General features: G+C 37.5%; 1 protein-coding gene and 2 pseudogenes across 1 annotated transcript in view; all 3 read right to left on the bottom strand.

Annotated features, from left to right (window-relative positions):
• LOC114053974 (meprin A subunit beta-like) overlaps window positions 1-51,402 on the bottom strand; it is a 57,565-nt gene extending 6,163 nt beyond the window's left edge. The window contains 11 exon segments of the mRNA XM_027877089.1: window positions 3,803-3,935; window positions 7,985-8,181; window positions 11,769-12,201; window positions 13,092-13,307; window positions 17,116-17,268; window positions 28,215-28,393; window positions 36,656-36,773; window positions 42,240-42,315; window positions 47,245-47,288; window positions 47,377-47,421; window positions 51,333-51,402. Of these exon segments, the coding sequence (XP_027732890.1) occupies window positions 3,803-3,935; window positions 7,985-8,181; window positions 11,769-12,201; window positions 13,092-13,307; window positions 17,116-17,268; window positions 28,215-28,393; window positions 36,656-36,773; window positions 42,240-42,315; window positions 47,245-47,288; window positions 47,377-47,421; window positions 51,333-51,402 (1,664 nt within the window).
• A 2,160-nt stretch (window positions 51,403-53,562) lies between these two features.
• Window positions 53,563-83,391, bottom strand: LOC114053972 (annotated as a pseudogene).
• A 106-nt stretch (window positions 83,392-83,497) lies between these two features.
• LOC114053971 lies at window positions 83,498-130,730 on the bottom strand (annotated as a pseudogene).
• Between the last annotated feature and the right edge of the window lie 13,449 nt (window positions 130,731-144,179).

Here is a 144,179-nt window from a genome sequence, read left to right as displayed (position 1 = left end):
ATGGACCTAGTTAAAAGTGATAAGCAAGGAGCCTACATCTTGCTAAAATGAACCATAAAAATGAAGTAATATCAATATTTATATAAACACCAAGTGGCAAATTCTTAATAAAAATGTACTGGGGAGGGGGACTCAACTTTCCCCTCTCAGAAATAGATAAATCTAAGCATAAAATAAATAAGACAGAAGTCAAGTCGATGAATAGAATCTTGGAAAAGTTAGATATGATAGACCTTTGGCAAAAACTGGTTGGAAATAGAAAGCAGTCACCTTTTTCTCAGCTGAATACTGGAGTTGTTTGCCATATCCTTCTCTAGCTCATTTTACAGATGAAGAAACTGAGGTAAACAGGATGAAGCTACTTCCCAGGGTCACACAACTAATAAGTGTCTGAGGCCAGATTTTAACTCAGGTCTTCCTGATTCCAGGCTTGGTACCCTTTCTACTGAGCCACCCAGCTGCCCATTAGGTTTAGCCTAAAGCTACTTTTTTTTCCATGGAAGTATTGCACAGATAGCCCCAGTGGGGGTCTTAGGTGTTCACTCTCAAAATGCAGATATTGGTCCCAATTCTGTTGTCAGCTGACCATGTGAACTTGGATAATTCTCAACTCTCCTGAGTCTCTTTTCTATCATTTCTAAAATGGGAATAAAAAAGTCATTTCACTTTAAGGGGAATTCTATATGTTGGAGACACATTGAAAAGGAGAGAGGGAGGGGGAGAGAGGGAGAGAGAGAGAGAGAGAGAGAGACAGAGAGACAGACTATGCTGGGATGAGGGATGTTTTAATGTTTTCCATATTCCTGCATTGGAGTCCTTCAATATCTTATTGTAGCATGAAGGCAGCCTTGAGTTCTATACTAATGGAACACTAGCTCTGACTGGGCTTTGGTGAAGGTCTCTTCAGCTGTCATCCAAGAAGGAGCCAAATTAAGTTCTGAGAGGCCCATGGGTCAGGCTGGGCAACAGGTGTTAAATATTTTTGGACATAGGATTTCACAACTAATAGAAGGGTTGGGATCTGCAATGGACAAGTGTGTCTGGGATATGCTTCTAAATGTGTAAATGATTCTCCAGGGGGGAAAAAAAGTATTCATGACACACTTTAAAATTTAAACTGCATTTTTAACATTTTCTCCATTATTTTCTTATGTCTAGACAATCGTCATGGCAATAAAGCAAATCCTGAAATGCTCAGTCATTTTTTCAGTTGTGTCTGATTCTCTGTGACTCCATTTGGGGTTTTCCTGGCAAAGATGCTGGAGTGATTTGCCATTTCCTTCTCTATCTGATTTTACAGCTGAGGAAACTGAGGCAAACAGTGTTAAGTGACTTGCCCAGGTCACTTCCAGCTAGTAAAAGTGTCTGAGACCAGATTTGAACTCACAAAGATGGATCTTCCTGACTGCAGGTCAAGTACTCTGCCCACTGCACCATCAAGCCTCTCTTCCTGATTTATAGTGTTTGCCAATTTCCAAGGTGTAAATGCTCACACTGAAAATTTAACCATCAGCTCTCAAGAACAGGTACCAGCTGACTCAAGTATGCCCCTGGTTGTATCTTACATCAGGGAAACAGTGGATACTTTAAGTATTGTTATTAACAGTGTTATCATTATCAAGGAGAAGTGGTGTACTTGAGGAAACTGAATGAAGAGCAAATTAAAAGACCACTTGTTTTGTGTGAAAGGAGTTAGTTTTCATCACAAATTTTGGGTCAAGCAAGGTAACTGTTGAAGGTATTGTGGTAGCTGTGAATGAGGGATGATGATAGGATCATAGATTTAGAGCTAAGAAAGACCTTAGATGTCATTTAATCCAACCCTTCATTTTTCAGTTAGGAAAACTGAGGGCTAACCATTAGAAAATAAACTCATTGTGAGTAGTGATCATTTCATTCTTTGTACTTGCATCTTCATCTCCAAGCAGAGTGCACCTTGGGAAATGAGAGGCCAGGAAAAGTAGATAGGAAGAGCCAGTTATTTCCATTAACAAGGAAAGCTAGAGGAGCAGCCACGTGCCACAGTGGGTAAAGAACCAGGGTTGGAATCAGGAAGATCTGAGTTCAGATCTGACCCCAGTCATGACAAAGAGGAAAAAAGGAATTCCCTCCCCCTTCCCATTTAAAAAAGGAATAATAAATATTTGTGCAGCCAATTGCACAGTTTACCTCACAGGATTATTGTAAGGAAAGTACCTAAGGAACTTTAAAATAGTCTATACTATAAATGTGAGTTATTATTCATCTTCAATCAAGCATTTATTAAATATCTATTATCTTTTGGATATTGTGTTCATTGTTAGGGATACAAAACAAAAGCAAGAACAGCCCCTACCCTCAAGGAGCTTACATTCTAATATGGGAAATAATATACAAAAAAATAGGGATCTGCAAGATACATAGAATAGTTGGAGGTAAGCTTAAAGGAGAAGGCTTTATGAGTTGGGTGAACAGGAAAAGACCTGTAAAAGACACCCTTTGAGCTGAGTCTTGAAGGAAGCTGTGGCATTAGAAGAGGTAGCAAATGAGTAGGGAAAGCATTCCAACCGTGGGTGACAGCCTATACTACCAAGTCATGGAGATGAGAGATGCAGTATTGTGTGTGAGGAACAGCAAGCAGACCAGCATGATTAGATCAGAGAGTGTGTACAGGAGTGCAATGTGTAAGAGTGAAAAGCTAGGAAGGGGCCAGGTTACGAAGAGCTTAAAATGCTAAACAAAGGACTTTATATTTGAGCGTGGATATAATAAAGAGCCATTGGAGTTTATTTAAGTGGGGCACCATAACATGGTCAGACCTACGCTTTAGGAATATCACTTGGCAGCTGAGTATGGAGAGAATTAAGTTAGGAATACCAATTAGGAGGTGACTGCAACAGTCCAGGCAAGAGAGGATCAAAGTCTGAACTAGTATGGCAGGGGGATGTGAGGGGGATGTATACTGGTGACGTTGTGAAGGTAGAAAAGACAAAATTTGGCAACTGATTAGATATATACAGTGAGTAAGAGTGAGGACCAAGGATGAAACTATGGTTGAGAACCTGGGTACCTGGATATATATATGTATATATATATATATATATATATATATAAAATATATGTGTGTGTGTATGTGTATGTATATGTTTATGTGTATATGTATATGTGTATATATTGTGTATGTATATATATAGTGTATGTATGTGTGTATATATATATAGAGAGAGAGAGAGAGAGCACTTCACCAAATTTACAAAGCATTTTACAGACATTATTACATCTGGGCCTCTGTAGGCCTGTTAGGCAAACACCATTGACATTATTATCTCCAAGAAAGAGATTCAGAGATTCAGTGACTTGCCCTGGGTGGTAGCCAGTAAGTATCAGAGGTAAGAATTGAATTGAAGTCTTCTAGACTCAATGCCCAAAACTCTATTCACTATGCAAATAATGGTATTCCATTAGAATTCAGGCAATGTCATTATTCTCATTACTAGTCATAAAAGGACATAAAATGAACTACAGTGCAAAGGCAACTGCAATGGGAAGCACACTTTATTTGGAATCAGAGGATTTTCATTCATATCCTGGATCCTCTTCTATCTGTGGGACCTCTCAGAGAGTTGAATTCAATGACACCTCAGGTCCTTTTCAGCTCTAAGTCCGTGATCATAAGATTCTAGAAATGTTCTATGGGCAGCATTGTGAAGATTACAGGCAGGGGAATAAACCTTTCCCCAACTTCCAAACCTCTTTTTTTGGTAACTGAAGACACTTCATAAAGATCAAAGTATGCCCGGAGATACTAAAGCTCTCTTCTTACCTGCATTCTGCTTTGTCATTATGGATAACACAGATGTCATCATTCTCACAGATGAATCCTTCACAGACACATGAGTTAGGTTCTGATGTCATAGGAATAGATGATGACTCAGTGAAAAAGAGATGTGATATATCTAAAGGAGAAAAGGGTACATAGATGGAGGTTGGTTTTTGTTTTAATAACCATGAAATGTTAAGTTTTAGGATTGTGGGTGTGACAAAGCCCTTAGAGTCCTGTAGAAACTGAGGTTGAATCAATCAGTCAGCAATCATTGATTAATATTAAGCACTTAGTTTGTGCTAGCCATGGTGCTAAGTGCCAAGGATACAAAGAAAGGAAAAAAAATAACCTGTCCCTGCCCTCAAGGTGTGTCCATTCTAAAGGAATTGACAGCAATAACTAAATGCATAGAAGATATAAACAGAGTAGGTAAAAGATAAACTGAAGGGTGAGGTGATAGCAGCTAAATTTCCCATCACTGGAGGTCTTCAAGGGGAGGTCTTCAATGACTACTTTATGGGGATATTGTAGAAGATGTGGACATTCTGATGCAGAAAGACATGCTGTATATTTTAGGAGGTTTCAGAGCAGAGAAACTGGCATAGTTAAGTCTCAGAGCTCAGAGTTAACACATTTTACTTGATTTTATTAATTAATCAGAAAGCACCTGTGTCTTAAGCATCTACTATGTGACAGGCACATAGATAAAAATATATAAAACACAAAAATAAAACTATAATTGTGTGATTAATACAGGACCTGGCAGAATTGATGATACTGTCACTTTTATGGTCTATAGAAATATGTATGTCTCTCCATAAGAATAGGACAATGCTAAAAGATGCATGACAAGGGATGTAATCTGGTTTTCCTTCTATCAAATATACAAAAATCAAAATTTCCAACACTATATACTGGGCCATCTGCTATCACAAGACTTCTTCTCAACTCTTAAACTCCTAAGTCAGAGAAAACAAAGACTAGACCGTGTTAGAGCCAGGGACCTTAAGTTATAGAGAGTTCCATATCCTTCATTTTACAGATGAAGAAACTGAGGCCTAGACAGAGCTCAAGGTATGGTAGGTGATTTGGTGTAGACCTAGAGTTGTGTAAGTATACAAGGCTCACAGTGAGCCAACTTCTTCTACTAATACAGATTGACAACTATTCTTTACAGATGAGGAAACTGAGGCCTGGAGATGGCCCAAGGTGAGTGGGGTGATTTGGTATAGATCTGTAATTTCATTAGTATACATAGTTTACAGTGAAGAAATTCCTTCTACAACATAAATGGACAATTATTCTCTAATTTATAGTCTTGGAGAGATCCCTGGACCACTGAGAGGTCAAGGACTTTGTCCAGGATTGCATGGTCAGTATGTGTAGGAAGTGGTACTTGAACTCAGATCATCCTGACTCTGATACAAGTTCTCTAGACTCTATGCCACACTGCTTCTCATGAGGTACGCTTAACATGAAAAAAAATATAGCTCTAATTAACAAAATGAGAATTATTGAAATTAAAATATGAAATATACTCTGATGCATTATTATGGTACAGAGCTGATCCAGGATAGTCAAAGGCACCATAAGTAAAGTATGAGCTCTGGCAGGTCCAGGGGTTTCCTGGAGCTACCTCAAACTTGCTCACAAGAACTGATTGTTAAATTTTCAAGATAGCATTTACACTTTGAAAAACAGCAAATGCTGCAAATCAGGGTATGATTTACAGCTTTATTGACTATTTAAGAAAGTAATAGAAAGATATTAATAATTAAAATTAAACTTAAAAGTCTGTCTTGTATGCATTTTTTTCTGCAGAGCCAGTTGCTAAGTATTCATCAGCACACCACTGGTCTTACCTAGTTGAAAAGGTTTCCATTGGGTTCTTTGCCTCAGACCCAACCTAGCTAAACTTGAAGAAGTTCAGCATCAAAGACTAAGCAAGAAGTAATGATTTTCTTGGAACAGAAACCCATGAAATCATATACTAAGCGATGTGGTGGTTACAATTCAGGTCAATGGAGAGAGTGTACCCATCAAGCTAAAATCATGGACCTTTTGAAGTACTGATATGCATTGCCACAGCTCAACTGTTTTAAGAAATAAATGGATAATTTTTACTGCTAGAAATTTATGCAAAGAAATACACCCACCCACATACCCATACCCATACACAAATACATACACACACAACTTCCATAAATAACAATGCTGAAAAACAAAACCAAAAAAAATCTATAAAGCTTACTTTAAAAAAAAAAGGAATGAATTATCTGGGCTTTGGGTGACTTTAATGGAATTTAAACCTTTTTGTGTCTCAGACCTCTTTGGAAATTTGAAGAAGCCTATGGACCATTTCTCAGAATGCTTTTAAATGAATAAAATAAAATTACATAGGATTACAAATGAAAACAGTTACATTGAAATACAGTTATCAAAATCTTTTTAAAAAAAAAGTCACAAGCCCCTGATTTAGAACCACTTTTGTTTCAGGTTTCAGTTGTTTTGGTTTGTTTTCTTAAGGCATAAAATATATCATGAAACATGTGTGACATATTTTCCCTTCTTTTCTTCTGAATCTTTCTACGATAAACCTAAGACAGTCTCTCTCCATCTTTATGTGTGTCCTCTGAGACAGGATAATCAAGAATCACAACTAGCTAATAAAATAGATATCACAGAACTTTGTTGGTAAAAAGTACCTTAGAGATCATCCAGCGATAGGAAACCTGCAGCCTCAAGGCCACATGTGGCCTTCTTGGTCCTTGGGTGTGGCGTTTTGACTGAGTCCGACTTTTATAGAACAAATCTTTTTATTAAGGGAATTTATTCTGTGAAGTTTAGATTCAATCAAAGGGCCACACTTGAGGACCTAGAGGGCCACATGTGGCCTTGAGTCCGCAAGTTCCCCACCCCTGAATCTAGTCTAACTTTCTTATGTTATAAGGTTGAGTCCTAGAGAAGTGTGCTATGAAGTCACATGGAGAGTTAGTAGCAGAGGTGAGACTAGAACCCAGGAGTAATGACTCTCAGGCCAGGGGTCTTTCTGATATGCAGTCTCATGTCCCAGTCGATTAGCTGGAAGATAGGTATAAGTTGGACATGGTTCTTCCACACTGTCATAAACAGCTGAGTGTATGGAAATATCTCTTGCCTTCCCACCTCTAACCTCCACTTTTATGAACTCATCTTATATACCTGAAAATAGAAAATAGAAACTCACAGTAAGTCATGTACTGTCATACAAAGAAAAAATATTCTTTCAACAAAGCCTAGTAGGAAGAGATAGAAAGAGAAATTCCATTTAAAATAATTGTAGACAATATAAAATATTTGGGAAACTACCTGCCAAGAAAATGCAGGAACTACATGGTCACAACTACAAAACATTTTTCACACAAGTAAAGACAGATTTAAATAACTGGAGAAATATCAATTGCTCATGAGTAGGCTAAGTCAATATGATAAAAATGACAGTTGTAACTAAATTAATTTACTTACACAGTGTCATATCAATCAAACTACCAAAAATTATTTTACAGAGCTAGAAAAAAATAACAAAATTTATCTGGGAGAACAGAAAGTCAAAAATTTTGAGGGAATTGATGAAAAAAATATGAAGGAAGACAGCCTAGCAATACCAGGTTTCAAACTATATTACAGAACAGTAATCATTAAAACATTCTGGTACTAAGAAAAAGAGTGGTGGATCGGTGGAGTAGATTAGATACACAAAACATAGTTCTAAATTACCACAGTAATCTAGTGTTTGATAAACCCAAAGATCCAAGTTTTTTGGGACAAGAACTCTATATTTGATAAAATTTGCTGGGAAACCTGGAGATCAGCTTGGCAGAAATTAAGTATGGTCCAACAACTCACACCAGGTCACACAGTGGGTATATATTTAAACTTGAAGGTTGATAACTAGTACAAATTAGGAGAGCATGGAAAAATTGTACTCTCTACCTTGTATAATATATAATTATGTTTTATATGATTTCACATGTATAATTTATTTGACATTTCTTGCTTTTACACTGGATGTGGGAGGGATGAGAGGGAAGGAAAGAACATGAAACTCAAAAAAAAATTTTATGAATTTTTAAAATAAATAAATTTACTTAAAAAGAAAAAGAAAAGCATTCTGTACAGGAAAGTCACCTTGTGTTGACATACCTTCCACAGTCAGAAGGATGTAAACAGTATCTCCTTTGATAAAATCTCTGTTTCACGTCCTTTGGTGGGTTATATAGGCTCTGGTTCCATATCCCCAACCTCTGCTATATGATGTTCCATTGGGGAATGTTGCCATCACTCCTACTTTGGAGGGCTTGTCCCAAAAAAAGGTTTGATTTCCATTACCTGAAAAAGCACTTTATATTTATGGGTCATGTCCAGTAAGGTCAGGTTTTCGTGAGATTGGAACAAACAAGCCATGGTACAATGGTATAAGCATGACATGCGAATACGTGGTGTTTATATCCAGGGATACTTTCTCTTCCAGGTCTGTGAAGCTTGTTATTGCATTCTTAATGCTAAAGGAATACATAGTAGACAGAGGCCCAATGATCACCAGTGTGGTGTAACTGGAAAAGTGACAAAAATCCTAACCCTAAATATCTGTTTCACAGACCTGTTGTAATTCCCACCATTGGAATTTTTAGAGATTTTCTTGTTCATTTTAAATGCATTAAGAGCATATTGTATCTGGATAGAGCAACACATTAATAGAGATTACTTTAATATATTTAGTTAAATTAGTTAGATTAATTGAATGTCATTTGCTGGGAAATAAAGTCTTGAAGGAATCTCACATCAAGAAAGAAGTACAGCATGTCAATGAGGCCTGGAAGTAGGGGACCCAAGTCAGCCAAGGGCAATCATAGAACATTAGGAGAGGCCCAAAAGGGGCTCTGGAGAGAGAGAAAGGAGGGAGAGATTATTCAGAAGATAAACTTTGCTTAACTTCACAATTCTGCCTGTGCTACTTCCATCTTCCCCAAGATATTCAAAAATGAAAAAAAAACAAACAAACCAGAGAGCCCAGCGATTCCTATGGAGTCTGCTGAAGAGAAGAAAAGAGGCTATTTCCTACTTATATGCTTGTTTCTGAACTGGCTGAAGGAATTACTGAAATACACTCAGATGCTCAAAAAAGAGGTAACTGTTTGACTTATGGCTTTGTTCCGGCTAGATATTTTTCAAATTGCACCAGAACCACCTCTATTCCTAAAGCATGGAATGCTTGCACTATATTATACAGTATTGGATCAGAAGCTACTATATTTAGAACCAGAAGGGATCTTAGAGAAGGTGTCTTCCGACCCCTTCATTCTAAGAATGGGGAAACTGAGGCCCAGAAAGATAATATAATTTACCCAGGATCTTACAGAGAATGTTGTTTCTATTATGCCTTACGTTCTGAACCAAATATTACCATTTTAGTTCCTTAGCAAAATGGGTTGAGGAAATCACAGAGGAATCAATACTGACTCCATGGAAGACAGTTCCATTCTTTTCTCTGTGGCTCTACAGACGGCTCATTCTGCTTAGACTGTCAGCTGACCCTGTCATCTTGCCCTGTACTCAGAGTCCAGGGCTACGTAGCAAAGGCTCATGGGAGGAGTTTGAGGGAGGTGCTGTTTTCTGACAGAATGTCACAACTCAATATCTCCAGGTAATTCTTCAATGTAATTTGAGAAAGAATGATTTCCAAAGAATGACTTCAGGACATCATTTCCAGAGGGGCCTGAGCCATGCTCACTTCACTCCTGTCTCTGCTATCTCTCCAAACTTCTTTACTTCCTCCTCAGTCATCTTGTCTGCCTGGTATACTTTCTTCTCCCCACACCGTGCTGTAGTTCCTATTCAGTACTGTCATTTCCATTGGAATGGAAGCTCTTGGCAGTGAGGACTTTCTTGTTTGCTTGCATTTGTATCCCCAGCTCTTCCTACCATGCTTGGTACATATAAGTGCTTATGTGCTCTATCTGCCTACTTATACATCTATCTGTCTATCTATCTTTCTATCTATTTATCTATCTCTCTATCTTTCTATTTAAGACCTTAGCTTAAAAGGTCAAGGTCTTCACTGCATCTGGGCCATCACCAGTCTTTCTGACATATGTCTTGCCACTGGACCTCAAATGACTCGAAGAAAGAGTGAAACTGGTGACTTTGCACAGCCTTGCCTCACTTAAATCCAATTCACTTGCAAGTCAAGGTATCACTCTCCTGATGTCATTGGTCCTTTTCAAGAACAAAGGACAAACAACAATCTGTGAGTAGTAGTAGCTGCCCCACTGAGGACTCCACTGGCCACTTCCAGTTGGGCAATGCTGCTCTTTCCTTACTTCCTTGGTTCCTTCCTTTCTTTCTTTCTTCTTTCCTTCTTCTTCTCCCTTTGTCTGAGGAGTCACACACTTACATGTGGGTGCTCTGTCCAAAGGAATATAAATTTTGATCACTTATCCTTCTCAAGATATGTTGGAGCTTGAGGGCTAGATTTTTTTTCTTCCCTACTTATTTATTCTAGCATTGGTTTTTTTTCCTGAAAAACTGGATAATTAACTCTTTTGTCTTATGTAGTTTTCATTTATGATTTCTTGAAATATAGCTCTGAAAAACCAGGCTTTGATAAAGTCCATTGGGCTTTATTATATAAATGGAGACACTTGACTATGCCTTTAAACCCAAATCACTCTGGTTCTCACTGACTGGCCAATAATAGGTCCCAGTCAAAGCCCCATTTGGTCATTGTTTAGATTCTGATGGCTCAGAGTGAGTGTAAATAGCAATTGTTTCTGTTCTGGCCAGAAATCTTGAGGGTCTTCCCCTCCCAGACTGATTCTTTTGAGAAAGCAAACTAGGCCATCTTTTGCCTCAATTCTTACATATCTTTTAATCACTGAATGGGTGTTGCCTCAGACAAACTGAGACCTGGGAAAGACCTTAGGTTAAAAAGGCCAAGGTCTTCCACTGCATCTGATGCTGTTGCCAGTCATCCTGACCTATGTGTTAGCACTGGACTCGGAAAGACTCTGGAGGAGAGAGTGAGGCTTTGCACCATTCTCCCTTACTTAAATCCAATTCATTTTCAAGTCAAGACATCAACCTCCTGATGTTATTGGCCCTCTTTGACAATGAAGAACAAAACAACAACAAGTCTGTCTGGCTGGCTATCTATGGTGAGGGAGACTTCTACATGTGGGTTCTGCACATTTATCTCCCTCTAAGGTTACCATGTTTCTTATATGCTCTATTTCAGAAGTTCAACCTTTTCACAATAAATTTCAAAATTCAGGCTCACAATAATTCTTTGGGAAACACTCTTCTTTTCTCCTTACCAAGCCCCTACAGTGTACAGTAAAAAAAATCATAAAGTAAGAAGTTCAATTCCTAAATACTGTTCCTTTTCAGGAACTAGAAAACGGACATGATAGTCACAGTATAGACCAATCTTTAAGAACTTTTCATTGAGTCATTATAATTTATTCCTATTTTTTCAATGTCACTGTTTCACCTGTTGAACCTGCTTAAGCTGTTCATTCATTCAGCAATCTTTTATTAGGAAGTTCTCTCCTATTCAAGAATTGAATAATACCACTATCATAACCACCATCATGGTGTAACCAGGGTAGTTGGGTAGCACAAAGAACAGGAGTGGGACATAAGTCAGAGGCTGAGAATTATTTGGGGGAAAGGATTATCCTTTGAATCAGCCCATACTTTTTATGTGGCCAAGCTTCTCATTCCAAGTTTCTCTATTGGAGCTTTTACTGCTCTCCTTTTCCAAAGACTATGGAATCCTATACCAGACCCATTGGTGGTCACTATTAAATGATAAGCAATCTAGCTCCATTTTCATCCTTTTTCTCTTCCTTCTTTTCCCTTCCCTCCCTCCCCAGCTTTCCAGTGAAAAGACATATTGTGTCAGGAATAAAGAAAAAAATTGACAAACCAGATTTTTTTAAATGGATCTGTAGTAACACTCCTCTGGTTGGACATACGGAGATGAATATCAGGATTTTGATCCAATAGTGCCATTGTGGCTTGTTGCCATGGACATGACCACTGCAATTTTTCATCATTGGTTCTAGAGATCAGGGAGAAAAATATCCCTATATGCTTCCGATTGTTTAGCTCCAACCGAATGTGAAAGGTGTAGCCTGTAGGAGAATAAAATGGAGGGCTAAAAATGATTCTCCTTGAGCTAATGAGTTGCATGAAATTGCTTATCTTCCAAATGTGATGAGGACAGTGTGTTTCTGAAAGGTTGATGTCACCAATGGAGAGACCACCAGCTGATGTGCCAACACCTCGAGTTCTTTCAGTACCATTGGTGGTAACTGTCAATGGTACATAATGCAGTTGCCAGTTCCCAATGGGTGCATCTGTAATGGAAGAGAAATACTGGCTTTTTAAAGTCAATTACTGGGCCAATTACTAATGAACAAAAACAGTTCATAGCTTCCACGACTAAATGTTAGGTCATAAGTCAATAAGTTTCTATAACATAGTTCCATCCACCCTCCAATTTAAACATTTTACTTTCTAATATTATGCCAGATCACAAGACCTGATGGGATGTCTGAGAATTTTTCTTTCTTTCTTTCTTTTTTTCAGGCAATTGGGGTTAAGTGACTTGCCCAGGGCCACACAGCTAGTAAGTGTCAAGTGTTTGGTCTGAGGTTGGATTTGAACTCAGGTCCTCCTCACTTCAGGACTGGTGCTCTATCCACTGCGACACCTAGCTTCCCCCTAAGAATTTTTCAGTAACTGATGCCGTAACTCCCTCCCCAGACAACTTTCCTAGGATTATAGAGCAAGACAGGCAGCCGTATTCTGGGATCAAGTTTTAGCCCTGTGCTACTCATAAGAATATGAGAACTACTACTGATAATAGCTAGAAATTATGTAATGATTTAAGATTTGTAAAGCACTTTGCAAAAATCTCATTTGATCCTCATAGCAATCCTGCGAGAAAGGTGTTATTATTCTTCCCATTTTAGAAAAAAAGAAAACTAAAGCATACAGAGGTTAAATTACTCGTCCACAGTCACATAGGAAAGACAAAATAAAAACAGAAAGTCTTGGACCAGATGTATGCTGGGGTCCCCTCCAGCTAAAAATCCCATGCACATCACAAACCATAAGAAGACCAAAGGCTAAGCATTATAAAGACAAAAGGCCTCTGACAAGTTCTATGAAGGCAAGCAAAGAGATATAGAAGTTTTCAGCCCAATGTGAACCTTAATTCATTCCCCAGGATGAAATATCATACCTTTCACTTCATCCACCAGAGTAAGAGAGCCATTACCATTTTCTGAGGTATACTCCCTGATGTAGATCTTGAGCTGGTCATCTTTGTTACCACTATTGTAGTGACAGAACTGCAAGCACTGAAACTTTCTCTTGGGGTAAAATACTCGGCTTTGCAGGATTGCCTTTTCCCCAACTTTCACAGAGCTGCTGTTGAAGTACATAAAGAAACCACAGCCTGGGAGAGGACAAAGAAGAGACTTGAGACTTGAAGATCTTGGTTCCAGAAGGGAAATTTCACAGATTAGTGTTCTTAGTATTAATATATGAAACCATGATAAGCTTATGATGTGTGTGTGTGTGTGTGTGTGTGTGTGTGTGTGTGTGTGTGTGTGTACTATAACCTAAGCTACAGTCAGGACTTGAAAAATTAGCTCACTGAGTCAATGCTAAGTGAAATATTAGTTGGCCACATACATCTAAAGAAAAAAAAAAAACACATTTACAATAGTGAATCAATCTGGTTTTTCATGGTTCCAAGCCTAACCACATTTGGCAAAAGGAGAAAATGAGGCATGGGAAAAATGAAACAACCAAACACCATTATGTCATTTCAAACCCCGTTAAGGCAGCCAGGTAGAATGGAGCAGGTTCAGGGGTATGCTGGTAAATATTTAACAACTGGATTTCTTGGGAGGGGTCTATCTGTATGCATGACAGATTTTTATGTTTAATCTACATTATCATTTTCTCCATCACTTTTAACAATCACATTCAACACAATCATTACATTCAAAAACAACAAAAAATTAGGTATTGATTTGCATATTTGGTGATTTCTGAAGCATGAACATCTACACTAAAAATTTGGCTCCAAGTTGAAAATCCTTCCAAATCTGCACACATTCACTCCCACTCCTACCACAGCAAGAACACAGGTGCTCTATGGAATGTGCCCCTAAGAACACACCCATCAGGAATAGGAGAAAGGAAGAAGGGAGACCAAATGAGAAGAGGGGCTCATTAGAACAATTAACGCGTAGTTTCCACAACTGCATATACTAGGGTTAATTCAAGCCTCTCAGGAAATCTAAATGCACCGCTGTTCTGAGGATTACAGAAATAGTGATGGTGAAGAAAATAAGGCCCTTTGATAGCCTGCCCCAATTGGCAATCTTCCTGAATTCTTGTGTCTTACTAGCCAATGAGGAAAATAATAATAGCTAACATTTATATCGTGCTTTCTGTGATCTGTGCACTGAGCCAAGAATTTTACAGCTCTCTGACTTGGTCCTCACAGCAACCCTGGGAGGCAGGTGCTATCATCATCTTTATTTTACAAATGAGCAATGTGAGGGGTTTTTTTTGTTTTGTTTTTTGTTGTTTGTTTTGTTGTTGTTGTTGTTTTGTTTTTTTTTTGTTTGTTTGTTTTTGAAGTAACTTGCCTAGTGCCACACAGATAGTAAGCAACTGAGGCCAGATTTGAACTGAGGTCTTGCTATCCACCACCCCACCTGGTTTAGGTAACTATGTATTTGAATTATTAAGAAAAGAGGGCACCAAAAAACATCAAGAGGCAAAGTTGAAAGGTACCTCACATGCCATCTAGTCTGGCCTCTTCATTTTACACATGAGGAAAATTAGGCACAGTAGGGTTAAGTGATTTCCAAAGACAAAGACAGAATTTGAACCTACGTCCTTTGATTTCAGGTAGGACGTGTCCCAAATACACTATGCCGCCTCCCTTGAGTTCCATCCTTAGGTGCCAATGGAGAAATGTAGCAGATGAAGGATGTGGGGCCTTTAGGAATCATTGCTCCATGCTCAGTGAAATGCCTGCCTCAGTTTCCCTAGTGGATAATCCAGTCCAGACAGTTCAAATTTCATGAATTGTTTCACTTTTCTGAGCCTCAACTTTCTCATTTGTCAAAATCCTCAGATTTATAAAAGTATAAAATTTAGATTAGATGCTCTCAAAGTTCCTTACTGCTCTAATATTCTATCACTATAATTCTTTTTACTCAACTTTCTGAGTAAAATTTGCCTCAGGAAGATCATGGGGCTGGTCAGAGTGGGTTATTTGCTTCTTAACTAGGTACTTATGGGTTTCTTCATTGATTTTTGTTTAGCAGCCCCTATGTTCAAAGTGAACACTGAGACAAATAAAATATGGTCCTTGTCCTCTAGGAGTTCACATTTGATGAGAAAGACAATATGTTTGTAGAAAGAACAAAATATCCTAACAAATTATCTGGTTATAAGTAATAACTCTCAAGCTCAAGGAAAAGAATAAAAATTAATTCAGATACCTATTTCTGTCTGCCCTCTTCTTCCTTAACCTTCCTGTTTCCCCATCCCCTGAACACAAGAGCAATCTTACCTTTCACTTATCATATTTTCCCTCACCTACCCAAAAATCATTCCATGACAAAATTAAGAAAGGGAGTTCCCAAGGCCTATTTCGTTAGACTCCAATGGAAAGACTTATATTGGAAAGAACATTGTCTCAATAACCAGAGGACACAGATTCAAATTCCTCTTTTGACACTGCCCCTGTTAACCTTCAGTAAATCACTTATCTCCCCTGCACCACAATTTACTCAACTGTACAATGAAGGGGTTGAATAAGATGGCATCTCAGATCCCTTCCAGTTCTAAACCTCTAAGTCTAGGATTCTGTCTCTCTTAGTGTCCTGACCTGACCATTCAAACTAGTGTAACAGCTCTAAGTTTTAGTATCTGGTTTTACATGTTTGTTGCTAGCAATGTGGTGTTTTAAGATCACTTTAGCCCAAACCAAACTGCAAAGGAAGTGTGTAGCAGTTAGAATAAATGAGATGTCGTCTGCAAAGGTTTTTCCCTTGCTTGGATCACCTGAGAAGTGCAGAATTTTCAAGGAAGAAAAATTATACAGGAGGGAGAGAGAGAGAGAGGGGGAGGGAGAGAGAGAGAGAGAGAGAGAGAGAGAGAGAGAGTCTCTTCTTCTGGCTCTAAAGAGTCTAGTGAGGTGCCCTGTGGAACTGTAAAGAGCAGTATAAAAATTCTCTCTGCCACCCATCCATTCTCAGATACTCCCTTCAAACTGGGACATTGCTTGATGCAGATTGCCAACCTAAGTAGGCAGGCAGACAACTAACTACAAGATCTGATTCGTCCTGAATATAAAGAGGGCTTGAGACCTTGTCTCCTTCCCTTTCTCCTACCTTGTCCCTTCTTTCCCACTCACCTATTATGAGTGGAATTCCTGGGGAACAGAAAGAATCCACAGCCACCTACACCTTTCTAAATTCCTGCCTGCATGCACACACACACATACACACACACACACACACACACACACACACACATACATACACACACACACACACACACACATTTAAGCCATCTCTCCTCAAGTTGGAAGCTTAGCATCTGAACTGCACACCAAAAATCTAGAGCTAAAAATCCACCCTCCATGGGAAACTGAGAATTGAGGAGGTTAAGAGACATATTGGAAATAAAATCCCAAGTGGGATTCAAACCCAGAGCTCTACTAAGCCAGAATCACTGTTCTTTCTACCTCACTACTAGCCAATCTCAATTGCACTTGCAGGAAGGTAAGGGAGAAGACTTTAATCATTTTAATTTGCTGCAGTAACAAGTCAAATTCCAAAATTGCTCTTAATATGAATTTAAAACTTGATAATAAGTCTGATAAGACTCATAGAGCTTAGAAATAAGACTCTATTCTGTCTTTAGACATCATTTAGCTTCTTCCATTAGGGCACCAGCCTGGTGTAGGAGATAAACTTCCTAGACTGGAAATCGAGAAGATCTGGGTTCCCATCAAGCCTCTGGCACTGGCTACCTGTGTGACCCTGGACATGCCACTTAAACTCTGTGAATATTGATTTCCTCATCTGTAAAATGAAGAGGTTAGACTAGATGCCCTCTAAAGTCCCTAGCAGCTCTAAATCTATAATCCTAGGGCATAACTAAGCTAAAGATAAATGCTAAGAGGTCTGCTGAAGAAAGCAAACTATGTAAGAGCCAACTTTGGTTGTTACGTTTGCACTTATCCAGATTTGATTGATCAGTGTCAGGCCCACCAGGCACCTGAGAAACCCTTTGCCAGTCACCATTATCTTCTGAGCCTTGAATCATGCCGCAGATATTTTCCAGTTCAAAATCACATGAATCCATAAAGGTTATGGAAGAAGCTACAGAACGCAAAAATCATTGAATGATTCTCTAGTCAGGAGGTAACCTGTTTTTCGTTCAACGAATAATTCATTTGAGTAATAAGGAAGGCATTGAGTGGGAAATGGAAATCAGCAAGTCTTGGGCAGTAAGTTGAGTGCCCTGAGGAGCTCTGATAATGCCAGCTCACATAACCAACATAGAAAGTAAAGGTTGGAAAAGCTGCCCTAACTTGGAAATGGTAAGGGATAGTCAATGCCTACTTCTTTCTATCTTCCTCAAATTATTGAGCTGGCTAATCAATAGTCCAGCTTCTTCCATCTCTCCTCCTTAGGAATTTGTACATCTCATTGTCCTCCAGGTACTATCTGAAAACAGTTTTTGATATGTCAAATATACCTATTTCTGGTTCTGTAGCAGTCCTTCTGAAACTTGTTTGGAAGATAAACTCTAATAACAAATTGACATTTCCAAGGGCAATTCTAAATCCATATCGCACAAAGGATCAGATATATTTCCAGATCAGGAAGAAGACCTATTTAGAAGAAGAATGCCATTGAGCCCTCCTTGTAGCCACATAGTGTTTAAAGGAGTCAATGTGGTATAGTGGCTAGAGGGCAGGTTTGGAAATCAGAAGTATCAATGGTCAAGTCCAATTCTGACCCATAAGGCTTGTGTTAGTTAGTCAGTCATTCAACCAACATTGATTGCTATAAAGCACCTCCTACATGCCAGATACTGTGCTAAGCACTAAGGACATGAAGAAAGGGGGAAAAAACATTTCCTGATCTCAAGTCTAATGGGAGTTACTCTAGACAAATCATTTAGTCTCTCAGCACCCTAAGGCACCACTCTAAGAATATAAATTATAAAGCAGGCATCAAGCTACCTTGATAGGGAGAATCTTCTCACCAGGAGGGGCCAATTAAATCTCATTCCAATAATCATGATCTAATAATAGCTCATAGTTATGTGGTGATTTATAGTTTACACAGCCTTCCTCATAATAAATCTCTGACGAGACTAGTAAAAATAGTACTTCTATTATATAGGGGAAGAACTGGGGCAATTGGCTTGCCCAAAGTGACATGGCTGATAAATGCAGAGCCATGACCTGGCTCTTGGTTTTCTGACTTCAAACCCACTGCTCCAAACTTCCTACCTACAACACTATGTTGCAACAATAAAGATTTAATTCTAATTTTCATTATGGTGAAGGAAGGAAGGAAAGAAGGAAGGAAGGAAGGAAGGAAGGAAGGAAGGAAGGAAGGAAGGAAGGAAGGAAGGAAGGAAGGAAAGAAGGAAAGAAGGAAGAAAAGGAAAGAGGGAAGAAAAGAAAGAAACAAAGAAAAACTAATCATAACTATTATGGTGAAAAGGAAGTTCAAAACAGAAACTCTGAAGACATTAATATGAAAACATCTGCAATCAAATTCTGAAAGAGAATTCCGATTGGACACAAACCTAACAAGAATTGCTATAGGAGCTGAAGAAATATTTTTAAGAGGAGTAAAAAAATACTTTTAGAAGCAAATAAGAGGAAGGCAGAGAAAAGGCAGGGACTTGCCTAAGCTCTCCAAAATTCCTCTCCAAGCAACTTTAAAATAACACCCCAAAACAAATTCTGAAGCAGCAGAACACACAAAAGGATAATGTGAAGCAATTTTCCAGCCCAAGACAACCTAGAAGTTGGAAGGAAAGGTCTGTCACACCTAGGTGAAACTGGAGTGCAATCCATTATAGGCAATGCCCCAGCAAGACAATAGCAGGCTGCACCTCAGCAAGCCAGCACCAGGCCTTGGGGGCAACTGAATTGGCAGTAGAGGTTTCTGGAGTTCTCAGCCTACAGATAATAAGGGGGTCAGGTAACTAGTCAAAAATAGATTATAGGGGTCCTTTTGCTGACACTAGTTGCAGGACTCTCTTACATTAACCATCTGAATAGCTAGGTCACAGTCCTGCATCACAGTCCTAGAGTGAGAAGGGGTACCAGCATACGAGATCTTACAACTGGAGTGCAGTGGGGACCCTGGTCACAGTTCCAGGGTGGAAAATATTGATTGAGGTTGCTCACAGACCAGAGCACAGACCAGGAGAGCAGTGACCTCATCTCTCCTTAGATCATACCACCTTGGAGAACTGAAAACTTACAGACCCCCACAATTAGTTCTGAAAACAGCAGTACACAAAACCTGAAGCTTGGGACAGTGCCTTTCTACCTCAGGAGCAGGGTCCAACTTTAACATAAAGCTAAAAGTCAAGAAATAAACTGGAAGAATGAGCAAACAACACAAAATATATATATAACCATAGAAAATTACTATAGTGATAAGAAAGATCAAAACACAAACTCAGACGAAGATAACAAACTCAAAACTGCTATATCCAAAGCCTCAAAGAAAAATCTGAATTGAACTTAGGACCAAAAAGAATTGCTGAAAAAGCTGAAAAGGATTTTTAAAATCAAATAAAAATAGTAGAAGAAAAATGGGAGGGAAATGAGAATGATGAAAGAAAAAAATTAAAAAGAGTCAACAGGTGCAGCTAGGTGGTGCAGTGGATAGAGCTCCAGCCTTGGAGTCAGGAGGACCTGAGTCCAAATCCGGCCTCAGACACTTGACATTTACTAGCTGTGTGATCCTGGACAAGTCACTTAACCCTGATTGCCTCACCAAAAAAAAGGAAAGAAGAAAGAAAAAGAAAGAAAGAAAGGAAAAAAAAGAGTCAACAGCTTGGTTTGAGAACTTAAAAAACAGAATTGGCAGGGGAGCTAGGTGGTATAGTGGATAAAGCACCAGCTCTGAAGTCAGGAGTACCTGAGTTCAAATCTGGCCTAAGACATTACTAGCTGTTTGACTCTAGAGAAGTCACTTAACCTCAATTGCCTTCCCCACCCCATAAAAAAGCAGAATTGACCAAATGGAAAAAGATGTACAAATATTGACTGAAGAAAAGAAATCTTTTAAAACTGGAATGGGGCAAATGGAGAAGAAGGTACAAATGCTCACTGAAGAAAATAATTCCTTAAAAATTGGGCAAGTGGAAGTTAATGATTCCATAAGACATCAAAAAACAATGAAACAAACTCAAAAGAAAGGAGAAATAGAAGAAAATATGAGATATTTTATTGGAAAAACAATTGTCCTAGAAAATAGATCTAGATAAGATCAGTTTTATTGGGCTACCTGAAAGCTAAGATCAAAAAAAATCACCCAGATATCATCTTTCAAGAAATTATAATGGAAAACTGCCCTGATATTCTAAAACAGAGGATAATATATAGACATTGAAAGAATCCACTAATTACCTCCTGAGAGAGAACTAAAAATGAAAACTCCCAGGAATATTATAGCCAAAGTCCAGAATTCTCAGGTCAAGGAGAAAATATTGCAAGCAGCCAGAAAGAAATAATTCAAATATCATGGAGCTACAATCAGAATAACACAATATTTAGCAGCTTCAACATTAAAGGATTGCAGGATTTGGAATATGATATTCCAGAGAGTAAAGAAGCTAGGATTACAACCAAGAATCACCCGCTGAGCAAAACTGAGTATACTATTTCAGGGGAAAAGATGGATATTCAGTGAAATAGAGGGCTCTCAAGCATTCCTGATGAAAAGAGTAGAACCAAAGAGAAAATGTTACTTTCAAATACAAGACTCAAGAAAAGAATAAAAAGGTAAATAGGAAAGAGAAATCACAAGAGATTTAATAAGGTTAAACCATTAACATTCCTACATGGGAACTTCCTCATTATTAGGGCAGATAGAAGGAGTGTAGGTAGACAGTGTGAGTTGAATATGATGGGATGACATCTAAAAAAATAAAATTAAAGAGTGAGAAAGAGGAATGCACTGGGAACAAAGGGAAAGGAAGAGGGAGAATGTGGTAAATCATCTCACATAAAAGAGATGTGAAAGAGCTTTTATAGTAGAGGGGAAGATGGGAGACATAGGGGAAGTGCTTGAACCTTCCTTTCATTGGAATTGACTCAAAGAGGGAATAACATACACGCACAGTTGGGTAGGGAATCTGTCTTACCCTAAATGAAAGTAGGAGGGGAAAAGAATAGAAGAAGGGAGGATGATAGAAGGGAGGGTGGATTGGGGAAGGCTATAGTCAAAAGCAAAACTCTTTTGAGAAGGATAGAGTGAAAAAAGAGAGAGTGTAGAATAAACAGGGGAAACAGAATGGAGATAAAAACATGATTAGTAATCATAACTGTATGCTGAAAAAATTAGAGCAATTTTCTCTGACAAAGGCTGTAATTCTCAAATATATAGAGAACTCAGTCAAATTTATAAAAATGAGGGCCATTCACCAATTGATAAATGGTCAACACATATGAACAGGTAGTTTTCAGATGAAGTAATCAATGCTATCTATAGACATATGAAAAAACTATTGATCAGAGAAATGCAGATTTAAACAATTCAGAGTTACCACCCCAAATATATCAGATTGGCTAATATGATAGAAAAGGAAAATGACAAATGTTGTAGGAGATGTGGGAAAATTGACATACTATGCACCATTAATGGGGTTGTAAACTGATTCAACCATTCTGGAGAACAATTTGGAACAATGCCCAAAGGCTATAAAACAATGCATGCCTTTTGACCCAGAATTATCACTACTAGGTCTATATCCTAAAGAGATTTTAAAAAATGGAAAAGGACCTATATGGACAAAATATTTATAGTAGCTCTTTTTGTGGTGACAAAGAATTAGAAATTGAGGTAATGTCCATCAATTAGGGAATGGTTGAACAAGTGATGGTATATGATTGTGATGGAATACTATTGTGGTATAGGAAATCATGAGCAGGATATTTTCAGAAGAACCTGGAAAGTCTTATATGAACTCATGTAACATGAAGTGAACAGAATCAGAAGAACATTGTATGTAGTAACAGCAATATTATACAAAGATCAACTCTGAATGACTTAGCTATTATGATCAAGACAATCATCCAAGACAATTCCTAGGACTTATGATGAAAAATATTCTTCATCTCCATAGAGAGAACCGATGAATTCTGAATACAGATTGAAGCATACTTTTCAACTTTATTTTTCATATTTTATTTTTTGTCTGTGTTTTCTTTTGCAAGATGGCGAATATGGAAATGTGTTTTGCAGGACTTCACATGTATAATTGATATCAAATTGCTTGCCTTGTCAAGGAAGAGAGGGCAAGGAAGAGGAAAAAAATTTGGAACTTAAAATTCTTAAATATGAATGTTTTTACCTGTAATTGGGAAATATTTAATAAAACATATTTTGGAAAAAATAACCTCTTCAACAAAACTAAGTATAATACTTATATTATGGGGAAAGTGGGCATTTAATGAAATTGAGAACTTCCAGGTATTCTTGATGAAAATACCAGAGTTGAATAGAATGTTTGACATTCAAACACAAGACTCAAGAGGGATGCAAAAAAAATGTAAATGAGTGAGAAATCATGAGAAAATTAATAAACAAACTATTTATATTCCAAAATGGGAAGATGATGCCTGTAACCCCCAAGAACTCTATGATCATTAGGCAGTTAGAAAGGCATCTACTTGGACAAAAGGCATGGGTTTAAGTCTTTGGTTTGGGGATGATCTAAAAAAAAATGGAAGGTTTTGAAAGGGATGTATTGAGAGAAGCGGAAAAAGAGAAGAATGAGGGAATTTATCTCCCATAAAAGATGTGTTTAAGGAAGAGTTTTTACAATGGAGAGCGAAAAGCAGGAGAAAGAACCTGGCAACACTTGAACCTCACTTTCATCTGAACTTGTTAAAAGAAAAAGAATACATATACATATATGTAACATATATAATATACATACATTCGCATCTATTGTGAATATATTCACACAGAAAGTCAGTAGGGTGTAGAAATCCACATTACCCAACGGGGAAATAGAAGGGAAAAGAGATAAGAGAAAATGGTGTTGGGGGAGAGTAGGGTTAAAAGAGAGAAGAAGAAGAAGATAATGATGATGATGATGAAGAAAATAGGATAGAAGGAAATGCACACTTAGTACTCATAACTGTGAATGTGAATGGAATAGACTGACCCATAAAATGGAAGCAAAAAGCACAATGAATTAGAAACCTGAATCCAACTGTAGGTTATTTACAATAAACTTACTTGAAACAGAAAGACACATACAAAATTAATATAAGGAGTTGTAGCAGAATTCATTATGCTTTAGCTGAAGCAAAAAAAGACAAGTTACCACTCATGATTTCAGACTAAAAAAAGCAAAAAGAGACCAAATTAAAAGACATAATCAAGAAAACTACATTTTGCTAAAAGATACCATAGACAATGAAGTAATATAAATACAAAACATACATCCACCAAATGGCATAGCATCCAAGTTCTTGAAGGAAAAGGTAAGAGTTATAGGAGGAAGTAGAGAGTAAAATATAGTAGTGGGAAACCTCAACTTTCCCCTCTTAGAACTAGATAAATCAGAGTGAATATAAATAGTAATTGTTTCTCTTTTGGCCAGAAGACAGAGGGTCTTCCCCTCCCAGTTTGATTTTTTTTTTATTAAAGGGACTGTCCCTTGGCTCACTTTTTAAACAGCCCTAATCACTAAATGGGTGTTGCCTCAGTCAAAGTGAGAACTCAGAAAGACTTTAGCTTAAAAAGGCTGAGGTCTCCCACTGTATCCTGAACCATCTCCAGTTATTCTGATCTATATCTGGTCACTGGACCCAGTTGGCTCCGAAGGAGAACGTGAGGCTGGTGATTTTGCACCAGGTGGTACAAAGGGAGAGGAGGGAGAGTCCTTCCTCACTTAAAGCCAATTCACCAGCAGGTCATGGTATTATCTTCCTGATGTCATGGTTCTCTTTGAGAACAAAAGACAAACCACGCAAATAAGAAGGAAGTTAAGGAGATTAATAGAATTTTAGAAAAGATAGATATGATGGATCTCTCAATAATGTTGAGTGGGAATAAAAAGGAGTGTACATTTTTCTCAGTTGTTCATAGCACCTCCACAAAAGTTGACTGTGTATTAAGGCATAAAAGCCTCACAAATAAATGCTGAAAAGCAAAAATATATATGCACACTTTGCAGATCGCAATGCAATAAAAATTACATTGAATGAAGGACTTTAGAAGCATAGATTAGAACATAAAGTTCTTGAGGGTAGAGTCATTTTCACTTAACAAAGACACATTTAAACAATAGGAAAATTATTAACTGCTCATGGGTAGGCTGAAGAAATATAACAAAAATTATAATTCTACCCAAATCGATTTACTTATTCAAAAACATACCACTCAAACTACCAAAAAATAATTTTATAGATCCAGAAAAAATAATAACAAAATTCATCTGGAAGAACAAAAGGTCAAGAATATAAAAAGAATCAGTGGTAAAAAAATGTGAAGGAAGGCAGCTTAGCAGTACTAGATCTCAAAATATATTTACAAAGCAGTAATCATCGAAACAATCTTGTACTGGCTAAAAAAATAGAGTAGTTAATCAGTGGAACATATTAGGTACATAATATACACAGGTAAATGAACAAAGATCCAAGTTTTGGGAGCCAGAATTCACTATTTGACAAAAACTGCCAGGAAAACTGGAAAACAGTCTGGCAGAAACTAGGCATAGAAAACCATCTCACTCCATACATGAGTCATACATGAGGTCAAATTTGACACATGATTTAAATATAAAGAGGGATATCACAAGCAAAGAAGGAGAGAGTGGAAAAAATTAACTGTCAGATCTATGAATAAGGAAATTGAGGAAAGAGTTTATGACCAAACAAGTGATAGAGAGGATCATGGGAGGTAAAATGGATCATTGCAACTGTAAGAAGTTAACAGATTTTAGCAAAACAAAATAAATTCATCCAAAATTAGGATGAAATTATAGGAAACATAAAAAAATTTTACAGCAAGCTTATTGGATAAAGGTCTTATTCCTCAAATATGGAGTGAATTGAGATAAATTTATAAAAATAGGAGCCATTCCCCAATTGATAAATAATCAAAGATATGAATAGGCCTTTTTCAGAAGGAGATATCAAAGCTATCAATACTAATATTAAAAACGCTCTAAATCACCAATAATTATAGACATACACAGCAAAACAACTCTGAGATATTGTTTCATAGCAATCAGATTGACTAACATGATAAAAAATGAAAATGACAAATTCTGAAGGGAATGTGGAAAAGATATGTCCACCAATGTACCGCTGGGATTGTGAACTGGACCAAATATTCTGGAGAACAGTTTGGAGCTAAACCCAAAGGACTTTAAACTGTGTATACTTTTTGTGTTGTTTTTTTTTGGGGTGTTTTTTTAGTCAATTGGAGTTAAGTGACTTGCCCAGGGTCACACAGCTAGTAAGTGTCAAGTGTTTGGTCTGAGGCTGGATTTGAACGCAGGTCCTCCTGACTTCAGGGCTGGTGCTCTATTCACTGCACCTCCTAGCTGCCCCAAACTGTGTATACTTTTTGACCCAAAAATATCACTACCAGGACTGCATCCCAAAGAGATCAAGAAAAAAGAAAAGAATCTTTATGTACAAAAATACCGATAGCAGCCCTTTTTGTGGTGGCAAAAAAAATGGGTATATGATTGTGATGGAATACTATTGTACTCTAAGAAATGATAAAAAAAAGATAGTTTAAAAAAACACCTGGAAAGACATATATGAACTGATGCATAATAATAAAGTGAGCAGAACCAGGAAATTGCTGTATACAGTAAGTTATATTATGATGATAATTAACTGTTAAAGACTCAATTATTCTGATTAATACAATGATCCACAACTCCGAAAGACTCATGATGAAAAATATTAACCCACCTCCAGAGAGGAAATGGATAAATTCTGAGTGGTAATTGAGGCAGACTTTTTTGCAACTTATTCCACTTGATTTTTTTGCAACATGGAAAAATAGAAATATGTTTTGCATGATATTACATGTATAATGGGTATCATACTGCTTATCTTTTCAATTGGGGGGGCTGGAGGAAGAGATTTGGAATTCAAAATAAAAATAAATGTTAATAAAATCAAATGATAAAAAAGAGAAAAATACAACTTAACCATTAGAAAAGGGGGGGGGAAGAATTGTCTAGCTTAAAAGTCAGTGAGTCTCCCAGAACTTGCAATCCATTGGCACAGCGTCAAGACTTCAGAGTGACCACCACATCACAGAGAAGCATTGAAGACTTTAGTACCATACAAATATATTTTAAATTATCCACATTTAGAGATGAATCAGGTTGTTTCACATCTTAAATTCTCTAAAAAGTGGTTTGTTAATCTCAAGTTAAAGTCTAATGTGAATTTTTTATTAATTTCTTAATCAGATTCTAAATATTTTTATGAAGATGTCATGACATTCATAACTCATGTAACATCCACATCAAGTGGGGAAAAGATTCCATAGAAACAAGGGAAGGAGAATCCTATCACCAGCCTCCAGATTAAAGTATGCCCTTATTGAGCATATTCTTTAGAATGCTGGTCTTTGTTCTCTGTTACCCACTAGAACAGTTGCCCCTGCCAGCTAACCAAGAAAGACAAGAACATTGCCACATAGTATAATCCCATTAAATTATTTACTTAGTTAATAGTTACAATGTATATAGTATAATTACATTATATATAATATTTACATTTAAAATATAGTATACTATAGTAAATATTATATTAAGATGCTAGCTATATATGGAAGGCAGCATAATTAATGGAAAGTGTCATAATTAGTTTCAAATTCTGGCTCTACCATTGGCTAGTTGGCTATGTGACATTAAATAAATCTATTAAACACTTTGAGATTCATTTCTTTATCCCTCTTCACAGCTGTCAAAAAGATTGGTCCTAAATTTCCACTGTCTCAATTACTTTTGACTTTTCCCTGTCCAATGGCTACTTCTTGCTACCTACAAGTATTTCTATGCCTCACCCTTACTTGATCCAACCACCCTCACTATATCAGACATCTCTTCTATATCTCTTTTTGTAATTAAATTCTTATAAATTCTGTTCCCATTTCTTCCCACTTTCTTCTTAACTCTCTCAGTCTGGTTTTTGACCTCATCATCAAACTAAAGCTATTCCCTCCATTAGTCAGTTGACAAGTTCATCTTCATTACCAAATCCAATGGCTTTTTCCCTCAGTCCTCATCCTTCTTAACTTCTTCAAAGCCTCTGATGCTGTTAAGCATCTTCTCCTCCTTGATATTTCTTCCTCTCTGAGATTTCATGACACTGCTCTCTCTTGGCTCTACTCCTGGCTGTCTGACTGCTCCTTCCTGTTCTCCACTGCCAGAATATCGTTCAAATAATGACCACCAATTGTGAGTGTCTCCCAGAGGTTTGGTCTTGGCCTTCTTCTCTTCTCCCTCTATGTTATCTAGCTTGGTGATCCCTTCATCCCATATGAGTTCAATAATTATCTCTAAACAGATGATTCCCATGTCTATTTATCCAGCTTCCAATTACCTCAGGGTCAAATATAAAATCCTTTGTTTGACATTTAAAGTTCTTGACAACCTGTCCCCTTACTACAGTTACAGTCTTCTTTTTCTTTATTCCACACACACCCTCTAACTCCTGACTCTGCTCCTTTTCACTGGCTATCCCCCAAGCCTGAAATGCTCACCCTTCTTATCTCAGCCTTCTGGCCTATAACTGGCCTTTCCCCCTTTCTAATACCTTCTAACAGAATCTTCCATTTACATTGTATATACCTTTTTATGTAAATAGTTGTTTGCATGTTGTCTTTCCCATTAGAATGTGAACTCTGTGAGGACAGGTGCCATACTTTTTAAATTTTCTTTGTATTGCTAGTGTTTGGTACAAAAAAGTGCTTAATAAAGCTTGTTTACCCACTAATGATTGAAAAGAGACACCTCCCCTCCTGCTTCTAGTTCTGAACTCTCTTATATGAAAAGGGAAAAAAAAGCAAGGAAACCATACCTGGCAAAATTCTGTCCCTCATTACTATAATATTGTCCTCTCGATCTGAACGGGACTGTTCATGCCAGAACCCCAGGGCATGTAGGAGCTCATGTTGAACTAAAGCTATTCTGTCACAGTGGGATCCTATGGAAAGTGGCTGCTGGCCAGCATCATTATTGCCTACTAAAGAAAAGCGCCTAAAAAACAAGACATAAAGTGGTAAGATTACTAATGTGGGAACCCAGGTGTGCTCTCCAGATCTCTAAGCTTCAATTCAATCATTACTTTCAAATTACTTCCCACCTCAACCTTTTGCCAGGCAGAATTGATCAATTCCAGCTTTACCTCATCTCCCTGCTCCTGCTCCTGCACTACGGAAGGGACTGACAAACAACAAAGTTGGTGAAAGGAAGATGGGTAGAAAGAAACAGAAGCAATTAAGAGCCCCAATAATCCACAATCTGGATTATTAACAGTAAAATAATTGAGAGAAGAGATACAGAGGAAGAAATTCAATTAGTGAAAGTTTTCTGAATGCAAATGCTCATGGCAGAATGTGATTGTGCCACAGCTGGCACCTATGGAAAAAGTCTCTTTGTCAATATGTCTATTTCTTATTGAAGAATAGCACCAAAAACAAAACAAAACAAAACAAGGCGCAAAGAGGTAAATGACTGACATTGTGGTATTGGGTGATGACTGGCATTAAATTCAAAGGCTATACCACTTCTGGAGATGATGCTAAAAGGCATGATTATTTGGCGTGGTTAAACAATAACCATTTGTCTGCAAATAGATATTCACAGATGCATTAGCAACTATAACCATTAAGAGGAAGAGAGCAGAGTTCCCACAAGAAAGCCCAAGAATGGTAGAAAATCTATAGTATAGATCTGGGAAGTAAATTGCAGTGATAAGTGTGGGTCTTGTAGCATTCTGACTGGATCAAGCAAGTGCCCAGGTTCCAAAATTTCTAGCACTCTGTCCTGAGATACCAAAGAAGACCATGAAGATCCAGGGTTCTGAACCTCAAAGATAAATGAAAACCTAAAACCTACTATCTATAGTGTGTGTGTGCATTAAAATAGACACACTACCTGGACATGGAGATCAGGACAAGAACCCAGGTGAAAGAGATTGATATCAACCAGGGTGGACTATCCCAACTAAAAACAGAGCAGGAGGCAGGGGTATGGCTCTGGCCCTGGCCAGTTCAGGAACTAAGGCTAGGAAGATGAGTAAATAGAAGAAGACATAGACTACCAAAAAAAGTATTATAGATCCAGAGGTACCCCCAAATCCACACTACAAGAAGAGAGTATCTCCATAACAACTGCATGCGGGGATTCAAAGGTAAAGTGCATTTTCCACAATGACCACATGAACACATAAAAGAAATGAAGAAAGAGATTAAAGATGAAATGAAAGTTCTAGAGGAATGAAGTAGAACAATAATAAATACCCTAAAAGAAAAAGTAGTAAACTGTTTATGTGTATACATAAAGACTCCTTAAAAACTAGAATACACGAAATATATCAGTGACTCCAGGAAGCAGCAAGAAGTAGCAGAGCAAAATCAAAAGATGATTAAAAATAGAAAGAAAATTAAAATTTCTTATAAAAAGGTTGACCTGGAAAAAAGGTCAAAGAGAATAATTTTTTAAAGCCTGGACACTGTATTTCAAGAAATCATAGTAGGGGGCAGTTAGGTGGTGCAGTAGATACAGCACTGGCCCTAGAGTCAGGAGGACTTGAGTTCAAATCCGGCCTCAGACACTTAACACTAGCTGTGTGACCCTGAGCAAGTCACTTAATCCCAATTGCCTTGCCAAAAAAATAAAGAAAAAGAAAGAAAACTGCCCAGTTCACCTACTAACAAAAGGTGTAGAGACATAGTTTGACATAGATATATTGTGAATTTGTTTTGATTAATTGTTTATTTGTTGGAAGGGTTGGTTTTCTTTTTCTCTTTTTAATGGTTAGGGGAGGAAAGAAGATCATTAACAATGATGATGCCAAGGCAAAAAAAGAAAAGAAGAAAAGAAAAAAGAGAAGGACCATTGAAACATTTTTTAAAATGCAGAGAGATGAACAGGAGAATATACAGAAGGAAGCACAGACAAACAGGAAAGTTTCGGATGTAAGGCATTGAATTTAATATATACTTTTTAGAAAGGCAAGCAGCATGAAATATAAATTAATGGTTCCATATAAAATCCCATTTTGTGTTCTGCTTTATAAACTGAAATGCTCAATTTGTTTTGTTTTGTTTTTTCGTTAAGTTCAGAATACAAGGCTACAAATAGAAGGAGAGACAAGATGGCAGAGAGAAGTCAGAAAGTTGCCCAAGATCTCCCCAGGTTCCCTCAGAAACAATGTTAAATCAAGCCTCTAAAAGAATTCTGGAGTGATAGAATCCACAAAAAGATGGAGTGAAACAATTTTCTAGTCCAAGATAACTTAGAAAGACTTCAGGAAAGGTCTGCTTCACTAGGGTAAAAAGGGAGTGGAGCCCAGCACAGGTGGCATACAGGCAAACCAGCAGGAGGTTCTTAACCACAACACAAATCAGCACCTGAAGCCCTGTGGTCCTAGCTCAGCAGACTAGTGGTACAGTAGGCCAGCTGTGAGACCTCTAGCCCCAGCACAGCAGGCAAATTGCCAGCCCTGGGAACCCAGGATACAACAGGTGTAATTAAGCCAGGCCACCATGGCACTGTGAGCAAGCTGCCAGCCCCAGAGGCCCTAGGACAGAAAGCTAGTGCTGAGGCCCCTGGCCCCAGTGCAAGAAGTGTGGGGCAGTGCCCCCTGTATCCCAGGAGCAGAGCTCAACTTTTAAAAATGAGTAAAAAAAAGAACCCTGACCATAGAGAGTTACTGTGGTGACAGGAAAGATCTAAAAACAAACTCAGAAGATGACAGCAATGTCAAAATGCCTACATGTGAAGCCTCAAAGGGGAATATGAATTGGTCTCAAGTCCAAAAATCCACTTGGAAGAACTCAGATAGGATTTTAAAATTCAGGTAAGAGAGACAGAAGAAAAATTGTAAAAGAAATGAGAGTTATGCAAGAGAATTATGAAAAAAGAGCCAACAGCTTGGAAAAGAAAGAACAAAAATTGACTGAAGAAAACAACTTTTAAAAATAGTATTGGCCAAATGGGGGGAAAATCCACTGAAGGAAAACAGTTCCTTTAAAAATACAATTGGCCAAATGGAAAAGGAAGTACAAAAGCTAACCAAAGAAAAATAATTACTTAAAAATTAGAATCAGACAAGTAGAAGCTAATGACTCTATGAGACATCAAGAATCAGTCAAACAAAATCAAAAGAATGAAAAAATAGAAGGAAATGTAAAGGACCTCATTGGAAAAACAACTGACCTGAAAAATTGATCCAGGAGAGATAATTTAAGAATTATTGGATTACCTGAATGCCACAATCAAAAAAAGAGCCTGGACAGCATCTTTCAAGAAATTATCAAGGAAAACTGCCATGATATCATAGAACCAGGGAATAAAATTGTCATTGAAAGAATCCACTGAACATTTCCTGAAAGAGATCCCAAAATGAAAACTCCAAGGAATATGGTAACCAAATTGCAGAGCTATCAGGTCAAGAAAGTACTGCAAGAAGCCAGGAAGAAAAAATTCAAATATCAAGGAGCCACAGTCAGGCTTACACAGGACTTAGCATCTCCTATATTAAAAGATCAGAGGGTTTGTAATATGAAGTTCTGGAAGTCAAAGGAGTTTGGATTACAACAAAAAATCAACTGCTCAGGAAAAAAACTGAGCATAATCTTCCAGGGCAAAAAATAGACATTCAATGAAATATGGGACTTTCAAATTTTCCTGATGGAAAAATCAGAACTGGACAGAAAATTTGATCTTCAAATACAAGAATCAAGAGAAGCATAAAAAGTTAAACCAAGAAAGGGTTAGGGTTAGGGTTAGGGTTAGGGTTAGGGTTAACTTTTTAATGGTATTTAATAAGCTTAAACTGTTTACATCCCAACTTGGGAAGATGATACTTGTAACTCTTAAGAACTGTATCTTTACTAGGGCAGTTAGAGTATATATGTATTATACACATATATATATAATATATATATATATAGGCAGTATAGTTAGACAGAAGGTATAGATAAAAGTTGACATTGATGTGATGATAAAAAAATTTAGTAAGGGGTTAAAAAAGTATTGTACTGGAAGAAAAAGAAAGGTGGAGGCAGAGTGGGGTAAATTACATCACATGAAGAGGCATAAAAGACCTATTACACTAGAGGGAAAGAAGGGAGGGGTGAGCACTGTTTGAACCTTATTCTCATTGGATTTATATCAAAGAGAGAATAACAAGCACATTCAGTTGGGTAAAGAAATCTATCTTACCCTATAGAAAAGTAGGAGGGGAAGAGAAAAGAAAGGGGGGAGTGATAGAAGGGAGGGCAGATTGAGGGAGGTGGTGGTTAGAAGCAATGTACTGGTGAGGAGGGACAGGTGAAAGGAGGAAGGGAGAAGGTAATGGGGGGAGAGAGAGAGAGGGAGAGAGAAAGAGAGGGAGGGAGGGAAGGAAGGAGGGAGAGAGGAAAAGAGGGAGGGAGGAAGGAAAGGAGGAAGAGAGAAAGCATAAACAAGAGAAAATAGGATGGAGGGAAATACAGTTATTAATCACAATTGTGAATGTGAATGGTATGAATTCTCCCATGAAACAGAAATGGATAGCACAGTAGATTAAAAACCAGAATCCTATAATACGTTGTTTACAAGAAACACATTTGAAGCAGAAACACACATACACAGAGTAAAGGTAAAAGGCTGGAGCACAATATATTACATTTCAGCTGAAGTAAAAAAAAGTCAGATAGTAATCCTGATCTCAGACAAAGCAAAAGCAAAAATTGATCTAATTAAAAGAGATGAAGTAGGAAACTACATCTTGCTAAAAAGGTACCATAGATAATGAAGTAGTATCAACACTAAACATATAAGCACAAAGTTGTATAGCATCCAAATTCTTAGAGAACAAGTTAAGTGAGTTACAGGAAAAAATAGACAGCAAAACTATACTAGTGGGTGACCTCAACCTCCCCCTCTCAGAACTGGATTAATCTAACCACAAAATAAACAAGAAAGAAGTTTAAAATTTAGAATTTTAAATTTTAGAATTTTAAAAGAGTTAGATAATAGACCTCTGGAGAAAATTGAGTGGGGATAGAAAGGACTATACTTTTTTCTCAGTGGTGCATGGCACCTATGCAAAAATTGACCATGTATTAGGGCATATAAACCTCACATTCAAATGCAAAAAGGCAGAAATATTAAATGCATCATTTTCAGATCAGATGCAATAAAAATTACAATTTGTAAAGAGCCATGGAAGGATAGATTGAAAATTAATTGGAAAGTAAATAATCTAATCCTAAAGAATGAGTGGGTCAAACAACAAACCATAGAAACAGCCAATAATTTCATCAAAAAGAGTGACAATAATGACACAGCATACCAAAATTTATGGGATGCAGCCAAAACATTGCTTAAGGGAAATTTTATATCTCTAAATGCTTACATGAATAGAGAAAAAACAGATGGATGAATTGTGCATGCAATTTAAAAAAACTAGGAAAAGAACAAATTAAAATCCCTAATGAAATACCAAATTAGAGATTCTCAAAATTGAAAGAGATTAATAAAATTGAAAGTAAGAAAACTATGGAACTAATAAATAAAATTAAGAACTGTTTTTTTAAAAAGAAACCAATAAAATAGATAAACCTTTGGTTAATTTGATTTAAAAAAGAAAGATGAAAACCAAATTACCAGTATCAAAAATGAAAAAGGTGAATTCTCCACCAATGAAAAGGAAATTAAAGCTATAATTAGGAGCTATTTTGCCCAACTCTATTTTAATAAATCTTACAATCTATGTGAAATGGATGAATATTTACAAAAATATAAGTTGCTCAGATTAACAGAAGAGAAAATAGAATATGTTAATAACCCCATTCTAGAAAAAGAAATTGAACATACTATCAATGAATTCCCTAAGAAAAATCCCCTGGGGTAAATTAGGCAAGAAAAAGCTTTTACACTGGAGGGGAAGAGGGGGGAGGTGAGAGGGAATGAGTGAATCTGCTCTCATCAGATTTGACTTAAGGAGGGAATAACATACACATTCAATTGGGTATGGAAATCTATCTTATCCTACAGGAAAATAGGGGGGAAGGGGATTAAAAAGGGGGTAATAGTAGAAGGGAGGGCAGATTGGGGGAGGTGTAATCAGAACCAAACTCTTTTGAGAATGGGCAGGGTCAAAGGAGAGCATAGAATAAATGGGGGGTGGGATAGGATGAAGGGAAATATAGTTAGTTTTTCACAACATGACTATTATGGAAGTGTTTAGCATGACTATACATGTATAACCTATATTGAATTGCTTGCCTTCTCAATGAGGGTGGGTGAGAAGGGAGGAAGGGAGAGAATTTGGAACTCAAAGTTTTAAAAATGAATGTTAAAAATTGATTTTACATGCAACTGGGAAATAAAATATACAGGTAATGGGGTATAGAAATCTATCCTGCCCTGTAGGAAAATAGAAGGGGAAGGGGTTAAGAGAAGGGGACAGGTAATAGAAGGGAAGGCAGATTGGGGAAAAAGGGGTATTCAAAATGCATGCTGTCTTGGAGTAGGAGGAGGGGAGAGAAGGGGAGAAAATTTGGAACTCAAAATCTCGTGGAAGTGAATGTTGAAAACTCATAATAATTAATTAATTTAAAAAAAGAAATATTAAAAAATGGGGGGAAAAATCCCCTGGTCCAAATGGATTTACAAATGAATTCTACTGAACATTTAAAGAATTATTCATTCCAATACTACATGAACTATTTGGAAAAATACGCAAAGAAGGAATCCTACCAAACTCCTTTTATGACACAAATATGGTGCTGATGCCTAAAACAGAGAAAGAAAAGTACAGACCAATTCCCTAATGAATGCAAAAATTTTAAATAAAGTACTAGCAAAGAGATTATAGCAATTTATCACCAGGATAACACACTATGACCAGGTGGGATTTATACCAGGAATGCAGAGCTGGTTCAATATTAGCCTGGAGAAGAAAAGACTCATGGGAGATACACTAGCTCTGCTCAAGGATTTTAATGGGTGTTGTGTAGAAGAAAAAGTACCCCAGTGTTGAACTGGAAGCAATGAGAAGATACAAAGAAGCAAATTTAAGTTTCGTGTCAGGAAAATCTTCCTAAGAACTAGAGCTGTCCAAAAGTGAAAAGAGCTGCCTAATCTCCTGAGATGGTGGGTTGCCCCTCATCGAAAGTCTTTAAGAAGAGGCTGCATGACTATTTGGCAAGTGTGTGATCATGGGATTTCCTTTGGGCTATGGATTGGACTAGGAGGCTGTAGAGGTCCCTTTCAACTCTCAAGTTCTATAATTCTGTGATTCATTTTCTGAGTCCCAAATACGTATCATGCCCATAGTGCCTACCCAACACAAGTGATACAGAGGGACAAATGAAGCAGTCCTTGCCTGAAAGGAGCTTATATTCTAAGAAAGAATATGTACGAATACAAGAAATATATGCAAAGTAATGGAAGGAGGGTAACACTAGCAACTGAAGGAATCAGGAAATACTTCACAAAGAACATGGTCTAGAGCTGAACTTTGAAGGAAGTTATGGATTTTAAGAAGCAGATGTGAAGAAAGAAGGCATTCCAAAAACTGGAGAGTGCCTATACGAAGACAAGGAGACAGAACATGGAATGCTTTACAGAAGGAAGAGCAATGAGGCCAGTTTGACAGGAATATTATATGCTTCAATTGGGATAATACGCAATAAACCTGGAAAGATAGATAGGAATGTTGAGAAGTAGAATATTATATACATCACCAGATGTTTTTGGTTTTTTTTTCTTTTTTGCAAGGGAAGGTTCAATATGGTGAGGCAGTGAAATGATTGTGATGTGAAAAGAAAATGGATCAAGAAATTGCATTTGAGAAAGAAAAAAAGGGAGGAGGTAGGGAGAGAGAAAAGAAGAAAGAAGAGAGAAAATGGAGGAAGGATGGCAGGAAGGAAGGAAGAAAAAATAGGAAGGAAGAAAGAAAGGAAAGAAAGAAGAAAGGAAGGAGGAGGGAGGGAATGAAGGAGGGAGGAAGGAAGGAAGGAGGGAGGAAGAGATAGAAAATACTCCTCCTTTCCTTGTTGACATTATAGGTGTTTGGAGCTATAAATATTGGACATATGTATATAAAAATTCTCAGATCTTTTTTTTTTAATTAAAGTTCTTCTACTGCCTCTTCCCTTTCTTCCTGAGCCACTTTCAATGCACAAGCCATACATCTGAACCACACAAAGATCATGGCCTGAGGTTAATTGCTTTGATTTACAACATGCTAGAGGCCTTCTGTTTTCAGGAAATTCTTAGAATGTTATAACTTTGTCTTACCCACGTCCTTTGTACACTGAAATATAATTCTCTTCTCCTTCCCGTGGTTTAAAGTCGATGCAGGATTTTAGGTGGTACTGTTCAAATGTCTGCAGAACAACTCCTTTAGCATTAATTTCTGAAGAAAAAGAGGAAACAAAAACAGTGCCTATTAACCACCAATCAGATTCTGGTTTTAGAGCTAGACTTTCCCCCCTGACCTAAAACCTGTCTCTCAAAGGCCACCAAATGGCCAAATCCAAAGGTCCTTTGTCAGGTCTTACCTTTCTTGGACTCTCTGCAGTTTTGACACTAGAGATGGCTCCCCTTTCTTCACACTTTCTCTTCCCTTTGTTTCAGAGATACCAAGTCTTCCTAGTTTTCCTACCTCTTTAACTTCTGGTCTGTCTTCTTTGCTTGTTCCTTACCCTCATCCTAATCTTTTAACATGGGTATTCCTCAAGGGTCTGTCCTCAGGCCTTTTCTCTTTCTCTCCTTTGGCAAGATTCATTCACTTACATGACTTCAATTTCCACCTCGGTGCAGGTGGGTCCTAAACATCCTCCTCATCATGAGAACTAGCATCTAAATTGTGCTTGCTATGTACCAAGCACTGTTCTAAGCATTTTCACTATTATTTCATCTGATCCCTAATTGCAACTGATGAAAATGAAGAAAAAGAAATGAAGTGACTTGCCTAAGGTCATACAACATATATCTGAGGCTAGATTTGGACTCAGGGTCTTCCTTACTCCAGGCCTATCTCTCTAGCCACTGAGCCACCTAATTGTATTAAAGATGTCTTTAGCCTAAACCACTCCTCTTAGCTAAAGACTCATATCTCTGTCTATAGGACCTCTCTACTTGAAAGTTTTGCCTGTCCCTCAGACTAAACCCATACAAAAATGAGCTTGTCATCTTCCCTCTGAATCTGTTCCTCCTTCTTTGATTGGTCTTTCTTTCAGGGGCATTATCATTTACCTTTTTGCCCATTTTGTAACCTGGAGGTTATCCTTGACTCTTCCTATTCCTCCACCTCTCAACCCTAATCACTCTCAAAGCCACTGGTCAATAGTGTCTAGAGAGCTGGCCTCAGAGTCCTCCACTCCCACCTCTGATATGTACTGACTGAGGGATTCTGAAGAAATCATGTAGCCTCTCAGTGGTCTAATCACCTCTTCAAGACAATAAATTGCAAAGAAAGTGCCAACCTGCATTGACAGAGAGAGTTTCATCATCTAGAGGTTCTCTATACCAGTGAAATAATACTTCTAGTCCTTCTATCTATCCCTATGCTTTCAATTCCACTTCCAAAACATACCGTAAATCTTTCCTCTGCTCTTTGGCCACTATTACCTCACTAGAAAGGAAAGAAAGAAGCATTTATTAGGTGCCTGATGTGTGCCAGGCAATATGCTAATTACTTTACAAATATTATTTCATTTGATCCTCACAACAACCCTGGGAGACAGGAGCTATTATTATCCCTATTTTACAGATGAGTATTATGTTTACTTTTTAGAATTTTATTAAGCTCAGTTTGCCACAGTTGCTTCATCTACAAAACTGAAGATGATGATAGAACCTATCTCCTGGGGTTGTTAGGAGAGTGAAACGAATGACTATTTGTAAAGCCCTTGGCAAACCATAAAGCACTATCAATTCTAGCTATCATATTATTATTAAAACTAAGAGTTATCCAGGTGACTGGCCTGAATGACTAAAGATATGCTGAGAAAGAGAACAACTGAATACTAGAGGCTTTCAAAGGTAAATTCTCATCTCCAGTCTGCAGAAAAGGCCTAGTCAAATGCCTTTTCATGGCATGGAAGTGACCCTGAGCTTTTGAAAGAGGGAACAATGGAACACTATGAACAATGGAAGAAAGATCTGGCTTGTTCAAACAAGCAAGAAAAGTTTATAAAACAGTCCTGGAAACAAAATATATTTTTCTATGGACCAGACTGAATATAAAGGGGCTTGAACTCAACAAGCTAGTAACTAGACACGGCACCTCATAAACAAAGAAAAACACAAAACGGCTCTTTGTCCTAAGCCAGCACCTTCACTTTCTCCATTGTTGGTGATGCAAGGGCAAAAAAGAAGGCAGAAGCTAAAAATAATCACAGCTTTGAGTTAAACTACAAGCTATTTAGCTCTCGGCGGTCTAAATAGGAGACTTTGTCTGATGACCGGTGAGTAGATAGATTACTAGAAGAACTAAATATCACTATGAATCAAACTAGAAAATATTAAGAAGGCACAGCTAAATGAAAGGGCTGCTCACAGATTCTCCTTAAAGTGTTCAGAAGCTGGCTAGCGACAGTGATCTCTTTGCTGAGCAGAAAGACTTGGTAAACAAGGGTAGCACCATTTTAGAATATAAGTTCATTTACAAAACCTTACGGAACCAAATAGCACAAAATTAAAAGCACAGTAAAAAGCAATGGAAGGGAAAACAAGTCCAAAGAACGTCTGATGTGAGACTCAACTAAACTCCAAGTTTAATTAGGAAGCAGGACAACAAATAGATGTTACAGGGTACAAATTTGACAGTATTTCTATAGTATTGCACTATCTTCATCAATAATGGTGGAACCACAATATTTGGACCCTAACATCTCAGTACTCAATGGGGCATATGAGGAATAGTAATTAAGAAAATGAAGTCACAAAGAGCAGCTAGGCCAGACTAAACATATACAGAAGAAATTCATGCTGAAGACAATGCCATTTAAAAAGCACTGAGGGACTGATTTTCAATGCCCCTCAGATGAGAGAAAACACAAAAAGAAAAAGAAAAAAATATTCACAGTATAATTACCTTCCCCAAAAGGCAATCAAGAAGATATTAATAACTACTGAACCACATATTTACTTTCTAAACTTTATTAAATCTTTATGAAAATATGCTAAGCTCCTTGATGGTATTCTTGTTGGAAATATGAAATGGGAACTGGCAATCTTTCATAGATCATTTTCTATGGCAGAACATACCTCCACAGTCTTATAATAGATGGAAAGGTATAGAGATTACAAAATATTGCTTTGTTTATTAATTAACAAAAAATACTCTACCAATACTTGGTAATGCAAAGCACAACCTTATAAGTTCTCTTCTAATAAAGTATCTCCCATTCAAATATTAAGATAATACAAAATCCTATGATCAGTGCAATGAGATCCATGGCTATTGCAAAAATATAAATGATCAAATCTACACAAGAAAATTCAAGTAAAAAATAATTATGTATTACTCAGATTATGACATGGAGTTGAGCTGGCAGCCCACTAAAAAAGGGACAGAGCTGTGCTTAGAACTGAAGAAAGATAACAGACCAGATTGGGTTTAGAAGATAATACAGCACTATCAATTATCCTAACTTCATTGACATTACAATGATTATTTTAGTGCCACATTTTTGAATTACATTTTGATGCGATATGACTGCTAATCATGGAGTATCATGGTCTCCAAAGAATAAAAATTGTTGGTGACACAAATTTCAATGGAGAGATAAAGAGTATATGTGGGCTGCAATAGATTACCAATAGTGACTTATGGACAAGATTTTACTTAAGATATATCATCCAAAACAAAAAAAGAGAAGATTGGTTAGGTGGCAAAAGGAGAGATAACAGATGGATATCCCAAAGGTTGCACTTGCATCCATACAATGTCAAGAGACCTAGAGGAAAGCATCTAGTTTCCAGAGGGTAGCTCCTCTATGTAATACTAAGGGGTGGCAATGGACAAGAACCCCACAAAATAGGAGGATGTAGATAGATTTGTACTCACATCAGTGAGCTCATGAAATCCTAATTGTGATACTTCAATCAATAACAGTATAGAATTATCATGCCTGGATTGATCAACCCTCAACAAAAATTTCCCAGCCAAATAAATAATTTATTCCATGGCTTTCTGTTAATTTCTCTAATTTCTGCCACTTGTGTAGTATACAAATAAACACACTTTAAAACATAAATTCCAAAAAATACAGCTTTCTATTTTTTAAAGAGCTAGCATCTTAATACATTCAGGGGGAGAAATTAGCTACATAGCAACAATTATTTATTAAGCTCCTGTTGTATGCAACATACTCTTTGAGGGTCAAGGAAATATAAAATTTGGATAAGCCATGGTCTCTGCCCTCATGAAGCTTGCAATCCTATACAAGGTTATGAAATATAAACTTACTTCAAAACTTTGGAAACTTCCACGTTCTGTTAGTTTGTCCATGAGGTCATACCCATCATAGACTTGGGTCACAACCCCTTTATAGCCTAGTTTGTGGTCTTCACTGCTGCTAACTTCATCACTTTGAAGGTAATCTGATAGAGAACTTTTCTAAAATTTGCCAGGCTGGTCTTTACATGACAGAAAGTCTGTTACTATCCTCAAATAGGAAACCTTTCCAACTTGATAGGATCTGCCATTGCTTGTGTAACACTAATATAACCTTTGAAAAACTAGGGTCACCTCTGCACCACAAAGAGGAATTAGAGAAAGTATTTACTGAAGGGAAAATACAAAGGAGTGTAGAAGCACTTAAGAGAGGTACGAATGGCTCTGTGAACATCCATCTCACTTCCATCCATCTCACTGATCTAGGGCTGGAAGGGTCCTTAGTGATCATGTTCTCCAGTCCTTCTATTTGACACCTAAAAAACTGAGAGCCAGAAAGGTGAAGTGACTGACCAGTAAATTGGCTGATAGATGGTGTAGTGGAAAGAGTGATGGGCCTGGATTCAGAAAGACCTGAGTTTAAATCCAGTCACATATCTAGCTAGATAACCCTGGGCAAGATATTTAATTTCTATCTGCCACACTTTCCCCACCTGCAAGATGGGGATTATAATTGCAACTACCTCCAAGGGCTATTGTAAGGATCAAATAAAATAATATTTGTAAATCCGTTCAGAAACTTTAAAGTGCAACTAACTACTACTGTTATTATTATTATTATTGCTCAAGGTCATACAAGTAGTAACTGGCAGTATGGATTTGAGTTCAAATCCTTGAATTCTATGTGGGTTCAGTGCTCCTTCCACCACAACCTTCCTGTTTCCTTGGTTCCAAAGGAAGGTGAGGAAAAATGTGTTCAATTGTGGAAAGTTCCATCAATAACAATGAGAAGATATAGTTCCAATAGGCTCTTCTAGTAGTTAATTTGAAAAATGAATTAATTTTTTTTTAAATTTTACATAGCAATATATTTGTATCCAGGCTTCTGGGCATTTAAATCCAATGTACCTGACCAGTCATCTCAGTCTTTCACTTCATTGACTCTAGATAAAGACCATATACCTATAAGTCATAGGATTTAGAGATCTTAGGACTAAGAGGGACTTAGGCAATCATAATCTCTTTTTATAAAGTTGAACAATAGAGACAGATCTATGTTTTTTATGCCTGTCTCCATTTCTCTTCCCAGCCAACCTCCATTCTGAGATGAAAACAAAAATAAAAATCTTTCCATCTTCAACTAAAGGAGACCTGAACTCAACAACTCCTATCACCTATAGCTTGGAGTTTGAAGGAGGCCAGAGTCTGGGACAGGAGGTGAAAGGACAAGAACTTTAGTCCAAATGATGTACCTACCCAAATTATCTTCAAGGACATAAGGGATGATGTGAGGCCATCTATATTGATCACCAACAATGGAACTTCTGCCTCTCTGAAAAGGAAAGTAAACACAGGATGTGCTTATCCTGAGGTTAGGCAGCAACTTGGGGACAGATAGGTGGTTGTCTCAAGAAAGAAGGCAGTTTAGGGATCTCCCAAACAGTAAAAGAAACAGATCATTTGTGTGTATATGAACGTAGTTTCCCAGAAATTTTGTAAGAGGTCAGGAGGAGAATAATGCATCTGCAGCACTGATATTTGGTAGGACAGTTGGGAAAAAAGCATGTAAAGGTTATATCAATCAGCGATTATGGGAGAAATCCAGTCACCATTGGCAGAAAAGATTTAATGAAGGTTTTTACACCCACTTTATCTAAATAATTATCTGCAAGAAGAAAGTTATAGCAAAAGCTCATTAATTAGAGCTGCACTATTTCAGAACTCATGGTCATTCAGATATATGCTAGGTTAAAAGTCTACCACTGCACTATGAAAATGAAGTTTACTTTAAAAGATTGCTTAAAGGAGAGAGTTATGTTTAAAGTGAAGTAAATAAACTGTTTTTAAGCAATCTTTTTTAGCTATACCTGTTTTCACCAAACAATGTGCCAATTACTAATGACTGTCATTCAGGCCTGTTCATCATATGGTCTGGTAGCATCTCTATGAAGTAACATTTTATTAGCCTTGATTAGATTATTGTAGACCCTAAGCTCCTTGAGGATAGATTTTTTTTATTTTTTGTCTCTGCAGTTCCTAGTATGGTGCTTAGAACTTATTAAGGCATAATAAATGATTATTGATTGACAAAATAATTACTTGAAATTAATAAAACATACCCTTTCAAAGTATTTTTATATTTAGATTTCAAAATCAACTAATTTGAACTGACATTTCTTCAATTCGTCTGAATTAGTATGGTTTTATCATATAACTAAAACATTCCAGGTTGACAACCTGATGTAAACATAGGAAACTTAAATATAATTATAATGACCAAAAAGCTTGGTCCTGGAAAAGAATTGAGAAAATGCACCTCTCTCTCCCTTCCTTGCAGAGGTAGTGCACCATGGGTGCTACTAGACGATAACATTCATTGTCAGACTTAGTTAATATGTTGATCAGGTTTGCTGAATCCCCTCTCTTTTTTATTCTTTTTTTTTTGAATAATCATTCATCAATAAACATTTACTAAGTGCCTACTCTGTGCCAGGAACTGTACTAAGCATTGGGTATACAAAAAGAGGCAAAAAACAGTCCCTGTTCTCATGGAACATACAATCTAAGGAGAGAGGGAGAGAGACAGAGAGAGAGAGAGAGAGAGAGAGAGATGGAGACACAGAAAGAGACAGAGAGACAGCGACATATAAGCATAGAAGTGTAGAGCAAGCTATATACATGATAAATAGGAAATAGTTAAAAGAGGGAAAAGACTGGAATTAAGATGCATTCAGAAAGGCTTCCTGCAAGAGGTTAGCCAGGTCAGTAGTTAAAGTGGAAGAGGGAGAGTTTTCCAGATGTGCAGGATAGCCAAAGAAAATGCCTGGAGCCAAGAGATGGTGTCTTGCTCATGGAACAGTCAGGAGACCAGTATACTGGACTAAAGAGTATTTGCAGGGAGTAAGGTGTAAAAGGACTGGAAAAGTAGAAGGGGACAAGATTATGAAAGTCTTTCAATGCCAACCACAGCATTTTGTATCTGATCCTAGAGACAATAGGAAGCCATTGGAATTTATTGAGTAAGAGGGTGACATGATTAGATCTGAATTTTAGAAAGATCACTGTAGTGGCTGAATGGAGAATGAATTGGAATGTGAAGATGCTTGAAGAAGGAAGACTGATCCACAGGCTATTGCGATAATCCAAGCATGAAATGATAAGGGTCTACACTACAGGGATGACAGTGTCAGAGGAAAGAAAGGAATGTATTTGAGAGATGCTGCAAAGGTGAAATTGACAGGCCGTGGCAATAGCCTGTACATGGGTTGCTGGGGGGCAGGGTGAGAGAAGGTGAGGAATCCAGGAAGACTCCTAGGTTGTGAGCCTAAGAGACTGGAAGGATGTTATTGTCCTCTACAGAAATAGGGAAAGTAGGATGGGGAGAAATTTTAGGAAGAAAGATAATGGAGTTCCCTTTTGGACAGATTGAATTTCAGATGTCTTCTAGACAAGCTAAAGATATCTGAAAGGCAACTGGAGATGTGAGAAGGGAGGCCAGCAAAAAGAATGGAGTATGTTTGAGAATCATTAGCATAAGATTAGCAATTAAATTCTTGGGAGCTGATGAGATCACCAAGTGATGTATTTAGAGGGAGAAGAGAAGAGGGCCCAGGACAGAACTCTGAGGGACACCTATGGTTAAAGGGCATGTGCCAGAGGAGGATCCAGTAAAGGAGAGAGAGAAGGAACAGGCAGCCAGGTAAATGGAAAACCAGGGTGGTGTCTTGAAAATCTAGAGATAAAGGAGTATTAAGAAGAAGAGAGTGATCAACAACATCAAAGGCTTTAGACTCTGAATGAGGAGATGAGGCTTGAGAAAGGCCTTTAGGTTTGGTAATGAAGAGATCATTAGTAACATTGGAGAAAGTGAGCCATTTTAGTGGAATGATAATGTGGGAAGCCAGAAAGGGAGAAACTTACTTCAGGCAGCCTTTCAAAGGAGTTTAGCTACAAAGGCAGAAGATATATAGCATGTTAATTAGCATGGATGGAAAGATCAAATGAGGGTTTTTCCAGGATAAAGGAATCATGGACATGTTTGTAGGCAGTAGGAAATGAACCGGTAGAAAGAGAGAGATTGAAAATAAATTAAATAGTGGGAGGAGACAATCTGTCATAAGAGATAGGTTGGAATGGGGTCAATTGAACAAGTAGTGGACTTAGCCTTGATAAGGACTAAGACCACTATATCATGTAAAACAGAGGTGAAGAAAGAGAAAGCTGGACAAAGTAACCTGAGTGAGAGATGTGGAAGAGGAGAAAAAAAGGGAGTTCAAGGCAAATGTCCTCAATTTTTTTTTTATAAAATATGAGGCAAGATACTCAGCTGAGAGAGAAGTAGAAGGGGAGCCATGGGAAACTTGAAGAGGGCTGAAAAGGTTTGGAAGAACCACCGTGGAAAGTAAGATAGTGAATTGATAAGGGAGGTACAGTAGAAATGCCTAGCAGCAATAAGGACCCAGTTGGGGTTATATAACACATTTGTAGTGGACCCAGTTAAAATAGTTACTTGATTTTCTTTACCTTTGTTCAGCTACATGTGTGTAGGTATGAAGGTGATGAATGGTGGGAATGATCCAAGGCTGAGACATGGCTAGGTATAATCAGTGATACAATAACAGGCCTAGGGACTCAAGAGAAGAAGACAGTGTAGAATTGAATTGGTTCATCAAGGAGTCAAGAGGAGAAGAGGAGAGGGTGGCTAGGGCAGGAGAGATGGCATGGAAGAGAACTGAGGGGTCAAGAGATTGGAGGTCATGGTGTGCATGAAGAGTAGCGTAATATGAGAGAAGGCAGAGGGAGAGGTGAAAAGGCAATAGATTATGATTGGATAAAGAAATTTCAGAATTCTTGAATGTGAGGTTATTCATTTTGGGGTAATCAAGGGGATGAACATCTTTGTGTGTAGCTCAGATGAGGTGGGGGAGTAGTACATGGGAAGTGGGTAGTCAGAGGAAATGAATGGTTAGAGTATTTTAGGGAGAATCTATATGTATGTTAAAATTCTTCTAGTATGAGCAAAGAAAGGAGTTGAGCACTAGAGAAAAATTGTAAGCCAGGTATCAAACTCATTGTGGAAGGAAAAAAAGTGATCAGGTGACTTTAGACAACAGCTACCAGGCTTTTGATTGGGTGGCAGATGAGAATATCATGAACCTCAAAGGAAGAGAGAAGAAGTGGGGAGGAAGGAGTATTCCACCAACTCACTTCAACCAATGAGACAAGGAAAATTAATGAAGGTGCAGCCAGTTCTAGAAAGAGTGGCCAAGGAGGCTTCGTCATCAAGGGAAAGCTAGATTTCTGTAAGAGTTGGTAGATGGAAAGAGTAGAAGGATAGAATTCAGATGGACAGTTTGATGCCTCTGCACAGGCATTCCAGAGGACACTGTGGAAGGACTGTGAGGAGTTGGGATAAAACTGTGTGGAGTGAGGATAAAACTCTCTATGGGAGAGTTTTGAGGGGGGATGGAAAGGAGGACTCCAGTAGTAGGGGATTTGGAGTGAGGTTTAGATGATGCTCTAGAGTGGTCCAGAATTACTGAAATGTGAAGGATATTACCAGGTGTGAGAGTGTTCATCACTGAGTGAAGGATGCTACTTCTGTATCCCAAAAGAACAGGCCTGGCTGGAAATGGGAGGCCTGAAGTTGAAGGGAGGGTTGCTCTTCTTTGCAATGGAAGTTCTCCAAATCCCAGTTGGGAGATTGGGCCAACAGCAAGAGGTGGAAGATGGCTTCTGCTGGTACAGATAAAAGTAGTTGCTTTGGGGCTGATGGAAGGTCTAGCCATAAGCCACATTTCCTCTGGGAACATGCTGCACTGAGCAGGAGATAGAAGGCTTAGGGTGCTAGTGAATCTGCATTCTAAGATGTTTAGATGGAGAGGGAAAGAGGAAAATAATATATTTGGTAATGAAAGTAATATAAAAATACAAGTTAGCGATTAAAAAATTGAAAACCACCAAGTTTAGATCAATATAGCCTGACCACATATGGTTAATGATGATGGCCTGGGGACTAATTTACAGCAAATCACAGTAAGAGGAAGATTATGATATTAATATGAATCAAGTCATTTTTCAAGCACAATTTGTTTATGAGGTTTTGTAAAATGCATGAATAAATGATTCCCATTGATTCTGTACCACCTCAAATGGTTAGGGATAACGCGCCCTCCCACTGATAGATAAGCTTCAGAGAAGTAGTATCTTAGCTTGCTTTGGCCAATAGAAGCATTGATATCACTGCAGCATGCCAACTTACCCCACCAAGATCAATGTCTCCTTCAAAAAGGTTCAGTCCCAAAGCTAAATGGCAAAACAAGACCTGATATTATAAAATGGGTAAAACCCAATACCTGCACATGGAATTTACAAAAGAAAGGAATCCACTAACCATCATTGATGTCAAATATATCCTCATCCTTGCCACCATCTACATCTATTATTAAAAAGACAAATAAAAAGGCACAGGAGAACAAAGGTTAACCTTGACATGTATTTCAGAGGCAAGAAAATATTTCAGTCATTTTATCATGAAACTGTCACTTATCATACTATGATCACATTGTATATTCTGTTGTCCTATTTCCCTTGAGCATTGACTGACTTTAGGAATATATCAATACAGTTCATAACAAACAGTTCCCTCTGTGCAGGATGAAAACCAGACTGGGAAGAAGTACCATTGATACACAAAGGCTGCCCTGAATTGAAACCAAATTGGAAATGAATGTTGAAGACTGATGAAGTCACCATTGTTTCATCCATATGTGGCTACTTCAATACAAAATGAAGCTTTTAATAAATGGCACAAACCAAAGCTTCCAGGTTAAACCCAAATTCCCTTCTAAATTCTCACGGAACAGAAACCATGATTCCATGTGACTCCATATGAGTACAAGTGAATATTGGTGGAATGTTTTACTTGGTCCATCTAATCTGGCAGATCCTTTTGTTTAAGCTCAATTTTTTTTTCAGAACTCTCAGGTTGGATTTAAATAATAGCCTGTTCAACTCACATACCATTTAGATAATACAGGAAAATCTACTATCATGATACGTAAGGCTTTTCAAAGATTTCAAGGGGCAGTATGAACCCAGTGGGTGGAGGACTGGGCTTGGAATCAGGCAGACCTGGGTACAAATCTAACCTCAGACACTGTAAGTGCCTCAGAGTACTAAACTTAATGAAATTTGAGAACCTAAACTGAGTTTTCACTTGAATGATTATTTGCTCTTAAACAAACAAAACAAGAAACCCATGGGACACATTAAAGCACCATTCCTGAAACCTTGACTTGATCCAGTCATTCAGGAAAGTAATTTGGAATTCTATGAAGAAAGTCATGAAAATGTCCATACCCTTTTACTCAAAGATCCTGATGCTAGGCATATGACCCAAGGAGATCACTGAAAAAACTGTGACTCTGGACAAGTCTCTTGACCTCTTTGAACTTCAGTTTCCTCATCTTCAATATAGGGATAATAATAGTATGTATCTAATAGGTAGATATAATAGTAACATCTATCTAATAGTTACTTGTTAGGTAGGTATTATTATTATTAAAGGAGATCATATCTATAAAGTGTTTAGCACAACACCGGGCACACAGTAGGCACTATATAAATTCTTATTGCCTCCCTCTTCCTTCTACTTTGCAAGGTTGTTGTGAGGATCAAATAAGATTTCATGTGCAGTGCTACACAAACTCTGAAATACATAAATGCAATGTGTTGTTTTTATTAGTATTATTATTATTATCATTGTTGTTGTTGTTGTTATCACCACTCAGCCATTGTTTTGGTCCCAGACCCTACCCATTCAATCGTGATCATATGGTTCCAGTTATTATAGTTACTGACAAAGTCTTGGTACATAAAATATAGGATCATTCTCCTTGTGGATATAGTACTTAAATATATAGGAGGAATGATGATGGTTGTGATGCAAGGATTATTTTCTTAGTCATCTAATAGAAATGAGACTAGAACTCCCTCAACTCAGCTTATACTCTAGGGTTTAATCATGGTCTGAATGTGACCCTGGGTTCTCAAAGGCTCTGTTTGCAGGCTCAGCAGTCTATGGTCCAGGGACCAGCCTAGCTAAGATTTGAGAAGCTTCTCAACATGGGGTTAACCACCAGGTGATGAATTGTGAGCACCATAGCCACTGATGAAGACATACAACTTAGATGTAGAGGTGTTATATATAATATGGACCAGTGGAATAATAATAATAATAGCTCACATTTATATAGAGCATTAAGTATTTCAAATGAATTATATATTTGATCTCATTTGAGCTCACTACAACCCTGTGAGGTAGGTGCTATTAAGCCCATTTTATAGAGAAGAACACTAATTTGGAAAAGGTCTTGCCCAGAGTCACACAGGTAGGAAGTATCTGAAACAGGATTCAGGTCTTCTTAAGAAAACTCTGGACTTCTTGCCTCCAAATCCAACACTCTACCAACTGCACCATGCATTTCCCTACCCATAGATGAAATCATCAATCATTGGAAGTGCTGAAAAGAATAGAAGTCAATAAATGACTCACCAAAGTTTTCTGGGTTTGGCTAAGGAACAAAAAAGAGAAGAAAACATATTATCATGATAGATAAGATTTATCAGTGCTTCTCTTGATCTTACTGTCCTATATAGCAATAAAGGCATTTATTTACTACCTCACTAATACTGATTCTTTGCCCTCAGGATACTAACTTTCATGAAACTTGAGAATCTAAACTGAAATTTTACTTGAATGATTGTCATTAAAGAAACAATCAAACAAAAACCCCACAGGGCACATTAATGCGCCATTGGTGAAGCTCTAATTTGAGGGAGTCATTCAGGAAAGTAATTTGGAATAATGTGAAGAAAGTCATGGAAATGTCCATACTCTTTGAACTCACTACTAGGCATTTAACCCAAGGAGATGAATGAAAAAGAGAAAGGCCCCCACATACTTACATATCTATGTATATACATACATCAAGATATTTATAACAATACTTTTTGTAATACCAAAAAATAAAAAACAATCTCAATGACCATAGTGTGGTTAGCTAAATTGCAATATAGGAACATAATGAAATATTACAATGGTCTAAGAAACTATGAACATAGCAACTCCAGAGATAATAGGAAGATTTCAATGAACCGAGATAAAATGAAGTAAGCAAAACCAAGAAAACAATGTACATAATGGCTATAACAATGTAATTATAAAGATCAACAAAAGCATTTGAAACTGAGTGCTGTGAAATCATCATGACCAACCTTGGCCTCAAAGAAATGATATGAGAAGAAAATCTCCCTCTTTTTTGTAGAGGTAGGGGATAATCAGTGTGGAATATTCCATATAATAACAAGCTTTTTGTTGAAATAGCAAATAGCAAATTCCTTATGCCTCAGTCTATTTCTTTGGCTCATGTAAACAAGATAGGAGATACAGAATCATTGTCAATTTTTCCTGTTTTCAGCAAAAGAAATGAGTTGGTGTTTTTAAGTTAATGCTACAAAATGGTTACCCACAGCACACAATATACAACAAAATGTTGTCTCAGGCATTGAGAATATGTCTATGAAGAAATAAAAGCCACACAAATAAACATGCAATACAATTTTAGTAGTGGCATGTAAGACATACTTTACTTTAGATATAACAAATGCTTTAAAAGAAAAGATCATTTCCTCTGCATTTGGCTGTGCTTTTAAATTTAGAACTTCAGGTTTCTCTCAAAGCTTTTGAAATATGATTAAGTGCTTTGATTTTGTCTATTCTTATTCAGCTGGTACAGGGTACCTCTACCTGCACAAAGTTGGGCAAAAGCTAATGAGAGATCAGAAAAGAATTTTTACTTTGCTGGGCCCTTCACAATCCACAGCCAAACCACTTACATTGAGATTTCTATTCAAGTAATTCATTTTTAAAAATCTATACATCAGCCAATACCAAAAATTGAAATAAAACTAATTTTCTTTTTTTCCATATTACCAAAAGCTATTTTTAAAACAGTGAAACAAAAACAAAAACAACCAACTACTCCATAGTCTCTTTGTCCCCTATTCCTCTCACTTGCATCCCCTTCCTGTTTCCCAGTCCCCTACCATCAGCCAATCTATCCTAAACAGTGTATTTTCCCTGCTTGTCCGGAAAAAGCATTCCTTTCATTAACCCTGCCTTATTGATATAAAACAAAAAAAAAAACCAGTGGCTAAATCAGTTTTAATGGTACCACTACCTTGGAGGTAATACTGTCCTTGATATCACCTGCTACCCTCCAGTAGGCTTATTTGTTTTGCTTTATTTTCCATATATCTTGTAGTATATGCCTTTTAATTCCTTACCATGCCAGAGATCACAAGGAAAGTCTTGCAGAGCAGAAGTCAAGGCAAACACCATGAATCCATGTTGCATCCGGAGCTAAGAGCTGTAAACTGCAAAATTTTGAATGGGTTTTACTTAGAAGCAAACATCAAAAATTAGAGCCTTTGATCTGTGTGAGGCATCTTGTAGACTAGTGTTTTCCTAGAGTAATTCTCCAAAGCAAAAGAGTAAAGACCATCAAACTGAGCACCTTTCTGAAGACGAGCAGTTAATCCCATTTGTTTTCAATAGGCAAGTGCCTGGGAGGAGCTAACCTTGGAGGTCAAATACCTGATTTTTATTTCCTGGTAAATCACATATGGTAAGAAAGTCAGCATCAATTTTAAACCATACATCTCTTCTTCCATTTAACTAGTCATTATAAATTGTTAATTGGTACAGTGTTCAACAAATACTTATTGACTGACTGATTGATAATCCGCTGGATAAAGTTACGGAGGAAGAGAACCCACTTGGGTCTTTAATTGAATCTTTCCATGGAGGCTATCCAGGTCCACTGGGGATAAATTGGTTGCCTTGGGGTATTATGGGGTACAGCCATTCCTTTGTACTGGGTTAATAAAAAGCAGGGTTGGGTGTATGGGGTGTTAAGGGAGGACTAGCATTTCCACTGTGATTGTTGTTTTTTTAAAATACATGAGAAGCTTCTTTATTTCACCATAATGGGCTTTATATTCTGATTGCTTGCACACTGTGCAAAATATTCACTTAGCTAAATAAATAAGACAATAAAACATTATTGCAAACAGCATTTGTACTCCTGAGGTAAGATCTCCTGGCCCAGGTAGGGGTGCTCCTGAGATCCTAAGTGCCCCATGGGACAATGCATGCCTTTTGGGGCTGAGATAGGCAAGAGGCATAGGGACAACACAATTGGGGGAGGGGGAGGGTCCCAATACCAAGGGAAACAGACCTCAAGCTCATGGGTTAGGGATAGAAGCAAGGATGTGGAGCTGGTGAGAAGGATGAAATAACCTTCATGTAGCCAAAGCTAGGGAGAGGAGCAGAGGTGGATGCTGAAGTGAGGAAGGTTGAAAGGGGCAGGTAAGCCAAGGCACTGTGAGAACAGCTTTATGAGACCAGAGCCTCTGGCAACAGGCTAAGCAATAGACAACCTTATTTTTTAGTTTCTAGAACTTGGCAATCACAGACCTGGCTCAACCAACAGGGGACCAGGCCCTGAAAGATCTAATACACTAAGCCCACTGGGTAGAGAGTTAGCAACTGCCTCCTACTCTGGTAAATAAATAAGTTAAATGTTTAAAGACCTGTGTACAGTGCTGGTGTTAAATACAGAAATCCAATACCTGCCAAGTGGAATGGGAAAGAGTTTCCAGGTATTGATCCAATGAAGGATGGCAGGGAATGGTGGAGAAAGCAGCAGAAAGGACAGTGATAGGGTCTAAGCAAAAACCTCACAAAAAAAAATTTTGTTTCACATTTTACAACCCTGGGGTTGAGGGTCGGGAGAGTTTCAGGCTAAAACTTTTTTGAGTAGTGGAAGCCTTGGAGAAACCCCCCAAGTGCAAAGAAGAAAAGCATTAGATAGCTTTGTGGGGAGGGGTTGGAGTGGGAAGAGGAGAGGCCTCTTTGGTTTATTCACCCCACAAATAATCCCTTTTTCTCATTTCTCCTGACTCTGGACTTTAGCTCTTATCCCTAAGGTCCTGCTGACTCATGTGTTTCCTATAGAGTTAACTTGAAGCCCCTACTAAGTACCTTTTCCCACTGCATACACAGGCCCTCCAACCAGAAGCCAGAATTTAAGGCTTATTGGGTCAGCCAGGAAACCAGCCACAGCTACCCCAGGACTCCCCAGCTCCTCTACTTCAATCCCCCCTAAGGTTTGCAAAGGAATGAAGATTGGGGGAAGTACAGGAGTCCCAAAGGCCGCAGGCCCTACTCATCAGTCATCTCTTCAGCTAAGTGCTTCACAATCACTGGAGGACAGCACACCCCACTTTGGCAGGGACAGAAATGGGATTTTGAGGTCCACAGACTCCAAGTGGGGAGGGGTGGGAGGAACCCTAGGGGGACTGAGCCGTGATTCTCAGCAGGTCCCAACCCAAGTCTTGGATGAGGTGGGAGTGGGGAGAACAGATGCAAAAATGGAGGGAAGGAGAAAGATACAAAAGAAGGGGGGAGGGGCAGGTTCTTGCTCTGATCCTTCTCCCAGGAGTCAGGAGATACCTAGATAGAACATTTAGCCAAGCCACTTTTGTCAAATACCCCCCCCAGGGGCAAAATAGATGGCTATCACCCCAAGGCCTGCTGCTAACACCATGTAGCTGTGACTGAGTGGCTCAGCCGGACAATGGAGCCAATGAATAAAGATGGTGCCACCCGGGAGAGGAGGAAGGCACTATCTAGGATGGCTAAGTTCAGGCAGATGCCCTGGCCTGGGCCCCAAGTCTCAGCTCCCCAACTACCACCTCACTGATACATCACAAGGGGAGGCCCCATAGAGTGGGGGTGAGGAAGGAAAGAGGCGCATACTGGAAGCCCCCCATTAGGAAAGGGTCCCCCAGCTTTGGGGCCTGCCAAGAAGCTGGGTGGTCAGGCTGTCACCCCTGCTATTGCTGCCAGTGTTCCCTCTATATTTGGGCAGCAATACCTGCTTCTCATAGTGGTAGAGTGAGGCCAGGGTATGAGGCAGCATCTGCAGGGCTCAGAATGTGAAGCCTGTGAGGGCTGCTGAAACAGTCACCACAGCCAGGTTCTGGGATAGACATGTCATACCAGCAGCCACTGGAAAGGCGAACACATGAGCCAGATACACTGCCCGGGTCCCAAAGCAATGCACAAGTGGGTCCATACCCAGCGAGAAGAGCAAGGAGACCATACACTGCAGGAAAAGCCCAAGGCTCCCCATATGCACAATTTCATCATCTGGGCATTGGTGCCAGGTTCAGCCCTAGGCATACCCTGATACAGCCCTTCACCTACAAAGTCAGTGTAGAAGAGAGTGAAAGTCACGAGTGCCATCCAGGCACAGAGCTCAGCCATGAAGGGCTGACATAGAGCTGGTGCACTTAGCAGCACACCCTGTGGAGATGTGGCATCAGGGCAGCTGGGTTTCAGAATGCAAGGTGGGCAAGCATGGACATCAATGAGAAGGAGCAGTGAGTACTGGGAGCCCTTCAGGGGGGTCAAATGAGCCCAGGGCTGCCTCCTCAGCCACCAGCAGTGTGGCTGCCATGGATGTGAGGAAGATGAAGGTATGCAGGCCAAAAAGACACTCCTCCTGGGTGCCTAGATAAGGTGCCAAGACATTGGCATCCCAGTCAGTAGCTGGCAGCAGGTACAGCAGCCTCCCAGGCTGATCATGAAGACATACATAGAGAAAGCCTGATGGCAATGGTTTGGGTCCCAGAAAAGGTCAGAGAGCATGGCCTCTAGTGGGGTAAAGCACAGCTGGCCACACCCAGGATCAGCAGCGCCAGCTCCAAGGGCCAAGCATCTGGGTACACCAGCCCAGTCAGGCGAATTATTTGAGGAATGAGAAAAAGACTCAATAGCACACCCAAGAACAGGGCTAGATGAAAGGTCAGCATCATCCATAGTACCCACACCAGTAGCCACTGGCTGAACCCAGGAGTGGGACAGATACCAGGCCCAAGACAGGGTCAATGAATGACCAGGACCATTGTCATAAACTTCTCTTGCACTCCAACTTCCAGTAGCAAAGGTGGCACATAAGTGATGCCTGTAGCCAGACTTCTAGGTCAAAGTTCAGCAGATTGACCAGCAGGAATTGGGTTAAACCATCTCAACAGACTGGTTAAACCAGGTTGAGGATAACTGACCAACCTCAAACCCAATTCATTACAGATACATGTACACAGCCTGCATAGGGATAATCAATCAAAATCCAAAACAAAGTGCACCTCCTTGTGATCGCATCAGGTTTAACTGAAAACTCCCAGTTCAACTCCTTCTATTAGCACCTACTATGTGCATAATACCATTCAGCTTTGATATTTCCAATTATGCTTATTGCATACTCACTGAGTTATAAAATTCAGTAATTCCCAATGAGTCTCTAATGCTTGAAAATATGGGGTAGAAAATAATAGCAGATTTAATTTCTGAACAATTCCCATTGCACTATTACAGACACAAAGGCATTAATCCAGGGCAACTGGTGAATTTTCTAAATACCTAATCATTTCTTGTCTTTATTCTTTACCTCATCTATTTCCTCTTTGCCTATTACTATCCATGCTTTAACTCAGGGATTCTACCCACTCTGGTAATCTCCAAAAGCCTATGGATATCAGGATAATGTTTTCCAATGCAGAAAATAAAATGCATGAGATTCCAGAGGAAATCAATTCTCTTAAAATATAATTATCCTTTTTATAAAAAAAAAAAACAAGTTAATAGATTCCCACAGGTTAACGATACCTACTTTAACTCATCTACCATAACTTCCCTCTTTCTTTTCCTGGTTTTTCCCTCTGATCTGAGGAAATCTAATTATATTTTTGACCTGGAAAAATGGTAACAGGAATAAAGGAGGGTGGAAAAAAGACATCCCTAGAATGCCAGGAATCACTTTTTAAAAATGACAAACAAATATGAACTTTGACACTTTTTTACCTTCGATACAATGAACCCTGGAGATGGTATAGGCCAAAAATCTATTCTTTATAAAATTCAAAAGTAAAAATGTTGGTGAAAGACCAATGTGGTGGCCAAAAGGAGGCTAATGAAAGAGCCAGATGAGAGAGGATTCTGGGAAGATGGCAGAGTAGGTCAGAAAATTCCAACTCTCCCGATCCCCTCCACAAACAAGACAAAATAGGACATCAGGGTGAATATAGAGTGCTAAAAATAAACAGGAGTTGGTGTAGAACAGTGGTCTTCCTGAGATAACCAAAGATTGGAAGAAAGATCCCAGGACAAAAGTTTGACTGAGTGAAGTGTAAACATCTCCAGGCTAGCTCTACTGAGGGCAACTGGGTTGGGCGGTAGCCTAGACCTCAGCCACAGGGATTTTCACCTCCTGGACAGTGTGGGGAGACAGGTGTCTAAATGAGGAAAGATTGAGGGAGCCTCTGCTGACAAGGGACACCAGGCCCAGCTGTGCTCCTGACACACGGTCCTGGGTGAGAAGGAACCGGCACAGACTTGGTGAGTGCAGAAGCCATTGGGCTGGCTGTGGACACTATATATCAAAGTGCAAAAGAACTGGGGTTACAGCCAAAAACATCTTACCCAGCAAAGTTAAAAACAAAAAAAAAATAAATATTCAATGAATTGAAGGACTTTCAGAATTTTATTGCAAAAAGACCAGAACTAAATAGAAAATTTGACATACAAGATCCAAGAGAAATATAAGGTAAACATCAAAGGCTAATTATAAGGGACTCAATAAAGATGAATTGTTTACTTTTTATATGTGGAAATGTAAATTATATGTCTAAGATTGTCATTAGTAATTGGGTAGTTCAAAAGAAAGAGAGGGTAGAGTTGAGTATGATGGGAGTCTAAAAAGCAAAATAATGGAGGAAAAGTTAAAAAGAGTGATTATTTCATACAAATGAGGGGTAAGAGGAAGAACTGATACAGAGGAATTATATGGGGGAGGAGGATGGGTAGTTCTGGAATCCTACTCTCAATGATAATGGGTTAGAGAGAAATATATACATGTAGGTAGGTAGGTAGGTAGGTAGGTATAAAAGTCTTTTAAATTCAGAAAGAAATAAGAGGGCAAAGGGATAGGATGAAGGGAGAGTATAATGGAGGGATTCTTGGAGGTGGGGTAGGTTAAGGAATAGGAGGGCAAGGTAGTGGGTAGAAATAAAGTAGAGAAGTGAGGTGAGATAGGAATAGGTTAAGAAGGCTAGTGAAGAACATAAGAAGAAGAAAAATATACAAGTAATTATAGATTAGAATGTGAATGGGATGGATTTATTCACAAAATGGAAATTGATAGCAGATTAAAAAGTTTAATTAAACATGTTGCTTTTAGGAAATGCTATAAAAAATGAGAGATACACACAAATACAAAACGAAGGTCGAGTAGAATTTATTATTTAAAAAAGCAGGGTTAGTAATCATGATCTCAGACAAAGTTAAAGCTAAAATCAGATTTAATCAAAAGAGAAAAATAGGGAAACCACACTGTATCAGCAATATTAATCAATAGTTTTAGATCACATAAAATAACCAGACAGCAAAAAAATGAGTATACCTGCCAAAACAGACACAGGAATTATACAAATATAAACACAAAACACCTTTTATACAAAGTTAGATCTAAATAATTAAAATAATATTTATCATGCATGGATAGGTAAAGCTAAAATAATTTTTTAAAATAACAGTTTTACCTAATTAATACATTTATACAATACCATCCCAATTAAATTACTTAAAAATTATCTTACTGAGACAGAAAAAATGATAACAGGGTTCATTTGGAAGAGCAGAGGGTCAGGAACTTTAAGGAAACCAGGGGGAAAAGGTATGAAGGAACTAAATTCAGTAGTATCAGACCTTAAACTATATTATAAGGTGAGAGTAGTGTTGAAGTATAAAATAGATAATTTTGATTATTTTAAATTAAAATTTTCCTATGTAAACAAAACCTATGTAGCCAAGAACAATGGGAATGTAGAAAAGCTGGGGGGAAAAAAACTCTCCCAGACAATCTCCCAGATAGAATGTGATTGGGTTGGAATATTGTTGTGGTGTAGGAAATGATGAGCTGGTGAATTTAGAAAAACATGGACTTGTGAAGGACCTTTCCACTTACAAAGAAATAGATAACAAGTAGAAATAAGCACAATATGGTCTTATGTACATGCATTTGACTGTATTTGTAAATGTGTGTATGCATATGGAGATCTATGTATATGTATGTGTATATGTATATACGTATGTTTGTATATATGTATGTGTATATGTATATGTATATGTGTGTGTATCCCAATTAATTGTATCTTTTTTGGGGGGGAGAAAGGGGGAAAATAAAGTAGAAGCACAACAGAGGACAAAAGAAAACATACAAAGAAGCAAAGAAAAGATGGATAGCTTTGAAAATAATGTGTGGTATTTATTATACAGGTTTTTTTGAAATGGAAATTTGTTGCTTCATATTGAATCCTTTCTTATGTACTGCTGTGTACATGGTAATGTTTTTTTTCTTATTTTGTATTTAGGTTTAAAATAAATTCAAATATAATGAAAAGAAAGAAGGAGATAGATGAACTATTGGTAAAACCCAAAACATAATCCTTATTTTATAATGGAATGATCTAAGAGCCTTAGGTTCAATCCATTTACCATAGATAGGAAATCAATTTTTTACTAGTGGAACCATTCCAGTCCTCCAGAAGTTGTATCTGCTTCATCCCAAAGTGAGCCCCTAGCTCTCTTCGCATGTATCATTGTAACAGGAGGCATTTGGGGACTGCTGCAATGTGTATCTCTAGGTCACTATGAATCCCTTCAACTTCCATAGCATCTGTGATTAGATACCCCGTAATCTTTCCTGTGATTGGCTGCCAAGTTATAAAACCACCTCTGATCCTAATACCCAAGGCAACACGTTTAGCAACAAGTATGGACAGGGTGGCAAACTTCTTGGCAAGCCCAGTGTGCCAAGTTCCAATCCTCAAAGGCCAGCAACTCTGGGAACCGCCCAGGGAAAGAACTGCTGTCAGGGAAAGAACAGTTGTTCTAAGCAGGCTTGCAGCCTTTAGCTCAAATAAGGAACATTATATGCAAAAATGATGTCTCACTTGCAAATGAGTTTCAGTCAAGCAACCCAATAAAAAGAGATAGGGACTGGACCTGTGATTTCACTGATTTAGGAGACCTGAGGATGATCTATATCAAAACAGGTTCAAACCATGTCTGCAGTTTAGAACTGCCTGGAGAAAAGCATCAAACATGCCAGAAGGGGAACACTATCAAATAAGGATTTGGCCAGAACCAGATTAAAATGTACCTGGGAAATAGTTAACAAAATAAATAAAAATACAACAGAACATGGATAATGTTAATATGCGGTTTTCTAAGTCAGTCTGAAGCCCAATGATTTGACAGGACCAAACTCTTAGACCGAAGAGAAGCCTGGACTCTAAGGAGAGAGAAATTCCAAGGTAGCTTTTATTTTGTTTCGTCAATCATTCACAGATCTTCACAACCCCATTTGGGGTTTTCTTAGAAAATATACTAGAATGGCTTACCATTTCCTTCAACTCATTTTACAGATGAGGAAACTGAGGCAAATGGGGTTAAATGACTTGCACAGGGTCACACAGCTAATAAGGGTCTGAGGCTGGTTTTGAACTAGGCTCTTTCTAACTCCAGGACCAACGCTCTACCCACTGCACCACCTAGGACAGCACCAGCCTAAACTGCAGTGCTAAAACAAATCTATGGCAGCATAAATGTGCACCTGCTACTTTTCTCTACCATTGCCTATATCCACAGTTGTATTCGGGAACTGGTCAATACACAATTGCTGCCATATTTGGGGCCAAAAGTCTGCTATGGATAGGGCTGTGGGAGTAGGGTAGAAATTAGTCAGCATTGCCCTTGGAAAGACAAAATAATAATAATATGTAGCATTTATACATCGCTTTAAGGTTTACAAACCACTTTACATATGTTAACTTTTGGATCCTCACAACCCTGTGAGGTAGGGACTGTTATTGTCCCCATTTTACAGTTAAGGAAACTGAGGCAAACAGAGATTAAGTGACTAGCTCAGGATTACACAGCTAGCAAATGTCTGAGGCAGGTTTTGAATTTGTCTTCCTGACTTCAAGTCCCACACTCTCTCCATTCAAGGACAGACCGCCACTCCAGATCTTTCCAAAAAGAGACCCTGGCAGGCTTCTGAAGCTGCTTATCTTATCTCTGTCCTTGACATCTGGTGCTCATCTTGTTAATGAGGTCTTGTCCTACCCTCAATGAATTACCTCCATTAAATGAGCCATTAAGTAGTAAGAGTACGGATGGGACAGGTGGCATCAAAAACCTGGCAGTCATTTTAGGGATGTAGAAACTGAGGCCTAGAGAATTTGAACTGACTTGCACAAGGTCACAACACTGGGATTTGACCCCAGGTTTTCTGTTTCCACATCCTGCATCACAAGTTAATATGTGCAATGATGATGATAATGTCCTGTTTTATTGCCTAGACTGGAGCCTTTCTTTGTCTTAAATAATATCTTTACTTTTACTGAGAAATGTCCTGGCTTGCCCAATTTATATAATGTTATTGGTCCTTTCCTCTCTGGTCACATTCCTCTCCTCTTTAGAACCACTCCTCAACCTTGACCTTGATTCCATTCAACCCTAACAACCTTCCAACCTTAGCTGCAGGAAGAAGTTTCAGGACACTTACCCTTTGTGTCCTGGATCAGCATATGTGAAATCTCTTGCTTTAACATACATAAAACAATCTGTAAACTCTGTAAAACTTTCAGGTACACTTTATCTCCTAAACAATAAGCTGGTTGACTAAATTCATTATTTTGCTATGCCTTGACTTATAATAAGTTTAAAAATGTCTTTCTACCCTAACTTTAGATAAATCAACTATAAAATGATTAATAAATCTAAAGTCTGATGAATAAGCATGATTCATCTTCCTTTTAGCCATTATGTGAGTGTCCCCTGAGGCTCAAGCCTGCGCTTTTTGTCTCTCTCTACATTCTTTCCTTTGGTGACCTTTTCAGCTCCCATACGTCTAATTAGCACTTCTGTTCAGATGACTCTTCCCGGTCACACACACACACACACACACACACACACACACACACGTATATGAATATATAACTAAAGTTATATATATATATATATACGTATATAAATATATGTGCATATATAAGCATATATTCTTATATAAATATATGCATAAACATATATGCATATATAAACATATATATTCATCCCTAATATGTCTCTTGAACTAAAGTTCCATGCTACCAGCAAATTCATTTGGATATCCTGTTGACATCTCAACTTCAATGTAACCAATCAATATATCTTCAATTTCATTTCCATCCATCAATCATAGGATCACAAGATCACAGAATCATGAATCTAGAGATAGAAGGGACCTCCAAAGCCAAAGAGTCAAACGTCCTCATCTGTAAGATGAAATAATTGTGTCCCAATTTTATTTACTTGCCAAAGGTCATAATGGCAGCAAGCATAAAAGGTAAGACTTGAACCCAGGGCCTCTGACTCCACAATCTTTAAACTCCTATTATATGCCAGGCACTGTGTTAGGTGCCAGGGATACAAAGACAAGAATGGGATAGTCCTTACTCTCAAGAAGCTTGCAATCTAACACGGGGAAAACAGGTAGGTGTAATTTTACAAAATCTAAAATAATTACAAGCTCATTTCAAGGGGGAAGCACTGGCAGTCAGAGGGATCAGGGAAAGCTTCATGTAAGATATGCTTCTTGAACTGAACATTGAAGGGGACTAGAGATTCTAAGAGGTAAAGGTGGGGAAGGAGAGCACGCCAAGCATGAGGGACAGCCTGTGGAGAGGCAGAGATGGAAGATGGGACACCTTGGGTTGGGGGCACCTAAGAGGCCGGTTTGGCTGGACTGAAGAATGCTTAAAGGAAAGAAATATGTAAGTCTGGAAAGGTCGGCTGGAACAAGATTTGAAGGACTTTGAATGGCAAACAGAAGAATTAGTGTTTAAAACTAGAAGCAACAGAGAACCTCCTGAGTTTGTTGAGCAGGACTGTGACAAGGTTAGGTCTGTACTGGAGCAATATTGCTTTGGCAGCTGCATGGAAGATGGACTGGGCTTATCATCTTGCCCTTAACCTTTTCTTGATCCAGAGTTCCCTATTTTGAGGACACCACCATCCTTCTAGTTACTGGCTTATGACTTTGGAACCTTCTTAAACTCTACATTGCTGAATCTATTCAGTTTCTAAGTTCTGTTGAGGCTGACTTTCTTCTCTCATTTATGTGGCCACCACCCTAATTTAAGCCCTCATCTCCATAATAATAATAGTAGTAATAATAATAATAATGGAAAGCACTTATATAGAATTTTAAGATTTGCATTGCACTTTACAAATATTTTCTGATTTAATCCTCAAAACAACCCTGGGAGGTAAGTGTACTTGTTCCCATTTTATAGATGAGGAAACTGAGGCAGACAGAGGTTAAGTGACTTAGTTCAGTTCACACAGCTAATAAGTGTCTGAAGCCAGATTTGATTCTAGGTCTTCTCTTCATTGTCACATAGTAGCCACCTTTCACCTGGACTTCCAAAGGCCTCCTAATTAATCTTCTTGCCCTCATTTTCTTCCCCCTTTGATCCATCTTCCCCACAGCTTTCAATACATATTGCTGACACAGAGGCTGACCATGTCCCAAGGCCTTTCACCTCTCTAAAATTTTTGATGGCTGTCATTTGCTTCCAGGATAAATTCAAAATGCTAAGCATTTGAAGTCCTTCCTAGCCTGGCTCTTGCCTTTCTACTCTTGTTTCAGATGATTCCCCTTCAGGAAATCGCTAAAAGTTCCCAATAAAAGCTGGCCCCACCCCAAAGCTGTTGCTGTTCTTCAGTGAGCAGCCAGTCAACATGTTGCTATCTTGAAATAATTATAATAAAATCCTTTTAATTTTCTTTGTCCTGAATTTTACCTCATTAATCAGGGTGAAAGCCAAATGAAGAATTTTACTTTCAACATTATGCAGGGGTGGAGGTGCCTCAAGAAAGAACAGGGAAACATGGTTTCCATTGTGAGGTAAGGCCCTAGGGAAATGATATTACTTGTCTTTCCTATCTGGGAGGTCATAGTCATAAGGAACATGTGGGAAAAGTCATCAATTTGAGGGCAGGTGACCTGGTAGTTAGGTAGATTAAGACATCATCATTTCATCCCACTTTTCAAGAGGACCTGGAACCTTTTAATTTCACTTTAAGTACTGCTCTGTACTAGTTGTTTATTATTACTGATAATGGAATAAGGTTACTCATAATATTCTTTGTGCAACTCAGAGTAGGGGAGCCGTGTTTACTATATAATCTTGATACTCACACACTTATGTACATATGCCATAACCTTTTCAAATATGAAATAAATTTATGCTGTTTGAGATCCTAATGTCCACAAAATCAGTATCTACTGAATGACTTATTTTCCCTAGAGCCTTGCTCTCCATGAAGGCCAAAAGAGCTTTGCATGTGGTCACTGTCATCCTGGGTAGCTTCTTTCTCTCTCCTGTAGCAGAGGAATGATATCTCCCAGGAGAACCCAACCTTTTGGATTACTCTGTTCTAGTATTCCTTACCCAGGTTGAGGTCATAAGCAGAAGAAGAAGTAAGGAGGGAAAGACAGCGAGAGAGAGAGAGATTCTAAGCTCAAGGGAATCAACATTTCTCTGTGTGTGTGTGTGGCTTTATTTTATTTTTAATTTATGGTATAACACAAGCATTTCCATAACATAGCAGGATAAAAAAAGGTGATTTTATATGAAAATGCAAATCTATTATTCTTTCTATTCCCTTCAAATATATAGTAAAGTTACCATGTAAAACATTTTTCTTTTTCTTCTCTCCTCTCCCCCCTTCCCTAGAGATGGCTGCCATTAGAGATAGATAGATAGATAGATAGATAGATAGATAGATAGATAGATAGATAGATAGATACATAGATACATAGATACATAGATACATAGATACATAGATATATAGATACATAGATACGTAGATAGATACATAGATAGATACTTAGATAGACAGATAGATAAATGAATAATACATGTAAAATCACTCTACATATTTCTATTTAATTAGTTCTTTCTCTGGATACAGATAGTATCTCCTTCATAGGTCTTTTGTAGTTAATTTGGGCATTTGTAATAATAAAAATGACAGTCACTCAAAGTTGTTTTTAAAACAATATTACTGTTATTGTATAAAATGTTCTCTTGGTTCTGCTCATTTAACTCTATTATTTTTTGCAAATCTATACATGTTTTTCTAAGATCATCATGCTTATTATTTCTTATAGCACAGTAGTATTCCATCACAATCACATAGCACAACTTGTTCAGCCATTCTCCAACTGATGGGCATCCCTGTAATTTCCAGTTATTTGCAACCACAAAGAGAGCAGCTATAAATATTTTAGAACATATAGGTTCTTTTCCATTTTCCCTAATCATCTTTGGAAATAGACCTAGAAGTGGTATTGCTGGATCAAACGGTATAGACAGTTTAATAACCCTCTGGACATAATTCCAGATTGCTCTCCAGAATGGTTGGATCTGTCACGGTTCCACCAACAGTGAACTAGTGTCCCAATTTTTCCACATCCCCTCTAACATTTGTTGCTTTCCCCTTCGATCATTTTAGCCAATCTGATAGATGTAAAATGATATCTCAAGGTCATTTTAATTTACATTTCTCTAATCAATAATGATTTAGAGCATTTTTCATATGACTAAAAATTGTTTTGATCTATTCATCTAAAAACTGCCTGGTCATATCCTTTGACCACTTACCAATTGGGGAATGATTCATATTCTTATAAATCTGACAAAGATATTTATATTTTTGAGATATGAAACCTTTATCTGAGAAACTGTCTATAAAAAATTTTTCCCAATTTTCTTCTTTCTTTCTGATCTTGGCTACGTTTGTTTTATTTGTACAAAACTTTTTTAATTTATGTAATTGAAATTATTCATTTTACACCTCACACTGCTCTCTCTCTTTTGTTTGTTCAAAAACTATTCACCTATCTATGTCTGATAGGTAATATGTTCCATGTTCTTCAAATTTACTTCCAATATCTCTCTTTATATCTAGGTCATGTATCCATTTTGAGCTTATCACAGTAAATGGTGTAAGATATTGGTCTATGCCAAATTTCTGCCAAACTGCTTTCCAGTTTTTCCAAGAATTTTTGCCAAATAATGATTTCTCATCCCAAAGACTTAAGTCTTTACACTTGCCAAATACAAGGTTACTATATTCATTTTCTGCCATAAATTGTATTTCTATTCTGTTCAACTGACCTACCTTTCTATTTCTTAGTCAGTAACAGATAATTTTGGTAATCACTGCCTTATAATATAGTTTAAGATTTGATTCAGCTTAACCTCCTTCATTTGCATTTTTTTCATTAATTCCTTTGCTATTCTTGACTTTTTGTTCTTCCAAATGAATTTTGTTACTTTTTCTGTGGAAGTACTCCCAAGAATAATATGTCTATTTTCTGTGAGTTACCTCACCTGGCAGGTGCAATGGATGCAGAGTAAGCCTGTTTGCCAAAAGGAACCAATCAGGAGACTTCAGTGAGCCAAAGCTTGCTCACCCCCAGACGCCTTTGCTGGTATTTGCTGGCTGACCTTGCTGAGATATGCCCTCCCCCAACCTGGACCAAACCAGCCTTGTGGTCAACTGTTCCAACAAAACAACTTGGTTCTGTGTTCCCACCTGTTTGTGGGAAAGATATTCCATTCTTTTTCCCAACCCTTCCCTGAGCCTCCCCTTTCTTGTTTTCAAGCATAAATCTCCCCTTCCTCTCCTGGACTTGGGGCAACTTTGTACTTTGCACTGGGGTGCCTTGGCACTAATGTCTGATTTTCCTTCTAATAAAACTTTTCTGCTTTTAATTCAACTTGGACTTCTCTGCATTTTGAGGTGTGGGCTTCACCCAATAGACATTTCTGGTATCAGAAGTGAGATTCATCATGGTGAGGGACTTTTTCATGACCACTGGAAGGGTAATCCAAGTGCTTTGGTACTAGCTCAGACCCTTTGATGTCCAGCCTGCCATCTCACCCCTAGAGGTCCAGGAAGTGCCTCCCTGCTTGAATCCTGTATTCCTAGTATAAATTCTGCTTGGTCAAAATATATAATCTTTGTAATATGTTGTAATCTTTTAGCTAGTACTTTATTTAGAATTTTTGCAACCATGTTCATTAATGAAATTTGTCTAAAATATTCTTTCTCTGTTTTTATTCTTCCTGGCTTAGGTATCAGTATCATATTTGTTTTATTAAAGGAGCTTAGTAGGACCTCTTCTTTGTCTATTATTCCAAATAATTTATTTACTATTAGGATTAGTTGATCTTTAAATGTTTGATAGAATTCACTTGTAAATCCATCTGGTCCCAGTGCTTTTTTCTTAGGAAGCTCGTTTTTGGCCTGTTCAATTTCTTTTTTTCAAAATATGTCTATTTACCCAGAACTATATGAACACAATTATAAAACTTTTCATACAAATAAAGTCAGATCTAAACAATTGGAAAAATATCAATTGTTTATGGGTACACTAAGCTAATATAATAAAAATGACAATTCTACCTAAATGAATTTACTTATTCAGTACCACACAATCAAACTATCAAGACATTATTTTATAGAGCTAGAAAAAATAATAACGTAATTCATCTGGAACAACAAAAGGTCAAGAATATCAAGGGAATTAATGGAAAAATGCAAAAGATGATGGCTTAGCAATACCAGGTGTAAAACTATATTATAAAGCAGCAATCATCACAAGTATTTGGTACCTGCTAAGAAATAGAGTGGTGGATCAGTAGATTAGGTATACAGGACACAGTAGTAAATGACTATAGTGATATACTGTTTGATAAATCCAAATACCCCAGCTTCTGGGATAAAAATTTAATATTTAACAAAAACTGCTAGGAAAACTGGGAAATAGTAAGGCAGAAACTATGTTTAGACCAACATCTCACACCATATATCATGATAAGGTCAAAATAGGTACATGATTTACACATAAAGGGTGATGCCATAAGCAAATTAGGAGAGCAAGGAATAGTTTACCTGTAAGATCTACAGAGAAGAGAAGAATTCATGACCAAACAAGAGATAGAGAACATTATGAAAAGCAAAATGGATAATTTTGATTATATTAAACTAAAAAGCTTTTGCACAAACAAAACCAACACAACCAAGATTAAAAGGAAAGCAGAAAACTGGGAAACAATTTTTACAGCTAGTGTTTCTGATAAAGGCTTTTCTAAAATGTAGAGAACTTAGTTAAATTTAAAAGAATAGCCATTCTCAATTCGTCAAAGCATATGAACAGGCAGTTTTCAGATAAAGAAATCAAAATTGCCTATAGTCATAAGAAAAAATTGTATAAATCACTATTGATTAGAGAAATGCAAATTAAAACAACTCTGAGGAACTACCTCATACCTAACAGATTGGCTAATATGACAAAAAGGAAAATTATAAATGTTGGAGAAGAGGTGGGAAAATTGGGACACTGATGCATTATTGGTAGAGTTATGAACAGATCCAACCATTCTGAAGAGCAATTTGGAGCTATGCCCAAAGGGCAGTCAAAATGTATACCTTTTGATCTAGCAATACCACTACTAGCTGCTATAAAAATATTTATAGCAGCTCTTTTTGTTGTGGCAAAGAATTGGAAACTGAGGAGATGCCCATCAATTGGGGAATGGCTGAACAAGTTATGGTATATAAATGTAATGGAATACTATTGTGCTATAAGAAATGATAAGCAGGCAGATTTCAGAAAAACCTGGAAAGATTTACATGAACTGATACTGAGTTAAATGAGCAGAATCAGGAGAACATTGTACACAGTATCAATAACATTGTGCAATAACTGTAATTGACTTAGCTCTCCTCAGCAATACAATGATCCAAGACAATTGGAAAAGACTCATGATGGAAAATGTTATTCACATTCAGAGAAAGAACTGACAGAGTCTGAATACAAATAAAAGCATACTATTTTCACTTTTGGGGGTTTTTTTATGATTTTTTCTTTTATTCTGTATCTTTCACAATATGACTAATGTTGAAATATGTTTTACATTATTGCACTTTATAACCTATATCAGATTGCTTGCTGTCTTATGGAGAGGGGAGGGGAGGGAGGGAAGAAGAAAAATTTGGAATGCAAAATCTTTCAAAAAAAGAATGCTGAAAGCTGTCTTTACATGTAATTGAAAAAAATACTATTAATTGAAAAAATAAATAAAATAAAATAGGTCTATTTAGATAGTGTACTTGCTTTTCTGCTAATCTAGGAAATTTATATTTTTATAAATGTTCATCCATTTCACTTAAATTGTTAAGTTTATTGGCATATTTTATTTTATTTTTGGCAGCTTATTATTGTGATCACATTTTAATCCCAAATTGTGGGTAATTCTGCCTCCAAATTTACTCCACAAACAGACAGAACATTGCCTCAAAGTGAATACAGAGCTGCAAAAATAAAAGGGTAAAGCAGTTGTCCTCCTAAGACAACTTGAGAGGACCTCAGGTAAGACAAGGCCTATGGAGGTTTGCCCTGAAAGGAGTGTAAATACCTCCAGGCTGATTCCACTGAATCAACAAATAGTAGACCCCGGGGAAATTGGGTTAAGAAACAGACTGGACCTGGAGAACTTTCACCTCATGACCTTTCACTTCACCACCTCAGGAACTTTCATCTCAGAAACTTTTACCTCACAGACTTTCATCTAATAAACAGTGTGAGGATCAGATGGCTGAATGGGGAAGACTGAAGGATACCTGCTATTTCCAGATATCAGGCCTATCGGTGCTGATCAGACGTGATCCCAGATTGTGGCTATGGGCAAGGAGGAGTGAGCACATGCCACATGAGTGTATACCACAGGGAGAAAGAGCATTTTCAAGACAGTGTGGCTGGGGGACCTAACTGTGGCTTAGGGGAAGAGAGGAGTACCTGATATTGAGGCCCCAGAAAGAATTCAGAAAATAACAGTAAGGAGGATCTGAGGCCTAAGACACCATTACCCACAACTTGGAATTAAAACCTGATTGCAATAATAAGTTATTAAAAATAAAATAAAATAAAATAAAAATGAGTAAGCAAAGGGAAAAGAACCTGATCAAAGGTAGCTACAATAGTCCAAAAGACGATCTGGATTCACATTCAGAGGAAAATAGTTAGGTGAAAAAAAAAACTACTTCTACCCCAAAGAGCAAAGGGAAATGGTCACAGGCCCAAAAAGAGTTCCTGGAAGAATTTTAAAAGGACTTCAAAAATCAAATAAGAAAGATCAAGGAAAAATTTGGTGGGGGGGTGGGAAGCAATCCAAGAAAATGATGAAAAGAAAGTTAACCAAATAGGGAAAGAGGTCCAAAATCTTAAAGAAGAAAATAACTCCTTGAAAACTAGAATTGTGCAAAGGGAATTTAATGATATAAGACACAAAGAAATAATAAAACAAAATGAAAACAATTAAAAAAAAGAAGAGAATCTGATACATCTTATTAGAAACAATTGATCTGGGGAACAGATTTAGGAGAGACAATGTAAGAATTGTTGGACTATCTGAAAGTTATGATGTTTAAAAAAAGAAGCTTGATACAATATTACAAGAAATTGTTAAGGAAAATTGCCCTGAAGTTCTAGAAAAAGAAGGTAAAAATAGAAAAACCAATCTACCACTTACCACCAGAAAGAGATCCTAGGAGGAAAACTTACAGATATGTCATAGCCAAGTTTCAAAACTCCCAGGTTAAGGAGAAAATATAAGCAACAAGGAAAAAAAAGCAATTTAAATACTGCAGGGGTATAATCAGGATTTCACAAGACCTAGCAAGTTCTACATTAAAAGACTGTAGGTCTTGGTACATTATGTTTCAAAAAGCAAAAGGGCTGGGGTTGCAATCAAGAATAACTTACCCAGCAAAGGTGAGTACAACTTTGAATGAAAAAAAAATAGATATTTAATGAACTGAAAGGCTTTCAGGTATTTGAGGGGTGGGTGTGGGTGAGAGAGACCAAAACTCAATGGAAAATTTAATATACAAGATACAGAAGAAATATCAGGAAAAAATTAATTGTAAGGGACTCATTAGGGTCAAACTTACTTATATGGAACTTATATGAAAATGTTATATATATATATATTATATATACACATATACATATATATGTACATATATGTGTTCCTTATATATGAAAATGTTATTATTAAGGTATTTATTATCAGTAGACAATCAACAAACAGTAGTTAGAAAGGTTTAGGCTGAGTTGAGTATAATGAGGTGATTTTAAAAAAACAAAATTGGATAGGAAAAGTTAAAAGGTACAATTATTTCATACAAATGGGGTGTGAAAGGAAGAACTGAATCAAAGGAAGCAGATGGGGTAATGTTGGAAATTTATTTTCATTGGATCTGGTTTGAAGGAGAAACAATGTGCACATGTGGAGGGGTGTAGAGGTCTTCTGAACTTATAGAGGTGAGAGGCCTGGGGGACAGGATATGGAAGGGACTTTTAGAAAAGTCTGTAGATTAAGTTTTAGGAGGATGGGGGGAGAGGGTGAAGGAGGGCTTGTAGAGGGGTGGGTAGAATAAGGAATAGGAGAGTAAGGGGAGAGGATAAGGTAATAGGGATAGGGTAAAAAAGAGTCCAAGAAGGACAATAGTGAGTAAGAATAGGATGGAGGGAAATTCACAAATAATGATTATAACTTTAAATGTGAATGGGATGAACTCACTCATAAAATGGAAACAGATAGCAAAATGGATTAAAAATCAGAATCCAACAATATGTTGTTTATAAGAAACACATTTAAGAATGAGAGATACACACAGAGTTAAAATGGAAGGTTGGAGTAGAATTTATTATGCTTCAGATGATGCAAAAAAGGCAAAGGTAGCAATCATGATCTCAGACAACATTAAGGCTAAAACAGATTTAATTAAAAGTGATAAATAGGATAACTACATTTTGATAAAAGGTACCATAGACAAGAAAGCAATATCATATTACACCTATATTCACCAAATACTATAGCATTTAAATTTTTTAAAGAAAAGCTAAATGAATTATAGGTGGAGATAGATAGTATGAGAGTAGTGGGGGACTTAAATCTTCCCCTCTCAGAATTAGATAAATCTAATAAAAATATAAATAAGAAAGAAGTCAAGGAAGTGAATGGATAAGCTAAATATAATAGATATTTGGAGAGAATTGAATGGGAAGAGAAAATAATATACTTTTTCTCAGTGGTTCATGATACCTTTACAAAGATCAACCATATATTAGGACATAAATTTTATAGTTAAAAGCAGAAAAGCAAAAATTTCAAAAGTATCCTTTTCAGATCAGAATACAATAAAAATTAAATTTAATAAGAGACCACAGAAATACGGATTAAAAACTAATTGGGGGGCAGCTAGGTGGCACAGTGGATAGAGCACTGGCCCTGAAGTCAGGAGGACCTGAGTTCAAATCTAGCCTCAGACCAAACACTTGACACTTACTAGCTGTGTGACCCTGGGCAAGTCACTTAACCCCAATTGCCTAAAAACAAAACAAAACAAAACAAAACAAAACAAAAAAAAATAATTGGAAATTAAAAAACCTAATCTTTAAAAATCAGTCAATTAAAGAACAAATCATAGAAATAATCAAAAATTTCATTAAAGAAAATGACAATGAGACAGCATATCACAATCCATGGGATATAGCAAAAGCAGTAATGAAAGGGAAATGTCTCTAAATCTCTAAATGCTTACATGAATAAAAGAGAAAAAGAGCAGACAAATGAATTGAATATGCTATGAAAAAAACTAGAAAAAGAATAAACTAAAAATCCCCAATTAAACACTAAATTGGAAAATCCTAAAAATTAAAGATGAAAGTAATAAAATTGAGTGTAAAAAAACAATAAAATAGATAAATCATTGGTTAATAATAATTAATAATAATCATTGGTTATAAAAAAGAATACCAAATCACTAGTATTAAAAACAAAAAGGGTTAATATACCACTAATGAAGATGAAATTAAAGCAATTGTAAGGAGTTATTTTGCCCAACTATATGGAATCAACATTTCCTAGATTAGAGTTCTTTCCAAGCCTGCCAGAGACAAATAGGCTGAGAGAAATACCTTCCTACAATCCTTTGCTAGTACATCCTTGGGTTTCCTTCCCACAGATATCTTCCCTTTTGGTAGAACCTCAATTACATCCTTCCCTGTCATGTTGTTACAGATGGAGGCTTCCTCTCATGATATTATATGTCTCTCCCAAGGGACCCAATTTGTGTAAAGTTTGCATGTGGGAGACCAGAGGCAAGCCTAACTTCCCCCTAAAAATCATGTTTTATACAGGAGGTTTCAGGTATTATTCCTCTTACCTATATTTTGCTTTTAATTCTCTAAGTACCTATTTCATTCCTCAGTTAAAAGTAAGATCTCTGAAAAAAAGAAACGCTTCTCTCTCTCTCTCCCTCCCCCTCTCTCTTTCCCTCTCTTTCTCTCTTTTTGTCTTCATATGCCCAGGACCTACCACTGAAGCTGGCATTTAGTAGACAAGAGGTTAACAAGTGGTTGTTGAATTGAATTAAATAGAATTTGAAAGGTTTCTGATAAAGAACAAAGGCCAAGTGGCCAGTCTGGGAAGTCTAGAATGCTATTTGTCCACCAGAGCTTTGCCAGAGGTTGGACTGGGTCCCAATAAGTTTTGGTAACATCCTATTTTTTTTTTAGATCTAAATCTTCCAGTTTTCACTCATTCTCTACTGCCTGGAAAGATTGGCAACTGGAGGTGCAGACTCATGGTTTACTTGTTCAGTCATGTCTGACTATTCATGACCCCATAGACCACATTGTCCATGCAATTTGTCATTTCCATCTACAGTGAATTAAGGCAAACAGTGGTTGAGTGATTTGCCCAGGATCACAAAACTAGTAAGTGTCTGAGACCATATTTGAACTCAAGTCTCTCTGACTCCAGGCTCAGTCTGTACCATCTGACTACTGAGCCTTAGTTGACCTCAAAGTAATTGCCACAAAGACAAAGCTGGCTGGTTTGTCTGGGAAATAATATAATATATTTAATAATCTAAATTCAAGCAAATAAATGTTCACACTCTCCAATGACCCCAAAAAGAAAGCTTAATGTCAACAATTTTTTTCTTTTACAATATTGTATTTTAGTTTTATCTGTCCTTTTCTCTATCCCCTTTTTAAAAAAAAATTTATATTTCTCTAATCAACAGTGATTTAGAGCATTATTTAATATGCTCCCCTAATATGATTAGAGATAGCTTTGATTTCTTGTTCTGAAAACTGCCTATTCATTTCAATTGTGGATTGTCATTTATTTCTTATAAATTTGGCTCAGTTATCTATATATTTGAAAATTGAGGACTTCCTTTATCATAGAAATTTGCTATAAAAAATTTGATTATTACCTCATTGCCTGTGGTATCTTTTAGAAAAATGTGGTTTCCCTAATTATTTCTTTGAGTTAGTCTACTTTTTATTTTTGCTTTCTCTGAGATCATACTTGCTGCTCCTGTCTTCTTTTATTTACCTCTGCTGAAACACAGTAGATTCTGCTCCAGCCCCTTATTTTAATTGTGTGTGTATGTGTCTTTCTTTTTCAAGTGTATCTCTTATAAACAATGTACTGTTGGATATTGGTTTCTAATCCATTCTGCTGCCTGCTTCCATTTTATGGGTGAGTTAATCTCATTCACACTCATTGTTATAAGGACTATGTATTTCCTTCTATCCCATTTTCTTCTACATATGTCTCTCTCTGTGTCTCTTTTTACCTTGATCTTCCTCAAAAGTCTGTTTTGCTTCTAACTATTGCCTCCCTTAATCCACCCTCCCATTTATCATCCCCCATTCTTTAATCCCCTTTCCCTCCTACTTGCCTATTGGTTAAGATAGATTTCTATACTCATCTGAGTGTGTGTGTGAGTGTGTTCTTCCCTCTTTGAATCAAATCAGATGAGAATGAGGTTCAAGTATTGCCCACACCCCACCATTTTCCCCCCTACTGCAAAATCTCCTCCTTGTATGCCTCTTTTATGTAAGATAATTTTTCCCATTCTTCCTCTCTCTTCCCCCCTTCTCCCTGTGCATCCCTCTAGATCTTCATCTCATTTTAAAACTAGAAATTGCTAAGTATTAAGCAATTAAAACTTGCATATAAAATTGGAAGTTATTTTCATTTTATTTGTATTTTTATTTTCATTAGAGTCTTTATCAAAAGGTACCTTAGAAGAGAACAAGTCCATTCCCAGGGCTCACAGGGAAAATGAGGCAGTGAGTTCTGCCTAAGCTAAGGAAATAATGCCAAAGAACTGGTTCAGGTCAGTTAGAATTGACCTCCATAAAGATGAAAGTGTGAGGGAGAAAGTATTGGGGATAAGTCATTTGGGGCAGGTGGTACTAACAAAGGCAGTTTGACCTTAGGCACAGTTGTCATGGAAAAAGGGATGACCTGTACCTTTCCCCTCCTTCCCAAGCCTCCATCATCAGCAACTTCTTCACCATCTCCCTGGAATAACACACCAGGATGGGAAGTATATCACACCACCACTCACTAAATTTTGGTGAGAGAGAAAGAGACAGAGACAGAAACAGAGGGACAGAGAGACAATGACAGGGACAGAGAGACAAAGACAGAGACAGAGAGACAGAGAACAAGTGGAAATTGAGAATACCTGAAAGGAGGATCCTTTGGAGGATACTTTCTATTTCCACTTTGTCTTCTGGTTCTAAGAGATCTGGGCAATTTTTAAAAACATTCTGTTTAGACTCATGTTTCAGTCATGGTGGTGAGGCAGTCTGTTGATTTCCTAAATTTTTCCTCCTTGATCTTTTCCCCTGGTCAGTTATTTTTGCTAGGACATACCTTACACTTTCTTCTATATTTTCAGCCTTTTAATTCATTTTAATATTTCTTGTTGTCTCATGAAATCATTGGCTTCTTTTTGGTCCATTCTAATTTTTAAGGAATTTGTTGCTTAAGAAAAATTTTATAACTCCTAGAACAAGCTGTTAAATTCCCTTTCTACTCCTTTCTTTCATAGCTCTCATGCATTTTCCAGTTTTCCCCCCAAGTACTCTCATTCCATTTGTGGAAACATTTTTAACTCTTTTTTAAAACTCTTCCTTCATCTATTCCATGAATTCTAGTTGAGTTTGTGCCCAAGCTGTGTTTTTCTGTGAGGCCTTGCTAGTAGACATGTTGGAGTCATTCTCTTCTGCAATTGTGTTTTGAGCTTCCCTGTCTCCATAATAACTCTTTTCCTTGGGGTTTTTTAGTTTGCCCATTCTTCCAGCCTACTTCTTGACTTTAGACTTGATGTTAGGGTGGGACTCAGTTGCATTTCTGGAGGACAGGTCTGGGCTGGTTCCATTGTTGCTTTCTTATGATATTGAGTGTTATTTTATTCCAGAATCTCAAGGACAGGCTGAAAACCTCCTAGTTTCCAGTGCTCACAGAGTGGTTTGATCTAGGGCAAAGTCTGATTACTCCTGCCTGTTCTGAGCTCTGCAATTCCTAATCTGGGTTTGGGTCTGTGCAAACTCTGCCCCTATCAGCCAGCTAGAAAGTTCAGTTGGTTCAAAGTGGCAGAATTAAAGGCTTCCCTTTGGTCTGGGATTCCTGTCTTTGTTACTCCTCTTTAGGTTGTGCTAGATGTTTTGCTTTGAGGTGAAGCCTGACCTACACTGCTGGGGCCTGCTGTGATCTGAACTCTCTTTTCTTGGCAAATTGCCCAGGGCATCCCAATCAGGGAACTCTACCAAACATGCAAGACTCCTCATTCTGTCCTGGATCTGCAACTCAGAACTAGGTAGTGAGTGACAAAGCTTCCAGTTGGTATCTGTCACCATCATGATGACCCAACATGGCTCTGGTAGAGCCCTAGCATGGACTGGATATTTTCTTGTTTTCATAAATAGCCTTTCTCAGGTTCTGGAATGCCCCACTATTCTAAGGGATGGGTGGAATTTTAACAGGTAAAAATGGGGAGAAGATATATTTTACACTTAGGAATTAGCTTGAACAAAGCCCTATAGGCATAAGTAGTGTGTATGTTTAGAGTTCTTGTCAGGCCCTGTCCACATGCCTCCCAATCTGTCTCACTATGTAAACTGTGCTACACAACTGGTTCACTGTGACTTTGTCTGGATTTCCCTGTCAGGATTCTGTCTGGTGCTTTTTTTAGAGCTGTTTGGAGGAGTTAGGAGAGGGGAACCCACCATACTGCATCCTATCACTCCTCCATCTTGGCTTCACCTTCCAGAGTAAGGAAGTGTGTAGAGAGAGCAGAGATATCTAGTTTCACTGAAATGTTAATATTTAAAAATGAAAAGTATGAAATAAGTCTGGGAAGATTTGGTGGGACTTGAATGCCAAGAAGAGGAGTATAAACCATATTCAAGAGAGAAGAAAAATTTTTACTAAGTGGCATAACCATATTGATACATAAGAAAAATTCTATAGGAAGTGATTGCAAAGGATGAATTAATTGGAGGAAGAGGGAACCTGGAAGGAATGTATTGCCATAGTCCAATCAGGTGGTACTGAAGGCGTATACTCATGTTGGAACGGTGGGAATGGAGAGGAGAAGGATAAGAGATTTTGCAGAAATGGATGCAACAGACTTCTTAACTGATTGGATACGAGGTGGGAAAGAGTACAACAATGTCATTCTGGAAGCAAAGAAATCGAGGCCCCCAAGAGCACTTGTCAAAGGTTACAAAGATAGTAAAGCAGCAGAAACAGGATTCAAACCCAGATCCCCTGACACCAAATCCAGAATTTGTTCCACTCATTGTTCTGCCCAGTCCCAAATCCTCAGTTAGAGAGACAGGCCACCTCTAGCCAAAGGAGGCATGGGAGATGACTCCAAATGACATAGTGGCTGGAGTTGTTGGGAAGTGACATTCCCCACACCTCAAGGTTAGCAACTTGATTTGAAACTTCTAAAGGGCTGCGGGGCCCTGTGATGGGCAGGGAGTTCCGTCACAGCTTGAGTGACCTCTTCCAAACACAGCAACACCACCAAAATGACACAGAAAGTGATGGACTTTAGAAGAAAAGAAAAAAGATCCATTGACAGTATTTCCAATTTTTGACAGAGGGCATGCTTTTCAGCAGAAAAAAAAAAGTAATTATAGGTTACAAAAAAACCTGTCATTTCTCACAGCTGAAATCTGTTTCTGGATGAATCTATGATGAGGAAGAAAGGCATTTTCCTATTTTTTTCTATTGTAATTGTTGTTATTGCTATTCAGATGTGGTTTTAGGAAGGCTGTCCTGCAAAGAAAAGAAGGAACAATTTATGACATAATTCATGAATGTGAAAGCTATTTATTGAATAAATCCCAGTGAAATGATCTATCTTTTAAACGAAGTCTCCATCAATGGCTTTCTGGAATCATTCTATGGTGGCATCCTATCACACCCACTGCCTCAGAGATTCACCCATTAAAATAACTGAATTCAAGGAACATTTCTTAAATGTTATGAGGAAAGCAATGTGGTAGGCACTGGGAATATGAAAATGAAACAAATCACCATTTCTCTGGGAGGGAAAATTAGTTCAGTTTATATGTGATGGTGATGATGATGATGACCTGTTTTAATTGCCTAGACCAGGAGCAGGGAACCTGAGGCCTTGAGGCCACATGTGGCCTTCTAGGTGCTTAGGTGTGGCCTTTTGACTTAGTCCAATTTTACAAAACAAATCTTTTTATTAAGAGGATTTGTTCTGTGAAGTTTGGATTCTGTCAAAGGGTCGCACATGAGAACCTAGAGGACCACATGTGGCCTCAAGGCCACAGGTTTCCCACCCCTGGCCTAGACTATAGCTTTTCCATGTCTTAAATAATAGTCACATTTTTACTAGGAAATGCCTTGGCTTGTCCCATATATAAAATTTCATTGGTCCTCTCCTCTCTGGTCAAATTTCTCTCCTCTTTAGTTCCATTCTTCAACCCTGACCTTGAATTCATTCAACCCTAAAACATGGCAACCTTAGCTGCAGAAAGAAGTTTCATGACATTTATCCATTGTGTCCAGTGTCTGTGTACGTAGAGTCTCTTGCCATCAGATTTAACATCCATAAAACAATTTGTAATCTCTTTAAAACTTTCACGTACATTTTATCTCCAAAATGCTAAGTCTGTTGGCTAAATTATTTGTTTTGCTGTGTTTTAGCTTATGATGAGCTTAAAAATGTCTTTCTGCCCTAGGTTTAGATTAATCAACTATAAAATGGAATCTGATGAATAAATATGACTCATTTCCTTCTAGCCACTGTGTCAGCATCCCATGAGGTTCTCTCTGCATTCTTTTCTTTGGTGACTTCTTCAGCCCTCATACGTATAATTATCGTTTCTGTTCAGATGACTCCTCCCAGATAGAGACAGATAAAAATAGAGACAGAGATAAATATGTATATATACATCTTCATCTCTATATACTTTTATACATCTATACACACATACATATATGGATTATGTATATACATAATATATGTATATACATATGCATGTGTATATATGTGTGTATACATATATGTGTGTATACATGTATATGTGTGTGTGAATAATCTACATCTCTAATCTCTTAAATTAAAGTCTCGTGTTGCCAGCAAGTTCACCCGGATGTCCTTTTGGCATCTCAACCTCAATGTAACCTGTCATTATATCTCAAATTTCATTTCTATTAATTAATCAAAGGATCAAAGAATCATGGGTCTAGAGATGGAAGGGACCTCAGAGGCCATATACTCAAACTCTCACATCTTAAAGATGAGGAAACTATAGCACAGAGACATTTCTTGACTTGCACAACATCACACTGGTAGAAAGCATCAGAGGTGAGATTTGAACCCAGGGCCTCTGACTCCATACTGAGTGATTTTTAAGCTCCTGTTATGTGCCAGGTACTGTTCTAGGTGGCAGGGACAGAATGACAAAAATGATAGTCTGTGTCCTCCAGCAGCTTACATTGTAACATGGGGAAAACATGTACACTTAATTGTATAAAATATAAAATAAATACAAGATAATTTCAAGGAGGGAAGCACTATCAGCCAGAGGGATCAGAAAAGGATTCAGATGGAAGATGGTGAACTGAGCATTGAACCAGTTGAAGGATCCTAAGAGGGAAAGGGGGAATGCTAAGTGCATCCCAGGTACAAGGGACAGTCTATGTGAAGGCAGAGGGATGGGAGCTGGAATGTCTTGAGTGAGGGAGACCTAATAGACCAGTTTGGCTGAATTATAGAGTGCATGAAGAAGAGAAATAGGCAAGTCTGGAAAGGTAGGCTGGAACAAGATTGTGAAGAGCTTTGAATGCCAAACAGAGGAGTTTGTGTTTGAAACTAGAAGCGACTGGGAGCCACTGTAGCTAGGTGAGCAGATATGTGACAAGGTCAGGCTTGTACTTCAGAAATATTCTTTTGGCAAATGTGTAGAAAATAAACTGGGCTCATCATCTTCCCCATAAACTTTACATGCTCGAAATTTCCCCATTTCTTTTGAGGGAAAAGAACATCCTTTCTAGCTGCTATGGCTTGCAACCTTGGAAACTTCTTAAAACCTATGCTGTCTTATATCTGATCAGTTGCTAAGTTTTTTTGAGGCTACCTCCACACCATCCTTTGAATGGTTGAATTCTTTTCTCACTTAGATGGCCACCAACCTAATTCAACCCTCACTTCCTTAATAATAATGGCTAACATTTATAAATAACTCAAAAGCTTGCATTACACTTTACAAATATTACCTCATTTAATCTTTGCAACAACTCTAGGAATTATATACAATTGTTCCCATTTTACTGATGAGGAAAAAGAGGCAGACAGAGGTTAAGTGACTTTCCCAGAGTCATACAACTAGTAAATATCTGAGGCCATGTTTGAATTCAGCTCTTCCTGATTCCAAGTCCAGGTCTTTATCTACTGCATCATTTAGCCACCTTTCACCTGGACTCTTGCAATGGCCTCCTAATTAAACTCCTTGCCTTCATTTTCTTCTTTCTTCAATCCATTCTCTACACAGTTTTCAATTCATATTGCTAACACAGAAATTGAACATGTCATGCTGCTCCCCCCACTCCACTTAAAAATCAGTGGTTCCCAGTTGCTTTTAGTATAAAAGTCAAAATGCCAGGCATTTAAAGCCCTTCATATTTGAGAGAATTTTAAGAACTATATATACCAAACTGACCTAATCTTGTAAAACTGATTCCATGTTGAGACCCAAGTTTCATTTTCCTGTAAATTCCACTTGTTTGCTCTCCTCCTAAACCTAGCTCATCCTCCTCACAACTCAGAAAGTCCCTAATCTTTCCTCCAAATAGAAATCAGATTATCTAATATTATATCCTGATTTATATCTGATTGTTTTCTTTTAATGCATAAAAATCTGTCTCTCCCGGTATTCAGGGTCCAGTATCAGCTAAGAGAGCCTGGTCCCAATTTATTATATAGTCAGTATGCTTTGCTTAATAAACCAATATGCTCAGAAGCTTGAGCTTTTGTTTGCTCAGTTATTTCAGATTTCACAGGTCACATAATCTGGCTTCTGCCTACATTTCCAGCCTTTTTTCAGATTATTCCCCCTAATGAAATCTTTATCACAGCCAAGCCGATCTCTTAACTCTTTTCATGTATGTTTCATACATGATATATGATCTACTCCTTCTGTGTCTGTGCAAAATTGTTTCCCATGTCTGTAGCACATTTCTCATATACTTCTTCGTAATGGAATTCTCCATTTACCTTAAAGGCAACTAATGTGTCATCTACTGCAGGAGGTCTATACTGATCTCCTCAGTTACTCTCTCTCCCTCTCTCCCTCTCCCTCTTCCTCTCTCTCTCTCCTTCTCTCTCTCTTCCTCTCTCTCTCTCCCTCTCTCTCTTTCCCTCTCTCTCTCTTTCTCTCTCCCCCTCTCTCTCTCTCTCCCTCTCTCTCTTTCTCTCTCTCTCCCTTCCCTTCATCCCTCTCTACGTCTCCTACTTTGTGTTATTCTCAATCAGTCAATTAAGAATTTAAGTGGCTTAACTATCTTCTATGTTGAAAGAATACACAAGATACTGTGGATATAAAGACAAAAAACAAACAAACCAGTTTTTGTCCTTAAGGAGTTCCCCTTGTAATGAGGGATACATACACATATACATACACACATGTATATGTGTATGTATATGTATATGTTTATAAAGATACACATATCTACCTACACACACATACACAAATACACACACAAGGCTACACATGCATGGATATATATGTGGGTGTTTATAGACACATATGTGCATATGCCTATATATTTGTTTATATGTACATATAAACACATGTATATATATGCATGCATACATACATATGGAAAATCCATATAAAGTAGATAAGAGGTTCCAGGCAGAAAGAAGAATTTGAGTCTTAAAGGAAACCAGGGATTCTAAGAGACAGAGAAGAGGAAGTATTGCCTTTCAGGCATGGAAGAAATCTAGAGTGAAGCCAAGAGATGAGAGGTGGAGAGTCATGTGTGAGTAACAACAAGTAGGTCTGTATAGTGGAACATTGAGAACATAGAGGAGAATAACATATTATAAGGTGTAGTTGGAATCAAGGTGTAAAGGGCTTTAAATGCCAAGGAATTTGTATTTGATCCTGGAGGTAAGAGGGAGCCCACTGGAGTATATTGAAAACTGGGGTGACATGGTTTAGGAAAATCCCTTCGGCAGCTGTGTAGAGAATGCATTGGAGTAAGAAGAGGCTTGAGGGAAGGAAACCAATTAGGAAGCTATTATGATAGTCCAGGGAAAAGTGATGAAGACCTGAACTAGGGTGGTGGCTCTAGCAGCATAAAGAAATGGGTGAGTATGAGAGATCTTGGGGAGATAGAAACAACATATCTGTGCAGCTGAAGGCAGGGGGAGGGAAAGTGAGGCATCAAGCATAGCTCCAGTGATGAGAATCTGGGTGACTTGAAATTGCTAATTATGTGAGACCAATCATGAAGACCTTTGCTTGGCCTTTGCATCTACTTATTACTAACCCTACATGAAGCATTTAGTAATCTTCTCCAGTGGAGCAAGCTCTAAAGCCTTCCCCAATTTGGGCTGAACCAACAAAAAAAGGCCTTTTATTAGGCTCAGTTAACTCAACGTGGAAGGTGCCTCAGAAGCTATCTATTCCCATGGGCCTACAGGCCCAAGAAGATTAAGCAAATTGCCCAAAGTCACACAGGTGATAAGAATCAGAGCTGAGTTCTCTCCTGCCAGTGCTCTTTCCCCTGAACCACACTGCCTCCCAACACTTCATCATCATCATCATCATCATCATCATCATCATCATCATCATCCTTCAGTCCTTTCTCAGAGAAAGTATGAGTCGGCAGGCAGGAGGTCAGTAGAAGATGGCTAAAGAAGTCTATGCTCTCTCTCCCTTTATGTGGTGATGTGACATTGTCTACCCCTTCCATAAACTGAATGGGGCACAGGAATTCCTACAGCAAAAAAAGGAAGATCAGTGAAAATGACCCACCTCCTCCTACTGTGGCTTTGTTATTATAACCAAACTCCTTAGGACATCAGATATATCCATATTATTTGTAAATTTAAAACAGAAAGCATTCCAAAATCAAATTACTTCCTTTTTTTAAAAGCACTGTGCAACACAAGGAGGCCAAACACTGAGAACTATCCAAACCAAACATCTTTCATGATAGAGTGCTAGTTTTGAAGTCAGGAAGACCTGTGTTGAAATCCTACCTGTGACACTAGTCATATGAGAAGATCTTATATGATCTTAAGAAGTAGGTTGATGGTATAGAGAATAGAGCTCTGGACCTGGATCAGGAATACCTGAGTTCAAATCCTGCTTTAGACATTAATTACCTGTGTGATCTTAGCCAAGTCACTTAAGTTCTGTCTGGCTCAGTTCCCTTCTTTGTAAAATAAGTATAATAATACCAACTGCCATAAGTTCTTGCACATAAAAAAAAAATAAATCTGACAGTCTAGGAGGAAATGCTTGGAGCCCTATGCTTACCTACTTTCTTTTTACAAATAAGTTTCATTGATTACTTTTATTTTTATATCATTTTGGATATGTCTTTCTGTCCCTCCAGAACTTAAGCCCCTCTTATAACACAGAAAATCAAAAAGCAAATACCACAATGACCATATGCAATTTTTTGTCCCCATAGAATCATACCTCTGCTCAGAAGAAAGGAGCATATTTCGTTATCTTTTCTTTGAGACTAAGATTCATTATTATAATGACTCAGAGTACAGTTTTCTTTTAGCATTTTAATTCAATTATCTTATTGCATACTTACATTTTCTAAGTCATATCTGATGTATTGGCATTGGTCTTTTTACTGTATTTCTTCATAGCGCAGTAGACACTCACAAAACTCACTATTAGCATGAAAATAAATACGGCTGTAGATAATGAAGTTGTGGTAATTATGATTTCTATGTTGGAGCCCATTATCTCACACTTTTCTCCCCTGTACCACCAGTCTTTACCTTATTGACATCTATAAAATAAAAATTTGTATTGTAAAATATTATAGCAAAACATCCTTAAAAAGCTACTTCATTAACATTTGACCAGGTCATTTTCAAAGAGGCATCAGCCATGCCACAACAAGAAAAACCATTGGGGGAAGTCCCATGCCAAGATGGCAGAGTGAGGAAGGAACCCTTGGAAGCTCTCCAAACAACTAGAAAACTGCCTCAGAATTGATCTAGAAGCAGAAAAGCAGTTTATCAGTCTTGCAGGAAAGGTCTGTCTCACTGGGGCGGGAGTGGAGTAAGGTCCAAGAGCAGTAGCAGCAGCCAGCTTCATAGCAGGGAGCCTGCAGCAAGATTCCAAGCCTGGGAGGCTGGGGGCAATCCACTAGGGAGGCCCTACTCTACTGCAAACCAGCAGCCCCCTAGGCAAATGAGCAATCTGTGCACAGCAACAAGGCCCCACTCAAATGACTCTATTCCCAGTACAAGCCACCAGCAAAGCCTGGCCCCATTGCTGACCAGTAGTGAAGCCCTACCCTCAGGCTGGCCAGCAGTCAGACCATGCCTCTAGGGTCTTCCAGCAAAGAGACCCTATTTCCTTAGCAATCCAGCAGTAGGGCCCCACCCCACAGGGAAGACTAGCAAAAAGACCTCTCCTCCAGGACCAACCTTCAGAAAGATTCTGTTACCATAACAATCCAGCAACAAAGCCCCACCCCTGGAGCAGGCCAGCAGCTAAACCCCACACCCAGTGAAGGCCAACAGGGAGGCCCCAATCCCCATTTAAGACAGAAGGGCAGCCTACCCTCCAGAGAAAGCAAGCAGTTAAGCACTGAAACCCAGTGAAAGCCAACAGTAAGACCCAGAGCCTCAGCACAAAAAGCTTGGGACAGTGCGGGGACAGAGCCCAACTCTCACATAAAACACCATCACAAAAAAGGGAGATAAAATGAGCAAAAAAAAAAAAAAAAAGCTTGACTATAGAAAGTTACAAGACCTGTGTTCAAAAGTGAGATCAATAAAATTGAAAGTAAGAAAAACATTGAACTAATAAATAAAACAAAAAGCTGGGTTTTATGAGGGAAAACAATAAAATAAATAAACTACTGGCTAATCTGATTTAAAAAAGGAAGGAAGAAAACCAAATTATTAGTACCAAAAATGAAATAGGCGAACTCATCACCAATGAAGAGGAAATTAAGACAATTGTTAGGAGCTATTTTGCTCAATTATATGCCAATAAATTTGAAAATCTAAATGAAATGGATAAATATCTACAAAAACATATATTATCCAGATTAACAGAAAAAAAAATACTTAACCCAATCTTAGAAAAAGAAATTGAACAAGACATCAATGAACGTCCTAAGAAAAAATCCCCAGGACCATATGGATTTCACAAGTGAATTCTACCAAACATTTAAAGAACAACTAATCCCAATACTATATAAACTATTTGAGAAAATAGGCAAAGAGCGAATCCTACCAAATTCCATCTATGACACAAATATGGTGCTGATACCCAATCAGGAAGAGACAAAACAGAGAAAGAAAAATTATAGACCAATTTCCCTAATGAATATTGATGCAAAAACTTTAAATAAAGTACTAGCAAAGAGATTATAGCAATATATCACAGGGACCATACGCTATGATCAGATGAGATTTATACCAGGAATGCAGGGCTGGTTCAATATTAGGAAAACCATTAGCATAATTGACCATATCAGTAACAAAATCAACAGAAATCATATGATTATCTTAATAGATGCAGAAAAAGTGTTTTACAAAATACAGTAAAAACACTATGCACCATAAAAATAAATAGAGCTTGCCTTAAAATGAAAAGTAATATTTATCTAAAACCATCAGCAAGCATCATCTATAATGGGGATAAGATAGAAGCCTTTCCAATATAATCAGGGGTGAAGGAAGAATGCCCATTATCACCACTAATATTCAATATTATACTAGAAGTGTTTAGATTTAGCAATAAGAGAAGAAAAATAAATTGGAGGAATTAGAATAGGTAATAAGGAAACAAAACTATCACTCTTTGAAGATGATATGATGGTATACTTAGAAAATCCTAGAGAATCAACTAAAAAAACTATTTGAAATTATTAACAACTTTAGCAAAGTTGCAGGATACAAAATAAACCCATATAAATCATCAGCATTTCCATATATTATCTACAAAGCCCAGCAGCAAGAGATAGAAAGAACATTTAAAATAACAGTCAAAAATATAAAATATGTGGGAGTCTACCTGCCAAGACAAACCCAGGAACCATATTAACACAATTACAAAACACTTTTCACACAAATAAAGTCAGATCTAAACAATTAGAAAAATATCAATTGCTCATGGGTGGGCCAAGCTGATATAATAGAAATGACAATTCTGCCAAAACTAATTTATTTATTGACTCATACCCATCAAACTACCAAAAATTATTTTATAGAACTAGAAAAAATAACAACAAAATTCATCTGGAAGAACAAAAGGTAAAGAATATCAAGAGAATTAATGAAAAAAATACAAAGGAAGGTAGCTTAGCAATACCTATATTACAAAACTATATTATAAAATAGTAACCATCAAAACTATCTGGTAGGGGCTAAGAAACAGAGTGGTGGATCAGTGGAATAGATTATGTACACAAGACACAATAGTCAATGACCATAGTAACCTAGTGTTTGATGAACCCAAAGACCCCAACTTTTGGGATAAGAACTCACCATTTGACAAAAACTGTTGGGAAAACTGGAAAACACTAGGACACAAACTAGATATAGACCAACATCTCACACCATGAGACAGGGCCAAAGACAGGGTCAAGACAGGGTCAAAATGGGTGCATGATTTAGACATAAAAGGTGACACCATAAGCAAATTAGAAGACCAAGGAATAATCTTCCTATCAGATCTATGGAGAGGAGGAGAATTTATAAGCAAACAAGAGATAGAGAGCATTATGAAAAGCAAAATGGATAGTTTTGATTATATTAAACTTAAAAAGCTTTTGCCCCCTCCCAAAGAAAACCCAACATAACCAAGATTAGAAGGAAAGCAGAAATTTGGGATACAATTTTTAAAGCAAGTACCTCTGATAAAGGCCTCATTTCTCAAATATATAGAGAACTGAGTCAAATTTATAAGAATACAAGCCATTCCCCAATTGATAAATGGTCAAAGGATATGAACAGGCAGTTTTCAGACAATGAAATCAAAACTATCTGTTGGCATATGAAGAAGTGCTCTAAATCACTTTTGATTAAAGAAATGCAATGTGAGGTACTCACACCTATCAGATTGGCTAATATGACATAAAAAGAAAAATGATAAAATGTTGGAGAGAATGTGGGAAAATTGGGACATGAATGCACTGTTGGTGGAGTTGTGAACTGATCCAACCATTCTAGAGAGCAATTTAGAACTATGCCCAAAGGGGAACCAAATTGTGTATACCGTTTGATCCAGCAGTATCACTACTAGGTCTGAATCCTGAAGGAAATGTTAAAAAGTGGAAAGGACCTACATGTGCAAAAATATTATTAGCAGCCCTTTACATGATGGCAAAATATTGGAAATTGGAAATTGGAAATCCCCATCAATTGGGGAATAGCTGAACAAGCTGAGGTATATGAATGTAATGGAATGCTATTGTGCAATAAGAAATGATGGACAGGCAGGCTTCAGAAAAACCTGGAAAGACTTGCATGAACTGATTCAAAGTGAAATAAGCAGTACCAGGAAAACATTGTACACACTGTCAGCAACATTGAGTGATGGTCAGCTATGAATAACTCAGCTCTTCTCAGCAACACAATGATCTAAAACAAGCACAAAGGACTCACAAAGGAAAATACTATCCATATCCAGATAAAGAATTGATGGACTCTGAATGCAGATGGAAGCATTTTTCCCCCACTTTCTTCTTTCTTGCGTTTTTTTTTCTTTTGAACTGTTTCTTCTTTCACAACTATGACTAATATGGAAATACTTTTACATTATAGCACACATATAAACTATATCAAATTGCCTATCATTTTCAGAAGAGGTGAAAAGAGGGAGGGTGGGAGAAAAATCTAAACTCAGAATCTTGTAAAAATGAATGCTAAAAATTTTCTTGACATGTAACTGGAGAAAAAAATGAAATATTATTAAACTTTTAGGAGGGAGAGAATTTGGAATTCAAAATTTTAAACTGAATTTTAAACATTTTACATGTAATTGGGAAATATTTAATAAAATATTTTTTTTCAAAAAAATTATTTTAGAGAGCTAGGAAAAATAGTAACAAAAATCATCTGGAAGAACAAAAGGTCAAGGATATCAAGGGAATCAATGAAAAAGAATGTGAAAAAAAGTGGTCTACACATACCAGATCTCAAACTGTATTATAAAGTGGTTAATATCAATCTAGTACTGGCTAAAAAAGTAGAGTGGAGGATCAGTGGAATACATTAGGTACAAATTACATTATGACCATAGTAATCTAGTATGTGATAAATCCAAAGATCCAAGCTTGGAACAAAAACTCATTAGTTGACAAAAACTGCTGGGAAAACTAGAAAACAGTATGGCAGAAACTAAGGATAGACCAACATCTCACACCGTACATCAAGATAAGGTCTAAAGGTGTACATGATTTACACATAAAGGGTGATACCATAAGCAAATTAAGAGAGCATAGAATAGTCTATCTGTCAGATTAATGAATAAGAGAAAAATTTAGGGCCAAAGAAGATGTAGAGAGCATTATAAAATGTAAAATAGAAAATTCTCTTTATATAAAATTTAAAAATTTTTGCACAAACAACACTAATGCAACCAAAATTATAAGGAAAACAGAAAATGGGGGGGGGGGAATAAGTATCTCTAAAAAGGCCTCACTTCTCAAATATATAGAGAACTGAATCAAATTTATAAAAATACAACTCATTCCCCAATTGATAAATAGACAAAGGATATAAACAGGCAGTTTTCAGACAATGAAATCAAAGCTGTCTATAGTCATATGAAAAAAGTGCTCTAAATCACTATTGATCAGAGAAATGCAAATTAAAGCAACTCTGAGGTACCACCTCACACCTATCAGAGTGGCTAATATGACAAAAAAAAAGGTAAATGTTAAATGTCAGAGGGGATGTGGGAAAACTGGGATACCAAAGAAATCCTCAAAAAAAGGGAAAATGACCTATTTGTACAAAAATATTTATAGCAACTCTTTTTGTTGTGGCTAAGAACTGGAAGGCAAAGGAATGTCCATCAATTGGAAAATGACTAAACAAGTTGTGGTATATGATTGTAATGAAATATTATTTGTGCTGTAAGAAATGACAAACAGGATGATTTCAGAAAAACCTAGAAAGACCTACATGAACTGATGTATAATGAAGTTAACAGAACCAGGAGAACATTGTACGCAGTAACAGCAATATTGCTCAATGAACTTAATGACTTAACTATTCTCAGCAATACAATGATTCAAGACAATCCCATAGGACTAATGATGAAGCATACTGTCTGCCTCCAGAGAAGAAGATATTCATTGAATTCAGACTGAAGCATGCTATTTTTCACTCTCTTTCTTTTTTTTTTCCCCTTTTATTTGAGTCTTCTTGTACAAAATGACTAACATGGAAATGTTTTACATAATTGCACATGTTTAAAAAAAAAGACCACTGGAAAAATGCATATTTGCTGAGTTAAAATATTGAATTGTATAATTTCTGCCTACAGTATTGGAAGTCTAAGATACAACTATAGGAGAGAGATAAAGCCATGTATCACCCCTCCCTTAACTTTGAGAAAGACGAAGCAATTTATTGGCTGATAGAGCAGCCAATAATGGGGAAAGCGTTGAATAGATCTGAACCTAGGACATGTCTGTAGGTTCCACAGTCTGGGCTCCAGGCTTTTGTGCAACAATAGGGATACAGTGAGTCAGGGAGAATAAAATTCCTCTCTAGCTGGTATTGAAAACACTGCAAAACTTAAATAAAATTAGCTCATGGATATGAGTATCTGTAGCACATACCCCAAGCAGCATCCCCCCACCTCCAATACACATACCCATCAGTCTGTGTATATGTTGTACAGTTGTGACCTCTTCCCTTCAAAGATGCATACCCTGTGGTGTACCTGAAAGAGCTCATTGTGTGAATAAAATCATAGAATTTAGCTAGAAGGGATTTAGAGATAATCTATTCTAGTCCAACCCCCTCATTTCATAGAAGAGGAAACTGAGGCCCAAGGAGGTGAAGTGACCAACCCAAGGTCACATAGCCAGTAAGTGTCAGAGTCAGAATTTGATATTCAACAGTCTCCTAATTGGTCTCTCTGCCTCACTTCTCTCACCCCTCTGATACATCCTACATACCACTGCCAAAGTAATTTCCTTAATTGCAGACTACATGACTCTCATGCTTAATCCAATTTCAGCAGCTTCCAGAGATGACTGGTCCAAGGGCACACAGTCAGTAAGTGGCAAAGCTCAAACTTGAACCTAGATCTGCTAAGTCTTACTCCAGTGTTGTTTTCACAACACCATTCAGTCTAGTGGTGTAAAAAGTTGTTATTATGATACCTCAATACTTTTGAATTATAGGATTTAGAACCACAAAGGACAGAGATTGTCTAACCAAATATCTTCATTTAGTAGAAATAGATGCAGAAAGGTCAAGGGTCCCGTTCATGTTCATCCAGCTAGTAAATGACAGATTTAAGATTCCAACCCAAGCCTACTGACTCCAAATCCAACATTTTCCATTGCCCTAAAATGCCTTGATGTCATTTGTAAAGGTTACTACTAAAATCACAGGTTCATGTAACCTAGAGTTTATGATATAGCATCAGTCTCTTCACAAAAGAGTTACAAAATTTAGAGGCTATTTTCAATTACCCAGAATTTTTTTTTGCTTAATAGTGCTTCTTGAATGAATACTTGATTGTGAAAGTCAACATTTTAGTGTGATCTATTTGAACAACCTATTGATAAAAACCACCTCTAAAGTTTCCATAAAAATATGGCTGAAGGCAAGCAAAATCATATATGAAATCCACAAGGTAATCCCCTATCCTCATGTTTGCAATTCAACCTTCTTCCTCCCTTAACTCCACCACAAGAATTTTGGAATTAGAGCCAAGAAAAAGTAGCAAAATGAGCAGATTTGAGTGTTTTCTTTTTGTGACAAAAGAAAAAGGCAACAGCCCCTGGAAGAGGGCCAAAACACCTTTATAACATAACAACTGGGGAAAAAATAGCTTCTGAATATTCAAGAGAGGGCTGGCTATACATAATAACTCTTTGGCAGAACAACTGCCCTTAAAGGATGGAAGATGGAAGACCATGTTTTCAAATGTACTGAAAATGAAAGTTTCCTTAAAATATATTTGGATCTACTAAAATAAAGCTATGATTCCCTGAAACCTGACAATTTGCAGCACAATTAACTAGACTAGATATTCAGCCAGCCCATGAACTTAGACAGGAAAAAATTACATCTTTATTTTCACCAACCTCTAATGGAAATTAGAGGTTAGTGATTGCCAACAGGGTCCAGCACAGCAAAAAGGATTAAGATTCCCTGAACCAAACATTGAAACAATAATGGGAAATAGGTGACAAAATTGACCCATGAATAATACTTGCATTTTCCCCACATAAGGAATTTTCACTCAGATATGTGTAAGGACTTTAATTTCCAGTGCTTCTAGATATCTATGACACTTTGCTTTGTAACTGCAAATTAAGACTATTTTCTGGTTGCATGGGTTTTTTTTTTCATTTAAAAAAGGGGGAAATGTTTATTTAATTTTAACTCTAGATAGTATTTTATAGTATTTTTCCTTAGGTACTCTGTACCAACTAAATTTTTATAACCTTATTTTACTTTTAAAAGTTCCTGGATTCTTTCAAGTCTCAACTAAATCACTTACCTTCTACAAAACCTTGGTATATCCCTTAAAGCTAGTGACTTCTCTATTGATTATCTGCAGTTTATCCTGTATGTGGCTTGTTTGTACATAATCACTTGCATGTTGTCTCCTCCATTAGACTGGGAGATCCTGAGGGTTGAACTACTATTTGTTGGCCTTTCTTTGTATCCTTAGTACAATAGCTGGCATATCATAGGCACTTAATAAATACTTGATGGCTTGACTAAAGTTAATATTATCTGTGATTCAAGAACTCTGAACATATAATAATTGGGTTTTACAATACTTTAAGGCTTACAAATAGCTTTCCTCACCACAACCCTGTGGAGAGGAGTGCCATACTAAGCACTTCCATGGATCTGTGGTCCCATCAATGTGGATGTTCCCTCCAACAATATAGCTTACAACACCTCCACTCATGCTCCTTATGCCTGGACCTCACCCATGCCCTCTTCTAGATCCCCTATAAAGGATCTATGCAACATGCTAGAAGCCTCTTTTTAGTTCTTTTAACATTAAGTGTGTACATGTACAACATAGGGAAGCAAATGAACACCGTGCCCTGTATCTGAAACCTGAAGACGATGGCTACAGAGGGATTCACTATTCAACAGAAATTGATGAGAAAATTGGAAAAATCTGACAGAAATCAGGTTTAAACCAGTACCTCACACCATATCACATGATAAGTTCTAAATGGATGTATGATTTAGCCATAAAGAATGACATCACAAACAAATTAGAGAAGCAAAAAAAGGAATTATCTTTGAACCTATGAATAACAGAACCGTTAACCAAACATGAGATAGAGACATGCACAGAATATGAAATCAACAATTTTGATTATGCAAATTTTAAATGTTTTTCACAAATAAAACCAAGCAGCTGAGGTTAGATGGAAAACAATTAAGAGGGGGGAGAATATTTGCTGTAAGTTTTCCAATAAAGTTCACATTTCTAAGCTATATAAGGAAATGATTCAAATTTGTAACAATAAATCCATTCTCCAATTATTAAATGGGTAAACAATATTAATAGATAGCTCTTTAGAGAAGGAAACCATGTTATCAAAAACCATATGAAAAAAGCTCCAAAATACTAATAATCATAGAAATGAATATGAAAGTAGTTCTGAATTTCCCCCTAATATACATCAGATTGGTAAAGTTGACAAAAAAAGAAAATGATTAATGTTAAAGGGTATGTGGGAAAATAGATATATTGATGAACTGTTCCTGGAGCAGTGAATTAGTCTGACCAATTTAGAGAGAGTAATTGGGAATGTGAGGTATTTGGGGGATTTCCCAATATTTCTTAAATTGTGTATATCCTTGAAACCAGCAACCCCTTTCCCAATTTTATGATAACTCTAAGTGATCAAAGAGAAAATGGACCCATGTGTACAAAAATATTTATAATATCTCTTTTTGTTAGAGCAAAGAACTAAAACCCAATCTTTTTAATAGCAGTATTCTTCTAGTAATACAATGTAGTTGTGAATCACAGAGCACCGCGGTCTCTAATGGATCAAAATTTCAAGAGATCCAAAGTGCAAAAGGAAGATTGTGGTGGATGTAAGTAGACAGTAACACATTATCAACTGTGACTTGCACATGAGAAATGACACAGAAGGTCATCATCTAGGAGATGCATCATCAGGAAAGGAGTTGGCTTGTGGGAGTGCCCTTCAACTGGAAAATGGCTGAACAAGTTACAGCATATCATTGTAATACAATACTATGTTGTTATAAAAAATGATGAAAGGAATGATTTCAGAGAATACTGGGAAGACTAGAGTGAGCTGAAAAAGAATAATTTAGACCTGTATCAATCCTAGTTTTTTCTACTAACTCATCATCAAGGCAGTAGGGTGGGGCAGTGGAGACAGCACTGAGCCTGGAAAATCTCAACTCAAATTTTACCTCAGGCACTTACTGGCTGGGTGGCCCTGGACAAGTCATTTAAACTTCTGTTTGCTTCAGTTTTCTCATCTTCAGAATGGAAATAATAAGAACACCCATTTCGCAGGGTTGTTGTGAGGATCAAAAGAGATAATAACAGTAAAGTGTAAAGCACAGGGCCTGGCACATAGTAAGCCCTGTATAAATGCTAGTTATCATGACTATTATTATTAATGACTCTACCCAACACCACAATCGGCCATGATTCAGGAGGACTAGTAATGAAGAAGATAGACACCTCTCCTGTTAGAGAGGTGATAGACTCAATATGCAGGATGAGTCATAGATTTTTGGAAATTGCCAATACAGAAATTTGATTGGCTTGACTATGCATACTTGTTTCAAAGTCTTGTTCTTTTCTTTCTTCAATAAGTAGTTACGTGTCAGGGAGACAAAATAAATGCTTATTAATTTTTCAAATTTTTAATCTAAAAAATATGTGGATACCTGTATGATACCCAAACCATCCATCTGTTGTCCATCACTTTGCAACATGGCTGCCCCACTTCCTTTGCTGATGATGAATCTGTGGGAGAATGACTTTTTGTACCACTTCTTGTGGGCAAGTCCTTGTTGATAACTGTTACACTTTACTTATCTCTACCATATATCACTTATTCACACTTTCACTTTCTTGCCATGTTGTGCCTTAATGATTGTGGTATTCTATGATTCCAGCTACATTGTATCACTGGAAGAATACTGTTGTTAAAAAAAAAGTTTTGAGAGCAGCTCAGGATTGTTCAAAGGGCATAGGATTTCTGAAAAATATCCCAGATTATTTTCTTCTTCTTAATAAATCATGGAGTCAGTTCACCATCCATCTCTCCAAGAGTCTCTCCAAGACTAATAGGCCAAATCAATGACTATTTAGTTGCATATTGTAGATCTGGGAATAATCATTCTTTATCTATATGCTTTTCCTGTGTGTATTATTAGATCAAACTCTCTAAAACATTATACTCATTTTACTGATGAAAAAACTGAGGCTCAGAGAAGGTGAAAGAGATGGAACTTGAACCAAGGACTCCTGGCTTCTAATTCTATATTCTTCCTACCATATCATTCTGCACTATTGAGTCATCCCTGGCCTTATACTTAAATGCAATAAGCATGTTTTTTCATTCCCATTTTTAATGGAAATATTAACCATTTCCCCATATTATAAGCGCAAAATCTTGAACTTCTTTGAGTTAGAAAAAACGTTTTTCTTCCTCACAGGAATATATGTATTCAGTCAATCAACAAGCAATTATTAAACACTTCACTATATGCCAAGCATTGTACTAAGTCCTCACGATACAGAGAAAGGTGAAAATATGATCTCTATCCTCAAGAAGCTCACATTCTAGGGAGGGAGATAACAAACTGCATATATACAAGATACATGCTGTGTAAATAGGAGGCTATCTTATAAGGAAGGCATTAGCAGTGGGAGTGGGAGAGGGGATGAACCAGGAAAAGCCTCTTGCAGAAGTTCAAGAGATCTAAGGTGAGTGTTGAGGGAAACCAGAGAAGCCAAGAGGCAGAGGTAAGGAAGGAGAATATTCCAGGAATAAGTGACCTCAGGAGAAAGGCATGGAGGTGGGAGATGGAGGGTTTATGTGAGGATCAGCAAGAAGGCCAGTGTCACTGTACCTCAAAGTGTGAAGAGGAGTAAAGTACAAGAAGACTGAAAAGGTAGGAAGGGACCTGGTAGTGAATGGCTTTAAAAGATGAACAAAGAGGGGCAACTAGGTGATGCAGTGAACAGAGCACTGGCCCTGGAGCCAGGAGGACCTGAGTTCAAATCTGGTCTCAGAGCAGACATTTGACACTTACTAGCTGTGTGACACTGGGCAAGTCACTTAACCCCAATTGCCTCACCAAAAAAAAAAAAAAAGAATTATATATTTGCCCCTGAAGGTAATAGGGAACCACTGAAGTTTCCTGGGTATACAGGTGAGCGAGTCAAATCTGAGCTTCAGGAAGATTATTTTGGCAACTGACCAGAACATATAATAGAAGATGAAGAAATGAGGTAAAGAGACCATGACAGGCTATTACAATAGCTCAAGGGTGAAGTGATGATGGTCCTAATCATGGTGGCATGCTTGTGAGTGGAGAAAAGGGGATGCATATGAAAGATGTTGTGAAGATAGAAACAAAAAAAAAACTTAACAACAGACTGGCCACCTGGGATGAGTACAAGTTAGGAGTCAAGAATAATAATGTGGTTGAGAGCATGGGTGACTGGGAGGATGTCAAGTGCCCTTGACAATAAAATGAAAGTTGGAAAGAGGAAAGAGTTTTGGGAAAAGATCATGAGCTCTGTATTTGGATATGTCAAGTTTGACGTGTCTATGCAGCTCCAAGTCTATGAATGTAAGATTCTATGAATATTTTATCAGCAGCATTCTGAGGATTATTGAGGGGATACTTTTCATCAACTTTCAAACCTCTTTTTTGTAACTGGAGACACTTCACAAAGATACCAAATAGATCAAAGTATACGTAGAGATACTAAGGTGTCTTCTTACCTGAATTCTGCTTTCTCATTGCAAGTAACATAGATGCCATCATTCTCACAGGTAAAGTTTTCACAGTGATTTATGTGAGGTTTCGATGGATTAATTGACACCTTTGTAGGGATAGATGATGACTCAGTGAAAAGGAGATGTGATAGATTTAAAGGAGAAAAGGGTACATGAATAGAAGTTGGTTTTTGTTTTAATAACCATGGGGTCTTAAGTTTTGGAATTGTGGGTATGTTGGAACATTTACAATCCTGTAGAAATTAAGGCTGGGTCAATCAGTCAACAATCATTGGCTGATATTAAGCACTTACTATGTTCCAGCCATGGTACTAAGTACCAGGGATACAAAGAAAGGAAAAAAAATAACCTGTCCCTGCCTTTAAGGAGTGTCCATTCTAATGGAATAAACCATAATAACTAGGTACATAGAAGATAAAAGTAGAGTAAATAGAATATAATATGAAAGGTGAGGCATTAGCTGCTGTGTTCTCCTTCACTGGAAGTCTTCAAGGGAAGGCTGGATGACCATTTGATGGGAATTTTGTTGAAGACATGGACATTCCAATGCAGAAAAACATGGTGCATGTTTTAGGAGGTTTCAGAGTGGGGAAAACTGGCAGAGCTAAATCTGTGTTTGCTCAGAACTAACACATTTTACTTGCTTTCACTAATCAATCAGAAAGTACCTGTGTTTTAAGCACTTACAATGTGCCACACACTGGATACAAAAACAAAATTATAAATGTGCAAATAATACAAGATATGGCAGAATTAATAAAACTATCAATTTTATTTCCTACAGAAACATTTATCTCCCTCCAGAGGAATAGAACAATGCTAAGGGATGCATGACAAGGGATATAATCTGGTTTTCCTTCTATTTGAACATAGGAAAGTCAAAATGTGCCAACATTTTAAATTGGGCTACCTGCTAACAATAAGATCTCTTCTTATCAAGTCTTAAATCAGGAAGATCAAAGAGTAGAGCATGTTAGAGCCAGGAACCTTAAACTACAGATAATCCCATCACCTTCACTTTACAGATAAGGAAACAGAGGCCCAAAGAGCACCCCTCCCCAGGTGTGGTGGGTGTTTCGGTGTGGATCTATAATTTCACTAGTATACAGAGGTCATAGTGAAGAAACTCCTATGAACACATATTGACAACTATTCTTAATTTATTAGCTTGGTGAAATCCCTGGCACACATAGGTTAAGGACTGTGGCCAGGATCACAAGGCCTGTATGAATAGGAAGTAGGACTTGAACACAGGCCATCTTGACTCTGATGCCAGTTCTCTATCCTCTATGCCACATTGCTTCTCACAAGGTATATTTAACATGAACTAAATTACAGCTCTAATTAACAAAACATGAGAACTATTGAAATATGAAATATACTTTGATGTCATACATAATCTCTTATAGCTGAAAAGAGAACACAGAAACTACACAGAAAGTCGCCTACTGTCACATAAAGAAAAACATTCTCAACAGCAGGGCCACCTTGTATTTACATACCTTTCACCGTCAAAGGAATGTAGACAGTATCTCCTTTGATAAAATCTCTGCTTTGTAGCCATTTCTGTGTTATGTAGGTACTAGTTCCATATCCTCGACCTCTGCTATATGATGTTCCATTAGGGAAAGTTGCCATCACGCCTACTTTGGAGGGTTTGTCCCAAAAAAAGATTTTATTATCACTATCTGAAAAAAGCCATTCATATTTCTGAGTCATGTACAGTAAGGTCAGATTTTTTGAGATTAGGAAAGCACAAATGGTACAATAATGTAAGCATAAAGTTATAAAGTAACTACATGGTGCATCTGGCCTGTGATACTTTCTCTGCCTGACCAATGGAGCTTGTTACCAACATATTTGATGCTGCAGGAATACATAGTAGATAGAACTGGCCTGTTTCATAGGTTGAGTTGATGATCACCACTGTGGTGTAACTGGAGAGTGATGCAATGTAATTTGCCCAGGATCATACAGAGAGCACTATTTCCATTATGCCATATGTTCTGACCCCAAGATGACCTCTTTTAGTTACTCAGTACTACTCAAAATGGGTTGAGGAAATTGCAAAGGAATCAATACTGACTCCATGAAAGGCAGTTCTATTCCATCCTCTGTGGCTCTAAAGATAGGACCTATATGTACAAGTGTGAATATGTGTGTGTGTGTGTGTGTACACATATATAATATATACATACATATTTACATACATATACATATGTGTGTATATATATACGTATACACACACATATACACACACAGCTACTCTTTGTGTGGTGGCAAAAAATTGGAAATTGAGGGGATGTCTGTAATTTGAGAACAGCTAAACAAGTTGTGGTACATGATTGTGATGGAATACTATTGTGTTATAAGAAATAATGAGCAGGACGGTTTCAGATAAACCTCGAAGGATTTATATGAACTCATGCAAAGTGAAGTGAGCAGAATAAGGAGCACATTGTACATAGTAATAGCAATAATTGTATAATGATCAACTCTGAATGACAGCCATTCTCAGCAAGCCAAGAAAATGCAGAAGGAGTTATGATGAAAAATGTTATTCACCTCCAAAGAAAGAACTGATGGAGTCTCAGTACAGGTTGAAGCATAATTTTTTTTCACTTTTTCTATTTTTCTTGCCTTTTTTGCAATATGTTTAATATTGAAATGTGTTTTACATGATTTCACATGTATAATTGATATCACATTTCTTGCCTTCTCAATGGGTGGGGAAGGGGGGGAGGGACCGAGAGAATTCAGAACTCAAAAAATTTTAAATAAATATTAAAAAAACAAATTTTTAAATTTAAAAAAAAAGAACATTAAAAAAAAAACAAATTCTGGCATCCAGGATTAAAAAAATAATAAAAGCAGTTCTCTTCTATTCAAGAACTGAATTATAAAACTATCATATCCAACCCTCATGTACCCAAGGTAGTTAGTTCACACCAAGAGTGGACAGTAAAGGTAAGTGACCAAGAAACAGAAATGAGACATAAATCAGAGGTTGAGAATGAGTTGGGGGTAGTAATTACCCTTTGAATCAGTCCATATTTCTCATGTGTCCACCCTTCTCATTCTAGGTTTCTCTACTGAAGCTTCTACTGATCATCATTCTTGACACCCACCTCCCCACAACTATTGCAATACTCCCTCACAAGCTCCCCTGCTCCAAAGACTCTGGGATCTAGTACTAAATCTATTAGTGGTCCCTATTAACTGACCAGCAACTTAGTGGCATTTTCATTCTTCCCCCCCCTTTTCTTTTTTCCCTCCCTCCCCACCTTCCCATTGAAATTAATATATTGTGTCAGCAGTAAAGAAAAAAAATCACAAACCAATTGTCTTGAATGGATCTGTAGTCACACTCCTCTTGTTGGACATGCACCGACAAATATCAGGATTTTGATCCAATAGCGTCATTGTGGCTTGTGTTGCCATGGACATGGCCACTGTAATTGTTCATCATTGGCTCCAGAGATCAGGGAGAAATATATCCCTACATTAGTCTGATCACTTACATTTAACTGAACCTGAAAGGCATAGCCTTTGTCAGAATAAAATGGAGGGCTATAGATGACTCCCCTTGAGCTAAGGATTTTCGTGAAATTACTTATCCTCCAGACATGATGAGGGCACCAAGTTTCTGAAAGGTTGATGTCATCAATGGAGATACCACCACCTGACGAGCCCATACCTTGAGTTCCTTCAAATACCACCCTGAATTTGTTGGTAGCTGCCAATGGTACATAATAGAGTTGCCAGCTCCCATGGGACACATCTGTAATAGAAGAGAACTGGTGGCTTTTTAAAGTGAATCAATTACCGAGTCATGTACTAATGAATAACAATAGTCCCTCACCTCCAAGACCAAACAAGTCAATAACGTTTTAAATTCAAACATTTTACTTCCAAATATTCATGCAAGATCACATGATCTGAAAGAATGTTTAAGCACATTTCTAGTAACCTACAAAATTGCCTATACTTTTCTAGGATTATAGGGCTAAATAAGAAGCCATATTCAGCAATCAAGTGTTACTTCTGCTTACAAGAATGTAAGAACTGGTTGTAAAAATTATTTCCCAGTTTTCTACTTCCTTTCTAATCTTGGATGCATTGGCTATGTTTGTGCAAAAACTTTCCAATTTAATGTAACCAAAATTATCCATTTTGCATTTCATAATCTTCTATATCTCTTGTTTGGTCATAAATCCTTCACTTCTCCATAGATCGACCAGTGTCTCTGATAAAGGCATCATTTCTAAAATGTATAGAGAACTGAGTCAAATTTATAAGAGTACAAGTCATTCCCCAATTGATAAATGGTCAAAGGATATGAACAGGCAGTTTTCAGAGGAAGAAATTAAAGCTATCTATAATCATATGAAAAAAATGTTTTAAATCACTGTTGATTAGAGAAATGCAAATCAAAACAACTCTGAGGTACCACATCACACCTATCAGATTGGCTAACATGACCAAACAGGACAATGATAAATGTTGGAGAAGATGTGGGAAAACTGGAACACTAATGCATTGTCGGTGGAGGTTGTGAAATAATCCAATCATTTTGGAAAGCAATTTGGCACTATGGCCAAAGGGCTATAAAATTGTGCATACCCATTGATCCAGCAATTCTAGGTCTATATCCCAAGGAGATCATAAAAACAGGAAAAGGACTCACATGTACAAAAAAATATTTATAGCAGCTCTTTAGTGGTGGCAAAGAATTGGAAATTAAGGGGATGCCCATCAATTGGGGAATGGCTGAACAAGTTGTGGCATATGAATGTAAAGAAATACTGTTGTACTATAAGAAATGATGAGCAGGCAGACTTCAAAAAATCCTGGAAAGACTTACATGAACTGATGAAGAGTGAAATGAGCAGAACCAGGAGAACATTGTACATAGTAATAGCCACATTGTACAATGACTGACTTTGATAGACTTGGCTTTTCACAGCAATGCAAGAATCTAAGACAACTCCAAAAGACTCATGATGGAAAATGCTATCCACATCTAGAGAAAGAACTATGGAGTCTGAATGCAGATGGAAGCATACTATTTGCTTTTCCTTTGCTGTTTTGCTTTATTGCTTCATTCTTGTGGTTCCTCCCATTAGTTCTAATTGTTCTTTACATCATGACCAATGGGAAAATGTTTAATATGAATGTATAAGTAGAGCCTATATCAGATTGCACACCATCTTGGGATGGTGAGAAGAGTGGGAGGGGGAGAAAATTTAAAATTCAAAATCTTATGGAAGTGGATGTTGAAAACTAAAAATAAATTAATTATTAAAAAAGAATGTAAGAACTAAAATTAATAATAGCTAGAATTTTTATAGTGCTTTAAGGTTTGCAAAGCACTTTACAAAAAGCTCATTTGATCCTACCAATAACACAAAAGTTTGCTGCCCATTCCCCAGTGAAAACACACAAAATACTACCAATCCTTAGAAAGATTACTTCCTGAAATCTTGCTCCCCAGAAACTCTCCCCAATATTTTGATATTTGGGGAATTTATCTGGCCTATTAGAATAGGAAAAGGGGGAATAAGCATTTATTAAGCATCTACTATGTTCCCTGAGAGGTAGGTGTTATTATTATTCCCATTTTCCAGATGAAGAAACTGAAGCAGACAGAGCTTAAATGACTAGCCCAGGGTCAAACAGGTAGCAAGCGTCTGAGACTAGATTTGAACTCAGGTCTTTGAAATAACACACTGAGTCAGAACAATGGCCTTTGTCTGATGTTCACATCACAGATTGTTTCGAAGGAATGTACCAATAGGATCATAGAGTTATAACTAGAAGGGACTGTATAGGCAACTCACTCATTTTATCGATGAGAAAGTTAAGACTCACAGGGGTTAAGTGGCTTACCCTATCAGTTAGTAAATGGCAGTGCCATAATTTAAACTCAGGTCCTTGGATCCCTAATCCATCACACTTTCTGCTTTACCATGATATTTATTTATCTCCTACAACATCATCCTCAAAGTGTAGTGATAAAAGCAGGATATTCCTAGATCTCTTTTTATAGTACTATCATGTCCTAAACATTCCATGAGTCTGTTTATATTTTGGACCTGTCTAAGAATTTTAAGATCCTATTAACTTGAAAATCCTACAGATGTATGAGTTCCTTGGAAACAAATTTGGCAAAGTTAGCACCAGTTCCCCAGTGATAATACACAGATTGCTACCAATCCTTAGAAAAATTACTTCCTAAAATCTTGCCCTCTAGCAACTCTCCCTAATGCCTTGATAGCTGGGGAATTTACCTAACCTATTGACAAACAGAAAGGAGGAACAAGCCTTTATTAACCATTTAATGTGTGCTCTGTGAGGTACATGGTATTATCCTCATTTTACAGCTGAAAAAATTAAGGCATATGGAGGTGAAGAGACTTGCCCAGGGTCACTCATAGTATCTAGGGTTGGATTTGAACTCATCTCCAGCCTCAGTGCTCCATCCACTTCTCCGCCTCTCACTCTGTGTATATAAAGGTGCTATCTCAATATAGAATTGTAAACTTGAAATGAAGAAGGAGATGACAGATCTTCTAGACCAACCCCTTTCTAAATCATTAATTTTAGCTGCAACATCCCCAAAAGTGGTCATCTGCTTTAAGATCTTCAGTGACAGGGCACTTAACTGTTTGCACCCTTTCCCCACGGCAGTCTAATCTATTTTTTTTTGTTTCCCCAATTGTCAAAAAACATTTCCTTTGGCTCCTCATAAAACCAGTCCTTCCTTATTAATATACTGGCCATCTCTCATGGATACCAACACACCTTGTGCCCTCTTGGGAGAGAAAAGCATTGTGTGATAAAGGAAAGAAGCTTTTGACATGCTGGGAAAAGGGAAGCAAAGAGCTACAGAAGGTCTCAGATCAAAGTCAAACTTAGTTTCCCTGAAAATGGAACCTCATACCTTTCATTTCATCCACTAGAGTAAGAAAGGTTTTATGAAGGGCTGTGGTATACTCCCTGATGTAGATCTTGAGCTTGACATCATTGTTACTGCTGTTGTAGTAATAAAACTGCAAGCACTGAAACACTCTGTTGGGGTAAAATAATCGACTTTCCAGGATTGCATTTCCCTCCTCGTTCACAGAGCTGCTTTTGAAGTGCATAAAGAAACAGGAACCTGGGAGAAGAGAGAAAAGAGACTTGAAGACCCTAGCTCCTAAAGGGAAATTTCATAGGTAGGTAGGTGTACTTAATTTTAATACATGAAGCCATCATAAACTCGGGATTTTTTTTCATTTCCTACAACCTAAAGTACAGTACAGAGTCAGGACCTGACTTTATATGCTAAACAAAATATTAGTCAATTGGCTACATATGTATTTAAAAAACCACACATTTACAATAGCAAAACACTATGCTTTTACATGACTCCAGGTCTAATCACAATTGGCAAGAGGGGAAACTGAGGCACAGGACTATTTTAAAAAAAAAACACTATTATGTCATTTCAAATATCATTTCAAACCCTGCCAAGGCAGCCAGGCAAAATGGGGCAGGTTCATGGGTGTGCTGATAAATATTTAACAACTAGATTTCTGTGGGGGAAAAAAACTGTATGCATGACAGATTTTTAAATTTAATCTGCATGATCATTTTCTCCATCATTTCCTTAAGTCTAGAAATTCAACAGAATAAACAAAAAAAATCAGGCTCTGATTTGGAATGTTCGTTGATTTCTGAAGCATGAATGTTCACACCAAAAATTTGGCTCCAGGTCGGAGATTCTTCCAAATCTACATACCCATTCTTCTTTCAGAAGGAAAAGAGGTGCTCTATGGAACAGTGCCTCTAAGGACACACCATCAGGAATAGGAGAAAGGAAGAAGGGAGATCAAACAAGGAGAGGAGTTTATCACACCGGTTAACAAGTAGTTTCCACCCAACCATTTTGGAGAACAATTTGGAAATATACCCAAAGGGCTATAAAAATGTGCATGCCCTTTGACCCAGCAATAGCCCTTCTAGAGCTATACCCCAAAAAGATCATAAAAATGGAGAAAGGACCCACATGTATAAAAATATTTATAGCAGCTCTTTTTGTGGTGGCAAAGAATTGGAAATTGAGGGGATGCCCATCAATTGGGGAATCGCTGAACAAGTTGTAGTATATGAATGGAATGGAATTCTATTGTTCTATAAGAAATGATGAACAGGCTGACTTCAGAAAAACCTGGAAAGACTTGCATGGACTAATGCTGAGTGAAGTGAGTAGAACCAGGAGAACATTGTACATAGTAGCAGCCATGTTGTGCAATGACTGACTTTGATAGGCTTGGCTCTTCTCAACAATGCAAGGATATAAGACATCTCCAAAAGTCTCATGATGGAAAATGTTATCCACATCCAAAGAAAAAACTATGGAGTTTGAATGCAGATCAAAACATACTATTTACTATTTTTTTCTTCCGTTTTGTTTTGTTTCCTCTTTCTTGTGGTACCTCTTTTTGGTTCTAATTCTTCCTCACAACATCACTAATTTGAAAATATGTTTAATAGGAATGTATATGTATAGCCTATATCAGATTATGCGCCGTCTTGGGGAGGGAGGTGCAAAGAGAGGGGGAGAAAAATTTAAAACTCAAAAGCTTATGGAAGTGATTGTTGATAAATCAAAACAGATTAATAAAAATTAACAAAAAAAAAACCAAGTAGTTTCTACAACTGCATATACTATGGTTAATTCAAGCCAAGGATTTGAATATCCTCTCAGGAAATGTAAATGCACCACAGTTCTGAGGATTACAGAAATAGTGATGGTGAAGAAAATAAAGCCCTTTGATAGTCTGCCCTGATTCGCACTCTTCCTGAATTCTTGTGTCCTACTAGCTAATCCTGATGATGAAAATAATAATAGCTAAGATTTATATCATGCTTTCTGTGATGTGTGCACTGCGCTAAGAACTTTACGGCTCTCTGACTTAGTCCTCACAGCAACCCTGGGAGGTCGGCGCTATCATCATCTTTATTTTACAAATGAGCAATCTGAGGCAATTAAATAACTTGCTCAGTGCCACATAGTCAGTAAGCATCTGAGGCCAGACTTGAACTAAGGTCTCCCTGACTCCAGACCAAGTGCTCCATCCATTGTGTCATCTGGCTGAGGTAACTATATAATTGAAGGAATAAGAAAAGAGGACACCAAAAACCTTAGTGATCTAGAGCTGCGAAGTATCTTACACACCATCTAGTCCAGGCCCTTCACTTTACATATGAGGGAAATGAGGCATAGAAGGATTAAGAGAATTCCCAAAGACAAAGGTAGGATTTGAACCTAGGTTCCCTAACTTCAGATAGGCATCCCCATACACCATGTTGCCTCCCTTGAGTTCTATCTTCACATGCCAATGGAGAAATGTGGGATAGGATGAATCATTGCTCCATGCTCAGGGAAATGCCTGCCTCAGTTTTCCTTGTGAACCATCCAGTCCAGAAGGGTCCAAATTGTATGAATCATTTATCTTTTTTGAGCCTCAGTTTTCTTGTTTATAAAAATCCTCAGATTTACAAAACTGTAAAACTTGGGCTAGAGGCACTCAAAGTTTATTTCTGCTCTAATATACCATCACTACAATTCTACTTACTCAGCCTTCTGAGGAAAATTTGCTGCTGGAAGATCATGGGGCTGGTCAGAGGGGGTTATTTGCTTCTTAATTAGCTACTTAAGAGTTGCTTTGTAAGTTTTTGCTCAACACCAGCTATGTTCAAAGCGAACACTAAGATGTGATGAAATATGGTCCCTGCCCTTTGGGAGTCCATATTTTATGGAAAAGGCAATATTAGAAAAAAATCTTAACAAATTATTTCTGATTTCAAGTAATAACAATTCCAAAGCACAAGGAAAAGAAAAACAAAAACCCTAAGTTCAGAGACTTGCTTCAGTCTGCCCCTCTATTTTTAACCTTCCCATTTCCCCCTCCCCCCAGAACACAAGAGCAATTTGCTCTTTCACCTATCGTATTCTCCCCCAACTACCCAATGATTGTCCTGCGAAGTTTAAGAAAGGGAACTTTGAAGGCCCTCTCCAGACTCCAGACAGCTTATAAAGAAGTGATTACTAAAAGCTTTATGATGGAAAGAGCATTGTCTCAGCAGCCAGAGGACATGGATTTAGATTCCACCTCTGACACTGCCCCTGTGACCTAAGTAATCACTTATTTCCCCTGCACCACAGTTTACTCAACTGAACAAGATGGCTCCTGAGACCCCTAGAGTCTTAAGATTCTGGCCTTCTCAGTGTCCTGACCTGACCATTAGAACTAGTATAATGCCCTAAGTTTTAGCATCTGGTTTTACCAGAAACAGACGTCAAGTGTGGGACTAGAAATGTGGTGTTTTAAGACAATGTTAGCCCAAACCAAATTGCAAAGGGAAATGTGCAACAGTTAGAATAAATGAAATGTCATCTGCCAAGGTTTTTCCTTTTCTTTGATCATGTGAGAAGATCAGATTTTTTTCAAAGAACAGTAAAACACACAGTTTAATCTCACTCACACACATAAACACACACACGCACACCCATGTGTGCATGCACAAACACAGCCACGTCTTTTCTCCAGGAAATTACAAGCTATTCATTTCTCCTCTTCTGGCTCTAAAGGATCTAGTCATAACCTATGGAACTGCAAAGAAAAATTCCTCTACCATCCATCCTTTCTCAGATAATTCTGCCTTCATATTGGGCCTGTTGCTTGATGCAAACAGAATTGTCTGATCTAAATGAGCAGGCAGACAACAAAATGCAAGCCCCGATTTGAACTGAATATAAAGAGGGCTTAAGACTGGTTCCTTCCCTTCCCCTTCCACCTTTTTTCCTTCCCACTCACTTATCCCTTAGTAGAACTCCTGGGGAATGGGCAGAGTCCACAAGTACCCATCCCCTCCCATGTTCCCTCCTACACACACACACACACACACACACACACACACACACACACACACACACACAAATGTATGTACACATAGGAACACAATTGCTGAAGAAATCTCTCCTCAGGTTGGAAGCCCAGGATCTGAACTATAGACCAAAGATCTGGGGCTGGAAGGGACCTCTGAGGTCACTGAGTCCAACCCTCTCATTCTACAAATGAGAAAACAGATTCAAAGAAGTTGAGTGATTTATCGGTAGTAAAATCACAGGTGGGATTCAAACCCAGAGCCCTACCATGCCAGAGTCCCTGTCCTTTCCACCTCATCACTGTCTGAACTCACTGAGATGTTGCAGTTGCAGGAAACTAAGGGAGAAGACTTTAATCATTTTAATTTGCTGCAGCAACAAGTCAAATTCCAAAACTGCTCTTAATATGAATTTAAAACTTGATAATAAGTCTAATAAGACTCATAGAGCTTAGAAATAAGACGCCATGCTGTCTTTAGACAACATTTACCTTTTTCCATTAGAGCACCAGCCTGGTGTAGGAGATAAACTTCCTAGACTGGGAATCAAGAAGACTTGGATTCCCATCAGGCCTGTGGCACTGGCTACCTGTGTGACCCTGGACATGTCACTCAGACTCTGTGAACATTAATTTCCTCACCTGTAAAATGAAGAGGTTAGACTAGATGCCCTCTAAGGTCCCTAGCAGCTCTAAATCTATAAGCCTAGGGCATAACTAAGCTAAAGACAAATGCTAAGAGGTCTGCTGAAGAAAGCAAACTATGTAAGAGCCAACTCTGGTTGTTACCTTTGCACTTATCCAGGCTTGATTGATCAGTGTCAGGCCCACCAGGCACCTGAGAAACCCTTCGCCAGTCACCATTATCTTCTGAGCCTTGAATCATGCCGCAAATATTTTCCAGTTCAAAATCACATGAATCCATAAAGGTTATGGAAGAAGCTACAGAAGGCAAAAATCATTGAATGATTCTCTAGTTAGGAGGTAACCTGTTTTTCGTTCAACGAGTGATTCAGTTGAGTAATAAGGAAGGCATTGAGGGGGAAATGGAAATCAGCAAGTCTTGGGCAGTAAGTTGAGTGCCCTGAGGAGCTCTGATAATGGCAGCTCACACAGCCAACATAGAAAGGAAAGGTTGGTAAAGCTGCCCTAACTTGGAAATATTATTAAGGGATATGTTGAATCAATGCCTACTTCTTTCTATCTTCCTCAAATTACTGAGCTGGCTGAGTAACAGCCCAGCTTCTTACATCTTTTTCCTCCATCTTCCATCCTTCAATCTTCTATCCATTTCTCCTTAGGAATTTGTATATTTCATTGTCCTCCAAGTACTGTCTTAAAACTGTTTTCACTATGTCAAATACACCTATTTCTGACTCTGTAGCAGTCCTTCCAAAACCTGTCAGGTAGATAAATCCTGGTGCCAAATTGACATTTCCAAGGGCAAATGTAAGTCTATACTCCACAATGGGTCAAATATGTTTCCAACCAAAAAGATCTATTTAGAAGAAAAATACCACTGAGTCTTCCTTGTAGCCACATAGTATTTAAGGGAGTCAGTGCAGCATAGTGGCTAGAGGGCTAGCTTGGAAATCAGGAATATATATGGTCAAGTCCCGATTCTGACCCATAAGGCTTGTGTTAGTCAGTCAGGCAGTCCACCAATATCAATTGCTATAAAGCACCTCCTACATGCCAAACATTGTGCTAAGCATTAGGAACACAAAGAAAGGAAAAAAACAAAAATTCCCTGATCTCAAGTCTAATGAGAGTTACTCTAGGCAAATAATTTTGCCTCTCAGTACCCCATGGCACCACTCTAAGACTATAAATTGTAGGAGGAGGCATTGAGCTATATTGGCAGGGAGAATTTTCTCACTAGGAGGGAGCCAATTAAAGCTCATTCCAATAATCATGGTCCAATAATAGCTCACAGTTATGTGGTGATTAATAGTTTACACAGCATTCCTCACAATAAATCTGTGAGGATGCTGATAAAAAATATCACCTCTAATTTATAGTAGAGAAAACTGAATTAAGTGACTTGCCCCAAGTGACATGGCTAATAAATGCAGGGCCACAACTTAACTCTTGGTTTTCTGATTTCCAACCTACTGCTCCAAACTGCCTACCTACAACACCATGTTGCAACAATGCAAATTTAATTCCAAATCTTCTCCTCTCATTTTTCATTACGACTAAATTTTTCCTAATTGCAAGAACCAAACAGATTGAAACTTTTCCCCACAGAACAGGAGGAAACAGCCATGGTTCCATAGAGGCCAGGGTACTTACAGCAGTTGTAGCGTCGATGCAGTCTTTCGATGTCATAATCGCTGAAATCTATGCGCTGTCCAATCACATCCATGAAGTCAGGGTTTCTTGTTATAATTGTTGGTTCTGTTCCCCTTTGGAAGGCAGATTTGGAGTAGTGCATCAGAGATGTGTAGTCATAGGGAACATTCAGGGATTCTATTAGCTCTTCACTAAAAGATAGGAAATTTAACTCTGTGCCTAAAATAAATATAAGATAAATTATATCAATGATATAAAATTAAAAGTATGAATAATATTAAATTTTAAATGCTTAATGGTTATGAACCTTAGGTTATCTTACAGCAAATACAAGGTCGTTGTGAATAATGTTTTCTTTCATGGTTCTATTTTGTGCCCATGTCTAGTTTCATCAGTATTCGAGGCTCCCAGTGAGGAAACTTCTCCCACTAGTGCAGATCAGCAACTTAGTTCTAACTTATGACCTTAGAGAATTACTTGGGGACATGAGAGGTTAAATGACTAGCCCTTGGTCATGCAGCTAGTGTGGGTTAGAGGCAGGTCTTGAGTTCAGGTCTTCCTGACTTTCAGGCCTACACTCTATCCATTATGCCATATTGTGTGGTACTAAATGATATAATGTTTCCGTGTGTGGCATGCACATGCTTCATATGCGATACAACATAAATGTATTTTACTTGACTATAACTATTTTGTTACCAAAGTAGGGATTTTCTTAGTGCTCCTAAAGAACAAGAGCTGTCATTTGCTTTTCTTTGCTTCCCCAGTGCCTGGCACATAGTAGGTGCTTAATAAATGTTTTTTGACTGCTGGAGTGTTGTGGGAGAGTAATGGGAATTCTAAGGGGGTAGTGATAGTGATGCAAAAGAAGAAACATTAAACTTTTTTTGAATACTCAGGAGAGAATAAAGGAAATTCAGAAAGGGAAATAAAGAAGAATGGCAGTGTTGTTACTACCACATTAAATAGCATACATACTTAAAAAAAACAAGCTTTACATGGCAGATTCATGGTTTCATATGAAACCAGGCTCATTCATTTTATGTCCTTTGAATATGAAAATTATTATGTTTGTTGATATCAGTCAAGTTCATAATAAAACTTTAAAAATAAAAATATGTGATATGGATACATTCTGAAACTAAAGAACTGACATCTATATTGTGCTTTATAATTATAATGCACTTTCAATACAATGTCATTTGATCCTTAATGTTTCAGCGGCATACATAGTATAATACATGCTGTCTGAATAATGGGTTGGACTACATGGTCACTGATCGTCACTTCAAATCCTCCAATTCTGTGATCTCCAACAGCTGTTTAACTTTACTTAGCTTTAGTTTCCTCATTCATGAAAAGGGAATATGTATTATACTTACATTATATCATTATTATGCTGGAATATTTATTGGAATATTATTATTAGCTGGAATTCAAACTTAAATATTTTGATTTCTAAACTAATGCTCTTTCCATTCTATCCTTACTACTCTCAGGTCATTTCTAGCTCTGAAGTTTTATGATTCTATTATACCATATACTTTCTGCCATGGTTCCAAAATGGATTGGGTCCTGGCATTGGGACTAGGAAGGTCTAGATTCAAGTATTACCATTGACATGAGCTAATTATGTAATAATGGACAAGTCACTTAAACTCTCAGTGCTTTCAGGCAACTCTCTAAGATAATAAGTTTTAGACAAGTTGCTGATCTGCACCAGTAGATGGATTTCCCCCAATGATGAAACATAGCTCCTGACTCCCCCCAAAGAAAGGAACTTATTATTTTATGAAAAGCCTAGGATTATGGTATCATGAGCATATGTTGACTTTCATCACACTTCAAATCTTAAGCATCCTCGTTTAGCTCCTAAAAGAAAGTTGCATTGGTCAGTACCATAAGTCATTGAATGACAGCAAAGATACTTTAAACCCAAAGATATTCAGGAACAAAGGTGAACCAGCCCTAGAAGTGTGACACAAAGGTCCATCCTTAAGCTCCAATATCAATGGATATTGTAATAACCCAGTCCCCTCTTTCCCAGTTAGCACCAATCCAGTGAAAGGAAGTTCTGGCAGAGAGGTACCAATAAGAGTTGGTAACAAAAGTGGAATTCTTGGAACATAATGCTGAAAGGTAGGAAGGGAAGTATTGAAATATAGAAAGTAGAATATACTGAAAATCATATTGGAAAAGTTAAGACCATTGGCACATAAAAATGAAGGGGTATGAGGAGGTGATGATGGGATATGTAGCACACAGAAGATTATGAAAGGAAGGAGCATCAGAAAGGAATGACAGAGTCAGGAGAATTTTACAGTGAAATAACACTTTCTGAAATGTGATTTATACATTACTTCAATGATTCAATAAGGTTTCATCACTTTAGGTTCTCCCTTCACCACCATAGAACTCAACCCCACAAGTATCTGAGTAGATTGTCTTCATGAGTGACTATAGTTGGAAAATTCATCTCCAAGGGGGTGACCCTCTGGTGATACTTAGCTCAGATACTCCATAAGTAACCAACCTACACTCACTGCCAGGATCCTACTCAAGAATTGTCTACCTTGAAGTAAAGCCAAGATGGCAGAGTAGAGGGAGAATTTTAGCCAAACTCTCCCAACATTCCCCTCCAAATAACTTTAAAATAGGACATCAAATTGAATCCTGGAGCAGCATAACCAACAAAAGGTCAAAGTGAGACATTTTCCCAGTTCAGGACATAGGTCAGAAGGAGAGGTCTGTGGCACCATGGTAGGGACTTGTTGGGAATACATTTTGGTGGTAATACCATCTGTTGACCCTGGAGGCAGCCGTAGTGATGGCAAAAGTAGGAGCAGTAGTACCAGGAGTTCTCATTATCTGGAAAATGGTAAAGGGACTGGACACCTGGTAAGAAAGTTATTACAGGGGACCCCCTTGTGGGCACTGGGTACAGGACATGGCACCATTTGCAAGCTCTAAAGCCCATGACCCAATTCCAGGTCATAGTTCCAAGGCAGAGAGGCGTACTTGTGGTTGCAAAAGAGCAGGAGCCCAAATTCCAGGTAGCAGTTCCAGGGCAGAAGAGCAGGGGTCTAGTTTCTGGTCACAATTTGGGACAGAAAAGAGTCACTAATGCTTGTTGTCAAAAGGGAGCAGGTGTGTTTCCTGGATTGGGGCTAGAACCCAGACCAGAAGAGAAGTAAACACACATCTCCTTGGATCATATCACCTTGGAAGTGCTTAAAAGTTATAGACCCCCAGAACTAGATGTGAAAACAGAAGGGAAAAAAAAGCCTGATAATTGGGACAGTGACCCCATCCCAGAGGTAAACAGATTGCAACTCTAAAATAAAATTCAAGATCAAGTTAAGGTTGGAAAAATAAGGAAACAACAACGGCAAAAGAACCTGAAAATAACAATCTGCTATGGTGAAAGGTAAGTTCAAGACAGAAAATCTGAAGAAGACAATAACATGAAAATATCTAAAAGCAAAGTCTCAAAGAAAAATGCAGATTGGACAAAAACTCAACAAGAACTCATAGAAGAGTGAAAGAAAGATTTTACAAAAGCAAAAGATAACTTTTAAAAGCAAAAAAAACAAACAGAAGAAAATGAGAAAAGAAATGAGAGTAATATGAGAAAATATGAAAGGAAATTAATAGTTTGGTAAAAGAGGCACAAAATCTCACTAAAGAAAATAATTTCTTAAAGAATGGAATTGGACAAATGGGAAAAGAGATTTTTTTTAAAAAAAAAAGCTTCACTGAAGAAAATAATTCCTTAAGAATTAGAATTTGTCAAGTAGAAGCTAATGACTCCACGTGACATCAAGAAACAATAAAACAAAGTAAAAGAAATGAAAAAATTGATCAGAAATACAACTGACCTAAAAAATAGATTAAGGAGAGATAATTTAAGAATTATTGGACCACCTCAAACTCATGAGCAAAAACAGACACCAGCCACCATATTTCAAGAAACTAAATAGCAAAACCTCTAGATCTAGAATTGTAGGGGAATATCTAGATATCTAGAACTGTAAGGAAAAATAGAAATTAAAGGAAGCTATTTATAAATTCCTGATAGAGACCCCAAAATGAAAACTCTCAGGAATATTGTAATTAAATTCCAGAACACCCAAGTCAAGGAGAATGTACTACAAGCAGAAAGAAAAAAAAAACTATTCAAATATCATAGGGCCAGAGCCAGGATCACAAAAGATTTAGCAACTATCACAATAAAGGAGTGGAGGATTTCAAATATGATTATTGGGAGGCAAAGGAGCTGGGATTACAACTAAGAATAATCACTCAAAGGAAGGTGGAAAAATTGGGACTCTAATGCACTGTTTGTGGAATTGTGAACTGGTTCAATGAATCTGGTGAACAATTTGGAACTACATCCAAAAAGCAATATAATTATTCATTCCCTTTGATACAGCAACACCTATACTACATTTGTATCCCAAAAAGATCAAAGAAGAAGGGGAAGGATCTGTATGTACAAAAATATTTATAGAAGCTCTTTTTGTGATGGCAAAGAATTAGCAATTGAGAGGATGCGCATCATTTGGAGAATGGCTAATCAAGTTGTGGTTTATGATTGTGATGGAATACTATTGTGGTTCTGAGAAATGATGAACAGGATGCTTTCAGAAAAAGTTGGGAAGACTTTTATGAACTGATACAAAGTGAAATTAGCAGAATCAGAAGAACATTGTACACAGTAATAGCAATATTGCACAATAATGAAGTATGAATGACATCTATTTTCAGCAATACAATAATCCAAGATAACTCCAAAAGGACTTGTGATGGAAAATGCTATCAAACCCCCAAGAAATAACTGATGGAATCTGAATTAAAATCAAAGCATATTTTTTTTTGCTTTCTCTATTTTTGAGGGGGTTTTGTCTGTTTTCTTTTGAAACATGGCTAATATGGAAATATGTTTTGCATGACTTCATATGGATAACTGATATCAAGTTGCTTGTCTTCTCAAGGAGAGAGGGAGTAATGGGAAAGAAAAAAAATAATTTGGAACCCAAAACTTTGAAAAAATTAATGTTAATTTTTACATGTAATTGAGAAATACTTAATGAATTAAATATTCTTTAAAAAAAAATAACCTGCCTAGCATAACTAAGCATAACACTACAGGAGGGAAAGTGGATATTTAGTGAAATAGGGGACTTCCAGGCATTCCTGATGAAAAGACCAGAGCTGACTATAAGGACACACACAAAGTTACAATAAAGTTATGGAGAAGAATTTATTATGCTTCAACTGATGTAAAAAAGGCAGGAATACAAAACATGATTTCAGAGATGCAAAAGCAAAAATAGACCTAATTAAAAGAGATAATCAAAGAAACTACATTTTGTTAACAGATACCATAAATAATGAAGTACTAAACAAATAGGTAACAAATGGCATAGTACCCAAATTTCTAAAGGAAAAATTTAATGAGTCACAGGAGGAAATAGACTGTGAAACTATGCTAGTGGGGGACCTTAACTTTTCCCTCTCAGAACTAGGTAAATCTAAAATAAATACGAAAAAAAGTTAAGTAGATGAATAGAATTTTAGAAAAGATAGATATGATGGACCTTTGAGCAATGCTGAGTGGGAATATAAAGGCATATACCATTTTCTCACCTGTATATGGCACCTTCACAAAATTTGACCATGTATTAAGGTATAAAAACTTCACAAACAAATGCAGAAAATCAGAAATATTAAGTGCATCATTTTCATACCATAATGGTATAAAAATTACATTCAATAAAGAACTTTGAAAGCACAGCATAGAACATAAATTCCTTAAGGGTAGGTACATTTTAATTTGATAAAGATAGATCTAAACAAATGGAAAATCATTAACTGCTCATTGGTAGGCTGAGCCAATATAATAAAAATGACAATTCTACTTAAATTAATTTACTTATTCAAAGCCATACCATCCAAATTATTAAATAATTATTTTATAGATCTAGAAAAAATTAATAACAAAATTCATCTGGAAGAATAAATAATCAAGAATACAAAGGGAATCAATGAAAAATATGAAGGAAGGCAGCCTAGCACTATCAGATTTCAAAGTGTACAACAAAGCAGTAATCATCAAAACAATCTGATACTGGCTAAGAAATAGAGTGGTTGATCAGAAGGATGCATTAGGTACACAATATACTAAAGTAAATGACTATATTTATTTGATGTTTGATAAATTAAAAAAAAAAAGATCCAAGCTTCTGGGGCCAGAATTCACTATTGGGAAAAAAAAATGCTAAGAAATCTGGAAAGCAGTCTAACAGAATCAGGCATAAACCAACATCTCACTCCACATACCAAGATAAGTTAAAAATTGGCATGATTTAGACAAAAAGAGTGATTTCATAAGCAAAATAGAGAAGAATGGAGAAACTTGACCATCATATCTATAAATAAGAGAAATAAGGGAAGAGTTTATGACCAAACAAGAGATAGAGAGGATCATGGGAGGTAAAATGGATAATTTTGATTGCATTAAGTTAACAAATTTTAGCACAAACAAAAACTATGCAGCCAAAATTAGAAAAAAAATCGGGAAATTTGTAAACAAAAAAAAAACAGTAAGCTTCTCAGATAAAGGTTTTATTCCTCAAATATATAGGGAACTGAGATTAACTTATAAAAAAACAAGATCCATTCCCTAATTGATAAATGGTCAAATGATATTAACATTGCCACACGGTGTATACACATTACATTATTTATGGCTAATATTTACATCCTACATTACATAATTATATTATATAAAATATTTACACTCTATATATGTTATACTAAACATCATGTTAAGATGCTATCTCTACATGAAAGGCAACACAGTATGGGGGAAAGTTCCATAATTGGTTTCTAATTCTGTCTCTACCATTGGCTAGTTGGATATGTAACACTGAACAAATCTATGAAACACTTTGAGATTGAATTTGCTCATCTTTCTACGCAGCTGCCAAAGGTTCTTCCTGAACCTTCACTCTTTCAATGATTTTCAATTTTTCCTTGATAAATGTCTACTTCCTAGCCACCTAAAAATACATCTAGATCTCTCCCTCACTTGATCCATTAACTCCTACATCTCACCTGTATCTCTCTTTGTTTTTGTCATTAAATTCTTAGAAGTTCTGTCTCCACTTCCTTTCTTCTCACTCTTCTCAACTCTCTGCAGTCTAGTGTTTTACCTCATCATTCAATTAAAACTACTCCATCCAAAGTTAATTGTCAAATTAATCTTAATTGCCAAATCTAATAGCTTTTTTCTCAATTCTCATGCTTTTTGACTTCTTCAAAGACTTTAATTGAACATCTTTTTCTTATTACTCTATTCTCTCTGAGATTTTATGGCACTGCTCTCTCTTGGTGCTCCACCTGACTGACTTCTCCTTCTTAGTCTCCTCTGCTGGACTATCACAGGAATAATGACCAACAATTGGGATTGTTTCCCAGGGTTCTTACCTTCGCCCTCTCTTTTCTCTCTCTGTACTACCTAGCTTGGTGATCTCATCAGCTCATAGGGGTTCAGTAATCATCTCTAAACAGATGATTCCCAGATCTATTTATTCAGCTTCCTATTACCTCAGGATCAAATATAAAATTCTCTATTTGACTGTTAAACATTCTTAACAACCTGTCCCTTCCTATCTTTACAATCTTCTTATTCTTTATTCCCCTCCAGATCCTTGACGATCCAGTGACAATGGTCTTCTTGCTATTCCTTGAAAGTAACCTTCCATCTCCTAACTCATACTTTTTCACTGGCTATGCTCCATGCATAGAATGCCCACCCTCTTTATCTCAGCCTCTTGGCTTCCTTGGCTGTCTTCAAGACTCAGCTCAAATCTTACCTTCTATAATTGGCCTTTCCTCCTTGCTAATGCCTTCTCTCTGAGAGTAGCTTCCATTTACATCGTGTATACCTTGTATGTAAATAGTTGTTTGCATGTTGTCTCTTCCTTTAAAATGTGAACTCTATGAGGACAGGTGCCATGCTTTTAAAATTTTTCTTTGTATTACTAGTGTTTGGTAAAAAATAAGTACTTAATAAAGCTTGTTTAAACCAATAATAACTGAAAAGAGACACCACCTCCTACCTCTAGTCCTAAACTCTTTTATACAAAAAGGAAAACAAGCAAGGAAATCATACCTGGAAAAATGTTGTCCTTTGTTATTGTGATATAGTCATCTCAATCTGTACGGGAATGCTCATGCACGAATCCCAGGATATGGAGGAGCTCATGTTGAACTATCCCTATCTTGTCACAGAATTCTCCTATGGAAATGTCTTGTTGGCCAAAATTTATATTTCCCACTTTGGATTCGCACCTAAAAATAAGGCATAAAGTGGTAAGATGACTGATATAGTAGCCCAGGTTTTCTCTCCAGGTCTCTAAGCTTCATTTAAATCATTACTTTCAAATTACTCCTCACCCCAACTTATGCCAGACAGAAAGGCTAACCAATAACAGAACTGATTGATCCCAGCTTCACCTCCTCTCTCTGTTCCTGCTCATGCACTACTGAAGGTACTGACAAACAGTGAAGTGGGAAAAGAAAGGTGGGACAAAAAAAAAAACAGAAGCACACAGAACCTCAATAATCCACAAACAATTATTAACAGCAGAATAATTGAGAGCTGAAGAAGAAAGAAGAGGAAATTCAATTAGCAAAGCAAAGACATTCTGAATGGAATTGCTCATGCCAGAATACCAAGGCATAGAATTTATATTCAACTGTTGTGATTCTGCCACAGTTGGCGCCTATGGATAATGTCTATTTGTAAACACGTCTAGTACCTATTGAAGAATAGCACCTAAAAACAAGGCACAGAGTGGTTAGATAACTGACACTGGCATTGTGTATTGACAGATATTAAATCCAAAGGCTACAGCACTTCTGGAGACAATGCTAAAAGGCATGATTATTTAGCAAGGTTAAGCAATAATAATTAGCCCACAAATAGGAGTTCAAAGATACATTAGCAATATGACCAAAGATGCGCCAGAGAAAACTATAGCCAGTAAGGCTCTCTGCATGAAGGGACAAAGAGCAGAGAACTACCATGAGAAAGCCCGAGAGAGATTGGAATTCCATAGTATAGACCTTGGAAGTAAATGGCAGTGATAAGTGTGGGACTTTTAGCATTCAGACTGGGTCAAGCCAAGTGACCAGATTCCCAAGTTCCTAGCACTCTGTCTAAAGATGCCAAAGAAAGTCAAGAAGATTCAGGGTTCTAAACTTAAAAGATAAAGGACGACCTAAAACCTACTGTCAGTAGTATGTATATTAGTAAAGACACTGGAAGTAGAGGTCAGGACAGGAGCCCAAGTGAAACAGATTGAAATCAAGCGGGGTAGACCATCCCAACCAAAAACAGAGCTGGAGGTAGGGTATGCCCTGGCACAAAGCTCAATTCAAGAACTAAGTCTAGAGAAATTAGAAAATATGAGAAGACATGGACTACTAAAAAAAAGTATTATAGATCCATAGATACCCTCAAATCTGCACTACATGTTCCATAACAACTGCAAGCAGAGGTTCAAAGGGAAAAAAATGCATTTTCCACAATGACCACATGAATATCTAGAAAAAAATGAAGCAAGAGACAAAAAATAAGGTGAAATCTCTAGAGGAACCAATTAGAAGAATAATAAATACCTTAAAAGAGAAAGTGATAAACTATTCACATATAAAAGATTTCCTAAAAATTAGGAAAAACCAAAACAGAAATCAGTGGCAAGAAATAATACAGCAAAATCAAAAGATTATTAAAAATACAAAGAAAATTTAAATTTCTTAAATTTAAAAAAAAACTGATCTGGAAAAAAGCTCAAGGAGAGAGAATTTTAAAATCACTGGATTCCCAGAAAAAAGAAAGCCTAGACACTATATTTCAAGAAATCATAAATGAAAACTGCCCAAATCATTTACTGACAGAGAGATGTCAGACTCAAGGTGCATAGGAGACAGATTTTGTGACATAGATATGGCTTGGATTTGTTTTGATGAACTATACTTATTTTTGCAAAGATTAGCGTTTTTTTATTTTGTTTTTAATTCATAAGGGGAGGAGGGCAAAAGGGGAATTAGCAATGATGATTCCAAAAAAGGAAAAAAGAGAAGGGCCATGGAAAGATTTCTTAAAAGTGCACAGAGAAGAACAGGATATGCAGTAGGAAGCACAAACAGGAAAGTTTTGAATGAAGGTATTGAATTTAATATATACTTTTTAGAGAAGCAAGAATTATAAAACATAAATTAATATTTTCATGTGAAATCTTCTTTTGTGTTCTACTTTGTATACTGAAATGCTCAATTTGGTTTTGTTAAGTTCAGAATATAAGGCTACAAATAGGAAATGAAGAATATTTCTTCGAGTTCCTAGCTCAGGGTCTTGTATATTATAGGCAATCAATAGCTATTTGTAAAATTAGTGAATTAAAGCAAACAAGGGTCGAGCTGTCTAGATTTTAGGAAAACATTTAATAAAATACTGTCTTGTGGCAAATATAGATGTGAGCTGTCATAATACCGTTAAACTCAGAGCAAGCTTAAAGGTCAGATGCAAAGAACAGTCATTGATAGTTCAATGTCAACTTGGCAGGAAGTCTCAGTGGAGTCTCCTGAGGATTGTTCCTGTGTCATTTGATATTTTTATCAATACCTTACATAAAGGTAAAGATGGTATGATCATCAAATTTGCTGATGACAAAAAAAAGGGAGATAGATAACCCACTTGATGATAGTCAGGATGCAAAAGAATCTTTCCAGACCAGAGTATTGGAGTAAATCTAATAAGATTAAATTTAATAAGGATAAATGTGAAGTTTTGTACTTGGGTTAAAAAGAAGTCAACTTCAAAAGTAAAGAGTTGGCAGATGGACAAGGTTAGATAGAAGTCTGTCTAAAAAATATTGAGGATCTGAGTAGACTAAACATTAATATGATCTAGTAGCATGATATGGCAAACAACAGAGTACATGACATCTTGGACTGCATTCAGAGAGCATAGCTTCTGGAGAGTCCAGCCAACCAGAATGGTTACATACACTGAGTGTATTTCATATCAAGAAATAGGAAGGTTTAGCCTGGAGAAGAAAAGGTTCAGGGGAGTATGAGAACTGTGTTCAAGTATTTGAAGGGGTGTCATGTAGAAAAATCCCAGAACATATAGCTGGAAGTAATGAGGGGAAGATGCAAAGAAACAAATTTAAGTTTGATGTCAGGAAAAACTTCCTAAGAGTTAGAGCTGTTCAAAAGTTCAATGAGCTACCTAATCTCCTGAGATGGTGGGTTGTCCCTCATTGAAGGTCTTCAAGAAGAGGCTGAATGAGTATTTGTCAAGTGTGTGACAACAGGGATTCCTTTTAGCTGTGGGTTGGACTAGATGGCTGTCCCTTTCAACTCTCAAATCCTATAGTTCTGTGAAGCATTTTTTACTACATGTCATGCCCATAGTTCCTGCCTAGCAAAAGGGATACAGAGTGTCAGGTGAAGCAGACCCTGTCCGAAAGATTGTATTCTAAGAAAGATCACATACAAATATAAGTAATATGTAAAAAGTAATGGGAGGAGGGCAGCACTAGCAACTGAGGGGATCAAAAAGTATTTCAAAAAGAAAGTGGTAACTGAGCTGACCTTTGAAGCAAATTACTGATTCTGTGAGGTAGATGTAAAGAGAGAAGACATTCCAAGAATTGAGGAGAGTCTGTGCAAAGACAAGGAGACAGAACATAGAATTCTGCACAGGAAGAAGAGCAATCAGACCAGTTTGGCTGGAATGTCACATATCTGAATTGGAATAATATTGTAATAAGCATGGAAAAATAGATAAGAATGTAGAAAGGTAGAATATTGTGTGTGCATGTGTGTGTGTGTATGTATGTGTGTGTGTGTGTGTCAGATGTGGCAATCGGATGGATGTTTTTGTTGGTTTTATTTTTCACAAGGGAAGATTCAATAAGTTGAGGCAATGAAATAATTGGAAAAGAAAATGGATCAATAAATTGTATTTTAGAAAGAAAAAGAGGAAGGGAAAGAAGGGAAAGAAAGATGAAGAGGAGAAAGGACAAAAGAGAAGAAAGGAAGGAAAGAAAGAAGGAATGAAGGGATGGAGAGAGAGAAAATTAAGGTAGAGCCACATGATAATGGATTTTAAATGTCAAACAGAGGAATTTATGTTTATTCTAGAAGTAATAAGGAGCACCTCTTAATAGAACCGAGTGGTGCCATGTGGGAATAAAACTGAAAAAAGTCATGAGGACTTATAAGAAATATCAGGATAGTTGAGTTCAAATAATCTGATTCTTTTAAAAAATGCCACACAAGATAGGGAGCTTGGATGCAGAACAATCAAGAGATGAAGTTCCCTGGTTAAAGTGGAGAGAACAGAGGCTAACAAATGACAGAGAGAAAATAAACCTGTTGATTTTCTACTTTGTTTCCACTTTCTCTCTCAGGGAGTTTAATCTTCTGAATGAAAAAAATAGGACAAAAATAGGTAAAAAGAAGTTAAATATCAAGATAAGCAAGAATGCTATGGGAGATCCCTCGGAGTACTGAAAGACTTTGCAGATGTGAGTGCTCAACAGCTGGGAGTTGACTTTGAGAAACTGGTAAACCTGAAAAGTTGACACTAGGCTAGAGACAAACAATGTCTTCCCCTTTTCAAAGAGATAGGGAACAGATGATTAAAACTATAGACCATGGGGCAGCTAGGTGGCACAGGGGATAGAGCACCAGCCCTGAAGTCAGGGGCTCAAATCCAGCCTCAGACCAAACACTTGACACTTACTAGCTGTGTGACCCTGGGCAAGTCATAGACTAATGACCTGAACATCAAGATCAACAATGTTTGCAGTTCTAGAATGAATTATTCAATGTGTGGTCTGTGAAAACTTAGAAAACCATGATGAAGATGTGCCAACATGGGCTTATTACAAACAAGAGACTCATTTTCTTTTTGACCAGACTACACTCTATTTTCCATCTGCATCTCTGGATGGTTTGAACTCGAAGGCCCATTATGCCCCTGTGCAGGATGCCCCCTGGTGGCCTACCCCAAAACCCTTTTTCCAGCTTTTCTTTGTGTGTTGTCTTCTCCCATTAGATGGTCAGTTCCTGGAGTACAGGGACTAGATTTCTTATTTGTATCCCCAGGACTTAGTACAGTGCCTGGCACATAGTAGGTGCTTAATAGATATTTATTGAATTCAATGTTTATTGACCGGTAGTTCATGAAATGGCACAAACTCAGTATCCTGAATTCTAGCAATTTTGACATTTTTTGTAATTTTGTAATTACGTAATTTTGACATACATTTGACAATTTTAGCATTTGACAAAGCCTCTCAAAGTATGTTTGTGGGATAGGGATAGGGACTGTAATGGTGATTTCATTTATCTAGGGAACTCCCAAGTGAGGAAACTCTCTCTACCCATGCAGGCAGAAATAAAGGACGCGAAACAATCCATAAGAATCCACAGGTACAAACTGACTTACAAAACCACATATTAACATCTATGTTTTATTGTATTTTGATTTATTTCGTTATATGTTGCCCTATTACGTTTCAATCTGGTTCAGGCTGCACTGGGGATGTTTGAAAGACATGGTATTTGAAAACTCTGGCCTAGATCACTCAGAAGTTAAGTGACTTATCCAGGATCTCATGACCGGATACAGGAATTGAACTCAGGTCTTCCTGGCCTCAAAGTCAGTTCTGTGGCCACTATATCACACTGACTCTTGTGGACAAAATATGGAAAGATTCCATTCAATTCAACAAGCAATTATTAAATAGAATTGAGGCATGTGGCTGATTACAGTCATGGGGTTTGAAACTGGTTGTATAACAATACCTGAGAGTATTGGTTAATGGAATGATGTCAGGCTTCATGAAAGGATGGATTCTATCATTGTCATCTTTGTATCCTTGCCATGTCTAATATAGTACTTTGCACATACTGGGTGTTTAATAAATGTACAATGATTACAATAAACATCAATGGCAGCCAAAGACATAGGTTGAAGAAAGGGGAGGGAAAATCCTCCTCTTCCTCTCTTTGTAGACAATTTGGGTATTTGGAGTTATAGGTATTGGGGATAAGTATATAATAATCCTCAGATCTAGTTTTTATTTTCATATTTGTTTGTTTTTTAAAGAAGACTCAGGCTATCACCTCCTTCCCTGTCTCCCTGAACCACTTTTCATGCACAAGTCAAATGTCTGAACTACATAAAGATCAGGACCTGAGGTTAATTGATTTGATTTCCAACATGCTCTCTGTTTTCAGGAAATTCTTAGAATGTCAGATCTTTCTCTTACCCAACTCCTTTGTAAAAATAAATATAGTTGTCCTCCCCTTCCTACTGTTTAAAGTCGATGCAGGTTTTCAAACGGTACCTCTCAAATGCTCTCACAATAACTCCTTTAGCATTAATGTCTGAAGAAAAAGAAAAGACAAAAACAGTGTCTGTTAACCACCAATAGGATCCTAGATAAAGAGCTGGACTTTCCCCACCTGTGCTAAAATCTGTCTCTCAAAGGCCACCAATGGCCACATCCAAAGGTCCTTTTTCATGTTTTATCTTTCTTGGACTCTCTGAAGCTTTTAATATTATCAGTGGCTCCCCTGTTCTTCAGACTTTCTCTTCCCTTGGCTTCAAAGATGCCACATCCTCTTATTTCTCCTCCTACCTCTCTAACCTCTCCTTCTCTGTCTCTTTCCCTTGTTCCCTACTCTCATCTTAATCCTTTAACATGAGTCTTCCTTAAAAATCTATCCTTGGTCCTCTTCTCTTCTCCTTTGGCAGACTCATTCAATTTCAGGGTTTCAACTTCTGCTTCTGTTCACACAAGTCCTAAACATCCTTATCACCATGAGAACTAGTATTTATATCATTCTTTGTACATACCAGGCACTGTACTAAGCATTTTCCCCATCATCTCATTTGATTCCAAATTTGCAACTGAAGAAACTGAGGCAAACAGGTCAAATGACTTGCTAAGATCATGTAGCGCATGTCTGAGGCCAGCTTTGGACTCATGTCTTCCTTATTCCAGACCCACTTCTCTATCCACTGAGACACCCAACTGTCTTAAACATGTCTTTAGCCCAAACCCCTCTTCTTAGCTATAGACTCATTATTTCTGTCTACAGGACCTCTCTACTTGAATGTTTCACCTGTACTTCATACTCAACATGTCCAAAAATTGAACTTTTCATCTTCCATCTAAACCAGTTCCTCTTTCTCATATCGGTTTTTCTGTCAGAGGCACTATCTTTCACTGTTTTACCCATTTTGTAACTTGGAGATTATGACTGACTCTTCCTATTCCTCCACCTCTCAACTCTAATCACTCTGAAAACCAATGGTCAATAGTGTCCAGAGAGCTGGTCTCAGAGTTAGGAACACCTGAGTTCAAGTCTTGTACTGGCTGAGACCCTGAGGAAATCATGTAGCCCTTCAGTAGCCTCATCAACACTCTAAGACAATAAATTGCCAACCTACATTGACAGAGAAGTTCTCTACACTAATGAAATCATAAATCCAATCCTTATTCCTATCAATTCTATGCTGTCAATTTCACTTCCAAAATGCATCTCATATTTTTCCTCTGCTCTTTGGCCGTTATTACCTCCCTAAAAAGGAAAAAACAAGCATTTATTAGGTGCCTGATATTTATTAGGTGCCAGGTACTATGCTAAGTGCTTGACAAATAATATTTCATTTGATCCTCACAACAACTCTGAATTAGGGCTATTATTATCCGATTTTACAGTTGAGGAAACTGAAGCAGGCAGTGGTTAAATTTGTGTATATGTTTGAGGTCACATTTGAATTCAGGTCTTTCTAACTCCAGGCCCAGCACTCTGTCACCTGGCTTCCCTGTGAAGACTGATTTACCTGCACCATGACAATAGCCTTCTAAAAGTTCTTTTACTTTCCACTCTCTGCTCTCTCTAATCCATCTTTCCTTCAAATCACTATTTCTCATCTCTCAGTTTCCTTACAGGCCTTGCTCCATCACTCCTTTGCTGTCATTTCCCTGCTTTGAGCTGGTGGATTATGAGCTCCTCAAGTAGATTATAAACACCTTGAAGTCCAGTACATTTAGACCAAGGTGTAGCAGGACCTTGATTCAAATTGGATTCAGCTGTGTGACTCTGGGCACCTCATTTAACCTCTCTGGGCATAAGGTTCCTCATCTACAAAATGGGAATAACATTTCCACTATTTACCTTAAATGGTTGTTGTATAGACCAAATAAAATAATGTGTAAATGACTTCTAAACTACAAAAAGCTATACAAAGGTGAGTTATTATTTCAATAGCCTGCTGGTTGGGCTCCCTGCCTCATCTCTCCTTTCTCCGATCTATTCTCCATTTGATTGCCCAAGTGACTCTTTTTTCTAAATCCCAAATCTGACCAGGTCATCTCCCTACGCGTTAAACTCCATTGGTCACCTTCACCTACCTTTGAAGTCTTCTTACACTTTATTCCCCAATGCAGTCTCTAAGATCCAGCAACATCGGCCATCTTCTTGTTCCTCATCATTGACCCTCATTCCCTTTTCTCGCTCTCTCATAGTCTTCCCCCCCCCCAAACGGTGCCTAAAGGGCTCTCTGTTCATCTCCAATTCTTGGCCGCTCTGCATCCCTTAAAAACTCAGTTTTCAAATCTCACCTTTGCAACAAGCCTTTTCCCCCTTAGCCCAGCCATGGCTGCTGCCTTCCCTCTGAGATTATCTTTCATTTACACTGCATATATCTTGTATGTAAATGTATTTTGCCTATTCTGCCCCCCACACACACACACTCCTTAAGTCTTGGGCCCTCTCTCTATTGATGATTTCAAATTTATCCTATATAGAGCTTGATTGTACATAGCTTTATACGTTGTCTCCCCCACTAGATTGTTTAGTTCCTGGAGAACAAGGATTGTCATTTCTCTGTATCCCTAGGGCTTAGCACAGTGCCTGGCACATAGTAGGTCCTTAATAAATGTTTATTGACTGACTAGCCCTTAGGTAGTACTTATTGACTACTTATTGATTATACAATGCTTATTGACTAGTACTAAATTCTTCTTCCCAATTGCATCCTTGTACAAAATAGATGCTAGAGAAACATCACTTTCTCAATTAAAAATACTTAATGTTGAATTGTGACTGATGGTAACAACCCATTCATTATGGCCCTAGAGAACAGATAACAAAAAGCAATGAAGCAGCAGATATAGAATTCTGTATATACTGTTAGGCAGGGTCTCTGTATTGATTGATTTTATTTATCAGGTTTTCCTAGGGGAGTAGGAGCTCACTGTGGGTCATAAAGGAGGAAATTTCACAAATAACAATGATATAAAGAGAAAAGTCATCAATAAATTTTCTAAAAGAGTTTAATTAGCCCAATGCCATGCCTTGAGTCATAAAAGAATAAATCATTTTTTAAAAATTTCTCATCTGGTCTACACAGGAATATAATTCAATTCATTAGGATTACATAGGGTTAAAGATGTTATAAGTACTGCTCTGTTTGAGTATTCTATATATTTTATAGACTCCTATTAAACTCAGTTTGCCTTAGTTTCCTTATATATAAAAATAGGCATAATAATAGAACCTTTCTCCCAGGTTTGTTATGGAAAAAAAAAAGACTATTTGTAAAGTGCTTGGCAAACCATAAAGCACTCTATCAATTCTAGCTATCATATTATTATTATGAAAATTAAGAATCAAGGTCACTGATCTGAATGACTAAAGACATGTTAAGAAAGGGAATAACTGAACGCTATTGCCTTCCAAAGTTAAATTCTCAACCCCAGCCTACAGAAAAGGCCCAGTCAAATGCCTTTTCGTGACATGGAAGTGGCCCTGAACTTTTGAAAGACAGAATAATGGAATGAACAACAAAACGAAATACTGGTATGTTCTAGAAAGCTAGAAAAAATTTTAATACAGTACTAGGGCACAAAATTGTCTATGGACAAGACTAACTGAACATAGAGGGACTCAAGCCCAGCAAGCCAGTAACTGGACATGGGCATCTCATAAATAAAGAAAAATACAAGACGGCTCTTTATCCTGAGCCAACCCGTTCCCCTTCTCCATTGGTGGTGATGTATGGGCAAAAAAGAAGGTAGAGAACGAAAATAATCACAACTTTTAGATGGTCTGCAAACAGTTTAACTGTTGGGGGCCTAAATAGATAACTTTGTCTGATGACCAGTGAGTTGATAGACTACTAAACTACCGGACTGCTAGAAGAAATTAATATCACTAAAAATAGAAGCTAAATGGAAGGACTGCTACAGGTTCTCCTTAAAGAGTCTAAAAGCTAACTAGAAAACAGTGAGCTCTTTGCTGAGCAGAAAGACTTGGCAACCAAGTGTAACATCATTTTGGAGTATAAATTCATTTACAAAACTTTATGGAGTCAAATAGCATAAAATTAAAAGCACATTGAAAATCAGTGGAAGGGAAAACAAGTCCAAATTGATATTTTTATCAATAACAGTGTAAAAGTATCATCAGTGGATTGATTAACCCTCAACATAAATTCTTCAGCAAAAGAAACAATTGATTGCTTGGCTTTTCACCTGTTAATTTCTCTAATTTCCACAATTAATGAAGTATATAAATATATTTATTCAAACACAAATATTTTTAAAAATACAGAATTCTGTCCTTTAAAAAGCTAGTATCTTGATTCAGTCTGGGGCAGCTATTAGCTACTTAGCAACAATTATTTACTAAGCACCTATTGTATGCAAAACACTTTTTAAGGCTGAAGGAGATAGAAAATTTGGATTATCCTTGGTCTCTGCCCTCTTGTAATTTGCAATCCTACAGAGGGTTGTGAGATATGAACTTACTTCAAAACTTTGAATACTTACAGGTTCTGTTATTTCATCCATGAGGTCATACTCTTCATAGACTTAGGCCATACCCTTTTATAGCCTAGTTAGTGGTCTTCTGTGACTTCTAAATTCATCACTTTGCAGGTAATCTGATAAAAAGCCTTTCTAAAATTAGCCAAGATGGTCTTTACATGACAAAGAATCTGTTCCTATTCTCAAGCAGGAAACCTTTCCACTTTGACAGGATCTACCATTGCTTGAGTAGCACTAGTATAACCCTTGAGAAACTAGGGTCACCTCTATACAAAAAAGAGGAATTAGAGGAAATCTTTACTGAAGGAGGAAATACAAAGGAATGGAGAAGCACATAAGAGAGGTACAAATGGCTTTGTGAGCATCCATCTCCCATCTATCTCATTGATCTGAAGTTGAAAGAGGCCTGAGTAATCTCGTACTCCAATCCTTCTATTTAACACCTGAGGAACTGAGGACCAGAAAGGTTAAGTGACTGGCCATGTAAATTGGCAGATAGATGGTGCAGTGGAAAGAATGATGGGCCTGGAGCCAGAAAGAGCTGAATTTAAATCTAGCCTCACACACTGACTAGTTAGATAACCCTGCGCAAGATATTTAATTTTGTCTGCCATATTTTCCTCACCTACAAAATGGAGATTATAATTTCAACTACCTCCAAAGGTTATTGTGAGGATCGAATGAAATAATATTTGTAAATCAGCTTCGAAACCATAAAGGGCAACTAACTACTATTATTATCATTACTGTCCATGACTGCATAAATAGTAAGTAGCAGCCAAGATTTGAACTCAAATCTTTGGACTCCATGTGGGTTCAGTGCTCCTTCCATTGCAACTTTCCTATTTCCCTAGCTCCAAAGGAAGATGGGAAAATTATGTTCAATTTTAGAAAGCTCCATCAATAACAATAAGCAGGTGGGGTTCCAACAGTCTCTTCTGGTGGTTGTTTTGGAAAACTAATAAATTTTTTTAAAATTTTAAATAGAAATATATTTGTATCCCGGCTTCTGGGTATTTATATCCAATGTAGCTGACCAGTTATCTCAATCTCCCACTTCACTGACTCTAGCTAAAGACCATGTACTTATAAGTCATAGGATTTAGAGATTTTAGGACTAGGAAGGACTTTAGCAATCATAGCTTCCTTTCATGAAATCCAACAATAGAGACAGATCTGTGTTTTTTATACATACCTCCATTTCTCTCCCCAGCTCCATTCTAAGGTTAAAAACAAAAATAAAAGTCTTTCTGTCTTCAACTAAAGGGGTTCTGAACTCAACAACTCCTGTAACCTACAGCCTGGAGTTTGAACAAGGCCATAGTCTAGGATAGAGACTGAAGAGGCAAGAACTATAGCCCAAATGATGTACCTACCCAGATCATCTGCGAGGATATAAGGGACACTGTGAGGCCATTTAGTTTCATCACCAATAAGGGAACTTCTATCTTTCTGAAAAGAAAAATAAACACAGGATATGCTTACCCCAAGGTTAGGCCACTACTTGAAGAAGGTTCAGTGTTCATCCCAAGGAGAGAAAAGGCAATTTAAAGAACTCCCAAGCACTAGAAGAAACAAATAATTTGTGCATGAAAGTAGTTTCTCAGCAATTCTGTAAGAGGTCAGGAGAAGAATAATGCATCTGTAGTACTGCTTTTTGGTAGGACAGTTTGGAAAAGAGGCATGCAAAACTTATATCTAGCAATGATTATGGGAGAAATCCAATCACTATTGGCAGAGAAACTAATGAATATTCTTGCACATAGTTTAGCTAAATAATTATCTGCAAGGAGAAAATATAGCAAAAGCTCATTAATCTGAGCTGTACTGTTTCGGAATTCATGATCATTCAGACATTATGTTGGGTTAAAGTCTACCACTATGAAAATGGAGTTTACTTTTAAAAAAAGAGTTAAAAGTGAGAGTTATATTTATAGTAGTTAAGTAAATAAACTGTTTTCAAGAATGCTTAAATCCTGATTTAGTTGTGCCTGTTTTGACTGAATAATGGACCGATTACTGATGACTATTATTTATGCCTGTTCATCAGATGGGTCTGGTAGTATCTCGATGACATAACAGTTTATTAGCTTAGATTAGATTATTATAGACCCTAGACTCTTTGAGCATAGGGATGTTTTCTTTTTTGTATCCCCAACTCCTCGTATGGTGCCTGGAATATACTAGGACTTAAATAAATAATTTTTGATTGACAGATTGTTTACTTGAAATTAATAAAATATGCCCTTTCAAAGCATTTTCATATTTAGACTTTATCCCTTTCTTTAATTCATCTGAATTGGTAAGGTTTTATCACATAATTGAAACTTGACATAAATATCAAACTTATATGTAATTACAATGACCAAGAACCTTAGTCCTAGAAAAGAATTGAAAAAATGTACCTCTCCCTCCCTTTCTTGTAGAGGTCGTGCAGTAAGGGTATGGAACATGGTGTAACACTGTCAGACTCAGTTGATACATTAGTTAGGTTTTCCAAATTGTTTTCTCCCCTCTCATTTTGGTTCTTTGTTATAAGACTAATTAGTCAATTGATAAACATTATTAAGTGCCCACTCTGTGTCAGGAACTATGTTAAATGTTGGGGATACAAAAAAATGGCAAAAGACAGTCCCTGCTCTCAACGAGCATACAGTCTAAATGGGAGACAACAAGGATACATCCATACATACATGTGTGTATGCACACATACATATATAGATACATATATGTATAAAACAAGCTATATACAAGACAAACAGGAAATAATTGAAAGAGGGAAACCACTGGAATTAAGATGGGTTTGGAAAACGCTTCCTATAGAAGGTGGTATTTTAGTTGAGACTTAAAAGAAGTCAGTAAGGACAATAGTTGACGTAAAGAGGGAGAATGTTCCAAGCATTCAGGATAGCCAGAAAAAATGTCTGGACCAAGAAATGGAGTATCTTCTTTGTGGAAGAGCCAGGAGGCCAGTGTCACTGGATCAAAGAATACATGGTGGTGAGTAAAGGGTAAGAAGACCAGAAAGGTAGGAGGAGGCAAGGTTATAAAAGGCTTTGATTGGGGGGGGGGGGGGTCATATGATTGGAGATTGGAATAGGTTTGAGAATCATCAGCATAGAGATGGTAATTAATCCATGGATTACCACCAAGTGATACAGTTTAGAGGGAGAAGAGAAGAGGGCCCAGGACAGAAAACTGAGGGATACCTATGGTTAGAGTGAACAAGCTGGAGGAGGAGCGAGTAAAGGAGAGAGAAGGAGCAGTCATATAGGTAGGAGGAAAACAAAGAAAGAGTGGTGTCTCAAAGACCTAGAGAAGGGGCAGCTAGGTGGCATAGTGGATAGAGCACCAGCGCTGAAGTCAGGAGGACTTGAGTTCAAATCCAACCTCAGACCAAACACTTAACACTTACTAGCTGAGTGACCCTGGGCAAGTCACTCAACCCCAATTAAAAAAAAACTGGAGAGAAGAGAGTATCAAGGAGGAGATCACTGTGGCAGTGATCACCAGGGTCAAAGGCTTCAGATTCTGATCCAGGACAATGAGGATTTAGAAAAAGCCATTGGATTTAGTAACTAAGACATCATTAGTAACACTGGAGAAAATGAGTAGTTCCAGTGGAATGATAATGTGGGAAGCCAGATTGTAAGGGGTTAAGAAGAGCGTAAAAGTCACATGGAAGTATATTTAACACAATTGCATATGTATAACCTATATCAGATTGCTTGCCCTCTTGGGGGAGAAAGGGAGGAAGAAAAATTTAGAGTTCAAAATCTTATAAAAAATGAATGTTGAATACTAGCTTTCCATGTAATTGGAAAAAATAAAATACTATTTTTAAAAAAAAGCAGAGAGTAAGAGGAGAAGAAAAGGAGGCACCTATTGTAGATAGCCTTTTTGAGGAGTTTAGCTACAAAAGACAGAAGAAATATAGCATGATAATTAGCAGGAATGGAAAGATCAAGTAAGAGTTTTTTGAGGAGAAAGGAGACATGAACATGTTTTTAGGCAGCTGGAAATAAACCAGTAGAGATGGAGAGATTGAAAATAAATGAAAGAGTGGGGGTGACAGAAAGAGCAATCTGTTGAACGAGATGGGATAGAAAAGGATCACTTGAACAAGGAGAGGGGTGAACCTTGGTAAGGCATAAGGCCACTTCATCATGTGAAGCAATGGTGAAGTAAGAAATAGTTGCACTAGGAACCTAAGTAATAAGAGATGAGGAAGTGGGGAGAAGAGGGAATTCAAGGCAAATGGCTTCATTTTTTTCTGTAAAATAAGAGTCAAGGTTTTTAGCTGAGAGAGTAAGGGGAATAGGAACCATGGGAAGTTTGAGGAGGGACGAAAAGGTTTGGAAGAGCCGTTGTGGAGAGTAGGAGAGTGAATTGATAAGGGAGGTATAATAGAATTGTCTAGCAGTGAGATGGGCCCCGGTTGAGGTTATATAACACAAGTTCATTGTAGGCATGAAGGTGATGAATGAGAGGAATGAGCCCAAGGCTGAGGTTTGGCTAAGCATAATCAATGATATAATAAGGGGGCTGGGGATTCAAGAGAAGAGGACAATGTAACTGAGGTAGAGTGTGGGAGTAGCTCATAGAAAATGAGGAACTTAGTGATTGGGGTATTTGAGGGAGAATCAATATAGATGCTAAAGTCTCCTATTATGAATGCCGGAGTTGAGGAGGAAAGAAAAACTGTAAGTCAGGTTTTGAACTCATTGAGGATGGAAAGGAAGTGCCCTGGGGCTCTTTAGACAACAGTTTGCCAGGATTTTGATTGGGTGGTAATAGAATATTAACAACCTCAAAGAAAGAGAGGTTACTGAGGAATGGAGGAAGGGGGAGAATATGAAAGCAAGAGTGTGGAGGGATATTCCACCTCCCCTCAACCTGAATGAATTGAAGATGAATGAAAATGAAATGAAAAGAAGAATGAGTGAAGATGCAGCCAGGACTATACTAGAAAGGCTGGCCAGCAAGGCTGTTTCATCAAAGGAAGGCCAGGTTTCAGTAAAAGCTAGTAGGTAAAAAGAGTAGAAGAACAGATTTCAGATGAAGGGAAATTTGTTGCCTATGACACAGGCGTTCCAAAGGGCACAGTGGAAGGACTGGGTAGAGTTAGGATAAAACTTTTGGGTGGGAGGGTTGAGGGGGACAGGAATGAGGACTCTGTGAGTAGGCGATATTTGGAGTGAGGTTTAGATGATGATTTATAAAAGTTCAGAGTCATTGGGATGTGAAGGCTATGACCATGTGTGAGAATGTTCATCATTAAGTGGAGGGCACTACTCCTCTGCCCTCGAAGAACAGATGCTGCTGGAAATGGGAGGCTTGAATTCGAAAGGAGGGTTGTTTTTCTTTGCTCTTGAGATTCTCTGCATCCCAGTTGGGAGATCGGGCTGGCAGGAGGAGGTGGAAGCTGCCTTGTGCTGGTACAGATGGAAGTGGTTGCTTTGACACTGATGGAAGGTGCCTGGCCTAGCCACAAGCCATGCTTCCTCTGGGAACACACTGCACTGAGCAACAGACAAAAGGTTCAGGGTACTAGTGCATCTGCATTCCAAGGTGGTTAGTTGGAGAGAGGAAGGGGAAATGAACATATTTGGAAATGAAAACATTAAACTACAAGTTACCAATTTAAAAAATTATAAACCTATCAGGTTCAGATCACTATAGCCTGATTATATATGATTAATGATGATGGCCTTAGAACTAATTTACAACAAATCACAATAAGGGAAAGATGATGATATTAATATGAATCAAGTCATTTTTTTCCAGCACAATTTGTTTATGAAGCTTTGTGAAAATGTACTGATAAGTTATTCCCATTAATTCTGTGCCACCTCCAATGGTTAGGGTTAACACATTGGTAGATGAGCTTCAGAGAGGCAATATTTTAGCTTGTTTGGGCCAACAGAGGTGTTGATATCATTGCAGCACATCAACTCACCCTACCAAGGTCGATGTCTCCCTCAAACAGGTTCAGTCCTAAAGCTAAATGGAAAGACAAGACTTGACATTAGCAAATGCGTAAAACCCTATACCTGACTGAGGCATTTTTAAAAGAAAGGAATCTACTAACCATGATTGATGTCAAATATGTCATTGTTCTTGCCACCATCTACATCTATTGTTAAAAAGACAAAGGAGAGCAAAGGTTAAGCACTGCTAATAAATTTCAGAGGTTACTTCAACATCAAACTATAGACTATCATAATAGGGTCACATTGGGTATTCTGTTTTACTATTTCCCTTAAGAATTGACTGGCTTTAGGAATAAGTCAATATAGTTCATAGCAAACAGCTCCCTCTGTGCAAGATGAAAGCCAGACTGGGAAGAAGTTCTGTTGATACAGACAGGTTGCACTGAATTGGAACCAAATTGGAATTAAATGCTGCAGGCCGATATAGTCAGTCTTGACTTGTCCATAGGTGACCACTTCAGTATAGACTGAAACTTTTAATAAATGACATAGACAAAGCTTACAGTTTAAGCCTGAATTCCTTTCCAAATTCCTATAGAACAGAAACCTTACTTGTTCTTATGACTCTATATGAATACAGGTAAATAGGAGTGGAATGTCATAATTGGACCATCTAATCCGGCAGAACCCTTCTTTCCAACTCTAATTTTCTCCCAAGGGGTGGGGTTGGATTTAAGTAACAGCCCATTGCATACTCATACTATTTAGATGATATAGGGAAATCTACTATCATGATATATGATTTGTCATTGATTTCAAGGAGCAGCATGGCATAATGGGTTGGAGTCAAGCAGACCCAAGTTCAAATTCAACCTCAGACCCTTATTAACTATAAGTGCCTCAGAGTATTAACCTTCATGAAATTTGAGAATCAAAACTGAATTTTTACTTGAAATATTATTTGTCATTAAAAACCAACCTACCAACCAACCAAAAAACGCATGAATCTGACCTCATAAATGTACTGTGTGACCCTAGGCGAGTCACTTGACTCTGTTTCCCTCAGTTTTTTATCTGTAAAATCATCTGAACAAGGAAATGGCAAACCACTCCAGTATCTTTGCAAAGAAAACCCTAAATAAGATCATGGAGAGCAGCAACAACACTTAAATATTCAAGAGGTATGGTGATGGTTGTAATGCATGGATTATTTTCTTATCCATCTATAAAAATGAGATTAGAATTGCTTCAATCCGACTTGTACTCTGGGATCTCCTTATGGTCTGGATATAACCCTGGGTTCCCAAAAGCTCTATGGTCTAAGGACCAGCTTAGCTAAGTTTGGAGAAGCTTCTCAACAGAGAGTTGTCTACCGGGTAATGAATTGTGCGTACCATACCCAACGATAAAGCCAGCCACTTAAATGTAGAGGTTTTATAATGTATGTACCAGTTGAGGAATAATAATAATAATAATAATAGCTAGCATTTATATAGCACATTGTTGTTGATTAATCATTCAGTAATATCTGGCTCTTTGTGACTCCATTTGGGGTTTTCCTGGCAAAAATATTGAAGTGGTTTGCCATTTGCTACACAAACTCATTTTACAGATGAGAAAATTGAGGTGAATAAAGTGACAAGGTCACCCAGCTAGTAAGTTTATAAGGTCAAATTTGAATTTGAGTCTTCCTAACTCTGAGCAGCTTGGTGGCACAATAGATAAGAGTCAAGAAGACCTGAATCCAAATCTGTCCCTTAGATACTTAATAACTGTGTGACCCTGGATAAGTCACTTAAAGCTGTTTGTCTCAGCTTCCTCATTTGTAAAATAAGCTAGAGAAGTGAATGGCAAGTCACTGAGTATCTTTGCCAAGAAAACCCCAAATGGAATTACTGAATCAGACTTCACTGAACGGACAGAACTTCCTAACTCTTCTGCACCACCTAGCGGCCCCATGTAGCATGTCAAGTATCTCAAATGCATTATATATTTGATCTCATTTGAGCCTTACTACAACTCTGTAAGGCAGGTGCTATTAACCCTATTTTATAGAGAAGAACACTAATTTGGAACAGGTCTTGCCCAGGGTCACCCAGGTAGGAAGTATCTGAAACAAGATGTAGGTTTTCTTGAGAAAACTCTGGACTTCTTGGCTCCAAATCCAACACTCTACCACTTGCACATAGTGCTGGTGTCCCACCCATAAATGAAATCACAGATCATTGGAAGTACTGGAAAGAATAGAAGTCAACAGATGACTCGCCAACGTTTTCTGGATTTGACTAAAGAACAAAAAAGAGAAGAAAACACATTATCATGATGGGCAAGATTTATCAGTGGTCCTCTTGATCTTATTGTCCTCTATAGCAATAAAGGCATTTATTTACTGCCTCACTAATACTGATTCTTTGCCCACAGGGTACTAACTTTCATGAAATTTGAGAATCTAAACAGAATTTTTACTTAAATGATTACTTGTCATTAAAGAAACAAACAAAGAAAGAAAAACCCCACAGGACATATTAATGCACTGTTGGTGAAGCTCTAACTTGAGCTAGTCTTTCAGAAAAGTAATTTCGAATAATGTGAAGAAAGTCATGAAAATGTTCACACCCTTCAAATCAGAGATCCCATTGCTAGACATATAGAACAAGGAGATGAATGAAAAAAGAAAGGCCTCCGCATATATGCAGCAAAATTTTTATAGCTGCTTTTTTTGTGGTACCAAAAAAAATAAAACAATATTAATGTTTATAACTAGGTTAGCCAAATTTTAATACAGGAATGGAAAGGAATGTTACTATGTTCTAAGAAACTATGAATATGACAACTCCAAAGATGTATAGGAAAATTTCTAAGAACTGAGACAAAGTGAAGTAGTCAACAACAAAAGTATTTCAAACTGAGTGCTGTGAAATTATAATGACCAACCTTGGCCCCGAAGAAGTGATGTGATAAGAAATTCTTCTTCTTTCTTTGTAGAGGTGGGAAAAAAATCAATGTGGAATATTTCATATAATATCAAACCTTTTTTGAGATATCCCTAAATAGCAAATTGCTTATGCCTCAGTGTATTTCTTTGGTTCATATAAACAAGATAGGAGATATAGAATCATTGTCAATTATGCCTATTTTCAGTAAAAGGAATGAGTGGGTGGTTTCAAGTTAATGCTATAAAATGGTTGCCCATAGCACACAATACACCATCAAATCTGACATCAAAAGGTTGTCTCGTACATTAAAAATTTATCTATATGTAGAAATACAAAACCAAACAAATACACTTATGCAATACATTTTTAGTAGTAGAATTTAAGACATACTTTAGATAGAACAAATACTTTTTAAAAGATCATTTCTTCAGGATTTGGCTGCACTTTCAGATTTAGAACTTCAGGTTTCTCTCTAAGCCTTTGACATATGATTTAGTACTTTGATTTTGGCTGACCATATTCAGCTGGTACAGGGTACCTCTCTACCTGCACAAGGTCGGCAAAAGCTAATGAAGGATGAGAAAAGAATTCTTACTCTGCTGGGCCCTTGCCAGTGCACAGCCAAATTACTAACATTGAGATTATTATCCAAGTAATTTGTAAAAAAAAAAAATTTATATGTCTTTAGCCAATACCAAAAATTGAACTAAAATAGATTTTCCTTTTTTACACATTACCAAAAGCTAGTTTTGAAACAGTGAAACAAAACAAAAACAAAGACAACTAACTACACCAAAGTTTCTTCATCCCCTATTCCTCTCCCATGGATCCCTTTCCTGTTTTCCAGTCCCCTGAAATCAGCCAATCTGTCCCAAACAATAAATGTTCTCTTCTTGCCCGCAAAAAGTATTCATTTCATTTACCCTGCCTGATTCACATGAAAGAAAACCAATGGCTAAACAAGTTTTAACGGTACTACTACCCCACCCTTAGAGGTAATACTACCCTTGGTATTGCCTACTACCTTCCAGTCTGCTTATTTCTTTTTCCTTATTTTTCATATATTTTGTAGCATATGCCTTTTAATTCCTTACCATGCCAGAGACCACAAGGAGAGACTCACAGAGCAGAACCCAATGTAAACACCATGAATCCATGTTGCATCTGGAGCTAAAAGTCACAAAGTATGAAATTCCAAATGGGTTTTATTTATATAGAGGCAAACATCAGAAATCAGAGCCTTTGATCTGTGTGAGGCATCTTGTAGACTAGTCTCTTCCTAGAGTAATTCTCCAAATCAAGAAGGTAAAAACCACCAAACTGGGCACCTTTCTGGATCTGGGCAACTTATCCCATTTATTTTCAAGAGGCAAATGCCTGGAAGGATCCAGCCTGAGAGATTAAATATCTAATCTTTATTTCCTGGTGAATAACAGGAAATCACATATGGTAAGAAGGTCAGTAATTAATTTTAAAATATACACCTATTCTTCTATTCAACTACTCATTATAAATTGTTGATTAGCAGAATGTTAAATAAATGCTTATTTCCAATTCTTTGCCACCATAGAAAGAGCTGCTATAAATATTTTTGTACATGTGTGTCCTTTTCCCATTTTTATGATCTCTTTGGGATTCAGCCCTAAAAGTGCTATTGCTAGGTCAAAGGGTATGCACATTTTTATAGCCCTTTGGGCATAGAAAACTTTTTTTTTAGGCAATTGAGGTTAAGTGACTTGCTCAGGGTCACACAGCTAGTTAAGTGTCTAGTGTCTAGTCAGAGGTCAGATTTGAACACAAGTCCTCCTGACTCCAGGGCCAGTGCCCTATCTACTGTGCCACCTAGCTGCCCATCAATTGGGGAATAGCTGAACAAGTTGTGGTATATGGATGTGATGGAATACTATTGTGCTATTAAAAAATGATGAGCAGGTAGACTTCAGAAAAACCTGGAAAGACTTGTATGGACTGATACTGAGTGAAGTGAGCAGAACCACGAGAACATTGTACACAGTAACAGTCACATTGTGCAATGACTAACTTTGATAGACTTAGCTCTTCTCAGCAATGCAAAGGTACAAAACATCTCCAAAAGTCTCATGATGGAAAATGCTATCCACATCCAAAAAAAGAACTATGGAGTTTGAATGCAGATCAAAGTATACTATTTGCTATTTTTCTTTCTGTTTTGTTTTGTTTCCTCTTTCTTGTAGTTTCTCCTACTGGTTCTAATTCTTCCTTACAAGAAAACTAATGTGAAAATATGTTTAATAGGAATGTAAATGTAAAGCCTATATTAGATTGCACGCCGTCTTGGGAAGGGAGGTGCAAAGAGAGGGGAAGAAAACTTTTAAACTCAAAAGCTTATGGAAGTGATTGTTGATCAATCAAAATAAATCAATAAAAATTAAAAAAAAGAAAAATACTTATTGACTGAATGACTGATGATCAATTGGATGAAGTTACAGGGGAGGTGAGCCCACCTGGGCTTTGATTACATCTTCCTATGGAGGATCTCCAGGTCCATTAGGAATGAATTGGTTGACTTGAGGTGTTGTGAAGTACAGACATTCGTTTGTATTGAGTTTATTTACAAAAAAAAAAAAGAAGAAGAAGAAGAGTGGATAGATCACTGGCCCTGGAGTCAGGAAGATCTGAGCTCAAATCTGGCCTCAGACATATAACACTTACTAGCTGTGTGACACTGGGCAAGTCACTTAACCCCAATTGAATCACCAAAAGGAAAAAAAAAAAGGTCAGTTAAAGAATTGACCTTTCTTTTTACTTTTGAGGGATATCCAGAAGAAAAGAAAAATGAAACCAGAAACATCATGACATAAATTTAGAGTGAAGAAAGCTTAGAGGCCAGTCCAATATATCATTTTACAAGTTTGGAAAGAGAGGCCTAAAGAGGTTAAGTGACTTGCCCAAAGTCACACAAATAATAAGTAGCAGAGCTGGAGATTAACCCCAAGTGCACTGATTCCAAATTCTGAAAGGAGATGTAAGTATCTAGATAGATAACAGTTATGTGGAAAGAAAGGAAAAAATGAGATAGAGAATAAAGGTAAGGAGTGGCCAGGTGATTAGATGACTCACCTGTGGCCTTGGGGCTAGCCTTGTGCCATCTATTGCTCTCTGGGGATTCTCAGAAATGAAATATGCTACCATTTGCTACCCCACATTCTCAAGCTCTAAAGACACCTTGTGCATTATTGAATTTCATCATTCAGTGAGTAAGTAATGAACATAGTTGGAAATATCGAAGCTTCATGGTACTATGCACACAGTAGGTGCTTATGTAGGGTAGTGATCAGAAAATTCCATAGTCAATATGATGGGGTTATAAGGAAGAGAATGTCTGACTTTGATCTAATATCCCTACGAAGGCCGAGTGGTTCAAATGAGGATGAATTGGTTGGCATGAGCTATAGTTGGCCAGAGCCATCTCTTTTCCCTGGACCTGTAAAAAGAGGGGTAAGGTACTGTCAGCCTTTTTTTTTCCTTTTGGGGAAGATGCCCAGGGGAAGTGAGACCAAACCCAAAAGCAAATTTGGCCCCCCGGAGGCCCAGGGGCCTGCTAACCATTCCCTCCCCATTTATTTGCAGATAACAACAAGTGGAAGGATCTGGATCCAGCCATTGAGAGTTAGTAACAGAGTTTTATTACAGTTGCATATGTGCTCAACACATATCCCAGGAGAAGAAAACCAAGTGGCCAGGAAGTTGGAGTACTTCTTATAAAAAGAAGGGGAGAATTCCCCGGTAGTATCCACTTCCTAGAGAGATTCAGGACCCATCTTCCTGTTTAGAGGAGAAATAATAATTTGACAGGACCAGCATCTTAGAGAAAAAAGAAGCTTGGAGTCTAAGCTTTGCTGAGAGAGAAGGAGGAACTCTAGGACAGCAAACACCCTGTAACCTGAATAATTAGAACAAGTCCATAGCTGCACAAATGTGCAGCTGATACTTGTCTCTATTACGGCCCATATCCTTAGTTGGTTCCTGGAATTGGTCCCCCATTGCATGTAACTGCTACCATCTTTTGAACCAAAAGACTGCCATCTATAGAGCTGTGGGAGTAGGGCAAGTCACTTAACCCCAATTGTATCACCAAAAGGAAAAAAAAAAAAGGTCAGTTAAAGAATTGACCTTTCTTTTTACTTTTGAGGGATATCCAGAAGAAAAGAAAAATGAAACCAGAAACATCATGACATAAATTTAGAGTGAAGAAAGCTTAGAGGCCAGCATTGCCCTTGGAGAGACAAAATAATAATATTTTTACCTAACATTTATACATTACTTTAAGGTTTACAAACTACTTTACATATGTTAACTCACAGGATTCTCACAACCCTGAAAGGTAGGGGATGCTATTACCCCCATTTTATACTTGAGAAAACTGAGGCAAACAGAGGGTCAGTGACTTATTAGGGATCACACAGCAAACAGGTGTTTGAGGCAGGATTTGAACTCAGATTTTCCTGACTTCAAGTCCCACACTCTCTCCATTGTGCCGCATACCACGGACACACTGTCCCTCCAGATCTTTCCAAAAAGGGAAAAAGAAGCTGATTCTGAAGCTGGCCCTCCTCCCCATTTTTATGAGTTCTGGCTTACAACAGCTCATGCCAGTCAGTTCATCACTAAAACATGTACATAGACTCCAGAGGGATAATCAAAATCCCAAACAAAGTCTACCTTCTTGTAATCTCATGAAATTGAATTGGGAACTCCCAGTTCAACCCCTTCTATAAGCACCTACTGTGTGCATAATGCCATTCAGCTTTTATCCTCATTAACTACTTACTAAATTATAAAATTTGATAATTCATAATATATCTCTAGAGCTTGAGAACATGGCATAGCAAATAATAGCAAATTTCATTTCTGAACATTCCCTTTGCCCAATTGCTGACACAAAGGCATTAATGTAGGGCAATTGATGAGTTTTCTAAAGAGCTAATCATTTCTCATCTTTATTCCTAACTTCATCTTTTTCCTCTTTGCCTATTATCCATCCTTTAACTCAAGGGTTCTACTCCCTCTGGTAGTCTCCTAAAGCCTGTGGATATCAGGATAATGTTTTCCAATCCTTGAAATAAAATGAGGAAATCAATTCTCTTGAAACACAATTATCTTTTTAAAAAATATGTGTAGGGGCAACGAGGTGGCACAGTGGATAGAGCACCGGCCCCGAAGTCAGGAGGACCTGAGTTCAAATCTGGCCTCAGACCAAACACTTGACACTTACTAGCTGTGTGACCCTGGGCCAGTCACTTAACCTCAATTGCCTGAAAAAAAAAAATATATATATATATATATATATATGTTAACAGATCCCCCAGGATAAGAATCCCTACTTTAACTTATCTACAACAAATTCCCTCTTAATTTTGCTTCTCTCTTCTCTTCTGATCTGAGGAAATCTAATTATATTCTTGACCCGGTAAAATGGTAATAGGCATTAGGGAGGGTAGAAAGAAGACACCCCTGGAATGCCATGAATCACTCAAAGAAATGATGAGCTCAAGGATCTTAGAAAAACATGGATAGACTTGCATGAAATAATGAAGAGTGAAATGAGCAGAGCCAAGAGAACATTGTATACAATAATAACAATATTGTTTTAAGAACAAGTTTGAGCAACTAAGTCATCTTGACTATTATAAATACTCAAATTAATGACAGTGGACCTATGAAGGAAAATGCTATCTGCATCCAGAGAAAGAACTGATAAGTAGAAGTATGTATAGAATGATTTATATACGTATATATATACATTCATACATGTGTATATATACATACACACACACACATATTTGTGTTTAATGGTAGCTATGGAGGTGGGGGGAAAAAAGAAAATTACATAACTTTAATATATTATTTAAAAGGAATGGCAAGTTGTGCATAATAGATTTGCATTTTCATGTGCAATCATCTTCTTTGCTATTTTACTATGTTATAGAAATGCTAGTTTTATTCTTAAGTTCAGAATAAAATAAATTTCAAAAAACAATAATGATAAACAAATATGTACTTTGACACTTTTTATCTTATAGACTATGAAATACTCTGGGTAGAGGGTGGAGTAGGCACAAAATCCATTCTTTATCAAGTTCAAAAATAAGAATGTTGCTGAAAGACCTAAGATGATGACTAGTAGGAGGCTAATGAAAGAGCCATATGAACTATTGTTGAAATCCAAAACATAAGCCTTATTTTATAATGTCATGATCAAAGGGCTTTCTCTAGATTCATTCCACTTAGAGGAGACAGGAAATCATTTTTTTTTACTAGTGGAACCATTTCAGTCCTCCAGAAGCTGTATCTGCTTCATCCAAAAGTGAGCTTCCAGCTCTCTTCACAACATGGCTAAAAACATCATGCTAGAAAGGATAGGAGCAAGCACACAGCTTTATTTCACTCCATTGGTGACTTGGAAAGAATGGGAGCATTGTCCATTATCCAAATCCAGGCAAGCATGCCATTGTGAAATTGACATACAATACTGATGAACTTCTCTGGGCAACCTAATTTTGACATAATTTTCCATAAGCCCTCATGACTGACAGTATCAAAGGCCTTAAATGAGGATGAACACAGCATCAAGATCAGCTACCACTCTGATGGTAAATTCTTCAACTTGAAAAAGCTACAAGCTAAGACTAAAGTAGAGGGAGAGTTAGTAAATGATTTTTTTTGTTTGTAGATTGTGCACTCAATATAGCCTCTGAAGCTGACATGCAACAAAGTATGGATCAATTCTCTGCTGCATGTGCTAATTATGGCCTAACAATTAACACCAAGAAAATATAGATGCTCCATCAGCCACCACCACACCATGCATATGTGGAACCATCAGTTACAGCAAATGGAGAAGTTTTGAATGCTGTGGATAAGTTTACTTACCTTGATAGTATACTTTCCAGGGATATACACATTGATAACAAGGTTGACACATGCATTGCCAGAGCTAGCTCAGTGTTTCAGAAGCTCCAAAGGAAAGTGTAGGAGAAAGAGTTATTAGATT

This window comes from Vombatus ursinus, unplaced genomic scaffold (assembly GCF_900497805.2).
Source record: "Vombatus ursinus unplaced genomic scaffold, bare-nosed wombat genome assembly UNPS02014812.1, whole genome shotgun sequence".
Classification (NCBI taxonomy): Eukaryota; Metazoa; Chordata; class Mammalia; order Diprotodontia; family Vombatidae; genus Vombatus; species Vombatus ursinus.
This window is presented reverse-complemented; position numbering and strand designations above follow the sequence as displayed.